This window comes from Falco peregrinus, chromosome 1 (genome assembly GCF_023634155.1).
Source record: "Falco peregrinus isolate bFalPer1 chromosome 1, bFalPer1.pri, whole genome shotgun sequence".
In the NCBI taxonomy this organism is placed as follows: Eukaryota; Metazoa; Chordata; class Aves; order Falconiformes; family Falconidae; genus Falco; species Falco peregrinus.
The window spans coordinates 54,263,319-54,373,204 of record NC_073721.1 but is presented as its reverse complement, the minus strand read 5'-3'; the positions used below and the strand labels follow the sequence as shown (position 1 = coordinate 54,373,204).

The following is a 109,886-nucleotide window of genomic DNA, read 5'->3' as shown; positions in this document are numbered from 1 at the left end:
CAGCAGAAACAACATTTCCCACTGCAGCCTCAGACCCTGCCGTAAGCGCAGCTGCGAGGCCGTGGATGGAGAGAAAGGGAAAAAAAAAACCAAGACCGGGCACAACGACCCAGGCCGGGACAAAGCGCCCGGGCAGCACCCACCTCCCAGGGCTGCTGGGGGGGCTCTAGGCTGGGGGGTGGCAGGCAGGTGGGTGGGTGCGAGGGGGAGCCCATGCCATGGCCCCCCTCCCCAGGCTGCAGTGTGTCCTGGGCAGCGCTCGCTGGGGGGGTGCAGCCGGCAGTGTGGGGTACAGCCCACAGCATGGGGGCCCCCCACTCACCGTGGGGTACAGCACAGTATGGGGTACAGCTTGCAGTGTGGGGTACAGCCTGCAGCCCCCACTCACCGTGGGGTACAGCCGGCAGCAGCAGTACGGCCGCTTAGCAGATGTGGCATCGGGCAAGGCCAGCATGGGGCTATGCTGGTGATGACAATTGTGCTAGCCAATGCGGGGTCCTTGGGGTGACCCCATGGCCCCCCTGTGCCTCTCTGCCCCTTTGGCCACCCCCTCCCACTCTCCACCGTGGGACCCTGCAGCAGTGCCCCCTGCACTGCTCTGGCCCTCGAGCAGATGGTGGCTCGCCAGCAGCACCCATAAAGTCGTTGCTCCTGGCCTCCAGCAGTGGGGGAAGCCCCAGCACGGAAAGGTACGACCTGATTCAAGCATCTCCCTGGCGGTGGCCCAGGCTGCAGAAACCTGGTCCTGCCTCCCCTCACCCCCCTGCCACCCCGTTTCATATTGGCTTCCCAGAAAAGATAAAGCTGGGAAACAAACATCCTCTCCCAGCCTTCACAGAGGCCAAAAAGGCTGCATCAAACCCTGGCATGAGGACCACGGCAAAGACTCCACTGATCGAACGCACTAAAGTGTTCTATAGCCAGTGAAAAGCCCGTTGGGTAAAGGCAAAGACCCGTCGGGGGGGAGCACGTGGGAGAATCCCCCCGAGGGGAAGGGGGGCCGGAGCAAGTTGCCACTTTCCCCCCCAAGCATCACGTTCTCCATCGATGTTCTGTAGCACCAAGGAGGCACAGCCCACACCCCAGACCTGCACTTAGCCTTCAACACCAGCCGCTCTGGCAACAGCTGAGCAGAAGACACACCACGTTTTCTCCGCTTTCTGCTTCCAAGAGAGTCCCAGAGGATCAAGGAAGAAACCCTAAGGACAGGGATCAGCAGGGGGGAGAGTCTGGGTCACCCATGAGGGAACATCCCAGGCTGCGCTGGGCGCTGTCACTCACAGGGCAGGAAAAGGAAACACACGTGGGAAATGCCTCGGATTTTCTCTGGAAGAGCACAACACGCTTTTGCTATGTCAGTCTTGGCAAAACAAGAGGAAACCAGGAACAACAAGAACACATTTCAATGGGCTAGTCAAGGCTGTGACCAGGACTTAGTGCTAACACCGGGCAGCAAGCCAGCTGCCTGGCCACCTGCTTTCCCTGAGGATGCCCATTCTAGACCCTCTGCCCTTCACTCCTCCTGCCGGTGGTCACCAAGCTGGAGCCATAACACCAAACCCACCTGTTGAGATCAAGCATAGAGACTATGGGCACCTTGTGCAGGAGCCCTGCAGGAGTGCCAGGCTCGCTGAGGTCTGAGACGCAGCTGCCCCATCCGCTGAGGCATGCCCCGAACAGAGACCATGAAAGAAAGGCAATTTTGGAAACCACTTCGGCACTCCACACCTCAGGGGCATAGAAGCATCTTGCTGCTGCTCCTGCTTTTACCACCATAGCAGAAGATTACCGGGGGGTTTAGGTACCACTCTGGAAGCCCTGAGCTGAGATCTGTGTGGAGGACAGACGAAAAGACAGTGGACCTCTCTGCATCTGTAAAGGAAGAATAAGCATCAGCCAGAGCACGGAAGGGTTATGTTTCGAGCACAATTTCTACCAGTAGAACAGAGAAGCCCTGGAGCAGATCGCCGTGAAGAACGACGGGAGTTTCCAGCACTGCAGGTTTTTGAAGAGGAATGTAGACAAACACCCATCAGAATAAACTTGGTAAGGTAACCAGATCAGTTCCCTGAGTTTTATGCTGCACATATATACGCTAGCCCTAACAATGTTCACTTTTTCTGCAGTAGGTTGCTACTTTCTGTGGTTTTGTCAGACAAACAGTGGAGCCCAATGATTATTTTAAAAGGAAAGGCTGATTGCCCCCCTGTGCTTCAGAAGAACCCCTAGTTCTTGCAAAAGAATGGCATGAGGTGCTCTTCATTCTGTGGAGAGGGTCCTGGCAGTGCTGCCTCCTGAGAGGGTGTGGGAAGCTGCAAAAGAAAAGCCTGAACGCCTGCGAGGGTGGGTCAGCAGCTTCCTCCATTGGCATCACTGAGCAGTGGCGCGAGCACTGCCCTCGTCCGCAGCGTGGGATCCGGCCAGTCACCGCTAAGGACAAAATCTCCTGACCCCATAAACACTGTTTGTTAACCTCTTCCAGGATGGCAACCTATGTTGGTGAGCCCAACCTCTTCTGCATACAGAAGCTCTGTTACAGATGTGGATAGACATATGAGAAGACATCCTACAGCTTTGAAGGAGGAAGGGAGCAAAATCAAATGTGGATCTTTACTTGCACAATCAGAATGAGCCTGTGAGGGAGCTCAGAGGAGTCTGTTACTATTGCCCACACACAAACAAAAAAGCCACCCCGCTACGGCAGGCTCTGGAAATCCCGAACATGCTGCCTGACCCTTCCAGAAACGGCTGTCAGTACCCACTGTGGTGCTTTGCAGCAGGCAGCCAGAGCAGCGCACTGGGACGACTGCTGCCTGCCCTTCACGGGATCGTTCGTGTCGCCTCTGTTGGCAGGTGCCACATCAGCGCAAACAAGGGACATAACAGCCCTGGGAAAGTCTCTTTTTCATCTGAGCTGGTAAAGCAATAAGTTTCACGCCAGCAGCGCAGCTGATGGCACCAACAGTTAACCATCTGAAAACAAAACGATCCGTATCCATCGCTGCCAAGGGCAGCCTTTCCCTGGGCAGGATCCCCTCCCGCCCAACACATGCAAACAACATCCGCCGCCTTTTCAAGCCTCACTGAGCAAGAATGCACACAGCTCTTTCCGAGCAGCATCCACGAGCAAAGCTGTGCGGGAGCTACTTGGCGCTGAGGGAATATCCCTGCACACAACATGTCTCGAGGCCAATACACACACACCAGTTTGTTCGTTCTTCCACAAGACCTGCTTCCTCCCTGCTGCCAGCGCTTGGGTCCCTCAGATCTAACAAAGCGATGGAGGCACCACACCTTGGGGCCCATCCCACTGCCGATCCCTTGGCCATCCCCAGGTTTACATACAGAGATGGCCTCCCCTGGTCTCCCTTTGCTCCCCAAATGTGGTAAAATAATTCTTCCCCCAGGCACATGACCAGTGCGAGGGCAGGTGGAGCCCCGGGGAGCTGGAGCACATCCCTCTGAACCCGGAGCGCTCTCCTCCCTCTGCACTTCCCGTACCCCTCGCCTTGTGCACACCTACTGCGGTGCTTCGGGTTTGGTAGGGAACCACCGTGGCTGCGGCACCACGGGGCACCCTGAGAGCCATCACCTCCCTCTGCCTCGCGACACCCTAGCGAGGGCTCCTGCACCCTGCGGGGACCCTTACAGGCTCCCACCCCGGTGAAGCCTGCTCACTTTCCCCATCTCCTCTTGCCCATTCTCCCCCCGTTTGCACCAGCGGTCTATTGCTCTTAACTCCCCCATCACTCCTGGGGTCACCCCCTCCCAGGACACCCCCTCCTTCACCAGCTTGACCACAGTCATTGACAAATCCAGCTGATAAAATGCATCTTGCCCCCCACCCCCCCCACTCCGCCCCCCCCATTTCAGTCTCTCTTGCAGTAGGTTGGGGAGGGGTGCTCATTTTTTTTTTTCTTTTTTTAAACCAGTTTTATTGCACTGCCACCCAGGAAATACCTCTCGCAAGGTTAAATGATTCACTGCCCAGAAGGAATCTTTACAGGTGCTGACACATACGTGCTGGAACGTGTTCCAAGGGCTCTGAGACCCACTGCAGAGTGCCCGCTGCAGCCACAGGCATGTCCACCTGTGCATTAACAGCCCTGATCAAACAGCACAGCCTGGCCAGGCACAAGCAGCGACGCTTTGGGAAGCTAGGAGGAAAAAATCTCTTTCCTCACCAAAGCAGCAGTGGACATTGAGCCACACACGGAAGCTCCAGCCGCCTGGGGGGTGTTTTTGAGCCACAGTCAAAGACAAGCTGTGGGGGGCAGGGAGCGAGAGCTGTCTCACCTAAGTACTAATTTTGACCTGAACACTGGCTCCCACATTGAGGCAGGTCAAACTGGTGTTTCATTAGAGCACTTGAACCCATTTCCAGGGGTCGTGCAGGAGCCAGCTGCACCTGGCCAGCACTGAGCAACATTGTGGTTTCGGTGAGGCAGGAGGGCACGGGAACACCTTTGGAAAAGCATCCGTCAGTTCAAAATCCTGAAAGGCAAATCCACTGGTCTTTCCAAAGTGTTTTTTGCCATAGGGAAAAATAATCTGTCTTTTCCTCTTTCCTCAGAGGGACAGATTTGGGAAAGTAAAAACATTTCTCCGAGCCTCTGCTACAAGAGGAAGACGAGGTAAGCTGCACTCACCTGCTCACCCGCAGGCACCCTTCAGAGGCCGGCAGCCTGTGCTGCCCGAGTTTGGGCCGTTTCACAACGGTGGGCAGACATTTCATGAATCTCTCACAAAAGCAGAGATGCTGCTCCATGGACAATTGCCTTTGAGAACATCGCTGATTACAGTTTCTGCACAGCAGTTCTGTATGTACATTTATCTGTAGTAACATCATCCAAAGCACAGAGCTGGCTGTGGCATGGAACATGCAGGTATTTCCCCTTGTTAGGCAAGTGCTGTTCTAAAATAGGTTCCTCTCTACATGTCACTCTTTAGGTGGCCCAAAAGAGGAACAGCAATTTCCTTTTTTGTTACCTATTTTGCTATACATACAATTTTAAAATGCGGTACCTTCCAGATTCAAAGGTGGGTGTTGGATCACTCTCTAGTAGTGAGATAAACAGGGGAAAAAAATCTCAGCAAAAATCAACTTTCAGCTAAGTAATTCAAATTACTAAAAATGATTCTGGTGTCCAAATGCAGAACTTAAGCAACCTAAACCAGCATCTCTTTGGTATTTTATTTTAAGTCTCCAATTCTTGCAGGTAAATGTGTGTCTGCCTCTGTAAAACTGTCAAATCTCTTTACAGAAGGCGATGTTCACCAATTCATCTGCCAGATCTGGCCAGGGATTGGTAATGAGGAGAAAATTTCCATCCCATTCTTATAGCTACACCTCTGTAGCAAAGCAAGCCTCGCGCTGAGCTAATAAAATAATCCATTTTCCTAAGCCAAATAAAGTGATACAGCTAAACCAAGACCAGCAGTTCAGACTCAACGAATAATGTAAAATGAACTCAAAGGAAGGTTTCACCTCTAGTAGCCCAGAACACCACCGTACCTTCTCTAGCGCTTTACTACATCACAGAACTCCAGAATTCCTGGGACAAACCTTTGGGAAGCGAGAAGGAGCAGCCACAGACCCTTCCTGGAGTTCAGTGCTGCACCACAGGCATAAGCACATCTCGCGATGTTAGAAAACACAAAAACAACTTCTGTAAAATGAGGTGGCTTATTTATTGCATGTAAACTCTCTACTCCAAAAAGGCATATATTTTCTGGAATGCTGTACTCGTGCAACACCAGCTGAAGGATAAGCACAACTTCAACAGTTACGGTCTGGAATGCTGCAAACCCAAGGTCCCGGTATCTGCCCAGAGGGCGGGGGCAGTTCCTGGCGGTCTGGTTTACAAAAACGAAGCCTCAGCACGGTAGAACCTCCAGAGACATTCAGCACTGCTCTGTATTGTATTACTAGGAGCTGGCAGGAAAATTAACCCATCAGTAAGCCAAAAACGCTGGTAGTAACTAACGTCATCTCCCTTGCTCGTGGCAAATGAATCCTCAGTTTATGGCTTAAAGCCTTGCACCACAGCAAACAGACTGGTGACAACAAAACGGCTGTAACTGGCAAGGGGCTGGGGGCAACGAGACCGTAACGGCAAATGCATCACCTACCCTTGAAATTGGTCAGTCTGCCAGGTAAACCAGCCTTTTCTTACCCTTTTCCCTCCCGAGTGTGTGCCCTTTAAAGCAATTCTCTCCACGAACTGCTTGGATTTATTGGATCTGCACAAAGCCTTCCAGGTTCACGGGTTCTCCCACCTATTTCATTCTCTTTCCCACCCCTCACATGCCATAACCCCAAAACTGAAGAAAGATTTCAGAACCACAGAACTAGTCATGAAAGTAAGTACTCTAACAGCCCCTTCCCCCAGCTGAAAGAACACTTCCTGGATAAAGCTGCGAGATGCGAGGAACTACTTGTAGAACTTGCACGCCGATGTCTCCTCAGAAAATGAGGATAATTTTCTCACTGAAGCTATCTAGCAAAAAGCAAATGTTCTTTTGCAAGGCTTTGGAAAACAAATTACTTTAAAAAAAAACCAAACAAACGCTCCTGAAGAATGCAAGCCATGAATGCACCGCTTCAAAATTTTAAAGCATGGCTTTACTCCAACAGAAGCCCCACAACAGCAGGGCCTTTCACGGGTTTGGTGGTAACCCTGCTAAGATACTTGTTCCAGACAGCAGCAGCGCTAACAGCCCTTGCAGAGCCGCCACTACCATTTGGCTACAGAAGATCCAAGAGATCCAAAACCAGTATCCTCCTCCAACCTACAGTTCCAACCGACTCTTAAAATGAACCACAAGCTGCACAATTAAGAACTAATTCAAGATAAGAGGACCCCTCAACTCTAGCTCTACTGTTCAGTTTACTTGTCCACAGACCAGAGAGGAAACTTGTTTTTCCTGAGGTTATACTTTCCGGACACATTCTGGTGGAGAAATTGCTGATGCACTCAGTTCAGCAGTTTTGCTGTTTTCAGTGAAACTGTGTATACTTTACTGGGCAAATCTGGCCAGATGCTGGTGATGCTGAAGCCAGAGCAAAATGTAACTTTCTCATTTGTGTTACCTCTGCAGCAATGACAGCAATAAGAATGTGCCATCAATCTTACCTACTTTTAGCACCAGGAGTGTAAAACATATTAGGGTTTGGTTTTCTTTTTCAGCCTGAAACTTGTTAGAGAAATGCAACTAAACTATCATACAGAAAACAGTTTAATTATGTGTCCTTTACACACTTTGGAATGTAATTCAAGAGAGGAATTAATAAACACTGTTGCTTCAAAACATGCACACATCAAAAAGAGAGCATAACGTAATGTTTATTTGCAGTCTCCATTATCTCTGACTCAGTGTTCAGCACTTTTCATACACAAAGTACCAGAGGTGCTTTCTATATGCACTCTGCCTCAACTGAAAAGATTTACAGTTGTATTTACCTAAAGCATTTGATCAAGATCAGCTGTTGCTACGGAACGATTTTCCCAGTTCTCTGGCCTCTGTACCAGAAGTGGGAAGAGAAGCACCAGGCGGCCAGCTGAAGAGGTACCAAAACCACTTGAATTCAAGAACCAGAAATTCCTAAGAAACAACCATGGAAAGAGGAGTGTTGGCTGTAAGATCTTTATTTCTTCCATAAAAGAGGAAGGACTACATCATCTAAGCAGAGAGCTTCTGAATTCTATATAAGCAAGATGGTTCAAGCTATACCCACAGTTTTTGAGGGGCAAATAAATAGCCTTGTCCCAAGGAGCAACCAGAAAGACAAGCTGTTGAAAACCAGCCGCATTTTGCATTCTTTCAGAAACCAAACCGCAGGGGGAAAACAACGCAACCCCCTACCTCACTCATGTGCTAGGGTGGAAGTATAAAAATGTCAATTATTTAAACACAGTACTTCTCCAGAGGAACGTGCTTGCAGAAAAGCAATGCCTGTGCAGTAAGTATCTTTTCAATGTCACTTTAAAAGCTATACAATACTACCTGGATATGCAAAAGCTAATAATGCCAGAGGATAGAGAAAGCAAATAGGCAGCCCACCATTCTGTGGCATTAAAAAGTGATTAAATGAAATTCACAAACGGTTTAGTGACATTTCTGAAAGACTAATCACATAGCAGTGCTCTAAATAGAGAAACAGACCCATTATCAAAATACTCCCTTTAAAAAACTTGTATCTCGGTGGAGTACTTAATGTATTTATTGTGTGGAGATAATGGCTTCTCACTTCAGGTTTAGAAGAACATGGGTGAAAAGAGGGCTTCCTACCGTTGCACGCACTAGCAAGAACTGGTACAAAACCCATCTTTGCTTTAAGTCTCCATGTTTTGGAACAAAGGAAAACGAGCTGTTGACCCAGTTTGTAAGCTCATCTTAAAATCAGCCTGTGCTTTTAAAAAAAAAAAATATCTGTTAAACAGCAGAGTGTTCAGCTACAGGCACCAACCATTCACTTGAAGCAAAACTTAATTATTTTCTGACAGATTGGTTAAAATTGGCCAGGGAAATCAGAGCTGAAAGCTCAGATACTTTTCATAAGCCATACACAGCAAGATGCGCTGCTTCTCGCTGTTACCTAACAGTTCAGCTCCCCCAGCCTCCAACCCAACCCTGCCAAAGCACGGTTGTTTCTCACTGTGGCCACTGTATTATCAGTACTTTTTACATAGAGACAATACAGTGCTAATCAATAAAAACACTTTGCTCATTGTTTTACATTCTGGAAGTTCCCTTCTCCATGGCAGATGCTCTATTTCAAACAGCCACACTGAGGAAAACATCCCTATGTGGCAGATGCCTAGGAAAAAAAAATAAAAAAAAAAAAAAAATCAAGCCAACCAGCTCTCGTATCTGTCACAAACACATTCAGGCTATTTCTAGCTAAATACAGTGCATAATTAACAGTCATCTTAGAAACTTAACCTTTATTTGCCCATTTATTTCAGTCCACGCTTACCCCCACTTTTCTCAGTACACTAGTTGGATCACAAAACAGACTTCTCCACAAACAGTTCAGCCAAGAAGAATCTTTTGGGGCTGGTCATCCACTTTGGAGCTGTACTGTACAATGCAGTTGTTAGCAAATTCTGAATTCAAAGCATGGGGCTTTGATATTTGAAAACCACATTAATATTGTGTACAGAAACCAGCGTTCAGCAGTATTGCCTTTTCAAACATCTTCAGTTGCAAACTCATCTATTTTCAGAGTCAGAACATTTTTGTCTGAAAAGTTTATTTTAGTTCTCTGAACACTCTAAAGCAACGGTGCTTTTTGATGTTACAGAAGTGTCCAGATAGGATTAACAAAAATGAAAATGTTCTAAATTACAAATTTAATTCCTGTAAGAGCTTGAGAAAGGAAATAGAACAGAAAAGCATGACATACACACATTGTGAAGAAACCCCAACTTTTCATGCAATGGCAGGCAAGATGTAAAAAGCCACCCAAATTCACACATTTTTACACCGAATCATCAGAAAAGTACTCTGTAGTAAATCTGTACATCCAAATACATTTGGGATCTACACCTAAGTTACATTATTTAATGTTTATATACACTTATTACCCCTTGTATAATGTCTAAAGGAAAATCTTCATTCAAACCCAAACCAAAAAAAAAAAAAACCCAAGAAAAAAAACAAAACAAAACAAAAAAAAAACAAAAAACCAAGACTAACTTGGAAAAAAGGAGAATCACTTTAGACATTCAGTTAAAATGTTGGGTTTTGTTTTAATCTACACTTCAAAGTGTTTATTAAAAAACCAAACAGTCCTCCCCATTTAACATTTTGCTTTCTAACTGTACAGTAAATTGCATTGCAGAGAACACATCCCGTCTTTAGACTGTATTTTCTTTGGATGGATTTAACATGTAGCTGGATATTATTTTAAAGATAAATAAAGGGAAGTTGGTCCAACTAGAACAATAGCTGATATATTACATGCATATGGGTTTTTTATATATTTTTAAATTATTTTTTAAACAAATGAGTGTAGGGTATAGTTGATATTGCAAATAAACCAAAAAGCACCTGGAGTCAAAATATAAAACATACCTCCTTATCCTGGCAATGGCAGTAAAAATCAGAAGAGTAATCTTTCTGGAACCGCATTTTTACATAATTTAGAAATGTTAAGTACCAGGAAGACTACTAATCAAGTAGTTTTAGCAGCCAAGTTTCCCTCTTTTTATTGAATGGAACAAATGCTTTAAATAAACCGTTTGTCCTCTTCACTGAAGAGAGCTAGCCTATTCATCTTTAATGAGCTAGGTTTTTTGTTTTTTTGTGGGTTTTTTTGGGGAAGATTAGCCACGTACTGTAGTAATGCCTACTGCATATAATCCAAGCATTTGCTGTGAACAGTTGGAGAAAGCAGTCAGTAAGAACCTAGGATCAATGAAATAGATGTTACTTTAAGCCATCCACAAAATGGAGACCTATATAGTGCCCAGTGTTAAAACCCCAATCTCTTCTCGCGCTTTATGTTGTGCAAGTTCATCCCCATGAAAACAGGAGCTGATCCATAGTTCAATTTTCTTATTTCCTTAGTCAATTTTCACATTAGTGTAGATTTTACGAACAAAGGCACTTGTTCCCATGTAACCAATAGCTCCTGCAAAATAAACCAAAAACATTGAATATGTTAGAGCTGATCATCAAAATAAGGCAGCAATATAACACACGCTTAAACAGAGAAGCCGCATAAAGGATGCATTCTGCACACAGAAAATTATTTACCTGCAATACTTGTTCTCAATCTCTAATTATCCGTGCTCCCAGTGCACGCCTGGCAAGAGCTCCCCTAGTCTAGCAATCTAAATCCATTAAGCCATCTTACCAAGAGGCCATGCTCACTTGGCCTCGATAAATATAGCAGCCCCCCTACTGCTGCCAATAACCGGGTCCCTTTTTCTGAATGGAGGGTAAAAAAACATACAATCACCCACTCTGCAGGGAAGGTGGATGGGAGGGCGGGATTTTATTATAAGTTACATGCCTTCTGGATGAGTGTTGTATTGGCAGATGGCTTTTTCCTTCCCACAAGGCACAAATAATAATCCCCATCCCAGGAGTCTTAAACTCCAAGGAGGTCTGTACAAAGAGATTAAACTAGTAGCAGTTAGTAGTTAAAGGAAATTGCAACCCATGGTTTTCAAATTAGTAAGAGTCATGAGCAGAGTATGCATTGTCACAGCAGTAACAAAAGAACAGGTCACTGGGTTTTTGATAGGGGCAACAGTCTGTGCTGAACCCAAAATACTGCAGGACTCAGGACATCTAGAAAAATGACAGAAATGCACTGGACCAAGACTGCATCTCAGAGAGAGGTTCAGCAACCTGCCTGGTCCAACCCAGAACCTCAGGTTTGCCAGGCTCGGTAAATACTGCGGCCTTACTGTCTACAGGGAGTGTCTTCAGCTCTTCCAAGCAAGGTGATTGCAAGTCTGCCTTGTGGAAGTCAGTCTGGCTAATTCTCAGGTTACAATTGAAGTTGAAAATCGAGCAAGAATTAGAGACAACTGCTGTCAGACTGCCAGAATAACACATCACAAAATATGGGCAGGAGAGAGAAGTCAGGGCCTGTAGCTCACTACAGAGAAGAGAACTCCTGATATCAAATGTTTGGATGTGCAATAAAGAAAGGACTCTAAACAGAAAAGGTATTTTTTCTTCCCTGAAGCAATACAGAAAAGCCCAGAACAAAGCATGAAACAACATTTTTGGTGATCTGGGATGCACCAGACTTGAACAATTGTGTTAAATACAAAAGCCTAACCAACACTACAAGTTTTCTGCCTAAAAGTCATCTTCCAGTAAAAATACGAAGGTTTTTTTGCCTTTAGGAATTACAGGCTGTACAGACCTGCAGCTAGCATTGCTGACCACAAATTTATTTGGAACCTGGAGAGTTCTTTATATCCTGGGGACTAATTGGATAATTCATGAGGTCATCCATTAAACCCACACAAAATTTTGGGTTTTAGATCCTCAAAAGTCCAGCATTCATAACTAACCTGGAAACCTGCACAAGGCAAAACTGACACACTGTTCCAATGCTACCGGAGTGGTAAAGAGCCTGTGGAGTCAGCCTCTGTGCTGCAGAGCATTTCAAGCTCTACAAACATCATGACAACCATTCCACTGGCCAGTAAATGAGGGATTTGCGTTACCAACCTGGACAAAGTAGAGCTCAATTAAAACAAACCGAGCACACGCAAGATCAGGTTGCTGCTTGCAAACACAAAGCGTGCTGAGGGCACAGCAGGGGGCCTTGGCAGTTCAAGGCGTGGCCAGTACCACGTACGGACAGACCTGAGCACAGGCTGTGCACAGGTGATGTGAGCTTGGAGCCGTACAGGAGCACATGCAGATTCTTCTGTAGCCTGTCAAGAAACTCATCTTCTGCCTTATGTGGTAAATGGACAAAGTAATGGCACTAGGCACCTGTTTTCTGCCTGTTGAAGCAGGCACTGCCAACAGATCCAATGCCCACTTCAGTTGCTAAACCCAGATGCATTCCAGAACTTGTTCTTTGAGGGTTTCTCTTGTGATGTGGTTCCAGATATCACAGAGATTTGGGAGAACAAAGCATTAGTTGTGCTTCATTTGGGATCTAGAGAACGTGTGCATGAGATGGAGGCGAGGGGGAGGAGTGGAGAGCAGCAGTTGCGTGAGACCAGAAGCTCTCAACCCCACAAACAAATCATAACCTACTCTGAATCACTGGAGCCCTATCCATGAAGGCCACTAATGGCCAATACCGAAGGCAGGGGTTAAGCCTCATGGTTACTTCACAGGCACCGAATAAAACATGGGGCAGGGAGAGGGAAAACCCTAACAATCACAACTAAAGGATGTCCTCCTGAAACAAATGCAGGATACTTGGCTCATTTGAATAGAAAAGTCCATACTAAAGGGAATAATGTTATTAATTTATTAAACACCGTCTCAGATGATATTCATAACTTGGTCATGGCCTATATAGGTTTATAGACTGCAAGCACATTTCAGCAGGACAACAAGCTTTTAAACAGAGAAAAATTTGAATAGTGAGAAAGAGCAATCATAAAACAGAAGATTAATTCCTATTACTTCAAGCCAATAAACACTACAGCTGTGACGTCATAAGCACAGAGGTTTTTTTAAGAAGCCCTTCAACCATACTTAACAGTCTTTATCTGGATGCTGAAGTGTGGTATTGTAGGAGGTCCTTCTGCACTACCTAGCTCCTAAACCATCCACTGAGCTGGGAAGTACATTTTAATCTTTTCTGTCACCGAGAGGAAAACACGAGGAGCTCAAAAGGTTTGGAAGTTCTCATGGGCTCCCTACGGTCCAGTCCCAAAACTGAGATGCTCTGCAGAGGGCAGCAGACTTTGTGGATCAAAGCATCCCACTACATGTGGGATCTGAGTTCAACTAGGCGTTGTCAGGGGCACTAAAACCAGAGCTGGACGATATAAGCCTCCAGAGAGTTTCCCTGTGACTGCTTTGGACCCTAACTAGTGTGTCTCATATCCAGCTGTGTGATACTGAACACGTTCATACACACAAGCCTCCACAGCAGCTCTACACACTTTTCACAGGAGATGTACAGTCAGTAGCACAATTCTTTAACACAAATGTCTTTGTTAGACCTCAATGGCAGCAAGTTCCCTACACAAATGCTTTTTGACAGGGGATCTTCCCCCCGCCCCCCCCCCCCCCCAAAAAAAAGGGGAGTTTGCAGTAAAAAGGAATCTCACAGCTTCTCTTCTAACACACTTAAAAAGACAAAAAGAAATCTCAATAGAGCTATAGAAATAAAGTTTAATGTATTTTCTGATTTTGAGTAAGTTCAAATTTTACTCTAGTATTCCATCAAGTAGTGTCTTACCATTACAAGAAAGCATTTGACAATCTTTCTTTTCCATGTTTTAAAAAACATTTTAATTACAGAAACTGGTGGGCAAGTTTGGCTTCTGCATCACAGATATTTTAATCAATACCAGCCTGAGCACTTTAAAAAGATTAGAGCTGAAAAGTATAAGCCTATTAAAGAAAAAAAACAGCTGCAAGACTGCCAGAACAGCAGGAAAGTCTTGTACCATGCCAAGAACCTGATGAAGCAAGATCAGATTGCATGAGAGCGAAAGGGGACAGGTACTCAGCAGTTAAGAGGTTATTTCCCTCCCCTTTTTATAAAGCATTGTGAAATTACCCTCCCTCTTGGGATATCAGGAAATGTATACTTTACAGAAGGTAAGTTCCTGTAAGACATCGTGTGTCTCAAATACCTAGCTCAAAGAACTCCTTCCACTGGAGTCTATAGGACTATTGATTCACTGCTAAGAAAGAAAGTATTAAATAAGAATCTCACACTAAAAAGGAAACACCACCATAGAAAAGTGCAAAAGAACCAAGCAGCACTTTCAGAAAGTCATTAAGCAAGGGACAAAAATAAAGCTAACAGATCAACAAGTGTATTTGACTTTATCAGATGACCTCCATGCCAAACCCCTGGCGTTTTCTCTAAACATCTGTCAAAACACTATCTTAAAAAGCAATGAAATCCAGCCGCACACAGGAGCATCCTGTGCTCTCCTCACCTGTGAATATTCCAATACTTATTTCTCAAATTTTACCCTGACATTTCAGCCCTTTCTGTTCTGGTCACCCTCATACATACATGCCACAAGATACAGATGGTAGTCATCAGTATTGTGATACCACTGACACCTCCATGGGTGTGCCTAGCTCCTTGTCTTGGGGCAACAGTAAAAATTCCAAAACAAAACAATAGTGTGGACTCAATTTAGAATTTCTTTTACAGAATTTCTTGCCCAACAATGAATCTTTCAAGCTTGCACTGAGGGTGAAAAATCTCTACAAAGCACCTGAATTATCTTCCCATCAGAAAAGAAATCTCCTGTATTAGGTAGGAATCAAGTATACACAGAGAACTCTGAGATTCTTTTTAAAGATTGAAAACTTTTGTGACCAGATCTTGCAGGCATACACACTCCACCACCAAAACCACAGAACTAAAATCAGAAACCTGACAGTCTGAAAAATGCTGATAGAAAACTGTCAATACATTTGAAACTTACCACACATTATTCCCAAAGCTGTGCTAAATACTGCCATATAACCAAAGTAAAATGATGTTTGAAACAAGCCATACATCCTGAAAAAGACAGACAGGCATTTATGTTAGGTATTTTCCCCAGTTTTTATCAATAAACTTGTTTGGCAATACAGTAATCTGATATTCAAACAGGAAAACTACCGCCAAATTACCACTTACTTTGTCTTGAAAAAGTAGTAGTAAAAGGAGTACATGTAAACATAAATCGCAGTTGATGCCGCAGAAAGAAAGCTTGTCCATTGCCTGAAAGTAAGCACACACATCCATCACGTATCTAACCAAAAGGCTTCCCAAGATGCAGAATATGCTGAAACCTGACCCTGAATGTGTACAAATAAGTACTGGTTCTACAGGCTTATTTAACAAAATCTACATGTTGTCTGCTATAAAACTGACAGAAGTTTCTACGGCAACAGCTACCACTGATACCAAGTGATGATCCTTCTTCATACTCCTGCAAGCCTTGACATACTTTTCTCTATACATACACAGATGCATACACAGATGCACATACACACAGAAAGCTCCTGTACAAAAAAGATCCAGTAAATGTTTTCATTCCCTACAGCTAAAATCTGGACATGGACACTTTGAAAAGACCCATCTAGACTGAAGAAACATTACTTTTCTATGAAACTCTCACAATCTGGTTAACTATGCAAATAACGCAATACTTACCACCTGTAATCCTCTGCATTTAGCAGGAAATAAGTACAAACGATAGTCACACAAACTGTCACAATGCAGAGGATAACCAGAACCAGCATCATAAAGCCATAAACATAGTAGATCTTGTAAGCCCAGAATGAAGTAAAAATGAAATACCTGAAGAAAGTAAGCAAGATATGCAGGTGATACTGTAATTGAACTTAAACTACTATAATTTTTAATCAAACTGGCAAACAGCTGACATACTCACATTTCAATAAAAATGGATCCAAAAGGGAGGATTCCACCTAGGCAAACAATAACAGCTGGTTCCATGAACCTGGAAGATATTGAGATTAGTTTAGGGACAATGTTAATCTTTCATTTATAAGCATGTGAAGACACATACTCAGATAATTAACATAGCACAGAAAATTATTTAAAAGGCATGCCAACAAGAGCACTTCTGTCTCATACCAGCATATCCCAAAGAAGATTCCCCCAAAGACATCATGTGTACGGACACAAGGAGCAGTTATTCTTGGGGAAAGCTGAAACAAACCGTAAGGCTCATGTCTATCACCTGCAGGCATAAGGGCAGGCATCTAACCAGCCTTACAGGCTACAGAAAGAAGCTCTCTTGCCCAAAAAGGGCCCAGGCAATCGAGCCCGTAACATCCACTAGCCTTGAATGCAGGCAGTGAAAACTCAGTGCTGCTGGTGGCTACAAACACAGCAAAGAGTGCAAAGAAAGTTTTGCAGGGTAACGGTTATAGAATTAAGAACCAGTATTTATTTTTAATGCTATACTGAGTCATCAGCGTATGGCCAAAAATGGAATCTCGGCCAGCTACCTGTAGATGATTCTGTCACTTACTAAAGGTGACCTCTGTGTAGTACTTGCAACGATGCTGAATCTAGCTAGTAACCAGTGATTTAATTTGCAGCTTCTTTTATTATTTATAGGCAGACTTGTCTAAGTTGACAGCGTGCAATTTCATCACCTTCAAGCAAAGTATCTTATTTCTTTCTAGCTGTCATGCTGATCCAGAAAAATCCATCAGATTCCCAAGATACAGGTCACAATATAAATCAAATCCTAGCATCTGAATTGCACAACCCACCACTAACAAGACAGTAAGTGTGCAGCACTTCCTGGATATCACGGGTGTACACGATTCAGTGCCCCGTTCACTTAGTTCCATTCCTCTGAACAGGGAAAGCAAGAAAAATCTATTAAAAAAAAATCCTCTGAGAATATTTTCATTTCCATAGCTTGCTGCTTCCATCTCAGAATTAAATTAATAGGAAAAAGTGACTGCATTCATGATTTTCCAAAAACCTAAGTCTAAGCTAGGCACCCTTCTACATTCACTTCAAAAATAATAAATGCTCATTCGCAATTCAAACCATATACCTGGAATATTTTAGGCTCTGCGCCATCAACAAAAGCACAGAATTGGGAACAGCACTGCAAGCTTCTCTCCACCATCACCCTGCAAATACATCGCAGCTTGTACTAGGAGACCATTAACCAGAGTAGTTCTGCCTCCAAGGCACATTCAATCCTAAATCTGTAAGAGGCATTAACTAAAGAGGAATTGTTTTGTTTCCAGATTCCTATACAAGAATTGTGTTGGGACCATCCCTTTTACATAAGAGACTAAAGAACATTTCAGGCGAAATGTGCATCAGTGATACAGGAGTAAAATCTGCTACAACTATTAACCACGGTATTTTAATTCATCACAAAAATCACATTAATGAAATGTCAGTACAGCTGTTCTTCTAGGCACAATTCCATTTAAATAAAGTTATTCCAGAAAAACCTTTAATGATCACACCTGAAAAGTAATTTTAAATGTACTGAAGTTAACATTCTAGTTAACATTCATGCTTGTCTTTACCATTTTTTCTCTGGTATGGGACGAGGCACTGCATTGACACGACATGGAAAATTAGGCTGTCCTGACAGATTTCGGCCAAGAATCGTACCAACAAGGTTCAATGGAAGAATGACAAAGAAACAGATACAGCACACTGCCACCTGTAAGCAAAAGATAAAATAGTAATTAAAAAAACCAAACAGGTATAGGATGACAAAAGAAGATAACAACCCACTCAGTATGTATCAGTCCTTAGTAGGTATTGCTGTAGAATCATAATCCTAGTTATTAAGCATTAGTTAACATACATCTATTTTATCAAATGGAAGTATGTATTTCCCAAGAAACTTCCTAATAAACATTATGACTTATATTTCTTGCATCAGTTGAGACGAGAACCACTACAGATTTCTTTTTACTGTTTTCATCTAATAATTATTATAGCTCAGTACATTGCATAGGAAAGAAATTGAAATATTCATGGTACTTCACCATGGAAAATTTCATCAGCTTCTCTTAAACTTTTACAGAGTATGCTGTTCCTAGAAGTAAACGCCTAGCTGTAGTTCTACACAAAATTACAACTGCTGGGTGCAAAATTTTTAATCCAATCCAAAAAAGAAACCCAAACAAGAACTGCAAAGCCAGAACAGCCAGAATGCTACCGATCAAAATTTTGGGTTCAATTTTCTCCACTTTCCACCGACCAGGTAATTAAGAATACAGACTGCCAAAGACACAACTGATGACTGGTAGGCACAGGTACACAGTTCAGAAGCACAAGGGCCCTACTTACATACAGAGATTAGGTTTATGCATAATGCAGCAAAGTCAAGTCAGTGTTCCAGCTCTTTCCAATGGAACAGCCTCCCTAAAACTTTACCTTGAATCATCTTTTTTTTCCAGTATATGTATGTAGCTCTAAATTTTGCTGTTCCTTGAAGGCAACATATTTTTATCTTCCAAAACAGGAACATTTGAAGTGTTTAGCAAGACATTCTCTACTTGGAACTCTTTAGCACCAAATTAATTAGCATTACATGGTTTAACTTTTTGATATTGATAATTAAAGACAGAACAGTTGCCTGTAATGCAATAACCACAGTTCTGAATACTGACCCTGTGACCTTCTCTATGCAAACAAATGAAAATACTGACTTTTAAAAGCACTGTTGCCTGAGACTCTGTGTACACCCTGGTGCCTCCTGAGCAAGGAAGCTATATTCGACATTTAAGAAGCAGTTATTCAGGATAAATAAAGGCTGTTCACATATGCTGTATCTACAGAAATCTACTGCAAGGCAGCTGAAAAGCCAGAACTGCTAGGCTTCGTGAGATGAGGAACTGCACTGTGTAAGCTCAACGCAGACTTAGCATTAAGTTAATTACATCAGTTCCAGGCAACATTGACAAAAGACAGTGGGTTATCCCTCCGTTACCGACTTGTAGACCAGCACTAGCCTAGGCCAGATGTACATGGAATGGGGGTCCGTTTGGCCAGAGGTAAAATGCCTGGGGCTACATGGAGCAAGCCTTCATGCTTCACAGAAGGGGCGCACCAAACAGGCGGTCCAGAAGCACTGTCCAGACTGCTCTGTGTATCTTTGAGGAGATGTTATTAAAGAATTACATCACAAGCCACTAAATTATAAAGATTCAGTGGTAAATAAGGAAAAGCTAAGTAGTGTTTACACTTGCCAATAATAAAGCAGATTTTACACCTTACATATTTAGTATCTCCCATTTGCCTTCTTCCATTACTTAAAAAAAACCACAGGTAAGCAAGCATAGCATCTTAGGTAGGACACTGAGGTTGCCTAAGAATAAAGTATAGGAGAATGATACAGCTAACTCAATGGATGCAGGTTCTGCCCTTGAAAACTGCTCAGTCTGAAAGAATGAGCAGATGAGAATTTTCAGAGAAAAATGTCAAAAAGCATCAGAAGCATCAAAGAACATAATCTTGAGTGCTACTTTTACTAAGATCCTGACCAAAAAGCCCCAGCTTGTTTGAGGTATAGGAACATCTTGAGATGTTCAAGAATGAAGGCCTGGACAGGATGCAAAGAATTTCCAAGCTGACCATACTGAAACCATTGCCATTTGCAAGAAGAGCTTGCTCTGCCTTTTGCCTGGCAAGGACCTCCCAGTCTGCTGGGTGGTCCCTGTCCACCATGCCTTGTGGTGCTCCGGCAGATGGGTTTCAAACCTGGCTGAGGCAGAACGCTCGCACTGGCAGTGTGACAGGGCATCTGTGCTGCTCATCCAGCCACACTGTCTTTTATGGTACAGTTATCAAGATGTAGCTTCATTTCTTGAGCTTGGAAACAACCCCTAACTGGGGATAATAGTAGGAAGAGAATGCACTGCTTTACTGCAGACACTGTCCAGGAACAGCCTGGGGTTCCAAGCTCACCTGGAACAAAGCTCAGTAGCCTCTAATTGTCCATCTTGCAAAACACATCTACCATAGGGAATCCACAGGGAAATCATACAACCTTGGGCAAGGAACCAAGAAAAAGCCATTCAGGCCTAATTACTAACTAGCTGGCAAACTCCTAGATGAAAAAAGGCAGTCAGTAGCATTTCAGTTCTAGTGACACCAACCAACAGCTGAATGACTTCAAATCAGGTGGGCAAGGAAAAGGCCCAACTTGTTCCAGCAGGGCTTGGCTGTTATGTTGTCCAGGAGACTGACTCAGCAGCAGCTTTGAAATCTAGAAGTTTTATCTGCATGTAACAATCTGAGACAGCCCAGATTCCTTGAATAAGGAGTAAGCACTGCCAACCTGTCCGCAGTACACTTGTAATCAGCATCTGTCAGAAAATCTGAGTGGTTTCATTACCAGATCAGTCAAAGCATGACTGATAACGGTGCAACATCTTCCATTCTATTAACCACCTGGCTGAAAACTGAACTGATCTCAGACAGAACAGCTAGCTTCTTCAGTGAGATCTAGTAAGCAGCGTTAGGTAAAGTCAACATTTTGTTAAACAAGCTGTCTTAATGCTATGCTGAGGACAGCTGTATTGAAGTACATTTTTTTTGTTTTTTCCTGGAGCTATTCAGGAGTCTAAAAGCTACCTGAGATGATTCTGCAGTGCAAAGGAGGCCCAACTAAGCAAGCAAGGATGGACCATAGTGCAGGCTCAGGAACGCCTCCCACTTCCACCTGGATCTGATAAGCTGCCCAAGCTGTTAAAACTGTTCTGTTCTGCCTTCTGAGATAACCTCACCCTGGTGACGCCAACCTGATGGTCTTCTTAGTAGGGTGACCAACACAACTGGTACTGGTTAGAACCAGCACACACTGTGCTGACCTCAGCAGCATCTTCTGTCTTGCTTTCATTTGCTGGCTGACTCCAAGGTAGTCTGCCTGCTCGGACTGATGTTTGCTGCAAATGGCAGTAATAGCCTACTCTGGCTGTGAGAGATGACTAAAGATTAATCAGCTTTTCCAGCTTCTGCCTCTTCAGGCATGTTCTTAAATTTCAGTTCTGAGGTGAGGTGAAGACACTGCCTCCCTCCCAAGCTGAACAGGTAGTGCCTGGCGCCGCTGATGGCAAGGGCAGTGATGATCTAAACCTAGAGTTTAAACCCAAAATGAAGCAAACACAGGGCACTGGGGTACACAAGCGTCTTAACTGAAAAAGGGATGAAGTTACGAGTTTTCTGCCTCAAATGTTTCAGAGAATGAGATCATAATGGTGAAAGCAGCTTAGGCACCTACTGGCCTCCATTTCACCATCACAAATGCCAAGAGGTAACGAAGGCAGGATCAACACAGGTATGTGCTCTGCCCTCCTACAGAAGCACCGCCCTACAGAGGTTACTGGTGACGTACTACAAATCCCAAGCCCTTGTAACAGCTGTTGCGTGGCAGGCTGAGATAAGAAAGTTAGGTCTTGGTGAGCCTTGTAAGTATTACTGTAGCATCAACCAAGAGAAATTCAGAAAACAGTTTTAGGCACCACTTCAGAAAACACAAATTATACAAACAGGCAGATTACTACACCTATAAACCCAGTTTTCAATCAAGCAAACAAGCACACATTCTCCATCATCCGTATTACTGACGACAAATTACAAGTTTTGCTACCAAGCCAGTACATTAAATCATACCTATTTCATTTTGACCGTTGCATTTTTGTTATACAAAATATCTTATTTATACATGAGCATCTGATTTAGTTTGTGGGTTTTAGTTGCCGCAGAAGAGACTGTCAACCTCACCAAGACTGCACTCTTTCCAACCCCTTTCTGGTTTGTTTTGATGGGAAAAAAATATTCCACTGCCCTTGACTGAACGTGTAGAATTCAGTTTTCCTTATTTGAAAGGAAACATTGTCAAGAGGGATATAATTTATGTTCTAGTGCCATGTGTTTCATATTTTCTGACAACTGTAGATTAAACTTCATTCAAAGGTGATAATTAAAATTTTTATGAGCATATCTAATATTGAACAGCTACTGGCAGGCTATGGTGCCTTGACTGCTTAATGCACAAGGGAGAAAAGCAATAAAAATTAACTGTCAAAGCAGCAGCTTGATCTTTCCTGTCAGCTACCAAAACTGCACACTCAGTCATGAGGCTCTCCCCCCTGCAGAGAGGTTACCGAATCTGTACAGTGACACTTTCCTGCACATCATCAGGCCAAACATTATATAGAACAAGAAAAGAATAGAAGGCTTCAAAATAAAGTGTTATTCAATTGATTGCAACTAAGTAGTTAATCTAGGGTACTGCTTTGGGTAATCAAGTGAACTGCTGAAAATTTAGGCTATTTTCAGCAAAAATGAGGGTTTTGACCAAGGGTTCCACAGTCACTTCCAAGCAATCTAAGAAAGCACACAGCTGAATATATATTTAACTAGATTTTTTTTATTTTTAGCCAGGTGTATTTCCTTTTCTAGTTCAAGGCATGAAAACCTTTGGCACTACCAGATCCTCCTCCTTCAGTGGCAGCCAATACTCATATCAAATTAAAGCTGTCAGGGATGGCTGCAGCCTGGATTAAGCTATCTGTTGGAGGAAACACTTTTTTCTAGTTTAAACAAGGTATAAAATATGCAAACACTAGGGTCACAATCCCAAGAGAAATTCAGTGTGTGCAACCTTATTTAATTAAATCATTAAAAATGCATAATGGAAACGTTAGCCGCACAGGAACCTAGTGCTCAAAACAAAAAAAAAAATGGTACATCTTAAACAGTTTAATAGTAGCTGCATGGATTCTGCAGTCAGAATGTTACATCAGTCATAGCAGCCTTAATGGAAATCTTTAAATTATATATTGTGACACAGAACAATGCAAGCAGTCACAACTTAGGAAATGCCAGAATTAAGATGGTCCCTTGAAATTAGATCCTGCTGCATCCCATAGAAATTCTGCATTACTTAGTAAATTATTTCTGCACAGAACTATCACCATGCTCCTCAAACATATATGGATAGGTCACTTGCCATTATTTAAAATTCTTATTGATTGCTCCATGCTCCATTTTCTGCACATAATTCGAACACAACAAAATACTAAGATGATTGATAAATATGCTGAAAAGACAAACAAACATCAACAGAATGTAAGCCAAGGTGTACAACACCTTCAGAACTCCTCTATGTTCACCAGTAACAGGATATAATAAACAAATTACCCAAAAAGATCAAATATGGGCTCCAAAAGAACAAAGAATTTAATAGTACCCACTGCATTTCTATAAAAGTAAAGAGATGAGAGAAAAAACCCCCAGACTTCTGTATCTCCTTAAGATGCTTAGGGAGTTGAAAGCTTTAAACCATTAAGTTTTAAAAAGCTCTCACATTTGAATAAAATCTGTCACATACTTTGTTGCATTTTGATGGGAAGGGCAGCTGAAAGATATCCCAGGGGAAAGCATAAGCCTTTGTTCAGCCTCACGGTGTACTTCACTACAGAAGGTTTGTCACAGTGTCGGTGAGGTGGCTTGCATGTATACCCAAAGGGCCAAAGACTCAGTCCCAAGAGTGAAGGCTGGTTTCAGAAACAAGCTTTGGATCTTCCCAGTCCCTGCCACATCTTCGAGGAGATCCCAGACATCGTGAATGAGTTATACAAGGGGAACGAAGCTTTGAAGTGACAGTGAGTTGTATGAAGGTCCTGAGGAGACCAATCCATTTGAGCATTTCAAGACAAAGTGCAGAAAAGCAGACACCCAGGTAGATGAAAGAGGCACCAACTGTGCGTTAGCTCAGATGTCTTAGCTCTGGCACTATCAGCTGCCCTTGCCTACATTCCATAGAAAAACCTGCCCGGAGGAAGGAATTACATGAGAAAGAGGAGACTACCTAGTGGGACACTGGGAAGCAGCAATGCCAAACGGGCAAAGCACAGGATGTCACATTCAAGCATCGTCTCTGAGCGACCTTTTAGCTGAGAGACTTCTTTTCGGTGACTCTGAATCTGCTTTTTCTTTATTTAGAGTAGTCAAGAAGAGGTGGTAATTCTTGCCAGTGATTTAAATCAAGGAGGGTGGTTTCAAGGCATGCCAGGGTAAAGGAAGTAATATCTGTGTTCTAGTACATTTAGATGGTAGAGGTTTTATTTCCCCAATAAAGCAGCAGCAGCAAGTTTGCACTAGAGAATTCTGGAAGCTTCTCTACACTGAAAACCAAGGTGGAAAAACACAAAGGTATCTTACCCATAAAGCCAGAAAGGCTTCCCGGGGACTTCAACCTGAAGCATAACATGGTAATTTCAAACAATTTTCATTTCCTCTACAAACCAGCTTCATTAGTTGATCTGAAGTCATTGGAGCGTTGCTTATTCTGATGAAGTTTCCAATTCATAACCTGCTCCTACTAAAAATCTGCTAACTCCACTGAAGTTTTATTGCCACAGTCATAATGATTCAAACACTTTCATAAAACCTTGAGATCATTAAAATCACTGTGTATAAAGAGTGCTAACATCCTGATTAAGTGACCCCTGAAGATTTATATTCCCATTTGCTTTTAAATGTACATGTTTCCACGATCTTCAAATACAAGTTGAGCAGATTTACAAGAAACTTCAGCACAGGTGGAATTCCCTTCCTTCAGCATTTCTGACCTCCGAAGGGGAATACAAGCGAGAAATGTGATATCATAAATGCTTGCTCAGCAGTAAAACAGAGCCTCTTTGCACATATCAAAGATCAACGTTGTAAATTTTTATGACAGTACTGTATAGGGCTGCTAGCTTAGGGAAGAAAAAGCAATACAATATTCCTTTGGGGCACTGACTGACTAATACAAACATATCCATACGCAGAATTTCAGTCTAATGTCTTGAAGAAGAAAACCAGAAAAATTAAGCAAACACATTCAGCTTGATATCATATTTAGCAGTTTTATAACAACGAATTTAATGTAAAAAGTTGGTATTTGTGCATGCATTGAAAACGCTGCTGATAAGGAGGTGATGAGAACTAGCAACATACATTGAAAGTAATGACTCCTCCATCAGTCAGAAACTACTAAAAAAGCCTTTGCCTGAAACTGAAAACTGTCTCTCTTTTTATTACCATTTATGATTTCTATCACATTGATTCAGTAAAAATGTGTTCTTAAGAAGTATCTTCAGTCACATACTGAATTTGATTATATCCCAAACAATACAATATATAAGGCAGAACTTGTGATACTAAGCTTCATTTCTTGGTAGATTTAGACTAAGAATAAATCCAAGGCTACTCAAACATGTCTGAATAGACTGAACAATTTAACATTTAACAAAAACTGATACGCAAAGAAGGAAGCTATAAAATGGTAAATCCCAGGATTTGCTACAGATATTGAAAGAAAACAAGCCTTCCGGTATTAAGATGTTTTTTTAAGTTAACAGTGCTACGGCACAAAATTAGGAAAAGCAATTTTATGGTGCATATTTTAAAAAATTTGCCCTCAAGTAATTCCCCTTGCAAGCTTAAACAGAAATTCTGCCAAAATGCCAAGTGATTATTTCTTACATTGTATTCACAGGGTTATTTGAGGTTGCTTGAAAGGGCCGTAACAACAAACAAAATGCTGACAAAAGCCACAAGAAACAAGAAAAGTCATCATGATTAAATGAGAAAGTAATCCAACCAGCATTGTTTCTCAAGTGACACAGTTAATACCCAGACACAAGACTATAACTAGATACTAAATACCAGTTCACAAAGCAAAAACAGTGATTCATTTTCATAAAGCCAGACGTCCTCAGGATGTCTCATCTCATATTGTTGCTTGATCTTTTATTTCCATTTTTTCTGCTTGACTGCAATGATTAGGAAGTAGTTTTCATTTGGGATCTCTTTATATTGCATTTTAGCTTATAACCAGTTTGCATTGGCCATCCAGAAGAAGATTCAAGTTGCTAACTTCTCATGTCATTTTAACAGTAAGCTTAAACACAAAGCAGAAGTGTCATTTCAAGCAGAGAGAAGACCGTTGTTGGCATCCACCAGCTGTCGCTTAAAATGAGTTATACTTGAAGCACCTTAGACCCCTCCCAGAATACATATCTAACTAGGAAGCTAACACTATGATTCACAATTGTATTTAGACTAAAACACAGTTTCCTGTGCCTACAGTGGTGTTTAAGTTCTCCAGTAAAACGACTCACCATGGTTCCAAAGGGTATAGCTCTTGAAGCATGATAATAGATGGCTATGAAGTTAATGAAGAAGGCAGTTCCACACACCATTGCTGGAATAAGGAAGGCTCCAATGAACATCTGCTTTATCCATCGCCTTCCTGTAAGAAGAAACATTTCAATGGAACTGGTGAGGTACAATGTCTTTGGTTTAAAAAGCTATTGCCAAGCTCTCCAGAATCTAGGTGTTAGACAACTTCTCCCCACAAAAGGTGAAAGTAGTAAGTAACAACATACTACATCAATACATGAGCCAAGAGTCAACTAACATTTTCATGTGATCCTGGCAACTTACAAGATGCAGCACATTAATCAATTCATTAGGCCAGGTAAAAAGACAGGAGAAGGGATACAGCGTGAGAATATTCCAGCTGGAGAACAGCATATGCTGACTAAGCTGCCCAAAGAAACTGGGGTATGAAACATAAGTGTGCATGTAAGCTGCAGATTAGCAGAGTCAGAGAGAGCAGAGCTGGCCCTGCACACAGCCTGCTCACACCCTGAGAACACGGGAGAGCTCAGCTCTGCTCCCGGGACAACAGCACTGCAGCTGCCTTCAGGCAGCACCTGCTCCACGCCGCCTGGACCCAACTATGCTGACTCCATACATTCAGGATGCATTAAGGAACTGGCTATCCCTGGTATAAAGCAAAATTCCACACATTTAACATACAGCAAAATGGAACTCAGGCATCTTCAGCAGCAGCAAAGGTAGAGGGAAAGTAATTTCTAAACCCCAGGCATAATGGGAACCGCAACACTTGTTAGCAGCTATTACTACGTTCAGAGCTCCCTGAGCAGCCCAGAAAAAAATCCCTTGAGCGATACTTTAAGAATTGTCACTGTCTGTATTCCCTTTACTTTCGATGCTCTTAAATATAGTCTGTATTTAAATTTAATACACCATAGATGCATCTGTAATATGCACCAAATAAAATAAGTCAGAAAACTAGCATATGCTTTTCAAGACATCGTATGTATTTTCACTACGAGCCAACACAATCAGCATCACATGGTCTGATACATTTATCTGTAAAAAGAAATGCAAATCGCTCAACTATATAGCACAGTACATTTTAGAACAGCAACCCTAATTTACCCAGATCTGTTTTTCTACACATCGCTAGGTTTATATACAAGCCACATGAAAAGAAACATCTAACCTCCAAACACCATAGATCAGAGTGCATTCTGAGACTGAATACTGACAAGTAGGTTGTGTTAAAAGGACAGATTTTCTTTTGCTAACTTACCAGATTTTTTTTTCCTAAAGCACTATAGAAGAGAAGATAATAGATATATATTAATCTTTTATTGCAGCATAGGGAATGGAGGAAGCTAGTGGACTGCAAGGATGTCATAACTCAGAGGAACCGTGGGGAGCACTTGAAGACAGCCTGTCCAAATCCGTTACATCAATTTTATTGGGCTACTTCTCTCCACTGATACCCATTTTGAATTTGCTAAGCATAGAGTACAGTCTAGAAAGTAGAATAACCTTCTTTAAAAGACGCTATAAACAGTTTTACACATCAACAATTAATGGTCTAGTAAGTACTGTATACTCATCCTTTCTGTGTTAGTAGACCTAACACCCCCAGTACTTACAGAGGAGGGCTATGCAGGAGTCTCTGGAGAAGATGACATAAGGTGTTTCACAGCACGTTACGGAACAGGGAGAGACTATGATACTCTCTGGGTGCCATGAGCCAAACAATTATATACAAGAGTGTAATAAGCAATCCATAAGACACAACTGTTAGTAGTTCTGTAGCTCTTATGACTTTAAAATTAACTAAAGACCTCAGCTATCTTTACCGAGAAAATGCAGCCAATACCAACTAGGAAATAATATGAAAGTTAAATACATGCAAATTTTTTCCTGTTTATTAAGAATTTAATGGATTCCATCTGAATTAACTAACTACATGAGGACCTTTCTATATTACTGCAAATCAGAAAATAATGATTTCTCCACTTAACGTAACAATATAATGAAAATGCTCAAACATGAAAACAATTTACCTCCTTGTCTAGCATAAAGGCTTCCTCCAAAATATCCATTCACTGGTGATGTTGCAGCATAAACAAATATAGCTGTACTAAGCATTGATCCTCTCCTACAAGAAGTGATTTTTTGGTAAGTGAAAGAGAGAAGAAAATAGTATTAGAGCAAAATATTACAGTAAAATATGTGCATTTAGCAGCACCAGTTATTTAATATTTTTATATAATGTAAAAATTTAAAAGTGCTTAAATTGTAAAATCTGTGTACGAATGTGAACTGTTTATATCCAAAGCTTCGACCAAGTCTAATTCACTTGGGGGGTTTGGGGGGTGGGTGAGGGGGAAGAGTTCTGACATACTACATTCTTTCCTAACATGCATTTATTTTCACTGGAGTACAAAAATCACACCTCCAATCAAAACACTGTGACATTTGGATGTGTGCACCAAATTATTTATGTGACATACACTGTGTAAGACTCAACTACTGCAGAAAAAAGGTCCTCTTTACTTAATATAAAGGCCAGTATTAACAAAAATAATCTAAGGTTGTAAATGATGTTTCTGCCATCCCTCAGAAATTAACTTTTAAGATCGAAAGCATTAAACTTATAGAAAATTAGAAAACCTGACTTAAAAGCTATAAATAGTATAATGAAGCCACAAATCAGCATGAAGTAGTCCAATCAGAAGAGTCTAGTAATTTTTAAATTATCACCTCATTAAATGCTGGAGTACTCATTTTGGCATATTTTTTTCCTGAAATTTTACAGGCAAAGCTAGTAATTTTAAATTACAAAAGCCATCTCCAAATACATTTTTAAAAATCATGTCTAAGAATAGCAAGATAAACTGATATCCATGAATAGAGCTGTTTCCCATGTCCTGCTGCTACTCTTCAACAGCAAAAAGCAGCAGGTTTTCAGCCAGCTAGCTGTACTTTCTTCAAATGAGCTGTTCTGAGAGATTCCAGATGTTGGCATTTCAGCTTTTGATGAACCATTACTGGATGCCTGCCCTACTCAAAGAAGTAATCTTTAGTACAACCGGCTTCCATGACTGCACGAATTGAACTAAGCAAATATACCTGCTGGTCACACACACTAAAGGACTGTTAGGCTAACATTTGCTTCTTAAAAAAAATCAGCAATGGTTCCATTTTAGAAAGCTACTGGTTAGACAAAAACCAATTTTAACATTTGTCCTAACTTAAGACAATTTAGAAACATGTGCAGACCCCCAGAAGACCAGGCACAGTCTGAAATAACCCATGTAAGTCCAGGCTACCTGTAAAATGACTGGCAGATGTTCCTCTAAAATTATTGACCGGCAGATGTTCCTCTGAAATTACCTCAAAACTTCCTGTTCTTGAGCTTACTCCCTTGTGATTCAAACATTCTAATGTAAAAGCTTCTTAATCCACAAACCAGTATCAATAAATTAATAGCTGACACGACCACATTTTGCTGAGAGACTTTTAGCCCATACCAGCTGCATGATCCCTAAGAGTTTTAGCAGAGCTGAAGAACACTGACAGGCAATCATTCTCGTGATTCTGGTTTACAGCTTTTTTCACTCACATCATTATTTTTCTAAACGGCAGAACTGTCTGCACCAGATTTGGTCAACTGTTCCGTTACACACCCAGAATTAAATTAACTTTGAAAGTGATATAAAGGCCTACTGCAATGAAAGACTAAGTGTACATATATTTTTAAAAATTACTGTTCTGATGCATTTTACAATTGCCATTACTAATTTACAGCTTCTCTACAGTGCACAACATTCTGAATGGTTTCATTCCTTCCCTTAAAGGATTGACATGCTGTACAATTAAAAATGCGTACATCAGTCTAGCCAGAAGTGTAACCATGGGGCACAAGGGGGCAAACGCACCACACGAAAAATGAAAATATGCCAAGATACTAGTACTATGGAGTGGCTTGTTAAACACACCGTTAAAAGGCATTTAAACTCAAAACCAAGAGTTCTCTCTAGTGGCACATTAGAAGTATTACAACTTGTTAAAATCAATAGTAACAGGAGAAAATAGAACAGAGATATGAAATTTTAGTCACCGCTTAAAACAAAGCGCTTGTTAAAAAAAAAAAAAAAAAAAAAACAAGATTCCCCACAGTACCCAAAATACAATCACTACAGAAACAGATTAAGTCCATCCAGGACATCAAAAATCTCAAACACATAAAAGGTAAAGGAAGAGAACTAGGTGAACTGTTAAGTGGTGTGTTAAATTTAAACTTGAGTAGTATTTATTTGTTTCAAATGAATTCTTTCCAGTCAGGACCACAGCCCACCTATTGCTGGAGGTTTTACAGGCAACAGAGGCAGAGCACCTATTCAAAAGAACTGAAGAAATTAAATCTCCATCCCTGAGAAGACTTGTGGATAAGATTGGCTTAATGCGTTGTCAGCAGTAAATAGGACCATTCACAACACAGCACGCTCCTACCAGTCTTTACCGGACACAGCCGGGAAAATAAGGTAAGAAATACAGTAACTGTCACTCCAGATGAAACAAGGGAATGAAATATGTACCTTTCAACATTTACTTCCCATATAATCTACCCATGATGCTGCAGAACAAACTAGTTGCTCAATAAATCATGTGAAAAGCAAGCATTACAAGCCTTAAATTAGGGGAGACCAACTCACATGGTAAGAGTAGGACAAAGGTTCGTTACAACTTAAAAGAGCCCTTATAAACACTAAAACTGATCTGAAGATAAACACTAAAGACACTCAAACACTTCTTTTTCCAGGCCAGTTAGAACATTCGTTTTTGCAATTATTTTATTCATTTAAGCATTTGCATGAATAAGGCATGGCACAATTATACTTACTCTGTGTATAGATCTTCTATCATTGCAACAACAATGACTATAAGAGACACAGCAAAAATTTGACAGCCAGAACCAATAAGCGATGAAAATATTAGCGGATGACTGGATGGTCTAAAAACATCTCCATGGACCTGCTTCCACCCATACTCATCACCCAGATCTCTGTCCTAGGAACAGCAACAAAAAAGTTTTAAGTCTATAGTCATGACAATTAACAGCAAACACACATGCTAGGCATGTATTAAAAGTCTGATTTATTAAAGCAACTTCAGATACAAGTATGTCTTCTCTCCTGAGTGCATCAAATCTAGGAGAAAAGTTTACTTTTCAGATGCTTAGGAAGACAAGAAAAATTACTATCTGAATATCGTGCAGTAAAATCTATCAGATTCCCTCCTTGTCCCTAAAATCCTCTGGAGTGCTTAGGACTACACACAGGCTTCTGTTACACACTCAGAACAGACCTCGTTCAGCCGAAGTGTAGATATGAACATTAATGCAGTGACTAGTTGCAACTTAGGACCATGTTACAAAGAAAACTAGTAACACTTTCAAGACACACTTAAGGCAGTTTCCTGTCCAACTGAAGAAAGCCAGAGCTGCTAACACAATGAACATACAGAGAAAACAATAACCCTTAAAAAAAGATTTTAGAAGTGTGAATGCAGATCTTACCATATCATCCATTTCTTCCTCCTTGCTGTATCTCGCATAATCTTTTCGCAAAGTTCTCATTAATATCATAGACACTAGGCCAACCAGAAAGATCACCATCATAAAAGAATTGAAAATTGAAAACCAGTGAATCTACAAAAAGAAAACACATCCCTAAGATTTAGAACTGTAAAAGTGTTTCAAATTTGTTCCAATACGGATAAATGGTTGCTTAGCAGGACAGCTTGTCAGCACTAACCAAGTAGCAACAAACCCATGTTGTAAGTAATACTAAATTTGTGGAAAGTCCTACCAAAACTGGCCTGTGGAACGCCCTATGTAAAGCTTTTCAACAGCCAAGCTGGCTCATGATGAGGCTATCACAGCTCTGTTAAGCACCAGCAAAGTTCAAACTGGCTGTGCGTGCCCCCTTGGTAAAGGAAAGGCAACGTGACACACGGCTGCCTGCCTAGAGAAGTGGCTTCAGCAGTAAAAGAGATACAGCCACAAAGCTAAAGGAACCATCACTTTGCACAAAACCAAAATGAGCAGCAGCATTATTTTGCCTCTGACAATCACATCTTCTGGTTTACACCAAGGTCCAAACACAATCCCAAACCCCTAATTTCAGAAAGTGCTATAGCTGAGTATACTACCCTTAAGGAGATTACAGCCACAGGTTTAAACAATCACAACTAATACTGCCAACCGGTTTAGGCTGATGCTTTTTGGTTTGCATTTACTTCAGTAAAAAGTGGACATATGACTAACTGCAGTTATTCAACTTACAAGTCGTATGGTTGTGTCCCTGAAACTTATCCCTTCCAATCATGGGAATATGTTTTCTTGAACTGTGTTGTATTTGCTGCAGGCTTGAAGCTTGCCTGCACATTTACTGAAGCACTCTAAAAAACTGGAGCCATCCTATTAGAGCAACAGAACTAACAGTCTGTTCTAGAAACAGTTGTAGACCTGTCTGTTTCATTGTCCCAGAACACCTGGAACATCCAAAAAATTCAAAGATGTCATCCAAAAATTCCATGACATCTTCCAAACTAAAGCAATCATTTTGAAGGGAATTTTTTGTAAATTTGTCTTAGAACAATACATACTCTGTGCTGAAAGAAAGATGGGTCAAGATACTTGTCAAATCGGTCCTCAAACTTCACATCTGATTTCTTCCATTTCACCTAAAGAGAGAAAAATGTACACTTGAAAAGCTCATTATAATATGTTCAGCTAATAGTCACATGCAGAAACCCAGAACACTTTAAAAATCATCCACTTCAGATGTTTTCTTCAATATGAACCTAGGTTTTGGCAAAAACAATGGACTGATCTCTACAAAGACTGTTATCTACAGGTCAGACATAGAATGAACATCAGCCACCTTGCTTCATGGATCTAATCTTGCCTGTCCTTATGTTTAAGAAGGAAGAACCAGCCTTACGCTGCCTCAGCTCTCACTGTCTCCACAAGGCTAACCAAAGATGCAAATAGTTGCCAAATACAACAAACCTTTATCCTGATTACAGAAGGAACTCAAAAAGATACTCACTGAAGGTGCAAAAACCAAAATCCAAATGACCCTATTTTTCAGGTTTGTCAAAAAATAGTTCAAAGATGATCTTTTTTTCCCTACGGTAGATACCTGCAGGGGTATACATTTGAAAAATCTTCCCAAATTTGCCCAAGATTTCAGAACAAAGTTTAAAGAAAAGAAGCGTGTTTAAACATGTTCAGGAATGACATGCTAGAAAGCAGTGGAATTTTTCTAAAGATTTTTTTTTTCCTTTTCTGACAGCACACTCCCTTTTGTCAACACTTCCATGCGCTGTGTTGCATGAAAAGAGGCTTGTGGAAAACGTTATCAGTGTTCATTGAGTGATGACACTCCCCTCTACTTCTGCACCCTGAATGGCAGCTGAGATCTGTTTTGCTGCCATGCACTGAGACTTGTATTAAGTGAAATCAACTGTACCTAAATTCTCTGAGTACAATGCCCAGGAAAAAAAGATGTGGTCTAGCAGAAGTGAGGGAAAAGAAGATATAAGAGCAGATTTAAAACAGATGCTATTAAGAAAGAAAAGGGCATAAACTGAGATACAAGCTGGCTGGAAGGGAACTGGATAAAAGGGATCAAGCTGGACTCTAAAAGACATTAAAATTTTAAAAGCTACAAGCTAAAAGCTGCAGCCTAAAATCTGTAAGACCACAGCATTCTGCAATCTAGACGCTTCAATTGCCAATAAAATAACTCTGAAACCTGCTGCAAAAGTATGTGTTTATGGCCACACTACTGCAGGGTTACTGCATACTACTGCTATCAGTTACTACACTAGCTGCACAGAGGACTGCTTTCAATTTGGAAGATTTAATTATACTAATGGAATATATGGTGCCAAGTATTTTTCAGAATTTTTGCAAGATTGTTTTCATTTTAATTTTTAAATGTAATTTCAGAAACAAAACACGAATCTCCACTGAATTTTTTCAAAGGCATGCCAAGTTCAGGAAATAATCAGGATTTTTAATGATCTTAAAATAAATGCAGCCCCCTTGTGCATATCTTTTTAAAATACATGACACCTATATATCAGGAACTATCCTTTCCAACATATGTTCTCTTATTCAGTATAGAAGAAAGCATATAAATGCAGATTTAATACCCTTATAGGCCTAGCACTCACCACAGTCCCGAGACAGATTAAAAGCCCCAAGACTGAAGTATTACTCACTTTGAGGTATGATATTAATGTTCTTCAGTTCAAATTACAACCTTCTTCAAGATTAGTAGCTCAAAGCATTAATAGCTTTCCACACTGTTTTAGGCACACTTCTCATTAGAGCATCAGCCACCAAGAAGCCACCACTGCTTATAATAAAACCACCAGAGACAATCTGTGAATTAAACACCACACACGTGCCAGCCCAGCAATTGCCCAGTGGTGCCAACAGAATTGGATAGTTAACTCTTGAGCTTTGTACGCTAAGAAGTATTTCAAGAGAACATCTAATGGTACTGTCATTACTGGCAGCTACATAGTCCTGTCTACCTCAAAATTCACAGAGCAAATGGACTTCACGATGCTGGCAGAATTTGATGAAGTAGAAAATTTCAAAATTTCTACGATCAATTTTGCAGTAGAGATAGGGAGAATAGTGTAAATGCAGTTCTAGAAAGCACATATAAAAAACAGTTACTTGCATTTCAAACCATACAACTTCATCAGGCGAAGACAAACGTAATAGAAGATTTTATTTCAGAGGATATTCTTATGCTGACACCTACTGTTAACACACTGTAGAAAAGCCAGCACTGAAGAACCAGTTTCAGTATACAAATGTGGTGAACGTGAGAAGTGAACCATTACAGAATTAAGTAGCATCAAATAAAAAAGGAGGAAAATGGAAAAATTTGATTTGTTACCTCAGATCAGCAAATTTTGTTTATTCATTACCTTTTAGCATAGCACTTCAATATAACAGCAGAGGGCCTCAGAGAAAACCTTACTATTAATATTATATAAATAAGACAAATTTCTACTGCTTGCAAAGTATGAAGGCAAAGTACAATGCATTTTGGTCCTAGCTCAGAACCCATTTAAATCTGTGATGCAAATGTCAGAGCTCTAAATGTTACAAAAATGCGTACCTACTGGGGAGTCCTCTACACTTCTAGTCTCCATACTTTTGGGGACATCTTTCTTTCCCAACAACACACTTTTCTGCAGATTACAGAAGCTTCAGTTTGTTTGAAGTGTTTCAAAAATCATCATTTTACATTTATTCTTAATAACCCTATCAAGGTTTTTCAGTAATGGAAAAAACCATACTGGAAGGAGTGAAGATGCACTTTCCTCTAATATAGCCTGATGTATCAATATATAGTTGTAGGTATACAAGTACCTATCTTTGAGCTACTGCACCATGTAGAATTTCTTATTACAGATGCATCACCAAATTACTTACTGAATATGACATCTGGATTTTTGTGTTTGGTACCAGTTTCACCTTTCCTTCACTGGTCAGATTGACATCTACAATTCTATTTCCATTGTAACCGATTTCAAGTTTTTTGTAAGTCCAAAGGTAATAATCTTCTCCATTTTCATCTGCTTCTCCAACAATACCTGCATAGGAAACAAGTGTAAGCGTCTATTACAGGTATGCTTTTCAAATAGTCTGTAATTACTTTTTTTGAAATATGTATTACAAAAGTTTTGCCAGCTAATAAAGCAACATAACTACAGTAAAGAGAACACAGAAGACCTTATGCTCTTCTTTTCAACTCTAATACCTGGATTACATCTTCAATCCACAGGTATAATGCAAGAAGCATTTTGTAATGGCATTAGAAGAAAAAAGCATGCAGCTACAAACACTACAGAAGAAACAGAAGACACAACAGTTCCTCTAGTTTTATTTGGAATTCTTACCAGATAAATAACTAACTGAATACAGATTTAATTTCCATGAACAGAACTTAGCTAAGACCTCTGTATTTCCCCATCTCCCATCTATCCCTTCATTAACTTTTCTTCTTCTTAAAAACTTTACTTTCATTCTGTATTTCTCATTATTTGACTCCCCAACACATACTTCTTGCTCTCATGTGCACACAAGCTTCCAATGTTGGCCAAGAATTACAGTTTTGACTACTCTCTTTGTTACTTTCACTGAAAAATTCAGAAAGTTATAATTTACTTGGAGATTTTTATTACCTCCCATATGGAAAGCTGCTCAGATGCTCCTGGAGCATCAGAACTCAATTGAACTCAACACTAGCCATGATTAAGTTCTTACCTTTCAATAAATTACTGCAAAATGTCTGATGTACTACAGAAAAATTCAAGAGAATGTACTCCGCTGGCGGGGGGGGGGGTGGGGTGGGGGGGTGAGGTGGAGAAAAAGGCAAGTCTAGGAGTCACCAAGCTCACAGGTTATAAGCATGACCTTTAATGTCAAAAGCATCCGACCAAAGATCACATACAAGATGGAAAGCCACAATAAAAGCACCACTCAAGACACAAAAGGTGGGGTGGGTGGGGGGAAGAACAAGTAGGTGAAGGATATGGAACAGGTTATCATGAAGCAGCAGGTACATGAAGGAATGGAACTTGTGCACTACCTGTGCTTTCAATTTTCAAGGTGGTATATTTCTGTCACGTTTCTTACTCACGCTCATCTGTCTGGATTGCCTTGTATATGCCATCCACATGAAACTGGTGCCAGTTTGTGCCTATGCCATACAGCCTAGCACCTGGCATACCATCTGTTCCCATGGTACTACTCAAAACCATCACAATACAGACCTCTAAACTACCTAAAGGACATCCTGATCATCACTACCTGAAGGAGTGCACTAGTGGTGCTCCATATACTTAGGGAGATGTCCTGAAACAGTCAAACCTAGCCCCTCCGCTGTGGGATGGCAATTCAGGGAAAAATAGAAGACGGAATCATTTTATCTGAATGCCCTTAAAAAAACCTGGTTGCCTTTTTCAGGTCAGAAAATAAAAGTGTACACCTTCCAAAGCCCTCAAACAGCAGTGTGAAGTCATTATCCTTAGTTATCAGCAGTTAAGAAAAGTTATTTTATGCCTAGCCTTTTCTGAAACTAGATTACTTCTTACTGGATATTTTGAGGGCTTCCTAAGGAGAGTTGCAAATATTAATGGTTGTGTGTATGACTTTGACATCAGTAAGCCTTACCAAGGTGGAAAACCATGAAGAACATAGACATGAACTTAACTAAAGTTTGCCAGGAGACAGCAGGAGTGCCACATATCCATCTGGATGAGCCCAGAGAAGTGAGTGGTCTGCTTTAAGAACAGAATTAAACAGAAGTTGCCTAGAGTTCTCAGCAAATATTGACACCATCCGAATCCTTTTCCTTTAAACTCTTCAGACTACTTAACTTGTTTTGGTAGCACAAAAAAAAGGACTCTACCCACTTATATTTAGGGAACAAAATTTTGGTTTAATCTGGCTACAAGACACAAATCAACAATAAAAAAAATAGTGGACTGGGTGATACAGTACATAAAATACATGCTGGCTAGCAGCGTTATCAGGAAAGGCAACCCAGTTGAAGTGGATCACCATGACAGCCTTCACATAGCAACAAAAAAGCCATTTCAGCACAAGATATTTTTAATGCAAGCTGAGGGTAACCAGTTCTGGACGCTACCTGAATAAAACAAAAAAAACTCCTCAGTAATCAGAGTATGTCAGAGATGCCATCATAATTACTAAAGTTCTTACTGCCATGTATTTTAACCAGTCCTAATGTTTTTCATCACAGTTACTGAAATTAACAGCTATGTAATGACACTCAATCAAGCAAAAGATACTAGTTTTCTTAGTATCTCTGCCACCACATGTGGTACTAGGCAAAAATCTATACAACAGAGTCAACAATAAGCTGGAGGAGCCATGTGTACGGTATCACTCATGCCACATTCATAACAGAAATCTTTATAATAAAAACTGTTCAGTGAGCAGTAAATCTCGGAGCTTTAAGTTTGAGGCAGCACTCAGAGCCTGCAATATTCCTATAGTTTAACAGAGACCCAGCAAAACCAGAATTCATGCAGATAAGCTATTATTCACTTTTCTAAACTGTACTTGGAACACAAAGGTCAGAAAGACTTGCAGGGAAACACTTCTAACCAGTTCAGATGGATTCACTCTTTTCTCAGCCCCCCAACAAGAACTGCTTAATTTTTTGGAATAAAACCAGGCTAATACTGATTGACCAATCTGTGGTCCTGCTAGTTTTACCTGGCCCCCGGGAGACACAGACCACTTGCTTTCACACCTGATGTCAGACTGTACCCTTGCATAATATTACCAGTAATTATGATGCTGCACTCATCTATTAAGTATTACCACTTGCAGTCCTGGTTCCAAACAACTATCAAAACCAGCTTCTTAATATCATATGAAGATAATACCTAGATTCTACATGTTCATTAGCTGTAGCATTAGGAATGACTTCTTGTGCATATAAAGCATATTACTGAAGAACATTAAAAACACTGGAATCACAGTAAAACAGATTTTTCAGCTGAGAGCATAAAATGTAGTCAGTGTGTAGAAGATTTAGTAAGTATATCTGTTCTTTGATATTTGAGGAGAAAAAAAAATGTTCTCAATTAAGATCAGAAAAATGAGTTCTAGAAGAGAAAGTCCCAAGATTTGCTAGCCACACAGGACTCCAAAGAAGCCAGCTTAGCATCCATCACCCTTGGGCAGTCTAAAGCCTACACAGCTGTCACTAGTGTAGGAAAACCATTCACTCATCTTTTGCTGAAGGGCCAAAAGCATAAAAAAAAATATTATAGCAACAACTGTCACTCATGCATGCTTTTGAAAAGCAAATTGCACAAGAAGTATAGTACAGGCCACACACATTAATTAGGGTCTACTGCAAGCCCTGCCACAGAGCTGTAACACATGCTAAGCTAATCTGCTGGAAAGAATGAATACAATATAGGAGTACTCCTGTCAGGCATTATAATGTTATCTCTTAAAAACAGATACATTTTAAAAAAACTAGAACCTTTTTGACTAACAGATAAGTAATAGATACATAAATAAATATATAAAGTACCGGCATTTCTGGCTGGGACCCATGTTTATTAGATAGCTACTTTATAAAATCAATTAGAATTATAAGAGTGAGCAAAAAAATCACCCTCTGTCAGAATGAATGAATGATGGGTAGCATTATTCAGCATACTACCTATCAAAAGACTTTTGTCATGTGGCTTGAACTGTGTGTTTGTAGGTGGTGTGGGATTTTGTTTATTTTGGGCAATTTTACCTCTTTCATGGAACACAGGCAACAAAGACCTTACCTTAAAGCGTTCTGTGGTGCTTTTCATTTCCCTTCAGTTTATATCTACAACAGGGAGGTTAGTGCTTGGGGAGTTTGGTTGATTGCTATATCAGTGCAAAGCACAATCTGCAGAGCACTCTTTGCTAGGTATGTGATCACAGTTTACAAGGGAGTAACAAAAACCAGAGAGCTTAGGAGACAACGGCAATAAGGACACATAATTTTTTTGTTCAAGACACAAGCACTCCTAAGCCCAGATTAATAATACTCAGCAAGAACATTTAAGAACTGTATAAGCACAAGTAAAATAAACCTTCACATAATCACTGACTGCACATGCAAAACTGTTAAAAGCCACTAAATTACCGTAAAAGTAAATCAAACAGCGCTTGCATTAGTAATAAACACAAAAAAACTAGCAAAATATAGTTTAGATATTTGAAGAATTTTATGACAGCTGTTATTCATGAACACATTAACACAGACCTTATATCATACCTATCTAATTACCACTCAATCAAACATTTAAGAGAATTCAATCCCAGTAACTTGGTATTATTAAATCATTGCTTGAGAAACAAAACAGCTTTTCACTGATTTTTGTAATTCACTAGTACAAGCCATATTACTCTTCTTCCAATGTAATAATTCTTCAACTTATTTGTATTATTTGATTACATAAATTCTACATACTTGTGAAATTCCAATAACGAAGCTTAGTCATTTACTGTCTTCATGGCACCCACTAGCACAGAACTCCTGTAGTTGTAATCAAGTTTTTTATGCATAATATCACTTACCCCATATTGGCAAGTCATCAATATACATCTGGTACCAATAGTGATTTTTGATAGCGTACACAAATGCATCTCTTCTTCCTTTGTCCAGGTCAATTTCACAGTAAGTAGTCTGCATTACATCATCTGCAAAAAATTAAAGCACTTAACAATTAACAAGCTGGCTCCAAGCAAAGGCAAACCAAGCAAATGGAGCAATGGACACTGCTGGAGTCTTTAACCCCTCTTGGCTACCCTCAAGTAGGTAACAAAAGAAAGCATTGAAAAAGGAACGATTAAAGCAACTGCATGACTGTGTGTGTAATACTGCCCTTCCACATGCAGAAGCTTTCCCACAGACTGGATAAGGAAAGGTTTCAAAATATCATTTTGCTACTTCACCCACACTAAATTAAGATCCGTTAGCTGATGGCAGTTTTACCTGGACAGACTGTGAGACCTCTTTACTCTAACAAGGGGTATGAAATTGTTCTCTCTACATTTTAGTATAATCGGGCTCACTGACTAGGGATACTGTTTGCAAAAACTAAAATCTTTTAAAGTTCTCAGCAATTTTCAAGAAACTACCATAATGAAGAAACAAAGCAATTGGGGTAAAGGCAGAAAAAAAGACGGGCAGAAGATAAAACCAGGAGTAACATAAAGAATACACAAGAGGCTACATTTGGAAATAAAATAAATTCACCTTTGAGCCAGAAAGCTGTTTTTCCCCCATCTACAATCCACAAGTAATGTAGTTAGCAGCCATTCTTTCACATCCCAATTTCCTCCCCTAACGTTTCCTTTTCAAGTGAAAAAAGACAAAAGGGCTCATATGTACAAGAATTCAGGCAGCAACAGATTTAGAGACAAAAATCCTCCATCCACTACTTAGTAAATATTTTCGACTCTGCAAATAGTGAAGCAAAGCGAACATAAATCATTCTAGCTCCCCCTCTTTCCTCTTTTTGTCATCTCTGAAATCGAGGACCCATTTCTAGCAGATAAAATTAATCTGTGCCCCAGGAACAGCTCTAATCTGCATCTAAATTCAGCTTACTTTCTCCTACACACTAACCGCAATATAAAGCTTTATTAGAAAATAAAATCACCTGCACACAAAAAGCACCAGCAAGTAGACTATTTCCAACACAAACCATTATTTCTCTGATAAAACAATCTGTCAAAATGGAAATATGCACAGTTTGTCTGGTCAGGAAAACTGAAGCACAGCCCGGTGAAGCAAGACAGCAAGAAACCAGCCACGAGCAGTCTTGCATAGTTGTAGTGATTTCCTGCAGCCCTGGAGAAGACGGTGCCCCTGGCTATTCTGGAGTGAATCCGTCTCTTTCTCCTCTTTCTTATGAAAACTTCAGTATTTTCTATTTGTTTCTTCCAAGACCTAACAAGTGCACTCTAAACTTCATTTTTTTACTGATAAAACACATTTTTCAGACTGCCTTACTAGGCAATAAAACTTTCACTTGGGAAAAAAAGTGTGTCACAAAACCACTCATGTCAACAAGTGTCCCCAAGAAGACTTTTAGACCATGGATTCTATGTTCAGGACCCATACTGGGACATTCAGGAGAGGGAAGCCATTAAGGCACCACAGCTGAAACACACACATACAAATCCAGGCCTCACTTTGCATTTATGCCTCTACTGAGCTGGATCCTATATGTTTAGGACTGTTGATTAAAAAAAAAAAAAAAGCCTCTGTTCAGCACTTTTAAACATATTTTTTGGAGTCATCTTAACATTATTTAAAAGAAAAAAAAATCAGAAACCCTGTCTTCTTGATTTGTTGCTAAGTAGGGATGAAATCTTTCCAAAATACTTTATTGTCACTCTCTAGCAGTTTCATGCTGTACTCAAATAAAAGATTAACACTAATGTTAATTTTTTTAACTCACAAAGTTAACACAACAAAGCTCAACAGAGAGGTCAAATGAAAATATACTGTGATTTACAGTAAGGGTAAAAGAGAGACTGGTGGGGGCCGTGAAATGAAGCACTACGTGGTTGCAGGTGGCTCTCCCCAGACTGGTTCACCCGCACACCCAGCGGCACCCGCACAGCTGAAGGACAGCATGGGGACAGGAGCAAGTGCTACTAGCAAAATAAAAGTCACGTGAACTACAAGCGCTCTTTTTAGAGACCTTTCCCATTTTGTAGCCTGAATACAGAAGCCTTTGTTTGCAGATATTAACCAAGACAAATTCAGTAATAGATTGTAATCTAATACCAAATTACTCCATGGGCTTTCAGACTCCTGGAATTTGCCAATTTTTTATTTATTTTTTTTTTCCACACTAACTGAAACAAGCCATTCTGCACCTAATACTCTATGATGTAAACAGTGGGTTTTGCTGCTGTAAAACCAACCAAACCAAACAACCAACCCAAACTACCAAAACCAAAACAACAACAAACAAAAGACTTTGAAATACCATTTGAAGCAAAATGACTGCACTGGCATCTAACCAGGCAGCAGATAGCCACATGCCACCAAAAAACTCTTCATCCATTTTTATGGATTTCACTCCCAGTGTTCAGAATACCAGAAGACATCACTCACTACAATCAACTGCAGATCAACTACATTATGAGTTACTCCAGTGCACATACACAAAACCCCAGAACAAACATTAGAAACAACCTCATTCAATTCTTGCAAAATGCAGGCATGACTTCACGTATGGTATATGATTTCACCCTCAGCTACACTACGCAGTACCGTTCCCTCCTCCCCCTAAACAACTGAATGAAGGCAAGAGGAATGACAAGCGCTCCTTTCTCCAACCACTGAGAACACTGAAGCTGTCATTTAGTTACAGGACAGGATTAGATGGTTAAGCATAAATCCACCGTGTTAAATGATTAAAGTCGCTTACAAAAGCATTCAGTGAAGCTGAAGTCTACTTCATTACAGCTTTACCAGATCTAAAGCTTTACCTGTGTTAGATAGCTCTTATCCAAATTATGGTTGTGTGTGCATCCAAAAGGAGTGTGAAGTTAGAAGTATGTGTTGTGTTGTGTCTACATCAGGGATGTCAAAGAGGTAACATCTGCTATGTAATACAGCTTCAGCAATGTCAATAGCACATTAAGCAAATTTTAAAAGCATGAAAGCAAGACTCATTACAAAAGCAGGTGCATTTATGCCAGATTTCAAATTTCCTGTGAACAGTCAGATCAACTGGGTTTTCTGCAAACACATAAACCATACAAAACCTCATTGTACCTGACCATCTCCCAGTACTGAACATAGTCCTGAATGGCTGTCGTATTTTCTAGAGGTGTTGCAGAGGGAAATCTTGGGCAAGGAGTTCTCATTTAGAAATATGGTCATTTAATAAAATTTCTAATTAAGTGCAAAATTCAGGTACGTTAAAACCCCTTTTCCCCTTCAAATTTATCTCCTCTAACTGATATTGTATAGCAATGTAAAAAATTAATTTCCTAATTGAAGTTGCTATGATCCCAATGTTCAATATATTTCATAATTCACTCTCAGGTGTAACGCAGAGGGTGTCAATTCAAGTACTTGAACGAACAACTGCACATATTACATAAAAAGCATTATTAGTCTAGATTTAGCTTGGCAAGAAATTAAGCAAACTGAAAACTTAGTTATATAACAATGGAAGCATATGTTAACAATGCATTACTTCACAAAGATGTTCATACAGATTTAAGAGCTGCAATAAGAACAATATTGTTCCTACTTATAACAGAAGGGAAATCCAGCTATTCTGTATGGTTGCAAGCATCCTTCACGTGACACATTTTTAAATACCAAAAGAAACACTACTTCATGAATCCTTCAATACACTGTAGATTTGGCCCACCAGTCACCACTACAAATATTCACGTGCAAGCCTCCATTCTCAGAAATACATTTCTGCAGAGCCATAACTTTCCTATTCCATCGCAAAAACTCAGGCAAGGTCTGCTGATTCAACTGACAGTTCTACTTATGCAGTCTACGGTACTTCAGTTACTGACAGCTGCAGCCTAAGTAATTCTTTGAATATGACGAACAACACTGTTTCACACTTACCTGCTACTGCTGTCCAGTCAAACTATGCCGAGAACTGTTTTATACTGCAGAAGCTAATTTATTAGAACAATTCTAACTCCCCTTTACTTACTCCAGAGGACAAAAATCTAACAGTATAAAATCCAAATCTAATTCATTTTTGTGAACTCTTATGATACTCATTTAAAGTGGAAAAATACCTGCAAATTGTTAGTCTTGCCATAGTCCCAAACACACATGAGGAAAAACTTGATTACCTGTTAACTCAGAACTGAGATCCAATGCAATATTCATGAAGAATATCTGTACAAGTCTTTCAGACAGTTGTGCCAACATTTTGAAAAGCAGGTGCCTATGGTTAGGTGTTTAAATGCACATTCAAGCATCTAAATGATTACTGAAAGGTACCTGAGCTGTTCTTAATTATTTCAGCTTTAAATGTTAAAGATACTGAACACTCCTTGAAGCCATACCTTTTCCTTAAGTACATATGAATCTACTGGTGCCAAAACATAAGCTTCTACTTCTTAAGAAAAAAATCCAAAACCACAGATCACCAGCAACTCTGTTTCAGTTGCCTTGCAGCAATGTCTGGACCACTGGTGCAGAGGTAGATGGATCAATCACAATGAGATAAAATTTATCCATTAAAAAGAAAATTATTTCATTGATATAATCCAGCTACTATTATTTTTCTTAAAAAAGTGAACACAACTTCAGCCAAGAACAAGATCTGCTATTACAAGTCACCAGAAAACTGAGCTAACATCACATTTCAACAACCAAACTGGAACAGAATTCTTTATGCAAATGCTAAATTTTAAAGAGATGGTCTATGACATTTGGATTTTCCTACATGCATTGGATATAAATTATAGTGGTGTTACGACAGTTTTTAAGCCTGTAAAAAATGAATCTCAGATAGCAATCCTTTGCTCTGTTTTTTCACTTTAAAAACCTGTATATCAAGGAGATCAGGGTTTCAACTAATTTTACATAATTTTATATTAAGTAAGTATTAATAACTAGTGCTACAACTAATTTATACTTGTTACTCTGAAGTTTGGAATAAAGTATATGAGTTGACTCCCATTCAGATTTCGCTTCATGGATCACTGCTACAAGTATTAAAGCACCTCCTGATACAGAAGCTGCTGCATGCCAGCTAACAGCAAAGAGATTATTGGCTTCATCTTTTATGTAGACGACACAGATTGTAAGAGAAAAAACTAGAAATGCACATGGACAGCTTCCCAGATCACGTACACGTACTTAAGTCAGCAACCAGCTACCGTGTACCATCTGCTTTATAGAAAACATCTGACCTGCAGCCACTTTGGTTAGGAGTTGAATTCACTGCAGGTCCAATACAGAATGTCAATCTGCACAGAAAGCCAATGTGCTAGTAATAATAAAAAATACATTTTTAAAAAGCAACAAAGGACATGGATGAAGAGGACTGCCCCACCTGCTGGGAAACGTACCAGCACATCAATCACTTACACTGGCAAGCCATAAACACCCGATTCTTTTTGAAATCTCTGCTCTTCCATACTCATTCAAAGCCTCTTTTGAAAGACATAATGCCCAGTCTATCTGGAAGAACAGACCCTAATGTAGCAACTACATACTTGTAGTGCACTGGTAAAGCAATTAGAGGTGCAAAAACTGAAAAAAATTAGTATGAGTGGAAGACCAGACCTTAAACCCTAAAGAATTTGTACTCAATTTTTCACAATAAATAATACTTGTAATGGACAAAATCTAAAGCTTTCCATGTCAAAACATCAGCACAATGAGTTGTGAATCAGAATCTTGAAACTCCTAACCTGAAAGCAAAATGAGACTTAAGGAAAACAGATTTACCTCTTGTAAAGAGCTACAGAAGACAACAGATAAACTAACATGGCAGAGAAACGATAAAAACCAAAACAATTACAAGATAAAAAAAACCTTTTCTGCCATCCTGAAGTCTAGTCCAGGATGTTAGTCCAGGATGATCTGGGCTCCCTGCAGTTCTGAATTCCAAAAGATTTCACTTAACCAAATAGGAACGGTATCAGTTTCTACGTATTGAGGATCTGGAGGTTCAATATTACCCAAGTCGTACTTATTTTTGTTTAAAGCTTTTTTTCTAAGTGTTGGATTAAAGAATTACCAAAACAGAAACTCATTAAGTTCTTAATTATTAGAACATTTTACAGAAATATTTGAGAGCATATTCACAGAAGAGTGGCTTTTATCCAATGCTCTGCTTCTGTGTATTTCCCTCAGAAATGGCAGAAAATACTCTGGAAAGCTAAACCACATCTGACTACAGACTACATGGCGGTCACAAAAGGAGACAAAAAGTACACTAAAAGTTTCATCTATCTTATCTGTCATTTCAGGAAAAAGAAGATGAACATGCTTTACAAATCTAAAGCAGCCTGACTACTGCATGTACTTCTGGTACAACAGAGGTTCTAGCTTTTTTTGATCACTACAGAAGAAAAGGTTTTCAAGCATTCCAGCCAGTTTCTGACCTTAAGCCAGTTACTTTCCTTCCCTTGATAGCATCTCAACACTTCCACTTAAAAACAGGTTACTAAGTTACAACCTCCACATGAGTAAGGAAAAGGGCAGGTCCAGGATGGAAATGCTGAGAAGTGAGCTATGGAACAGCACAGCCTGCTCAGTACTCCCACTCACAAAAGACTTGATCTAGCAAAAAATTGATATGATAGGGGAATAAATTAATGACAGATAATCTTCAGAAAATAAATCTGGGAATAGGTCATTTCAGAACATTAAACATTAACTCACTAACCTTCCAGTCTTTTCAATTTGGTGCTGCATCTAGAGAGTACACTTGTCACTGGAATAATATAATCTCTTTGTAAAGATAAGGCAATTAAAGAAAGTAAAAATTACACACATAACTGGCTGTAAAAACAAATATTTATTGTATTCTGACAATAGAAGTTTTATTTAATCTTCACAGCCATGCTGAACTGCTGCCAGTTGCCTTCTCTGTTCTTTCCATTTTGCATTTTTAAGTGTATTCTACGTGGTTTGACAGGAAAACTATTTCTCTCATACCGAGTAAAATTTTCAGCAGGCTGTAAGTCTTGCAAACCAGCAGTAGGACGGTTTTCCACTGTTTGTGCAGGTACAGTTCCTTTCTTAAAAGGAAAGATTCAACTCCAAATTCCTTTAATGCAGAGATGCTATCCTCTATGCAACCTAGAAATTTATCAAGAATCTATGGTTTTAACAACCTTCTAATCTTTTATTCCACTTATCCTAATTGTAACAAAACCATCAAGTCTCTTTAATTTTGCAGAAGACCAATTCTGGACAAAACTTTTGTAACCTATGGAAACTAAGTCTCATCTGATTGCAAATGCTCTGACAGGAGATCCTAAGAGATCCAGTTAAGCACTGGTGATGCAATGAAGCATAACCCTCTAGGGGCAAAAGATACATATACACAGAAATCTAAACTGGAATATATCAATGTTACAAATCAATATAGACAAAAAGAATCTGTTGTTATTTAAAGCTGTGCAACTACCAGCTACAGATACCTGGAAGTACTGAGGGTACCAAAGAACACACACAGAAATTTTGCAACAGAAGACGCAGCCCCTAACACAAGAAATGTATTTGCAAAAGAAGTTAAACGTCATCTCTGGAACAGCATGGAAAAAGGGAGAGGGCAGGAAGCAACAGACAAAAAACCAGACTAGCTCCATCCTGACCAGCATATGATGAATTAGAGCCAATAATACAAAGGTATTTGTCAAAGGTATTTTAAACTAGACAGTAACCAGAAGGATACAATAAAATTAACTTTGTGTTAAGGTAGGACTTTGAGCAAGAACCCTTGTGTTTAAAGGTATTCAACACCATATGAAAAAAATTACATCTTCATAACTGGTAATTCCAGAATCTTAATTCCAGTAAATAAACTTTTAATCATTCATATGCAGAAAGCTTAGTTTTACTTTATGAAATGCAATCAGTTACTTCAGAAGCATGTATCTGCTGCAAGCATCTTTCTTAAAGGGCACAAAAATGAAAACTTTACTGCAAACCGAAAAACCAATGGTAGTAGACAACCTTGCAGGGCATTTCAAGCAACAATATGAAATACACTCAGTCACTAGCAGAGGCAAACTTTCAGTTCCTCTAGTTAAAAATAAAGCATTAAGAGTTCATAGGTTATTTTAAGTGACTAAATGCACTTTCAATTGCTTACCTTTAAATTTGATGTCAAGACCACTGAATTCCAATTCAACTCCTTGAAGTGCTTCTCCTAGGGTTTCATGGTAATGGCTGATGCTTTTTTTTGATCCCACACAAAAAGGAAGAGAGAAGTATTTGTATGTTTCTTGGCGATTGTGGTAGGGTCCTACTGTATTCATCCATAAAACAACTTCCTCTTTATCTTGGTACTGAAAGATAAAATTATTGAGTTAGATGAGAAGCCCAACAGAATAAAAATATTAAAAAAACTCATTCACATTAACTAGCAAGGCAGAACTGTTCAATCACAGGCAACAGTCACATTTAAAGACAGTCAAATATTTTTGCCGTTTGGGTAGCACGGATTCTAGGACAAGATTTCAGACTGCCTGCCTACAAAAAAAAAGCTTAGTCGATCACATAGTTTCTTAAAGCCTATCACTGAAGCATCAGAAAAGAGGGATTCACTAAGAGGGAAGCAGAAGACACAGAGAGCAGAAGTCTCAAAAATATATAAGCTTCTACAAACTTTGTTGAAGCACACATCAGTTAATCATAGAATGGTATGGGTTGGAAGAGACCTTAAAGACAATCTAGTTCCAGCCGCCCCTGCCACAGGCAGGGACACCACCCACTAGCCCACGCTGCCCAAAGCCCCGTCCAGCCTGGCCCTGGGCACTGCCAGGGATGGGGCAACCACAGCTGCTCTGGGCAGCCTGGGCCAGCACCTCGCTCCTCCCATAAAAGCCAAACTCTACTTATCTCCACTGAGAGAAAGGAAATATCAGACTAACACCTTGTTAAACAAGATCTTAGCAAATAAATCAGGCAATCTATCCATGGTGGCTGCTATATTGTGTTTCTCCAAAATGCAACTTCTTTTTCATTTTTGTAATGGTATGAATCCAGAAGCGCACAATGTCTCACAGGAAGCACTAAAATTAAACCGTGGCATACCTACAGTAGCTAAGAGACAAAAAAGTCAGACAGAAGGACTGTACTTTGATGCATTTCCAACATTTTCACAGTGAAAAAACAGATCAGCAAGGAGTCTGATGGCTGCCATGAAATTCCTTCTAGGAACATCCACCCTTCACTTTCGACAACTACTGTTAGCCAGGAAAACTTTTTCCTTGGCTACAAGCCAGTAATTTCTTCCAAGCTTTTATAGCTTTTCAACAACAAAAAATCCTTAAAGCCATTCATCTATCAGTATTCAAATACCTTGTGAATTCAGGAGAATTTAGTGATTCAAAATCATAACTTGCAGTATACCTGAACACATCTGGATGAGGTATCAGGTTTGCTGGTTACTACAAAGCTTCTCACCCAACACAATTTCTTCACCTACCATAATTTCAACAGATTAGGAGGGACAGTAAACTAACTTTTCAGGCAGAAAAAACCCTCTACTTATAACTATACACACCTACCACCACGATCACCATATAGATCCTGATTTATTTTTTTTTTTTTAAGTACAGAAGAATAAGGTACTATTTTAAGACCAATACGCAAACACAGAACACACTGGAGAGGAAAAGAAAGTCAAATGTTAATTAGCTGTAACAATTTCATAGTGCACAGCTGAAATACTGAATACAGTTCTGCATCTCCCTTTTTAACAAATGAACAAATGTTTTTCAACTCCATTTATTCTGAATAACCAGTCATACTGACAGCTTAACTCAGAATAGCTACACATGGAATGCAAGAAATTCTTCAGATGAGGTGTTTAAAAACTAAACTCAAGGGTTTAAAAAAACATGCTTTGAGAAATCATTTAATCCCTTTATACTAACAAATTATCTCAATTACAAGCCTCATCTTTTTTGTTTACAAAGATGCACAAGGGTCATTCCAGCCTCTTATGTGAGCAATCTCCAACAAGAAACTTTAAATATCTTCCTAATTTCATTCTGAGCCGCAGCAGAGACCAAACATCTTTCACAAACCTGTCCGTTTGCAGAGCACACACTTCAGAACATTTCTGACAAGTAAAGAATGTCAATGAAGGAGCAAAGAAAGAGTAAACAACAAAGCAAGAGAAAGCAGACATTCCTCCTCTGCCAGCAAGCAGAAAGGTTATACTAGCGCAGCACAGCTGTCCAACTTCAAAGAAACTTGGGAAAGAAGGAAGAAAGAAAAGTCACAGTTCCAGCCCCCTCAGCAGCAGCAGCAGATGATAGTGGAATCTGCACTACAATACTGCCTCCAGCTCTTGCCATCGTAGCAAGGGACAAGTTTGTCCATATCTTTTTCTAGTCTGTTACGCCTAGCACGTCTTCTGTTTCTTCCTCTAACAGCTGCAGAACATTTTTTCAGCCCTTTCTCAACATGGTCCTAACTTGTCAAGAGCCCACTTCAGCATTACTCCTTGTAATGCAACAGCGTACACGTGAACTGAGCCATGTCTCTGTCCAACCCTCAATAATAGAGTATGACCACATCCTTCGGTCTGTGGATTCATTTTTGACAGTGCCTGAATAAAGAAAGCATTGACCACCACTTTACTTGGCTTCTTGTTTCTAACCTGCTTCATACTGAATTGGGACCTCTGCATTTTTGGAACTGTACCAGATCATTTGCAAGCAACAGAAAACCCAACTTCTTAAGAGCATATTATTCAAAATCTTGTCACGGTTTCTAATCTAACAATGTAACTACATTGTAATTACAACACCTACAATAACAAATTTGGCCTTTGCTTGTCTCTTACCTGCATGATGCTTATAGGGACCAAATCAAACACCAGCAAAGAATTCAGTCTACATTTATTACTTCCTCCTTTCTCACAACCATCCCAGACCAGCACAAGAGAAATCTGTTCAGGACAGCTACACAAGCGAGCACAGCAGCTCAGCCAGCCCAGGCTACCCCTCACTGAGTCAGTGAGTCCCTAGTCACAGCAATTTGCAGTCCATCAGGTGCTCCCAGTGCCCTCTCAAAATCAAGAGGGCTACAGGAAGAAATTAATCTTAAACAACTTCAGCCTGAATTTGGGGGCAGGGGTGGTGTCTAGTAGAAACTCAAACAGATTTTCTTCTTCCTACATTTGTTGGATTTTGCTCATTCTCAATTATAAAAATGAGCTTTCATGTTAAATATGTTTCCCTGTCATGACATATCTCATCCTTCTAATCTTACCCTAGTGGTAGGGCAATAAAGTGGCAAGAACTCAGTGCTATCAAAGAGTTCAAGTTTGTGGTGGTTTGGGTTTTCTGATTGAGGTGGGGTTTTTTTCCTTTTTCATTACTGCCTTCAGAATATCAAAGCATCTACAACAAGTAACACTGTCAACACACTTAAGAGGAAAACAATTCTTATTGAGGCAAGACAAAGAATTAAGAGTATCTCGCAGGACTGGTTTGTCACCTCTACATGAGGACTTCCAGGTTTGGATAAGGCTAACGTACAACACGACTTCCAGCAAAAACATCACACTACAAAAGAGATAACATAGATTAAGTTTATAAGAAAGTCCTGGTTCCAAGGGAGCCACAGCACTCAGGTACGCTGCATCAGTACCAGTCAGATTTTGGTCAGCACATTCGTTGTCAGTCTTAAGACCATGTGGAGTCTCCTGCAAACTGTGGAGAACCTGCAGCCATAGAAAACAGGAAGAAAATTTCAGCTCCGTAGCATCACCTTCCATTCTCGGCAGAAAGAACATCCTGAAGAAACTATTTCCATTTCATCAGGAACTGATCAGCCTTAGACACGCTGGACAAAATGACAAAACAGAAGAACCCCAAATTCTTGTATTTGCTATTCTGATACTGGCTGACAAGCAACTGTTCAACCGTAACCTCTGAATTCTGAATGCAACAGAGCAAATAAAAATCCTATTGCCATCTGTTAACCTGAGCAGGCAAGTCAACAATAACTCATAGTCAAAACAAACACAGAATAAGACAGGATGTGAAGAGTCACATCCTGTCTTATTCTGTGTTTGTTTCAAAAACTGTTGTACAGTAATATAGAACTTGCATAGCCAACTGTGATAAGTTTCCTTATCTTCTGCTACATAATCAGCAAGCAAAATGCTTTGACTCACTGAGATTCCACCAGATCCCATGAAAAAAAGTATCAAGAACCCCCTATCAATAAAGGTACAGAACAAACAAAAGAGAAATTCGGCTACAAAGTACAAGAACGTGCAGGTCACACACCCAACTAGTTAAATTCACTGAGAATAGCTGTCATCCTAAGAGACCTAAATAAAAATGTCTTGCTCTCATTTCACATATGACAGGGGTCCTGAGTCACTATTTGACCCATCACTGCTACAGGACTTTCAGAAAAGAAACAAACATATTCCTATTACAGCTGTATCTAAACTACTGAGGCTTGGAACAGGGACAAGTAGTAACGAAATAACATGTCAAACAGTAAAATAATTTGAACTATAAGTAATGAGCTGCAGAATAGACTCCAGATAATCTGGGTGACATAAATCTAATATCTAGAGTTACACTTATACATCAATGCAATTTTAACTTCATCCCTTGCGAAAACAAGTGCCAAACAGCTTCCTAACATGAAGGACTTAGTTTGCTGTACCGAAGTACTGCTGCTTCAGAAATTCCTGTTCTTCATTCTTTTCCTGACTTGTTTGCAGAGAATTAGATGGTGAAAAGGAAGCTTTTCACAGGCCAGAAGATGGACACCACTGTCCTGTTAAGAACACAGTACCTGACAAGGTAAAAAAGGTCAACCAGTAAACTGCTGCAACTCCTTCTGTAAGAATAGCAACTTTGGCTTTGCATCATCATTGGCTTTGCTTAATATCAGCTCAGTGATTTCAGTGACTATGTGGAGTATATAATGATCTATTTCAACTGTGCAGAACCACAGCAGCAGCCTGGACAAGTCTCAGCATCAACACAAGTTACCTACAGTAGGCTGGTACAATCCAATTAATGGGATGTCGCCTTCAGAAACTTTTTTTCCTTAATTGCCGCCCAGGTGGCAGAGGAGCAACGTGCCCCTCAAGTGCCACCAGGTATCAGCTACAGCCCTCATCACAACTGGGGACATCTGTTCCACAGTCATACTGCTTTTCAGAGCACTGGGCTATAGAGGTGTCATGCACGTGCAAGCTAAAATCAGGCTAAACCCACCTACACTGGCACCAAGGCAAGGCTACCCTTCTACTCCCCTGCAGAACATGAAATTGGCATGAAGCTTGCACATTCTGACCTGGCCAAGCTTGGACTTCTTCCATGACAATATAACTATTGAAAATTCAGGCTGTGCGCACCACTGTGAGGCTTAATACAATTTCCATACATCTGTATGGTTTTAAAAACTATCCAAGCACAGCAATAGTGAGATTACCTTCAGCACAGTACATGCATCTTTCTTTCCTGCTACCCAATAGGGCACTCATGATGTGCAAAGAAAACATGAAATTGCTTTCCACAACCGTAGAAATTAGCATGGTAGCCCTAGAAACAAACTATTTATTCTACAAAACAATTAAGGCTAGATTAAGTCAGTATATGAAAGGCTGCAGAAAAGGATAGCAGACTGGCAGATTGTCAATATTCTTTTTTAAACCGTGAGAACACTTTGCAAAAAATGATGGGAGGCACAGAGAGGACTACAACTACCAAATCTTAGGTGATGATTCAGCAAAATAAATTCAATTCGAGATAGTTTCTTTCAGAAAGCATGCAATTTTACTCTATTTCTCAAGTTGAAGTTTGGAGTGAGGCTTTCCACAATTCCGTTTCTTGAACACCAGCACACTTTTCAGGGGAAAAAGGACCAACGTTATCTGTTACTGGGAGAGCAAAGCTGCAGAAGCAGGACAGGAAATAAAAGAGGCAGCAAGGAAGACTCAACCGGCAAGTAATATCCCAGGCTCCTAGTCCCCAGTATCATACAGATATTCTATCTATCAAGCACTGTAATAATACTCAAGTATTCGCAGCTTACATCCACGGTCTATTAAACTGTGGATTTCAGCCTCACACTCTTCTTCAGATAAAGCAGGTTATTTCTAGTAACACCTCTTCATTTCTCTCTGAATTGTAGGTCTCACCAAACTGTGGCTAGAACTGTACCAGCAGCACAGCCTAAACTCTTGTACAAGCAGTCCTTTCACTGTTACACTTCCTAGATGCACACGGTTGCTCAGGCACACCACGACCTGCTTCTGTGACATTTATTTCACCTCTTCAAAATGGAACCATGAGAACTTCAAAAAGGAATCAGGCTGCTCGTCTGCACACAACTTTGTATGCAAAGAGGTATTTTACATGCACTGAAACGTTTTGCAGTGTTTTTCTGACAATTTACAGATACTGTATAGATTTCATAATTTTATGTATTAATTTTAAACAAGTTTTACAGACTCAGGGCTTTAACGTAGTTCATCAGGCTAGAAGTCAAACAAAAATGCTTTTCTCAATCATTACAAAGTAGGAGTTCTGCTACATAGCACAGGCTGGGTTTTGTTTATTTTTCACTGATTGTCATGTACTTTTACGCTTACAGAGCACTGTAATTAAACTGAAGCAACGTTAAAACTAAAATGTTACCTACTCCCTAGACTGCTCCCCTACAACAAATCCCCAGGATATTCAGAATATTTCTACATTTTGTCTATTTTATCATCAACTCCAGCAAGTCTAGCAGCAGACGATGCGAAGGCAAGCACCAGGCAGGAGCCCACCAACCCTGCTTTTGCAGGATCAGCATATACTGTGATAAGGCCACCAATACCTCATCTATACTATCACTTTCACAAGTAAAAGGCCAACTGTCAAAAAAACGGTGCATCAGAATACAGGCAAAAAGCAGGGAAGCGACACACTCAGAAGCAGCAAAGTTAAAGAACCAGCAGACAAGTTTTCAATTAGTTTCTGGTAAGTTCTGTTGTGGTCTGAAGTTACATTGCTGCACTATCTTTTGATAACTGAGATTTTAAATGCTGTGTCAAATCCCAATTTCTCTTCACTTACCATTGATTTTTAAATACCCAAGTCTTTATATTATAATTGTATTTATAGTATTCTTCCCCTAAGGAAATGCAGACACCATTTTTAATAGCTGATTCAAATTTAAGATAAAGGATTTAGCTGCTGATCCCATGAAGCTATCCATACCCAACAGCTCCAGAAACGCTAGTACTTATAGTCCTGGAGCTTCATGCATGTCCTCTCACAACTACCTTATATAATGTTTGCTTATGCAGCCCTACAGTTATAAAGGACACACAGAAAACATTAACAGCCAATTTATATTAATACAAAAATATGTATTAAAGCACATGTATGTTTTAAGTGTTGTACACTATTATGTATTATAGCAGCACTAAAGGAACTAAAAAAATAACCTGCTAACACAGAACATTAAACACTTAAGTCAGTACTTCTAAATATTCAGTATGCTCAGTACAGATAAGGCCCTGTACACTGGCAGTTAAAAGTCAACTGTGGCAAGATGTAAGGACATGCCTTCACCCAGACACGACCAAATGCTGGGGCACAAGCCTTTGCACAACGAAGTACTAATAAGGAAACAGCAGTGCATAACGGTGTGTATACCTATGAATGTGATTCAAGTCTTAAAGTTAGTGAAAATTTACACTTTGAAGTTACGGAGTCCTGGATCAGCATACTACTATTTCCCCTCCGCTTCCCCAAAAGCGATCAGAGCCTCCACAATGTAACAAAGCACTTTCATTATAGAAAGACAAATCTTCCAACTGTAATCATACTCAAAACTCGGATTCATTAAAACGCAGTATTTAAGGACCACGTACTTCAGGATCTTAATGTCAAAATCAGCATACTACTACAAAACCCTGGTTAAGTTTCATTCACACTATTAACGCTTCCACTCCAATCTCCTGTACAATATTAAAGCATCAAAATATCTAAGCAAGGAAACAGCCTTCCAAAAAAAGGTAACTGCCTTCTTACATCAGCTATTCCCAACCTGTCACGTGATGTTACTAAACTGGACACCATGTGAACGAGAATACTAAACCATGAGACAGAGTAATGATCTTGAAGAGCTGTGCAATTTAGATGAAAAAACGACAAGCTTTCAAAAGGAGTTTGTGATTTCGATTGGGAATTGTTTAGGTAATCATTCAGAAGACCTAAAAACCATCAGAAATCACTTTTGAGGGGAGAGCTGAAAGATAAATACGTTCAATGACAGCTTTATGAAATACTTTTTTCCCCAGAAGACTGCCAATACTAAATGGATAATTAGGAAACGCTCAGGTCATACAGCCTTTAAGATAAAACACAGTGCTATGCTTAAAACCATTCCACCTCAACAGAAATCTAACCCTAAAACACAGATTCAGCAACAAAACCGAGACCTAAGGTAGTTCAAAGACTATCTGTTCCTTGAAAGTACTCAATATTAGCTTAATTGTGTCATTAACTGCAGCACTGATAAATCCCATTAGCTTTTAAGGAATAAAGACAAGCCTGAACTGTTTTCAGGTCTTGTAAATACATGGAATTAGGCAACTAATTAACTAATGGTTATACAAAAACTATCAATGCTATTTATCTGTTTTATTAAAAACACTTACAAAGCTTACCATACCACACCTAGAGAGAGCCACCTTAAGAAACTGAGCAAGTGCTCACCAGCCAGGCTGCTCAAGAGCACAACAGTTCTACCAGACAGACCCTGTGTTTAATCATGGCCACGCTCCAATCCACCCCTCTTGTGAGGGAACAGGGACGGGTCTCAGCAACGTCTCGTTCCAAAACCACATCTCAGCTCATTCCACAGACCTCCCCCTCCCGCACCACAAGCCATGGGAAACATTGCTCCAATGCAACATCAGAAATTGATCAAGCACCAGTACTCGCTTCCAATGTAAAATCAGAAACTGGGGAAGCACCGGTACTTGCTTCTGATACAAAACTGGAAATTGATGAAGCACCAGTACCTGCTTCTGACGCAAAATTGGAAATTTGTGGAGCACCGGTACTTACTTCCTAGTGACCCTTTTTGGGTGCTATTGCAAGAGTTTTAGAAAAATTACCCTCATACCGATAAATGAGCACTCCAGACAGTGGTATGTTATGCACTCATTCTCCCCAGGGGTCCACGCCAGCGCTGCAGGCCCGAGAGCCCCCTGCCCTGCGGTCACTGCCCAGCCCCGCACCAGGCCACAGCTGCCTGTCCCGGAGGCGAGCTGTCACGCTGCGGCGTGTCCCCACGGCGCTGCCACCGCGCAGGCAGCGCAGAACCGCGCTCCGGCTTTGACTTTCTGTTCGGAGGCAAAGCAAACACGCTCCCGGAAGGCCGGGCCGCTCCCGCAGCGCGCCCGGCCCACAGCCAACAGCCCTGGCCAGACAGAGCCACACACCTGCCGGGGCTTTATCTGCTCCAGGAAAAGGTGGGACGTGGGAGACGGCGCAGCGCGCCCGCCCGCGCAGCTGCCGCGCAGGCGGCCGGCTCCCGGGCGGCCCGACCGGATCGGAGCGCCCCGGCACCCGCCACCCGGGCCCGCCTCAGCCGGCACACACAGGGCACGGCCCGACCAGCGCCGCCAAGCCAACCCCAGCGGCGGGGGACCCCGCGGGGCGGCCGCGCCCGCCCCCCGCCCCGCCGCGCCCCCCGCCCCGCCGCCCCTGGGCGGCGGCAGGGCCGGCGGGCGGGGAGGCCGCGGCCCGGAGCCCCCCCGAGGAGTGCGGGCCCCGCCTCACCGTGTGCTCGTGCTCGTCGGCGCGGGCGCGCAGCGGTAGGCCCGGGAGGAGCAGCAGCAGCGCGGCGGCCGCGCAGAGCCGCAGCCCGGCCGCCGCCATCTCGGGCCTCGGCGTCCCCGCGCACGCAGCAGGCCCCGCCGCGGAGCCGGCCCGCGCCCCGCCGCCAACGCCGACCTGCGACGCCACTTCCGCTCCGCCCGGCCACGTCATCCGGCCGCACGCCGGAAGCGGGGCGCTACGGCGGCCGCACGGGGCCGAGCCGGGCGGCGGCCTCCAGAGGCGCCGCGGCCTGCATGGCGGCCGCGCTGGGGCCCGGCGGTTTCGGTGGCGCGGGGCATTACTGTGCAGCTGGTAAGGCCGCAGCATATCGAGCAGCGGAACGAGGTAAAGCCGCTCGAGAGCGGCGCGGCGCCAGGCCGCCCGCAGGCCCTGCAGAGACAGGCGCCCCCGTTCCCTGCGGCGCTGGGGGGCGAGCGGGGCCGCCCCGGGTGAGAGGCAGGGGGGCGAGGCTGCCCTCGCACCCCGCCGCGGGTCAGCCTGGCACGCCTGGCCGGGGGACTGAAGGAGCGCAACCCGCCCCTCCAAATTAAAAATAAAAAAAAAGCCAAACCAGACGGACATAATATTAAAAGAAATACAGGGGCTACACCCTCTTCTCGGGTGTGGCACAAGCCAACAAAAGAATAGACCAGATGGTGAGGATGCAGGTGCTGCTCTGTGGTGTTAGGAACAATGCGAAAAGGGACATCCTAGTCATCACTGGCCACCATGCCGCACTAAATGCCTCTACCCCTGTAGTCTTATGCATTCAGTCTGCCTTCCCCGAACGTGTTCTAGTAAGCTACATTTATGTGAAGCCTTTTCCAGATAGTACATTTGCCATCTCCTGCCTAGTTCATAGAAGCAAGGTCCCTGTGGAGAGAGATACTTGTCAAAACCCATTCAAAACCCATTTATATTTAAAAAAAAAAAACAAACACCACACGCTGTAGACAGCTTTGATAACACCATATGTTTCTTTCTCGTTGTTGCATCTCAGTCCAAAACAGAGTAGCTTACCCTTGGGAGACAGAGAGGCGGCTTCAGCATCTTCAGTTTATTCAGTATGTAAGTCTCTCAGTCAACAAGAGGGCCAGCCAGAGCCATCTGCTGCAGCAGGCTCCATGACGCATGCTGTACAAAGAGCAGTTTCCCCAGGCCAGCCAGCTGCCACCCGAGCATGGTGGATTGGTTGATGCCCTACAGGTGGCCAGGCCATTTACTTTTTACCATCAGTTTCATCATCTGTTCAGTCCTTGGGCTCTAATGTCCAACACACTTAATTCCCACTCCCCCCACCCCCCAGGCATACTCTGAGTAACCAACAATGTGGTTGCATGCAGTTTTCTTCTCTGGTCTCTTCTGAGCTTCAGTTTCAGTGCACTTCTCATCTTGGGTAGAAGCAACACACACTGCCCACTCAGCAGCACAGAATCCACAGATACAAGGACTCCACACATTGAGCCGTGGGAGGCTTCGAGCAGCTACTTGAAACCCAACTCATGTGGGACAAACCCTTTGGCATCTTAAGAAGGTGGATCTCCTCTGGCCTGCAAGAGACTTGAAAGCTGTGTCTGCATCTGCATTGAACAGTGAAGCAATTTTAGTGCTTTTTCTTTTCTCTTGGATAGGGTGATAGTTTTCCTGTGTTTGCTGCACAGTGAGATCCCCAAGTAATCCAGAAGTTACAAAGAGAAAGTAAGACAGGAATGCCTGAGCTGCATCTTTGATTCCCCCAACTTAGGGAGTGCAGAAGGGTCCTGAACAGACCACAACTGTAGTATTTCTGAGCCCCACCTGTCCCAGCTCACCTCTCCTCCAAACCAGAGCCCCACTAGCATTTGTTTTTATGTGACAGGTCAGGCTAAGGAAGCATGTAAGCTGCAAATAGGAGGAGGACTGAAAGGCTACTTACGAGCTACTTTGCAGCAATTAAGATAGAAGCCATCTCACTGCAGTACTAGCAATAAAAATCCAGTTCACAGCCATGTTACTAGGATTGTGCAAAGGCAAACACTCAGATATAGTGCAGATAAACCCCTCCTGCAGAAGACCTTTGGCTTTCACATGCAGGGGCTGCAGAATTAAAAATTAGCTGGGGAAGATGGATCCATGCACGGCTTCAGTCCAACAGCTTTGAAAGGAAGTCTTCTGCATGACACACTTTAACATTTTGCTTTTCCCTTCCTGCCTTGTTAGTTTTCCCCATATCCTACATTTTTACCTTATGTTGTGCCTGGCAAATGCGGAAGGAGATAAAATTCCTCTATCACACCACAGCTCCAAGCTCTGGAGCACAGCTGCAGCCAATGCTAAGGAGATGGGGAACTTCTGAGCAAAACCAGGGAGCTGTGTCCAACCAAAACATGTGGCAGCTGAAGACAATCAAGCTGTTGAATTTCCTCTTTATTTCTTTTATCCCCACTTCTTTCACTTATCCATGCTACCATTTTCCTCACTTTAGCACCAAAACTTCCTTCTCTGCTTCCAATTTGACTAAATAGTGTTGGGAACTTTGTTCTATTCCAAGAGGAGCACAGGAAGGCAGCTCCCACCTCACTGTTCCCCTGGCTACTGTGAACAAAGAGCAAACTGTCAGTGAGAGCCTGTAGCATCAAGAGTTACTGGAGAAGGAAGGCACTGAGGTCTTTTAAAAACAAGAGGGGAAAAGAAAAAAAAAAGTAAAAGGTCACTTCTGTAGCTATAGGCCTGCAGTACAACACTTGCATCCCTTTATCATCAAAAGGAGAGGCTATATGAACTGCATTTGGAATCATACCCTATGCATTTAATGTGCAGATGATATTTAGCTTACACCTATACCCCTGAGTGCAGCAGGGGCTTCTCCACTGTCATTCAGTGCTGGCTGAGTCACAGTTGCCGTCTGTTACTCCCACAGTGCTGCACATTGGCTTTGCCACACTGCAAGAGAAAGGAGCTGTAACTCTGCCACCTGCTCCCTTACAAATTAAGGGGAGCTTACATGACCAGACAGAAGCTTTGTGTGTCATACACGTACCTGAGGGATCACCTAATACAGACCTATCTATGTCTCTCAGGGCTGGAAGAGGGGGAATAGCTTGAAAACCAAGTAGGTAATGATGCTTAATTCTCTACCCTGAATGTTATATTGCAGAATTCCCATCAGCGTCACTCATGGACAACCGGAGCCCTACACTTGTCCCCCAAGGGCCAGGATATGCACACAAGATGACAAGGCCTGGAAGAAAAGAAAGTTTGAAAACCCAAAAAAGCCCAAAACACCTCATTTCTGTCAATTGAGTCCCTTGAGATGAGGAATCAAAATTAATTTCTGCTCTACATGCTTTCTGTGTTTGGAACACAGAGAGCTAAACCAGGAAGCTCTCCTTAAATTTGTAAGGCCTCGGGCAGAAAAGAGGCTGGACACAGCCGCTGCAGACAGAGCTATCGCAGGGCATGAAGTGAAATGCCTTCATATTGCTTCTACAGTGAATACATGTAAGAGATAGAGAACACAGCATTGCTGCCAATTCCCGTCTCTAATTTGAGAGTTCAGTCACTGACTTCAAGTAACAATGTACCCACCCCCTCCCCAAAAATGTTTAAACAGAGCTGTTTTGTGATGCAGCAGGTCCCTTACCAGCTGCTGTGGGAATTTTCACGGTAAACGCAGCATGCACAACCACCCTGTTAATGTCTGTCCGCTTCAGGGAGGGGAAAGGGGAAGGTGTTTTCAAGGCTGTATGCAAAATAACATAATTGAATAAAGACAAATTCTCATCCTCTAGTGGTTTAATGATTACTGGAGGGAGATTCTACATATTCTGAAAGGTCAGCATGTCTGTACCCAAAACACTATGTCAAACAGCAGTACAATCACCAGCTCCTGCTGTAATAAGTGTTCTTCAAACAAAGTCTTTGAAAAACTTATTTCCTTTACTTTTTCAAGCAGGTTTTCCAATGAAGCCCTTGTAGGTTGTATCAGGAGTTCTGATAACAATGCTTATCAGGATTTAGTTTCTAAAAGGGCACACATTCTTCTCGGGCGAAAGGAAACGTCATGTCGGTGCAGGGCTGCCAAGACACACAGTGTTCTCCTTTCCAACCATGAAACTTTTGCTTGAAGTCCCAAAGCACCAGAACTTCTCCAAGCAAAAAAGTTCTAGAAGGCCAAGAAGTCTCAATGAAAATCATGGGAAAAGTCACTGTAGCTTTAGGGAAGAGGAAGGGGATGAAAACATTTGGTTCCCACTTATAAATAATTTAAGACAGCCCAAAACTATCTGTACACACATAAAACCAGGAAAATCTCATATTCCACAGATGTTGAGAGATTCAGCGACCTCTTGGGGGCACAGGTGGCGGATAAAAGCCTTCACAGCTTACAGGCCTATAAAAAAAGAATACAAATGCATTAAAAAAAATAGTCAAGAATAAGGTTCTGGAACTACACGTTGCATGCAATAACATCGTATGTAAGAATACTGTACAAGCAATAGCCATACGAGAAAAACAGGCTATCAGTGAGTGATTCAGCAACAGAGCAGATGCCAAGGTGCCTGTTCCTAAGTTATTTCTTCTGCTCTTCGGGTGCAGTAATTCTACTATTACTAGAAAGGGATGCTATAATACTTGGCTGGAGTAAAACTCTGATAGTACAGTAACTTTCTCCTGAAAATTAGATGAAAGGCAGCAGAAAGATCAAAAAGATTTAAAATCTTTTTTTCAAACTAACTACAGGTATATTCCAGCTATATTCTTGCCAGAGCTCAGCCAACATACAGAACTTACTGCACCCACAAGTTAGTAATTACTATATTAACAGCTGGAGAATTTTATTAGCATCTGTACTTAGATAAGCTTCTCGGGCCTGGACTTCATAGACTTGCACTGGCTGGACTAAAGGAATGTTTGCAAGTTACTTAAGTTTGTGGTGATCTGATCAAATCAAGGCAAAACCCCTCAACACCTTTCATAAAACCAGTGCAGGTCTATCTTTGAGGCCAATCATACATGTAAACAAGTGTGCTTTGGAAAGATCCGAAACTTGTAAAAAGAAAAAAAAAGTCCAAAGGAATGCCAAAAGGGAATTCCCTCCGCATGATGCTGATGTATGTTCCAAGAGGATCTTCTCAGGAGGATCAAGGTACTATGTCCCTGCCAAGGACAGAATGCTACTCCACCCAGGTCAGTCTTACTATGGCAAGCGTGTGCTTCAATAGTGCTGCCCCTTGCAGCATGTGAACCACAGTAACAACACTGCAACAGGCATGTTACCAACTAGGAAAACGAGAAAGTACTACAGATGAGAAACGAGGATCTTAAAATTCCTAACAACCTGTGTTCGTAAGTAATAGTCTGGGTAGATTTTGCTGAAAGACACATTCGCTTCCCGCCTTGCTTTCTGGCCAAGGCTTCCATATTGATTCACTGAAAGCTCACATTTGAGCTGCATTTTAGCTTTACCTGCTTGCACCTCGAGGAGGCACTCTGGGAGGCCTTTCTGGGAAAGGCAGCCTCTCTGCTTGGTGAGCAACAGGGCTGCGGCTCCTAGTTGTTTCTGTGACTTCATTGTCCTACAAAATGGAGAAAAGAGGTTACAGACCAACAGAATTTGGTTCTTGTTAGCTTGGAAGTGACTGCATTTTGCCATTTCTGCAAATGTAATGCCATCCCTGAGCTCCTTTTGCGTGAAAACAAAGCCATGTACTGAAGGACAGCGGACCAGTGTATAGCAGAGGTGAGAGCTTACCTCACTGTCCCCTTCCATCCCACTGCTGACACTCAATATGCTCCGAGTGCTGGAGCGGTTACTTGCACTACCTGGAGTAAGCAAGCAAGAGAAAACAAACTGATTATTAAATCCTGGTGATTCAACTGCATATCACTAACGCAGGACTCCCTCTAACCTCATGCTTACCTCTTGTGCACATTTTTTAATGCTTGTTTAGACTAATTCCACTGTTGTTTTTCACATGTTCGGGATCCAAATGGCATGTTCATACAACACAGACCACACGGCTAAACCATTCCGTTTTGCTTGCTTTCTAGCAATTTTCTGCCTTATCTAGGTCTGGGCTTCTGGCTGAATACTCACAGCCATAATCTAACTGAAAGGATCCAGTGCCAGTATCAGCTGGCAAGTTAGGTAAATACTTTCACAAGTGTTACATACCCAACATTTATGTATAGTTACATTACCAGCCCCCAGGTCCTTAACAACTGCATGGAGGTTGATGGTTCTGAGCAGTGTCACACATTCATTCCTGGAATAAGTGACCACTTGAGAGGTTATTGTTCCCAATAGCTGTTTAACACCTCTCACAAGAATCCTTACTCATCACAGGAATGTTTCCTAGTCTGTTTCAGAGCTAAAAAATGACAAGTTTGTTTAAACAATCTTCAGCAACCATTTATGCAAACCCATTTAACTTGCATAGTCTCAGAGTACGGGACATTTCTGCAATCAGTCACGCTGTCTCTGAAGGGGACAGCAACTCACAAACATACCCTATGCTGCTATGGCTGGTTTCAGTCATAAATACATCATTGTTCTACAGGGCTGTGCAATGCTGGGACACCAATGTTCAGAAACACGTACATTGGAAAGGGAGGCTAGAGAGGTTTCTTCATAAGATGCAGTCTCTCCCTAGCCTTGGTGAGATAGCTCTAATTATCAGCTGGTACAAACAGCTGCACTTAAGAGTGCTAAATAACTGTGTTAGGGTCTGTCCTCACAATCATGACATGGGAAAGAGAGCCAAGCTGCACAGAGCGAACTCTGCAGGGTCACTAACATTTCTCTCACAACTGCTTATATGCAAGTTTCTGGCTCAAGCAGCTGCCTCTGGCACCTTGCCCTGGGTGTGTGCCAGCTGCATCTTGCCAAGAGCCACAAAGGCAGTAACCTCACTGGGACTCAGTTTCCCTTTCAGAGGACCAAAATGAATTAATGATTTCTGCAAGGATTTCTCATGCAGTAACAGTGAGAATGCAGGTATTTAGTTTGCACAAATTAAACCTAATAAAAAACAAAGACAATAAAAGTGTGCAGACTGTCCAAGTCACTCAAGAGGTCCCACAGTTACCAATGAAAAATGCTGTCCTTTATCTACAGCAATTGATTTATCTACAGCAATTGAGGAAACACCCAGCCTGCAATATAACTATGCCCTTCAGACCAGAAGAGCACACTCTTGCCGAGAGTCACAGCAAGGGAGCATCCTTTTTTCTGAGCGCAGCTGCCATCTACTTTTTAGAACTGAAGACAGGTGATATGCCTGTCTGAGAATGCTCAAGGGAATCTTTTGCTCAGCTTTCAGGTTCTCCTTCTGCAGAGAGGCAGACACAAGATGCCCAAACCACTTGATGCACCTGGAGTTGCTTTTAGAGTTTTGAGAACAGCAGCCTGAGGCATGCAGGTTTTGGGGTGGCAGTGTCAGTACTAGCATTCAGGAATGTAAGTCCTGTCCCCTGAGCTGACTCCAGAGTCAGACTGGGGAAGTGGTTTTCATCCAGCTTTTCTGTAGAGAGGGTGACACTCAGGGTTTGCTTACTTGTTGTGCTGGATGTGCTTTCTGTTTTCCAGTCTCCTCGCTTTAGCTCCTTTTTTGGTGGGAAAACATTTCTCCTGGGGGTATATTCATATATTCCACACTCTGGTCTCCCCAAAGTATTATGAGAATGTCTAATGGGTACTGTAATTTCCAAATCTGAAAGGGAAAATGAACAGCTCAGAAGAGACTATGCAAGCACAGCCTCTGAGAGACAGCTTTGTACCTGAGAACAAAGTTAAACACATAAGTCACATAAAGGCAATCATAACTGAACACAAAAAAATCAAGATTTGCTCCACAGATGTGGGCATCCTTTCCTCAGTCTGGGAAACTGAGGAGTAAAGCAACTTCCTATGTTTTAGCCAACAGGCACATGGATATGAGTATCAAAATATCACAGAACTACAATACACACTGAGACATTTCTGCCTGAAGAGCCTACTAATATTGTTAGTTGCTTCATTACCAGAGAATGTCACAACCAGAGACTGTTACCTGCACTTTTGTCTTTTTTTTGCTTCTCCATTTGCCTCCTCGTTATGCTGTCTCGTAGTCGCTTCAGATTTTCCTAGAAACATCACAAAATATTCTTTTCAGGGCTTTGGATACAGAAGGATGAGCAGCTTTCTGACAATACCAATATTGTATTTCAGCTAACTTTGCAACCAAGCTGTAATAAAGCCTGTTAGACCTGGCTGAAGTCCAAACCGTGTCAACAGGTTTTAATCTATTCCCTTCAGAAATCCACATGTGCCTTTCAGAAGCCAAATTTTTTCAGATGTTCATTGTGTATGCTAAGGTCAAGTTCACAGACTCACTGGCAGTTGCAGATAACCAGCATATTTGGTTTATAACTCCCTCTATTTTGTTTCCACTGTGACACTGGCACAGAAACAAGATCCACGATCAAGTAACTGCACAGTCCTTTCTGTACTGATGAACAGATAATCCTGACTGCAGGGACAGAGGAAGGTGCCACATCCCAGACTGTGAGGGACAATTCAGAAAGAATTCAGGATATCCCCATTGAAGCAAGAAGGGACACCTAGAAATGTAACTGGGAGCAAAGTCTCTTCACTATTGTGTGGCAGCATACTGCAACTTACAGCAAGGAAAGGGGGGGGTGGGGAGACAACTGTTACAGCAAGGAAATATGTACACACGTAAGTGGGCAAAAGCCCTGAATCGGTGGAAAAGCAGGCAGAGCAATTGTTGTACCATGAGGCAAGACCCGGAGCACAGACTTTGACAGTTGCTCATGGGATGGGCCACAGAGCATGCTGCTTCATCTCTGCTACAGACATCTACTAAAGTAGCACTGCTTTCTTTATGGGCAGAAGGAGGGATTCCTCTGACTGTTTCTGGCTAGAGGACCCACCCTTCCAAGTGAGAATGGGAAGGAGTATAGTCTTGGCTTTGTTCTGACAGCTCCCAAAACAGTGTCACATACCACAGACCAGCACCTCAGGTGTGAGAGCAGGCTGCCACAGCATGAACAAAAGGCTCCAAAAAAAGCAGGCCATGGTTTTAAAGCAGGAGCCCCACTCTAACTTAAGAATGGAAATTTTAAACTATGACTGCTAGTTCCACCAGTCATTATGTTGCTGCTGCCAACGTAGTGACTCTCTCATTCAGCTAAGCCACCAAAACACACTTCCACTATGACTGTTGCTAGACCTTGCCCAGCTGCAAAGAACAGGTAGTCCTGGAGCCATCAAACACCCAGGGAGGGATGAGACCATCTACAAGACAGGACTTTAGAGCCCATACACCATCTGGGACACCGAGTCTTCATTAATCTGAAAAGGATGAAAACTGACAAGCTAAATGTTCATCTCAGAAGTTCCCTGCCAGCAAGTAGGTGCTAGGTGACCTCTAGAAAGGTAATTCATCCAACTGGATTTGGCCCAATTTCTAGCGTACCAATCTCCAAAAACTAACAATACTACTTGCAAGACAAACAGAACTGTGAAACAGCTACCTGCTTGCTGCTGCATGGGAACAGCCCCTCTGAGTCAGGAGAGAGCTCTGCTAGCTGGGGGACTGTGTTGGCAATCTTCCTGCTCCGACCCATTTATATGTGGGAATAAACATACGCACACTGAACAGCTTGTGATATATACCTAGAGAGACAGCTGTATTTCTTAAACAGTGGAATAAGCCTGTACCTGCTGGAACCGGAACGATTCTGATCTCTTTTTCTGGTTCAGTTGCCACTCCTTAAAATGAAGTACAGCTTCATCAACAGTGAGTATGCCCATTTTCACCTGCTCCTGTAATGTAATCAGTTGCCGTTGACCCGGGGTTTTCATTCCAGCGAATGGATCATATATGCTTGATTGAGACACGTCCCTTACAGGCCTGACTACTGTCTCTGAAGAGAGAACACCACAGAAAAAAATTATTGAACTTTTGGCATCTGAACTCCTCACTGAATACAAAGCACCCTTGATACAGCAGAGATGGAAAGAAAAAAAAATATCATTACAGACCAAATGTTTCCCTAACCAGAAGAATGTTCTGTCCTTATGCCATCCTGCTATTTGTCAGGGCTAAAATTCCAGCTGAGAGGTAGCCTTGTACGCAAGTAATTTGCAGGAATAATCTCTGTTCTTAAAAACACAAAACAGCACAGAAGGTCCTCCTTAAAGTGCTCTGCTTCCTCACTAAAAAAAGTCTCTCTCTCCTCTCTCAGAGCTTTCACCTTGGCAGTCAAAAAGTTAGACTCTTCCTAGGTAATCTGTGCAGCATAACTCCAGAAACAGAAAGGTGAAAACTCATCCTACTGATGCTGGCATTTTGTAATTCATTTGCAACATAAAAAGGAGTTGCCAACCCATGAGTAAAAGCTCAGATGAGGTTTCCTGGCACTTTCATAGTGAACAGGATAAGACGTGAAGGAGTAAGGGCACAGTTTTGCAAATGCAGAGATAATGGCAAGCAGTTCACTAAAAGCTAAATCCCTGGAAATAAAAATCAACAGGCAGTGGCTATATCTGGAAGATCAAAAGTGGGACATCGACTTCATGAAGCAGTATGGGTCACAGCATAAAAAAGGACTTCAATGATCACTATGATCCTGGCTAACTCCAAGACAGGGGATAGGTACAGTATGTGATAACAGGGTACCCACCTCACACTCTGCAGTTATAAAAAGTTTCCAATCACGTAAGGTCAGAAAGGTTGGGTCATTCATGTAGGACCACTATCCCCAGAGCCTTGTAAAACAGACTGTTCTGTCACATTGCATACAAATGAAGCTACCTCAGCAGATTTGCTCTTGCATTACTGGAAAGATTTTCAGGGTGAACTTCTGACTTACCTTTCTTAACCCCTCCTCTAGGGACATAGAGATTCTCAGGTCTTTGAGCCTTCTGTGCAAAAACTGTAAAACAAACACTCTTTAGATACTGAAATGCATCTCTTGAAGACAGAAATAGCGAAGATGAATATGGGAAGCATACACAGTTCTGCACTGCATTGCAGCTTCTGTTACCCTACTAAGTCCACTGAAGAAAACAAGACATGGAGTTGTACAGTAGAACTCCCCTTCTACTGACCTCAAAGAATTTAGCTCAGCCACCTCTAAGAGAAATCTGGACATTCTTTCCCCACAGTCCTGTCATGGGGTGGGAAAGGAGAAGTCACTGAAATTATTCTCCCACGTTACTGTAGTTCTTGTTAGAACATTAGTGAAACATGACCAAGATTTCCAAAACTGCCTATCAAACTGAGGCAGATTTCCTTTAAACCCCACCTCAGAGGGAGGTAATGAGGTATAGAATCATGGCCTACACAAATGCTATTGAATTAATAATAACATAACACAGCAGCAATGTCTCAATTATTAGCTTGTTTGTGTCCTTATAATATCAAGATCTTTCCCATTTAGTTGGATTTGTTTATACTGTTCGGGGGTAACCTGTCTTCCTACTGTTTTCAGTAAGAGCAAGTTCAGGACAGGAATTCAAGATACAACATCCCCACATTTTCAGAGTAGGCAGAAGATGAAAAATAGATCTGAAACTGGACTCCAAACATAATCCAGCTTCAGAGCCAAATAATCCAGAGGTCTCAAAAATGAGTACATTTTCTTGGTGTTTATTTGGCAGCTGGAGCCTGGCTCAAGGCCATTCTACAGTTGACTAGTCTACAGTTTACATCCTGGTACCCAACTCACTTTTGGAGATGTACAGCTCATTGTCCGGCTGTGGAGAGCTGGATTCTGGTCTTGGAACAGGAACTGGAGGTCTACTAGCCATTTCTTGTGGAAAAGTATCTTGTTTCACTGAGTAGTATACATCTTCACCATACCGCTGGTAAACTCCTTCCTCTGAATCTGGCACATCCAAGCTACTGCCTACAACAGAGTAGAGTCTGTAAGGAAAACAACTTGGCCACTTCACTGAACGCTGGATCCCTCTAGATGCACTGTGTACTATATTCTACCAAGCTGATCATTTCACAGGCAAAACCATCCAGATTTACAGTGACTTCAAAGTGCCAAAGCCCTTCAGAACAGGACTTGACGAAGTCATTAACATCTAGCAACACGTAAGTGCTTGCCACTAAGCCTGTACCACCTGTTTTGGTGAAGGAACCATAGTGGAAAATCTTTTAAGAACTCAGGGAACAGTTCAATTAATTCCAGTTAATTAACATATTATGACAGTTAAGAAGTCAAACAGAGCACTGGTTTCCAAAAGCTACTCATGGTGGTCTACAAAGTACAACAGAGAATTATTCCTTTGTTTGAAGTGAGCAATCTCCACCAGCTGACAATGTGTTTGATCTCAGAACAATGTGTCTCAGAGGGGCCACATTTGCACTTAACAAGCCCAGCTACCATCATCTCCATTCTATTCTCACTCCTACTATGACTGCACAAATCATCAAATGCTGTCATACCTGAATTAAAAGCTAGCTAGTTTCCCTCCATTTGCATGTTAGCAAAAAGAATTAAGAGACCCCAGACAAACTTCCTACTCTGTTACCAAGTCACAGGTGAATACCCCAACCACTGGACTGACTTTCCTTTAGTGATGCTGTAACACTTGGTTAAGTCAATGCAATGGGACTGCCAGAGCCTTGGTGTTGGCAGGGAAAACAGAAGAAGTTAGCCCCAGATTTAATCTTGCTCTGAGTCCAGCTGGGTCATCCACAGAAAAGGTGAGCCTGTATGCCATGGAACCTGGTGAACCAGGAAAAAGGCAACCCAGTCATGCTCAGTGGGGGTAGCATGGAGCTAAGGTCTGGCTTTGGTCCAAGAAGGCTGAGGGAGCAACTCAAGAGGCAGAGCATAGATCAGGTTTGGGAGCCAGCAGTTCTCTTTCTCTTTGCAGGCTGCTGTTTTCAATGGATGGCCTTCTGAATAAAGCATCTACATCAAAATTCATCACTAACTTGTGCTGCTTTACTTTATATGCAGCCTCTCCCCACAAGGGGAGCCTGCACCCACATCAAGACACCACAATTGCCATCACTAAAATAAGGAGGAAAGACAGCCAGTCCTGAATAGATACCAGCTGAGTACTTGCACTCACTGGCAGACAGGGACTGGAACTAGAAATCACTCCTATTTGGTAAGAAACTAACCACATTTGGGAAATCACCTCAAAAGCTGCTTTTTCTGTTGTGTCTCATTTGTACCCACCAAGGCAAAGCCATCCACGTCAAACAGTGGACTAGCTCCTATTCTTAATAGATCAAGGAGAAATCTTAAGTTCCATTTAATTACTTTAACTGTGCTACTACCACCCCTCTCTCCAAACAGGTCTCACCTTCTAAAAACTTGCGGAGCATTGAGTCTTTTGTAGTTAGAGAAACTTCATCTGCAGCAACTGGAGTGTCTGGTTTGGACTGAAGCATCTCTACATCTGAAAAAAAAAATCAGACAGGTGAACCTGTTGATTATGCCCTTAAACATGTGGAACAACTTAATGTAATATACTAATGTGGTATTTCTGACTGGACCTTTGGTTTGTTGTGAAAATCAAAGAGGAAGCCAGGCAAATGATCAAACGTTTGCCTCAAAAAAGCCTCCTAAGTTGCTGTGTTCAATCCACTCTGCACAAATCTTTGCCAGCTGCCTGATGCTTATGCTTGAGGATGACTAATGTTGCTTATTGAGAAATTCTGATAAAGCTCCAAGCAGGCACTGACTAAAAGTTACTATTGAAAGTGTGTTGGCCAGGTGAAAGTTTTGGCCTCTGCACAGCGCACCCGGGAGGCCAAACTGAGTGGAAACACTGCAGCTTGGCAAAACAAGACATTAAGGGCAATTTAATTGCCCATGACACAGAAGATAGTATTTGTTTATTGGATAAAAGTCAAAACAGCCGGCTGAGTTACTTAGTTGGACTGGAAGGTGTTTAGAGGGTCAGATGATGATTTAGTACTGAGAAACGAGTAACAGCAAACAATAGGATACTTTGTTAAGTCACTGCTTTAACATGAAGAATTCTGATTTTAAAAAAAGGTTTAACCTCACTGTAACCCTAAAACTAAAATAAAACCTTGGGTAACCAAGTAATGATATGAAAACTAAAAGGGATTCAAATAAATTATTGAGGCTTATTGTGAAGTATCTATTACTATGTAAACTAGACGGTTTGGGTTACATGACAGAATATGAAACATTTCTCTATAAATGTCTTTTTTATATTTACTGACCTTTCTTATTTTTTTCTTGCAAAGCTGAGAAGATTATGAGAAAGGGATAAGAATATGCTAGCATGATTTTGCTTTGTTAGAATGTTGTGGGGGTGAGGTTAAACAATAATTGTCAAAGGACCAACCGACAGACATGTGAATGCACCCAGCCTAGCTTTAACCTCACAGGATAACCCACCCCCAGCACAGCCACAGTGATACTGCATGCTGTGTGGACCAACCACTCCAGCAGCTTCTCAGGAATTCTGCAGTCCATGCCAAGTTGCATGCTGCTGCACCTAATCTGCTCACCACCAACCTAATATAAAGTTCACTTCAGTTATCACTGCACTACATGGAAGCACAGATTTGATATTTTAGCAACCTAAAGAATCAGCACTACAGACCTGTATTTTTTCTGCACAGCAATTTTTCTACCTTGCAGCCACCTTAATTATTTTCAACATAGCTTTTAGAAAAAAAACTGTGGCAAATACAGGCCCACAGGAAAGCCATTACTTCATGGCTTTGGGGGAAGAACACAATGTGGCAGGTGTGCAAAGTTCCTTTCATTCTCTGTGGATGGAACAGTATCTTCCCAGTTTTGGCTGTGCTCTGCAGGATTACTAAACCAGCAGTGCAACAGGACACTGCAGGGTTTGTTTTCTATCACATAGTCAATGTAGTTAAATTCACCAACTAATTAGCTCTCCTTAGAAGGCATGATTACCATCTCACCACCCTCTTGCACATGGGCCTGTCCTGCATACAGATGAGACCTAACATCTTACCCATGTACTAAAACTGAAACGGCGTTCTTGACTTTGTCAATGACACCTTCTGTTCCACTTGCTGCAAAAACAGGCTAGTGAGGAAGTGACAAGAAGGTGGCACACAGAAACGGAGTATCACAGGAAAGGTCACCAGATTTTCCTGAGGCTATTGGGGAACATTGGTCTGAAAGGTTAGCAGGAAGAGGGTAAAGTACTTCCTGGATGTCAGAATTTAGTAGCTAAAAGATACTTATTCAAAGAGTTTCAGTTTCCCTTTGCAGGGTTTAAAGCTTCAGAAGGGAGCTCAACCAACCTGCTAACAGACAGACGTACAGAAGATGAGTTATGACCTACAAACACTTCACAACAGCTAAAATATACGTGTGTGGGCACCTTTTAGAAAGTAGTAACACTCTTCCCCCTTTAAACATTTGCAAACACTAGATGCCAGGCATTCCTGCACATGAAGCAAGCTACCTCTTTACAGAGACCGGTCCTTTATTATGCAAGACAAAGGCTCCAATGTGTTGGCATAAATCAAACTCAAAGCTTTATAAGCAGTTATATTTTTGTGCATAATTATCTCAGTTTGCTCAAGGATGACAAGGAGCCTGCTGTTTCTTGCCTTAACTAAGGAAAAAATAAAAACCAGTGAGGACTGTGTTGAAAGCTTGGTCTCAAGAGAATAAAAATGGTGGAGGAGGGAGAAGATACGTGAGAGAGTAGAATAAGGGCATCACAACTTACTTATATGTGAACTAACATCTACTCTTTACGTGCCGGAGGTCTGTAGATTACAGGACAATAGACTTTATTCAGCTGAAACTCTATAGGATAAAGGATGAAATCTCTGCAAAAAACTCACACTATCTACAGTCCAGGTGTCCACACAGGTCATAGATATGGGAACAGTGCTAAGAGTCTGGGCTGTTTCCACCAGCCATTGGCCACTGTCACTGCACTGTCTGACCTGGGACAGAGAAATACAGCCTAAAACAGCATAGTAACACACCGACACGCACACCAAGCAGTCTAATCTTCACCCAAAGCAAACAGGTTTTCAGCACTTTCAAGAGCCCTTGCTCTCAGACTCCCTCCTGCACACAATCCAGCCTACTCAAAATACTCTGTTTTGCAAAAATCAGCAGGTGAAAGGAAAGCAGAAAAAGCAAAGCACTTCATCTGAAGCTGTAGTTCATACTACCAGACTGATATGATGGAGATAACTCTCCCTTTTCGCTATTCAGCTAAATTTTGCTATCAGTGCATCTCAGCTAAATGACATTTACCTTAAACCTGCACCAACCTGGAGCATATTCTGGAAAGCTATGTTTGTCTTTACAGGTATTTGAGAAGTGTAATAAGAGGGAAGTGCTTTTCTGAAGACAGAACTATTAGATTTATGATAAGAAATTAAATAAGGCAATTCAATCTCATTATTAAAGAACAGCAAACAAGGTAATAGCAGGAGCTAGTAAGTTCCCACTGATTTGGTTAGGAGTATTTTATGACTTACACTGCTCAGGGCATTAAGACCTACCGGGAAAAGAATGCTCCCCTCCAGCAGAAGGAGAGGCAATGTTCTATAGCTGAAAAAAAAAAAAAAACTTTTCCTTTGTTTTTGTTTGGTTGGGTTTTTTTAATTCCATCATTTATCTCAAAACTTAAAGGGACGATTAGCAACTCAACACAGGCGTGTGCAGCTCTTATGCAGCATCAGTTTAAGCAAAATTGGGCCCTTACACAGCTTCTACGCTTTCTCTGTAAATGTTTCCCCAGGACCAAATGCAGAGAAAAAAAAAACAACACATGAAAATGCACTGAAAAATCAGAAGTGGGATGAAGGATACAAGAACCAACAGAACACTCCAGTATTCAACTATTTGCTACTACTTTTAACTCATTACAATGGCTCCAGTCCTGTGTACCTTATTCTCAGACCAGTTCCTGCCAGACAAATTAACCCTGTGGTACATAACTTTCCTTTGATCAGCCTCTGAAAAACTTTGGTGGAAGCACATCTTGTTAACAATAAATGGGCATGCTGCCACAGTACAGCTACACTTAAAACAGCCCAGGTATTGTCCTCTGCGCTGCAGCCGTAACTACTCACATAGGGGCTACTTGACCTGGAGAAAGTACCCCAGCAGAAGTTGATTACGATTTCCTAGTTTTTCATCCTCACAAACCTTTAAGTCAGTACAAAAGTTTGAAGCCTTTATTTGTGACGGCAGTTCTAAACCAGCCAGCACTCACACTGATTTCACGGAGGGTTTGCCCGTGTGCTGATATTCTAAATAATATTGAAACACCTTCACTTTGAGAGAACCAATCTAAGTGTCGAGCACCATGCCAATTTAACCTTACCTGTTACAATACAGGTGGATTTTAAGACAAGGTGTAAATATTCTTCAGGCAAAGACTAACAGACTACATAGGAGACTTTTACTGAAAATCTCTGCTTTTCTTGAGTGGAAGGTAACAGATTTGTGTGCAGGAGCAATACACTAGGAGAACTTCAGAAGCAGGAGGAAACACATTCACATTCCTTGCTGAAGTATTACAGAGAACCCATATATAGCATCTCACCAATGAGGAAAACGTTTTCAAATGCAGACTCATTCAGCTCTGCTTTTCCGTAAAGAAACCCTAAGTACCTGCTTTAGGGACAGCTTGGTTTTTTACCTTTCTAGTGCTACTAGCCCTGCACAGCCTGCAGCACATTTACATACCAGGAGGACTTTCTGGTGCTGATCCCAGAGACCTCTGCCACCCTGCCAATGTGGCTGCACTTGCAGAAGCTTTCCCTGAAGGATGTATGCCTGTTGGGCCTTTACAACTGAGGAGGCTTAAAGAAAGGAAAGCAGCCTGACTTCAGCTCCAAATGCACCACCCTTCCCATCGCATGGCAACCTTTCCTAGCTCTGCATTTCTATGCCTGTCAGCCAAGCAGGCTCTGTTTCATGTATTCATCCAAATGATCTGTCAGAGTGAAGCGAGGGCAAGAAAACCTGGGCACTTGAACAGTTTAACTTAATGCAGTTTGTTTGACAGAAACAGGCAAGGGGACATGCACACAAGCAATGGAGACAACAGACAGAGGGAGGTGGTGATGATCTTCTGGAGGGAAGAGGAAACAAGCACCTTAAAACAATTAGTTCTTCCACCCAACAGTCTGCAGGGCTAGCAAATGGTTTTCTTGACAGGAAGCAATTACGATCTAAATCTGAACCAGTATAAGAATATTTTTGGAAAGGCTTTTCAGAGTCCAATTCAAAAATGGTCAATTACAGGGACTTTGGTTTGCATCCACAAAAGAAAGGAATATCCACTGCATAGTTTCTGCAAGATCTGGGAGATCTTCGGGGTGGAAGAAGACAAACTGGGCTTAGTGGGTTTAAGTATGTTTTTTCCCTCCACAGACTTAAATCAATGCTATTCAGAGGTGCATCAATTGCAGGCAGAGCTTCCAAACATCTAAAAACTCTCACTCCCATTACTGCAAACAATGGCAGCTTTGTTCCTTAGGAGTCCAGCCAGGCTTGACTGCTTATCTCCATCTGAAGGCAGAATAGCTCTGTTTTAGGCAGGAAAACTATCCCTGCAGTGGCCAAACAAAACTTTGCTGAGAACTGGATTTCAGGCAGAGAACTGACAAAATCTTCTGCACTCAATAATCAACAAAAATGTGTTTTCTAACATCTAGAAGAGAAAACTAGCCCAGGATAGATAGAGTCTATAAGCAAAAGCACTTCAGTAAGAAAGCTTTTTCCCTGAGGCAGCACACTTAAAACTGCAAAAACTCTAGCAGTCCTTATGCAGGTACTCAAACTACGATAAGCTATTCTGTGCTCTTCATGGGAATCATAAAATGTATCAGTGGGATGAAGCCAGATGAAACAGCCAGATAAGTAAGAACAGCAAATTTACAATTGCTTAACACAGGTACTTTACTTGATGTTTGCAATTGGCCTCACTGAATATTAATAGAACTGTGAAAAAGTTAAACACATCTGCATATTTATCAGAATCATCTCTATAGTTTTAGCAATAAACCAAGTGAATTAGAATAATGATTTTTCAATTATGATCTTTTCACTACACATATTTCTACATGTTCATTTTCTTTTGTTGTCAAGCTTTTGAGCTAGAAGCTCGGCTCTTGCTTTTCGGTTTTCCAGTTGTCAGTAAAATCACATCTTACATAGTGTTCTTTTCTGCCAGTGTCTGTAGGTCAGTGTCCCTACCTCCCTAGATCTTGGCAGGGAAGAGCAGGACACGGTAGAAAATTTGGTCTCTTCCAAATGCTAATTCACTTGCTCAGGGTCCAGGGAGTTCTCAAAGCATTTAGGAAACAGCTCTTGATTTTGTACACTAGCAATCAATGAAAGGTTTAGAGCAATTTTATCAGCCAGTCAACATCAGAACTGGAGCATAGTTTCCCTGTGGTGGCAGCAGGAAAGCTATAACCAGTCCTTCCTCCGAAACCCAGCTGAGGCACTGCTATGTATGAGAGACAGAGCAGTTTAGGCTGCTTGGACGGGGGCTCTGAGCAACCTGATCTAGTTGAAGATGTCTTTGCTTATTACAGGGGGGTTGGACAAGATGACCTTTAGAGGTCCCTTCCAACCCAAACCATCCTACAATTCTGTGATTCTATGAATATACATACATAGATCTTCTGGGGCACCAGGGACAAATCCAGCCATAGATTCATAAAGCTCTTCATCGGAGCCAGGATTCAAGGAACATTTCATTAACAGATCAGTGGACAGATGAGCCATGGACTCATAGACAGACTCATCCTCCTCGCCTTGCATCAGCTCCTCCTTAATGTGACTCTTCAGCATATCTGCAGTTTCCTGGAGAGGAAGGAGAGCAAGAAAAAAAATAAATGTTCAAGTCTCATTCAAACAAAGAATCTGAAGAATCAAAGTAAGCAAAGAGATATTTCACTCTCTCATCACTGATGGGGAAAAAAACTAAAAGCAGCCCATTCCCAAAGACTAAGGCTTCTTAAAGGAATTAAATACCCACTACAGCTGTCTGGGCCCAGCCTTCAAGATCTATGTTGTAATAGTAAGTAATGAAGGCGAAACAAGCTGGTCCTGACATTCTGAATAGCCACTACAGCCTCTCACCCCCTGAATTTCATGTCCTAGACAATGTCTGCAAACTCCTAGAATGTAAGCAAAGCTCATTCTAAAAATAAAAATGCTTGTCAAAGCTATTTTGGGGTCAGCATAGCTGACCATGAAGGGGAAAGCTTGTCACATGCGGAGCACTTACAAGAAAGCAAACTTGTAGCTTTGGTATAAACACAGTTTCAGTTTCTTGGTCTTAGCAGCAGCACATAACACCAGAGTGGGAGTACACAGACCCTTTTCTGTGAGATTAACAGGAAACCTCACAACAAGCAGCTTTTCATGTAATACAGGCAACTTTCAGTTCACAGGACAGCAGAACCCTTTTTCACATGTTTGCAACATGGGAGGTGGCGGGAGGGTGGGGAGGTGGGCAGGGAGAATGGTGCAGATCTTCACCAAACCATCACAGGGGAGCAAAATGTAAAGCTTCATGCCTGTCTCCTCCCCAAGTTCCAACTAAGTCACAATCACAGCCATCTGAACCTGTTTCAGTACTACAAGATATTCTCCCACCCACAACCACCACCTCACAGCACTTCAGTCCACAGGACATTTCAAAACTGTCTACACATGCTTCCCTCCACAGTCAAAATGGGTCAGGCAGGTAGCTCATGCGATGCGTTAGGGAGGTGCCGAGGAACTTCTGCCAGAGAGAAAATTAGGTGAGTAAAGGGGTTTACTGGGATTTTCAGATATCCGTATTAGTAGTGCTTCTAGTTGCTACCTTGCAGTGGACATACTGGTGCAGACCTCTTGTGTGCTCTGCTACTAAGCTGCACAGATAGGTTGATGGTCAGTGAGTAGGACCTACTCTTAACACAGCTCTGTCACTGTCCTGGTGGAGAGAAGGACATGGGAGGAGCACAGTACTGCAATAAGAGGTTGGAAGGACAGGTTGGAAGGATTTCCTAAGCATCTCTCAGCCCAATGAAAAGATTTTAATCACACAATTAACAGTTTCTGCACCCCTCTTGATCTCAGAACACAGAATGACCTTTATTTAGCTCTGATGTATAAACCTAAATTCACACGTATGTCAAGAAGCAAACACCACATCTAAAATCCACCCATGCCTCCTAAATAGACTTAAACACTACTATAATTGGCTGGCAGAGCACACTAAGGCTGGCAGCAGACAACTATTAGGGATGCTTATGCACGACATGTCAACTGAAAGCAAAGGAAAATAAAATCTTCTCAAGAATTCACATGTTCTGAGTCAAAGAGCCGCTTGTTATTTTGAAGCATACATGCTGGTAACAATTAAAATGGAAAAGAAAGGATAAACCCATGCACACCAGAGGACCCCACAGAAACAACTGCCTAGTGCAGCTGGAGTCAGGTCCATGTCATCCTCTGGAAAAGTCAGAGTGCTTTTTTCTGGGGTGATGTTAGCTCAAAGAGAACTGAATCGTGAATTGGGAGTCCAGAGAGAACAAGTAGGGAACAGACAGCTATCCTAACACAGAAAGAAATGCATTTCAAGTGGAGTCAGCAGACTACACAGATTAGCCGTGAATGAAGCAATCCAGACTGTTCTATGACTGATCAGAGAGTACCTCAGATTGTACCTTCCCAAACATACTCTGTTCTATATTACTCCCTAAAGTAAGTGGGATGAAGGTGCTGTAGTTTTCCCAAGATCAGAGGTTAGAAGAGTACACCAAGCACCAACCACATCCCTGCGGAAACTTCATTAGATGGATGGATGATAAGGAAACCCAGCACAGCAGTGTCTGCTTCCATCTGTGGAAGCAATCTCTGCTTCCATTTGCTCCGTGCAAAAGCCCCAAGAACTCCCCCAGCTCCAGAGATGCACCTGACCCTCCAGCCTGGAAGCTTTCAGTGTGGCTGGATGTCTGTCTTCTATACCCTACCACACCACACTGCACCCTCTACTACCCCATCTCACTGCTGCTCCCACAACACTTAAGTGCCAAGCTTGGTGCCACTGCCCACACTGGCTGCGGGACAATGCAGGACTGCTGCTTCCTCTTACCACATATTCATCAATGAATTGGCGGAGGTCCTTGAAGCCATGCTTTTCTGCTATGGTGTTTGGATAGTGGCCATATTTGTTAGCTACACTGTAGGCCTGCAGTGCTCCAGGGCATGTAAGCAGCAACGCGGTGAGGTTCTTCAGCCCATATCTTGCAGAGAAGTGAAGCAGTGTTGGCAACTCCTCATCCCTCTGATCTGTGAGAACAGGAGCCTGTTAGAATCCAAGGTTCTTTCTAGCAGCCACAGACACAGTAGGTGAGAAACAAAATTCCTAGCACACACTCAGACTAAAGCAGGTGTGAAAGCCCTGGAAAGTAGTTTAAAAACAGAGCTAACCCTAACTGAGGTATCCTAGCACATCTCCAGGCTCAAGTCCTATGACCTTTAATGGGGAATCTGCCACTGTAATACCTTAATGTATGTAGGATCACAGGTTTGCAAGGACCTCTTAGATCATCATTCCAGTAGGATCCAGCTGCTGAAAGGCAACCATGTCATGATGTGCAACCATGTCATGGTGGCACACCAACCCAACTGCTGAGTGCCCACTGCACACCTCAGAGCAGAGCTATATGGTGGGGAGAAAAGGACTGGGCTAGGGAGAAACACCACATGGGAGTGAAGAATAACAAGGGAGAAAATATGTGAAACATTTTGGGGAGCATCACCTTTTCACTTTGTGTTTGAAGCTGTCTACAGAGCTGCATGTCACAGTGCAAGGAAGTGAAACCGATGCATGTAATGAAAAAAGAAAAGAAAAAAGGGGTCACCCAACCCAAATGGCAATCCACCTTCTATAGGCATCATCAGAAATCTAGCTTCCTGGCTGAGATCCAAGATTTTGGGACAGCCTCTGCAGGTACCACACACTGCAGTGTTAAGGTACTCCAAGGTAAAACAACCGATACAAATGAAGTTTTAAAAAAAAAAAAAAAAAATCTTTCAACATACTTGTCGTCATATCTTCTTCTTCCAGCTGGTTGATTCCAAACAGGTGTAAGCCACTGGCAGGAATGTTCTTCTTGAGTGACTCAGTCAACAGTTTGTCCAGTGCTTCTATGCTGTATGGCACGATTTTAAAGGCCTAGAGATAAAGGGAAAGTGACTTTGGTGGACACTGGAGATTCAGTTAAGGTGATATTTATAAGGTGTTTCTTTACTTAGCACATATCAGAAACCAGTAGGCATAAACACTGCAGGCAGCGATGTTCAGCTCAAGCAAGAACATGAATAGCTTCCTGGTCCAGAAACAGAGTATCATTAATCTGAGCAGATGAGAACCATACAATCCACAACAAGACAGAGTACAATGAGAATGTCACTCATGCAACTGGAAGCACAGAAAACTATTACTTCATACTTCCTTGACAGGCATAATGTTACTTCCAAAACTATTCCCATGAAGTGTCACTCCTAATCTAAGTATGAACTAATCCATCTTGAAGTGCTCTGGTGTTCACTTGTACACTCTGGGTTTGGTTTTGGACTGGTTCTTAACCAAAGGCTGGGAAGCATGCCTATTCCCCAAGCACAGCCCCGTACCAACTGCTCCACAACTTAAAATAAAAAGAAAGGGAAAGACAGTCTCCCCTGTCCCAGTTATGCTGGTGACTAACAACACTACTCTGTAGGCTTCCACTACATCCCAGTCTTCTCAAGTCATCAAGGTCTATAGCTTGAGTCACCTTAGCCAGCTATCTGCTCCAGAGACAGAAAAAGCACCCATGCTTTCACTAAAGGGGGATGTTAAGGTTATGTGAAAATCCCTGAATAACCTTGCATTTCTTAATTTCAGAAGAGCTACTTCATGGCAGGCACTTTTGCTTATGTCCACTTGTCTAGCCTCTGACAGAGCTGGTTTCCAAAGCAGCTGTTTGCTAGAGTCATTACCTGGCACATGAACTGTACCGGGTTGGCTGCATTAGCCAACAGACTGCTGATCTCCTCCATGTCCGTATGATAGGTGACACTTGTTTCTCCCACCATCAAGTCCCCTGAATATATCTGCAGAGGCACCGTCCCAGAGGTTAAATCTTTAAAAAGAAAAAGAATAAAACACCATTGAGAACAAACAATGGGAATGAGTCTGCATTGAATACATTGAGGATAGGAGGAGTTTGGAGATACTGCCACCTGGATACCAGAACAGTTTCTGTTGTACTGAATTCATGAAGAGTCATGAAAAAAAGATGATGTTGGTCTGAACACTAGGTAGGAAAGTACTTTGGAACTACCTTCATAGCTGTGTCAATGCACATCACCTGTGACCTGCTAAGTCCTCTGCTAACATTGGTGGTCCAGATTACTGTTAACAGCACACCACCTCAAATTAGAAAGCCTCATATCCCTCCACTCCTGGCTTTCTCTGGAGCAGTCTCTAAACTGTGGCATAAAATATGAGGGCTGGGGAAGAAGGGGAGAGAAACCAGATAAGTCACTAGGTATTTTGCGACCCCCGTCAGCCTCAGTAGTCTCTGAATAAAATCAACTTAAAAGAATTCCAGCTTTGCAACTATACCCATGCACAGGATTTGTCTTCTACCTGCATCTTGGAAGCTTCTTGATGTTTTGTCCAGTATGCATTCATAGATCTGAACTTTCTTTTTGAAACACAAATATTTTGAATCCCACTGAAATTGATCTTTCTCTGCTTGACTGTTAACAACTTGGAAAATGATGAAATCGTTAGTCATGCACAAAAGGAATTAAAAATTTATTTCTCTTGCTGTTAGAAACTGCAGAGCTTACATAGTTGTACACTCCATCAACGTGAAGGTCATGTTTATAATTCAAAGTGCAAGTTAGTTTCCAGGTCCATGTTTAAATTATAAGTCTTGATTTAAGACAGATTAAGTTGAACAGTTTTATGTGGGTGAGGTCACCCTCTTTAAATCAATCCACCTCACTGACTTTATGGGAGTTGCAATGAGTATTAGTCTCTATTCTCAGAGCTGGCAAAACAACTCTTCAAGAGGAGAGACCAAAGCAGATTAAATAAAAATGTTGGAAAACTACTATCTCTATCTGTAAGGCTCTGAACTATTGCTCCTAAAGTTTAGTGAAACTTAAGTTTAGACAACCTACAGTTTTGTATATGTAAACACCAGTGACAGAACATATCTAAATTAAAAGGCAAGCCAGGATAAATAGTTTCAGCTCTGATCACAGAGAGCTCATTCACATACTAAGCACATGCTGTCATAGTCATACAATTTACTGGCACTTACCTTCTCTTGGTGCCCTGCCAATGCTAATGTAGTGGTGGTTATAACACCCTGTTAGGTTCAAAGTGCTTTACAATCTGCAATCTGCTCTCAGAACTTCAATACAGTGTTTCCACCCCGCAAGCTTGCTGCTGCTGAGGGGAAAACTGAGCCCCCAAGCAGCAGTCTACCTCAGTTTCTCATCACACAAGTATCACAGATAAGAATGCAAGTTTAAGATTTCCTGACATCAGGTTTTCCCGTGTTGCAACCTTTACTGTGATACTTCTGGCACTTTTCAGGACAAGCAGGCTGCCATAGAAAGGAAGCAATGGGGGGCAGGGGGACGGGGGAGGCTCTCAGCCCAGCTTACTTGGAGCCTCCACAGAGATTGTATATTCATTCTCCATCTCAGCCAGCACACGCACAGATGATGCATTCTCTGGAGAGAATTCAACTTCAGTTTTCACTTCGCCATCTAGTTTACATTTCATGATAATATAAACTGTTGTCTGAACCTAAAGAGAAAAGGCATTACAACATAGGTTGTAGGTTCACAGCATAAGAACACTTTCTTTGTTAAGTCCCTTTTCTAGGGATTTTGTTATCATTGCAATTAACACAAATTATCATTTGTCATTTCCACAATCCTGAATGGTTTTGAGAAGCATCTTCCCAGGTGGCTTGTGTTACAGTTTGCACTAGCATAGACACATGCATTAAGCCAACAAAACTGCAGATTTATCAGCCAGATTTATAAACCGATTAAAGCTAGATTTATAAAATTATGTAGTTTCAACTCTATCAGTCTCTTTCCTCAAGCAGCACATCCCCACTCTAAACAGAAACAAAGGAAGAGACTTAGACTTCTTCCATCTGAGGGGATGCTATACTAAGAAATACCATTTTTCAGACAGGAAAGACAATCCAAGCTCTTTGGAGTCACTTGCAGGACATGCATCAGAATTGTCATGTTAGACTGCATGCAGGCTGTGAAGTTAATTGGTTCATTACAATCACTTTATTCCACTTGATACCACTAAATCTCACCAGAATGGAAGATGGGAAGTCAAGAGTGTGAACCTGCCTCACAGCACACAAGACAAGCAGCTGTATTAATGAGACTCTCTGTCAGTAAGTGACATTGCAGCCTAGACAACACTGGGCACCACATGTTACTACTCTGGGCCTAGGGAGCCGAGCTCATAATAGAGACACTGGGGACAGGGGGCTGAGAAGGAAGGTGACAGAAAAGGAATTAGGGATTAATTCCTGGCCTGTAAAGCTGTCCATTACAGAACATTATAATGGGTTGCACCAGCCCACAGCAAGAACACAGCCTGAGGAGTGGACATACAGTACCCCACACCGTATGCGGTCAGGCTGCACCACCAGATGGTCCCTCGTGCTCTTGGATGATCCATGTTCTTCACTCATGTCAAGTCCGTGGGAGTAAACTGGGTTCTTCTCGTCTTCTGTTTCTGTATCAGTCACAGAGTCACAGCCTGAGTCTAAAATAAAGCACAGAGTCCTGTTACATCACTCCCCTTTGCTGAAAATGCATATCATACAGACCCGTCCTGAGAAATAGCCAGGGCGGTGATAGGGTGGAACGTGCTATTCTTCTCAAAGTAATGCTCAGAAAAGAGGATCTAGCTGAAGAAAAGGAAACTACAGAGCTTCCTCCTTTTTTCCTCTTAAGGGGTTTGCTGGGGAACATTCACAAAGACACAGAAGTGCTGCAGTAGCACTGAACATGCTTACAAAACAAACAACAGCGCCAGTCTTTGCTGAGGTGGATAGTCCCTTCCCATGTTAGGCAGGAAAATCAGTGTGTGTCAATGTCTAATGTAAGAATGATTGGCAACGAGACCCATCTGACTGCAGTTGTGCTCTGAGTATATATTGTTGGATGGGCAGCACCCTCTAGTCTTCCTCTCCTAAAGTAAATGAAGAAAACCAACTTTACTTTCATTTCAGTAGTATATTTCGGTTTCTGGGCTCTGCCTATGTTGCTCACCCCAATCCCAAGTTCATTATTTGTGTCAACAAAACACAAGGCAGTAGTCTGAAGGAATCCTGCTCCAGCAGGAACTATAAGCTGCTGTATCTATCTATACAAGACAGAAATTGAAACATACCAGAGCCTTTGTGCTGAAGAGTAACAGTACTCTACCCAAACAGACCCAAGAGTAGGAGTAAATCTGTGTGTACAAAACAATGTTCTCATTCCTGTTTGCCAGTAACAGCACAGATATTGATGGAAGAGCAAACAAACTGAGTTGATATCACTGGCTGCAGAAACACCTAGCAAGAATTAACATAGATTACAGGTCTCCTACCTGTGCCAGGAAAGTTTCCTAACTAGAGAAAGGAAACAACAGACAACTTTGTATCTACTTAGTAGAGAGCACTTTCTTACCTAGATTCTACCTCTTAATTCATGATTCACACTTTTTTTTTCACCTGTCTCCCAAAGCATGGGGTAAAAGTCACTGACTTCCCCTTGCCAGAAGACTCCCTCCCATTGCCAAAGTTTTCCAAACCTTGGAAAACTGTGGAGCAGTCAAGAATTTAAGACATTTTGGAAGTTACTTACTACTTACTGTGAAACACATCTGTGAAGAGCAGTGCAAATTATTTACTAGATAAAAATCTCAGACTTGGGCTGGCAGTTTTTCTATTAGTAGGAAATGATCTACTTAAAATTCTCGGTCCTGATGCGAAACACCTAAGCAACCAACCACACTGTCAAAACTGTGGCATCCATGCAGTTAGGCTGTCAACAGTCTAGGTTTTACTCAGAATCCCCCAGCCTCTGGGTACATCAAAGTTTCCAAAAATCAAGAGAGCCAAAGTTATTAAAGCAGGCTTCTATTACAAGTTCATGTCCTGCTAGTTTTAAACAGTGAAGCCAGAAGTCAGTCAGGAATTTAAATCTAGACTTCATTATTACTACCAAAGATGTAAACTTAGGATATTTGAAATTCTTTGTCATGCACTTTTTTCCCCCTATATATTTAAATGGAATTTTATTAACTACATTAATGCAACTTTGCTTTCAGGAGACAGGTTTTAAGGCACAAAATCTTAGTGAATCATTCAGCTGAAATTTTTGTCACAAACAGTGGTGCACATTCACTTAACTTCAATTATGTGAATCACTCCACAGGGCAAGTAAGCCTAGTCACATCAGTACAAGTAGACTGCTGCTTTAATGTTTGCTGTAGAAAGACTAGAGCCAAAAATCTGCAGCTCTAGAGTTCAAGTAAAGCATCACCACCAACTCGGACATTTCTTAAACAACCCTAGAATAGTACATGTAATTGAGCAAATAGATTTTAATATTGCACCAACACAAACCAGCAGATCTGGCTAAGAAGCTACTTTGACACAAGGCCAGGTACTGAAGGTGGTCTTTGGGGTTTTCAGATAGTGATACCAAGTATTACAGAAAACGGACTGAGGTTTTAAATTCCTTAACTCATTACTTTAATTGATACTGTCCAAAGTCATCAGCTGTAAGAGTCAGACCCCAGTTTTGGAAGCACTTCTCTTAGGGAAAGGTGGACTACTCCCACCTGGGAGCACAAGGCTGCCAGCTGCACAGGGACAATAAAGCACTGGTCCCACAGCCTTCCCTTACATGACAGCTATGCCAAGTGCATACACCATGTCTTTTGGGGAGGAGGAGAAGAAGCAACCACTACTAGAATAGCATCTGTGTTATCTCTGTTGGTTATTTCCAGTGTGACTAAATCAGAAAGACTAAGCTCACCACAGATAAGAGAGCGCCAATGATGACCAAATTACAGCAAAGCATAAATGTCCCTGCAATACACGCACAAGCTGACAACACTTGCCTGCATCCTCATACCAAGGGCATCATCCCCACCCCAATATAGAACCACTAGTGTGGCAATTTGTACCTCACTTGCTCAACATATGGTCAGTTTCAGAGGAAAATGAAACTTAAAGCTGTGGATCTCAGCTTCAACATCTACAGTAAGCAAGGATAAGAGGGAAGCAAGGAGAGAACAAGCCCGCCAGTCTCTGCTTTACTGACGTTATTTGATACTAGAAACAAGTTAACAAATAAAGAATAACTGGAGCTTTTAAGAAGTTCTGACATTGCCCGATCCTGTCTTGCACTTCCACATTCTTGTAACAGAGCTGACTGTGCAGAGGTCATATGTAAAAACAGAGCTCTTAGGTAATGTGGGAAGAAGCAAGCAATGTTAATCAGTAATTGGATTAACAGTTGACAGAACAGAGTTTTGGGTAAGAATTATTCATCTGTTTTTTCATTCAGAAAATTCTGAAATTGCCAATTACCTACTTCCCACATAAGCAGTGAAGCGATACTATGGTCATCTTGCAAGTTCTAGTCACATGCTACTGATGTGTCAACACGCAAGCACTGGAAGAGGAAACCATACCATTACATTCGATAATGTCCATGCTCTAAAGGAACGTGCTGCTAGATCAGGCTTCCCACTCACCACGATACTTGAGTAATGACAGCCCATTTGCATATACAGATTCAGCAATTATATCATTATAATGATACACAGGCTAGAGAGGCCATCGCTGAGGAGATCAATAGACTCATTAATAAATTTAGTGAATACCTGAATTGAGCTTCTCCATTAGCCACTGCTGTAGGTCAAAAGCTCGTGGTTGTGAACAGCTCTGCCTTGACTAGAGGGCCTTTCTGTTCCCCTTTAAATGAAGGCTACCTCAGGTCACGCTTGACAGCCTGTGAAATACTTGTGAGCATAGCTGTGAGGGGAGGAGATGTGGTCCAAGAAACCCAACCACATTTCCCCTTGAAGAACATGCCCCCCTCCAGGAAGCGACTGGCTGAGCTGCAGAGAGCAGCCCTGCGCTAGCCTCTCTTGCCAGCCCTGCCAGGCTCCACACACAGCCACCCTGCAGAAACCCAGCTCCAGGGAAAGCCCAGGGAAAACGCAGGCATTGCCACGTGCTTCACAAGCCACTTAGCAGCTTTAGGAACCAACATGAAGCAGCCAGTTACTCTGACCTGTTGCTGTACAGCACATGCAGCTTGCTCTGTCATCCACTTCCTCCTGGCTAAGCTGGCGGGCTATCAGCATGGAGCCGACCGTTCTGTGGTTTCTCAGAAGTCAGCCCGTAACACCACAAGACACGTGAATGCTCAGGAGTCAGAAGCCTGTCCAGGCCACTCTGTCATCCGTATCTTAACACAAATGGAGCAACTAGGCAACAGCTTGTCTGTATAGGGTCTGCATGTACAGACTACCCTCCCCCTGGCATCAGTGAACACTTCCCATCCCCATCCATCTCAGCTCACCAGCTGAGACAACTAGCTTTCTTGAGGCCTCAGACCTTCACCGCGGTACACCCAGAGCAAGAGGGAAGGCCCTCAAAGGGAGCTCCTACTATCACCTGAAGCTCACAACCAGCCAGCCTCCTTTTCCAAGTGCAAACAAGGACATTAAATCTCCCAGAGCAGCTCCAGCTGCATCTGCAAACAGCAGGCAGAGTACTGACAAAGTAGTCAGGGAAAGCAGGGGAAGTTATCTCTCATCATGCTAGCCTCAGAGCCCCTGCTTTATTGAGGAGATAAACACTCAGCAGTGAAACATCTTGTGATAACCCCTCAAAACTGGGTTGTACTGTAGTAACATTTCCCCTTTCAACAGACAGAAGCATGCAGAAAAGCAACAGGTGAGAAGAAAAAACACAGGAAAATGTAAGGCTTTGTAGAACTGTCCATACAGAACAGACAGAGTACAGCACATCTGTCCCTCCTCTCCAAACTCCTCACCCCAAGCAGCTCATCTACAAGCATAGCACCTAAACCCAGATTTTCAGTTCTACAAAGAAAATGGTAAAAGTAGTTCTCATCCTCCATTAAGGAAGCAAGCTGTGTTGTACTATGGCAAGTTTTGCTTCAGCTGCGTGCACACACACACACTTGTGAAACTCTTTGGGAAGCTATATCCTCACAAAGAACACGACTGGGTTGAGACTTGTTGACAGTACCAGTGTTTCAGCAAATTTTGAGAAGCCAGAAGGTAACTTGTGTTTGACTTTGTAACCTACGAAGACAATATATATCCTCAATACTCAAAACCATACATTACTCCACAGTTCCTCTATACAGCGTATCTCTTCCAAACTTCGAGGAACAGGTTTTGTTTCCTTTGTTATATTTTAGAACTACAGACACATAACTGAACGGAGAAAAACGTCTTTGCGGTGGAGTACAAGAGGCTTCCACAATCTTCACAAAAATTTAAGCCAAGTGAATTAATCCGTTCACTTTTCTTGGTTCTGTTTTTTCCTAAATGCTGCTTCCAAGCTATTTTTTAATTTAACCTTTGAAATGAAAAGGATTTTGTGAAAGACGAGTCACCAAGAGTTGTTTACAGTGCCAGTGGCAACTCCATGTCACTCCTGTAAATACTGGAAGGTAAGGATGGGAAAGTGGCCAACAAATACCATACTTGGGTTGCAGGAACAGGAAACTCGGCACATAGTTCTGAGAACAGTGAGGTGAAGAAAGGAAAGTCTGAAAAGCTGCAAGTGTGGAGAGGGCACAGAAGAGAAAGCAAGAAGAAAAAATACGAAAAAATACCAGACATTAGAAAAGAGTGGTAAAATAAAAACCTCAAACCAAACAGGAACTGGCAGAGAACAGGAAGGTAACCCACAGAATCAAAGGTACCTTCTGTTGGAGTATTCCAGCTTACTTTAGTTACACCAGAAACTTCCAGTTCACTGCTTGGGCTGGGCTCAGTTTTTAATTATTGCTGGCACTCATTATTAATGTCAGATGAAAAATGGGACTGAGGAGGCAAAGCCAGCTGCAAAGCAACTATGATCAGACTGGTGCGTACACCCGTTCCACCTCATAAGACATTTCCTGATGTGCAGAAGCATGGGTAGGAATCCCAGATGGAATGTCCTTCCTGCATTAGCCGTGAATGGAAATGGGAACTGGATTAACACACCTCTGAAATTCTTGCCACGGACACAGTGCCACACAGGTAACAGCTGAGAAACTGCCTACCACACTTTGTCTGCCCCAGCAACCCTCTTCAGCCTCCTCTGCCTTGACTGCAGATGACTACAGTTCTTACAGTTCAGCTTGGGGGCACTGGTCTGCAGCCCCCTCTTCCTTAGTAGCTCAGGAAGGTACGCTCTTGGTCTGTAGTGCTGCAGGCTGCATGAAGGCACCATCCACAAAGATCTAGAGAAGTTTCACAGAAGCTCAGCAATCAACCCAGGATTACTGAGCTTCGCCTTGTCATCCTATCACAGATTAAGAGGAAATTGCAGTTTGTGACCTCCTGCAAGACTCTTGCAAACCTACAGCTCTTGTTCATTCACTAGCAGCCCTGAGCTAAGAGCAGGACCTTTAATGCAAAGAATTGGATGCGCCCAAAAGAGCAGTGACTTTTACAGCTGCAACGTGCAAGAGCTCAGGGAAAGTGTACAGTCTGAATCCAGCATGGGTTGTCCTCCAACCCCAGTAACAGACAGATGCTCCCCAAATACAGACCCCTCAAAATATTGTTCTGAGATTGTGACAAACTCTGCTCTTAGAAACCTCATCAGATGACTTGCACAGTCCTGGAGAAGAAATGTCTTCCTCCATTACCTAATAAAGCACCAACAGAGTACCACAATGAAGTACCAATAGAGTACCAACACTGTCCCTACAGCGCTATTACTTGTCCAGAAAAGGCTTTGTTTCAGCCCAGACACACACCTCCAGAGAGCTACCCTGGTTTAGTGTGTCTGTTGAGCTGCAAAAAAAATACTATCTGCGCATTCATCTGGGGCAGATGTTCACAACAGAAAGAGCTATAGCAGCTTAAAATACAACTGCACCCATCACAGCCCCCTTTCCCTTTCCTGTTTCCCCTCCTTGTCTTCATTTTCACCAGAGGCTAAGGCCCACACAGCAGAACCAGTGGAAAAGAGCACGTGTTTGGCTGCGTCAGCGAGGCGCAGGACCAGGATCTCTGCTTCAGCAGCTGACAACAGAGGTGTAAACTAAGCTGTCAGTCCCTGAACTTCAGGGTGGGGAGGAACATTTCTACACTTCACTCACACCTACTGCAAAGACTAGCTGCCAGCTCGGGGGTGAAATGCAGTCCCCCTTATAACACAGGGATAACACAGTTTATCTGACCATGTCTAGAGCATGCTACAGATGCAAAGTGTATTTAGCTTGGAGTTCTTTCACTAAGATTCTAGCAAACATGGACCACACTATGCTGCCTCAAGCTAAAAGCATGCCTGGCTATCATGGTTCACAAACTGCAAACGAACTCATAATTCTTTGAAGTCTCAGTTAGCCTGAGGGTCTCACAGGCCTAGTGGTCAATCTGTGATGGGATTAAATATATAAATCCAAAGAACTAGCTGGGGTGCACAGGAACAGGACAGAAAGAGGAAAGAGCTTCTGAGGAAGAAGCAGGATTCTGGCCACCCGGAGAACAGACTCTGAGTTGTGTGTGTAACTGACCAAGTCTCAGGAAAGAGGGGCTGCAGCAGTTCACTTCAACCACCTGTGCCAGAAGGAGACAACATGAACTGAAAAAGCATATGCACAGCTGATGATTTTTGAGGGCGCCAAGAATCACATTACATCAGTTGCTGATTCAAGTCTTCCTGAGCAACCACATGCAAGAAACATGAACATTCAACTTGCTGATTAACTATCTCTCCTATTGCAGTATCTCCTTGCATCAATTTAAGCACAATGCATTAACACTTGCATGACAAGGAAGACTGTCCACATACAAGCCACAAAGCTGGAATTTCACCTAAGAGAGATGGGTAGCTGCTTTGGAAACATCCCACTAAGGAGATTGCTGACTGATGGGGTGGTTCTACAAGTGGCTTCAGTAGATCTAAGGCCACGTTACTAACTGAAAGGGCAGCCCTGTCCTCCCTCTTTCTCAAATAGTCTCTCTAGGAATACCAACCACCCTTGCAGTCCAATGCCACACCAGATCATCCAGCCAGATGAAAGGTGGAGAATGAGGCAGACCACTCTTGTGCAGCAGTCCATGCTAAGGTCAGCCTATGTAACCAACGAAACTTCCCCCTGGAAAACTCAAGATCCACTGTTATTCTCAAGTCACTTCTGGAAAACACATCAAAAGTTTTCTGTGGTAATAATGAACAGCCATGAAAATCCTACAAAATGCAACCCTAGAAGCAAAACAACTGTCCAAGTGCACAACAAGGGTCTTTGAAACAACCTGAAGTCTGCCCGACACATCCCTTCAGACCTGCTCTGTAAAGCATCTCTCATTTGACCACACACTTCTGCAAAGATTTTACAGAAGTGACTTCAGCTGTTCTAAACTTGGAAGAAGCCATCAGTGGTGGTCACTGGACTCTTATTTAAAGCAGATGTTTTAAAGCTTTGCGGTTCACATTGGCAGATACTGAGAATTAGGCTTAGTCGCTACCTTAAAGCAACCTGTGGGGAGGTTATCAGAACTATAAGCCACAGAGAAATATGATTAGTATTTACAATGTGCATGAAGTCTATTACAGCTGGATGCTTCTTAACCACACCAGTTTCTGTACTTTCCTAGTTCCAGGCTATCATTTCATTGTCTCTGTCTAGAAAGCTAGTATGCACCTATGCTAGCACTGCTTGAATCTCATACGGTCATGAAAGACACGCCGTGAAGTACTGATTTTAATGTGCATAAACTGGACTTTATGAAGCACCTTGATGACAAATAATGCATCCATCCTGCAGCTGGGACGACTATTTCAACTGCTAATGGATAAGGACATTCATGCATTTCTCTCAATATCAGTTGGAGGCTTAGTTAAGGTTTCTCTGACAGCTCTCTGAAGTCTCTGCGTTTCCAGCACCAATCATCTATAACCATACTAGCATCTGCAAGGAACGGCATGCTACCGGCATGTTCTCTCAACCTTAACTCCTTTGGAACAGCATCACAGTTTCCTCCCTTGACAGGCAGTGAGAACCAGCCGGGCTGCAGAGCTCCCATATAATGAAGCAGGCTCCCACTGCACCCAGAGGGCTGACTAATACCTCACCTGATCCCCTTCAAAGAGCAGGGTCAAAGAAGCGTATCTTCTATTTCAACACAATAGAACAGAGAAAAATACAGTTTTAAGAATTCACTTAATTTTGCCCCTTCAAAGGAGGAGGGGAGCAAGGGAGGGAAAGAGGACTGCAGTACAACAGATAATCATGCTCCTTCAGGTCTTCAAGGCCACTCCAATAAGCTTGCAGAAATAAATGCTGGATTAATTCTCCAAGATAGGACTACTCAGAATGCATTCCTCCAGAGCACTCAGAGCCAGAAGTAAAAAAAAAAAAAAAAAAAGACCAAATGGTCCCCAGCTTCACATTTCTCTGTGCTTTTGGGTCTGTACATCAATTCCTGTCCCTCCCTACCTCCAGCTTGCTTCCTTTACCATACTCTGACATCCAGACAGACTCTGAAGGTGCAAGCAGAGATCACAAACTTGGCACAGGCATCCACATCCAACCTGCAGTTTCTAGAAACTCCTTAGGGCCAAAATGGATCTTGCAGAGAATGGCAATTTCATGCATGGGACTGGAAACTCTCCAGGAACATTTTGAGGATGTGGGACCACAGTACGAGGGGCTTGAAAAGATCAGCTAGTGAGGAAGATACAATGCTAGGGTTTCACCTAGGATCTCATACAGACAAGTTAAGAGAGTCCAGCAGGGCTAGAGGAACGCTGCAGTAATTCAGAGCTGCATGGACTGCGGTCTGCTCACAAGCTAGAGCCTTAGAGATACAGTATTAGCTCTCTAGCAACAGAACAGGTCCCAAAGCACCATCTTCTGTAAGGCCACAGATTAAGGAGGTAGTTTCATAGAGGCATTGATATGACACAGATTCATGATTCTTCCCTACAAAGATGACTGGGGATGTCAAATTAACTCACAGAACTCTTTTTGGCTGCTTTATTTCCAGGATGTATCCTTTAAGGGGGTGCCATATCTTACCCATAAAGGAGTTGGCAATGTCATGCCTCTTCCTAGCAGGATTACTTTCTGCATCCAATGTTCCTCAACAGCTGTGGTTTACAAAATTTAATGAGCAGCACAAGGAAGAGGTGCTACACCATTCAGGTCTTGTTCTGCCTCCACATGCAACGGCAAACTCCACCGGCACTGGAAATCACGCCACAGCACTCCCTCTGCTAGAAGTATGCTCCCACAGAGGACAGAATGGGCCTGGGCAGAGGGAGGTTGCAGTTTCCAGTTTATAGTATCCCCTTCACTACTGCAAGTCTCAGCATTAGGCTGACAGAGTCCTCCTGACTGAAGTGCCACCTGCCAGAACACAGCACAACAGATACAGTAGCTGCTACTGTCAGAGGAACAGTTACTAATGCCACTGTACAGTACAAAGCACCGCATCTCAGTGAATTGTTGCAGTACACACCTGAGATAAGATCACCACTGCCCTAAGCTAAAGTGTGCAGCTCTTACTGACCAGCGGCTTTTGTGGTTTCTAGTGAGAAGTTGCCCTTAAAAGCATTCAATGCTTAATGTATTTATAGGGGTGGGAAAGAAAGGAAAGAGTGTTCAAGTTTATCCAGAAAAGCCACAGATTATTCTTCTAGGTGATGGTATTTGCTTTGTCATTCTTCAGGACATCTCAAGTACAAGGGTAATATACCAGATAACACTGGATTTCACTGTGCTTGTGTCCTGAAACAGTTACACAGAAAAGCAGGTCGCAAGCACATCAAGGCCTAACATGGAGCTTGCCTGAGCAATCAAATGAACAAACTCTGACACCCCTCCACAGAAAGGCTATTAGCCACTGAGCTACTCCAGGAAAAACCCGCCTTTAGGTAGAAATCTTGACATATGTAACAAATAGGAATTTCTGCATCATCACTGAACAGATCTTTTATCATTAACCCCCAGAGTAACAGGATAGCAGCTGCCACCCAACTTAAAAATTCATTGTGAATTTAGGGATCTAGCCCTGAATAACAGCGATCAGCAGAAGTCAGCAGTCAAATAACTAAAGAAGTATCAGGCCGAACGGAATCTGCCACGTACTACCACTTCATCTCCCTGGGTCGAGACACACTTGAGAACATTTTATGCATCTGTCCAACATGACTTCAAACTCTGAGTAGCCTATTCCAAGGTTACTTTATCTTTACCGCTTGAGTCCAGCACAGGACCACAAAGATTATTCAAGGACCACAGCATCTTTCATTCAAGGAGAGGCTGCAAGAGCTGGTACTCTTCAGCTTGGAGAAAAGAAGGGCTGGAGGATCTATCAATGTTTACCTGATGGAAGAGAGTGAAAAAGGAGGAGCTAGACTCTTCTCCACAGTGCCCACTGACAGGACAAGAGGCAACGGGCACAAAGTGAAACACATGAAATTCCATCTGAACACAATAAAACACTTTGCTACCCTGAGGGTGGTCAAACACTGCAACAGGTTGCCCAGAGAGGTTGTGAAATCCCCACCTGCAGAGACACTGAAAACCAGACTGGACATGGTCATGGGCAACCTGCTTTATCTGACCATGCTGAGCAGGGAGGTTGACTACATGATCTCAAGAGATCCCCTGCTACCCAAAAAATTCTGTGATATGTTCTCAAGTTTCATTTGTGGTTTTACCAGTCAACAGAAGAAAGCCAGGAAGTTAATTCAATTCCTTGACATGTACAGCAGGGAGAATGATAACAGCTTACACGGTTTCTGTCACGCCATTTCCCTCCCATCCCTCCCAAGAAAAGCTCACTGCCTTGGTCTCTGTCATCTCTCAATGAGCCCCTCACTAGGTAGAGCAACATTCCAGCTCCTCTTCATCTACGGGCTCCAGCAAAATTCTCATCTTCCTTCTAACTGCCCACTGTCCTCCACATTTACTACATACTTCCTTACACCCACTTCTGACCCTCTTATTTTGTAAGAAGTTCGCTGGTACTGATCTTTCTTTCTTGTCCATTTCACTGCAAGAGAGCTCCGCTCAGCCAAGGCTGTGCAACAGCATGGTTCACAGCTGCTGTTACATTCAGTTGTCACCTTAGCAATCTCAGGCAGATGTCTACTTCCCTGGGTTTCTCCCTGCAAGAGTTTGCTTGGGTGCAGAAAGTTCAAAGCCACTGATTAATTGGTGAATGCTTTAGAAACATCAGCTTTTAAAGGAGAAAATTTCAAGACAACATAGATGGGGGCTGAAATAAACAAAAGAAGTTGAAATGTGTGTAATACAAAACAGATGTCAACTGAGCTTTGAGAACACAGGAGGAAAAGAAAGATCGCAGAGTCCAACCATGCGGCACAGACAGCGAGCTGCCCGGTGCACAGAGCACAGCATGGTGTGGTATCAGAAGCCAGACAAGAGGGCTTAATTAGCAGCTAGGCTGGTCACTGCACCCTGGCTGGTGACTATGCCCTGCCAGACCAGAGCCGGCTTGTGGAGTGCCACCCCGAGTACTTCCATGTCCTTAGCACAACTATTGCACAGCCTGAAAAACTTCCCCACAGATAACAGGAGTGCCTGAAAATGCAAACCTTCATGCCCTCTGTAGTCTGTCAGGATTGAGAAACTGTAGAAGTAAAAATGTCCCATCTACAAGAGAGCAAGAGTCAATGTCAGCACACAGTTAGTTCTCAAAAAGGCTAGCTGAGTGCTTCCTCATTTCTGAATTTGTACTAAATAAAAATTAAAATAGCTTTTTCAGCATGTGATATCTGGGGGCGTCATGTTCCCATGATGCACTAAATAAACCACAGCCTAACAGCTGCACTATAGGCAGCATAACCTGAGCAGGGCCAGTGTGCAGGCTCTGGAGAGGTATTTGTCCTCACCATGTCTCGTGTCCTAAGCTCCACTAGCTCAGGATTCGGCTATTAGGAAGCTGAAGGAAGCTCTGTCATTTTTGCATTAGGCTTAGTTTTTTAAGTGCTGACACCACTGTTAGAAGTACCGAAGTGTGTTTTAGAAATGTGAACACGTGCGCAGAGAAGTACTTCCCAGAGGAAGACATCCAGACAAGTAATTTCAAATATGATCTTAAACTTTCTCTGCTAAGTGCTGTAGGAATTGAGGTCTGCCTTACTCAGGAGAAGTTCAGAGTCTGCTGTAGAGAACAGACCTAACTGAGACCTCCTAAGAGGTCCTGACTTTAAAGCCTTCACCTAAAATCCTAACGATGAAGTCCCAGGAGCAGAACACAGGCTGTGTTTTTCTATGGGAGAGGTCTGCTGTCACAAACACTTACTTTAAGTCACTTATGCTGGGGCTGGCTGCAACCAAACTATAATGCAGATGCTAATTTTTTTATTACCAACCAAGAAGAAAGTTTTCACAGTTTCACCCAAAAAGGGAACTATGTACACCTGGGGTTGTCTTCTCTTCAGGGGAAGCATCAGAACATATTTGCATCTGAGGCCATTCACAAAACTTCATCTGTAGAATCACCCAATGGAAAAGGTCAGCTAGTCATTTTTTTTCCTCACACAGAGGCAGGATCTGATACATTAATCCAAATACTTTTGCCATGAAACCAGACTACCATAAGTAGGTTCTTCCTTCACAAGAGTCAGAGTGACAGCAGATGGCTTGCCTTGGCAACTGCACTGATGTGCACAAAGGAAGAGCCTGATGTTACCCAACTCTTGTGTGCACCTGACAGCTCACATCATGCAGGGCTCCCATAACAGTAACAGAAGTCCAGAAATTCTGAATCTTTATTTACCAAACTATTTGGAAAATGCTACAGCAGACTTCACAGCAGATGAGTTTGTTTTTAGCTCGTCTTTCCTCTTCGACAGATATTTTCTAGATATACTGAAGTCAGTTTGAGATCAACATATGCTTGTCCAAATGAGAAATCAGAAAATAAGCTGATTTGGGGTTTTGTTATGTAGAAACAAAAACAAAAATCCAAAGCACAATCTCTCTTTCAAAACTCCATTTACATAAAGCTAAAGCACAGGGGTTTTCGGGCACATGCTAACTTTCAGCAGAGATGACACCGCTGGAGAAGGACTCTACGTCCAGCTGCGAAAACTCAGACTGTAGTGCCTTACCCTAAAGAAATTTTGCCATAGATGAATGGCAGCCAGTTCACTAAACAGCCAGGCACACAAGACACACTTCCCTGGCTGCTCGACAGACAGCATAGCACTACCAGTAAGACTGACCTCTGCCCCTTCCCAGGGTGGGCTCTGGGAAGTGCTGGGAAGCACCCGGGTCCCCTGAGCACAGCCCCCAGAGTGCCAAGGGGCCGCCAGCTGTACACACAGAGAGCTAGCTCACCTGTGGAGAACCACTTCTTGAAGTGCACGAAGAGAGCCAGGTCAGCTTAATACAATTCATCAGCTGCATCTGACATCTGAGAGAGTGAAGGCTGTTCTCCAGTTGACAAGGCTCTGCATTAAGCACACCACCACCACCAGATTTGTCTTCCCAGCATAAAAAAAAATAGGATTTTGGATACTTTCCCTTAACAAACACTGTCTCTCTCTAGAGAGGGCAACAGTTGATCCAGAGTGGTTTCTAGCTGATCCATTCCTATGCCCATCCCCTTCCCTTCACCTCAAATTCTCTTTGATTTTTAATGCGTCCAAAACAAGCATGATGGGTGAAAGCCACTCACTAGTAGGAATCCACTTGGCTAAGTGAAACCTCCCACTACAGCCCATCCCATCTGATGAAGGACAGAGAAATTTGCACTTCCCACTCCACCCACCGCCCAGGAAGCAAGAGTCTTTCTTCTGCCCCGTGTCATGCTTTGTGCACTCAGAATGCAGCAAGTCAGAACAGACTGGCAAGAGCTGGCTCCGGGACATCTCAGGATCACCATCCCTTTGTACTCTCATCCACTCTTCAGCTACACTAGAACTTACTGCTACTCTGGCCTAAAATAACTCTTACAGTCCTTGGACACATTAAGTAAAACCATTACCATTAGTAATCCAGGGAGATGTTTAAAGCTCCTAACTTTGAATAGCATATTTAAAATCAATAAAATATTAGGGCCATGCTCTAGACTCAAGTTTGAAGGAAAACAGTAACCAAACTTTTACTTTTGCCAGGACGTGTCAGAAGAGGTAATTTAATCTCCAGTCAGTTTTATTTTTCAGAGTACAACAGCTCAGCCACTGTTCTCTGTCTTCTTCCAGGCTGAAAGCAAAGGAGCCAGATTACTTTAGCCTTAGGTTATCCACTGGGAAACCAAGACGTTTTAGGAGTGTTTGAAAGGCAGAAGCAGATTTTTAATTACTAGGAAACATGTGCTGTGACCTGGCTACCTAAGAATGCCATCTTCACCATGATCCCCAAGTCATCTCTTTTCAGGGGCACTGTTTTGGCCAAGACCATGGCTTTCAAATTTTTTTTACTGTGATAAATTTGTCGTTATGATAATTGCTGCTGTTATCCTGGCATAAAGCACCTTTATGCACACAAGACCAGACACACTAGAAGACTACATTGCCTCATTTATGCCACTCAATACAGACAAACCTTAATCCAAGATGCAACCACAGGACTCCAATCCTGCTAAGGCTCACAAAAAACACTATAACCCTAAGTATGGCAGTGTCATAAAAACATCCTGACCAGCACGACTCCCTGGAGCTCTCCACCTTCATTTCAACAGAAACTATGAGAAAGGAGTACCACACACTCCTCTAGAGTTCAGGAAAGTTCAGACTCAATTCAAACTCAGTGCATGGGGCTTCTGTATTCTCCAGCCATTAATACTTCTGTGCTAGCAAGTGGTTGGGTTATTTTTAAGGCCATCAGTGCAATTCTCCAATTAGCATCTGTCATTCCATCACAGGTAACAAGCTGATCTGTGGCCAGTATGGTTGTATCTCTGACTTCAAGCCCAGTGTTAAAGAATACATATTAGACAACCTTATTTTGGTTCTGCTATGACAGAAATGTAAGTCTGAAGAAAAAGGTAATTTTCCACCAGTTGAGGTCAAACTGCAGGGCACAATATTTACAGGTAGAATTTCAAAGATACTCATGTTTTTATTTCCAATTTGCATTCAAAACCAGACACCTAAGATAACCTCCAAATTCAGAGGTTCTCTGTAAGTCACTGGTAATCTCTCCTGAATTAGGGACCCACTGACCTGGCATAGTAAAATTGGCTTGTAAAACTTCCTAGTTTACAAGGGTTGTGCAATTTGCTTTGGTTTTCTATTCCTGTAAAACACATTACCAGTGCTAAAATAAGGATAACCAGTATTACATATCTCCCTCCTCCAACCCCTGACCAGGAAGCGCAACCCCACGACTGCTACCTTACCTTCTGAAATAGCCTTCTTGACAGCTGCAAGGTAAGCATCGGGCTCATCATCATTTGTGAGTTCTTGCCACTGAGACCAGTCCTTGAAAAAGGTCAAATAGTCATCACAGTCCGTAACACCGCAGAACAGCTTGACTACTTTGTACGGGGGCCATAAAGCTTCCTGAAGGCTCTGCAGGACAGGAGGGTGGTAAAAACTCTGCACCAGCTCAGCAGACAGCAAAACAATGATGCTCCGACTTCTGCTGAACAGCTCCAGATCCTGGTGGGAGATGGCAGACTTGCCTTCCAGCTGGTAGGTCAGAATCTGATGCTTTCGAACATACCGAGTAAAGAGGAAGAGGTTCTGGAGGTACTGACACCATTCAGTGGCATCACTTGCATACACAATCAGCACATCATAACCTCCAGGGGTTCCTGTACAGGTGCAAGATGATCAGAAGGAGGATGATTAAATTAAAAGCAAGAACTAACCCACCACTTTGCACAAAAAAAAACCATAGGGCTGTCCATATAATTGGTGTCAGAAGGTCCAAAGCACCTCAAAAGAACAGAATATCCAAAGTCACAAGAGCAATTCTAAGAGTGGTTGAACTCCTACTTACATATACCCCACTAGAATTTAAGCATTTTTTTCATTCTTAAAAACCTTCCTATGAAGAAGGGGATTTCCTACGTCGCTGTGAGACAAACCACTTGTGGAGATTTACAGATTTAAAGCACATTGATAGGAAAGAAACCCCACAAAAATCTAACCTCCAAAAAAAGTAGCTTGAAAAGGGGAGTTCACCTTTGCATGTGAAATAAAAACATTTTCGGCAGCTATAGGGTCTCTGCAACACAACTGCAGACCATTACATGCTCAAGCAGAGTATACTAAATATAAAGACTTAAAATAAGAAAGGCCTCTATTTAAATGAGGCACCACAATGCTTACAGGAAGTCACTATGGCTTCCATGGTGTTAGACATTCGCTCTCATTGCAGCAAAAAGCAAACTGCCTGCAACGTATGCATGCAACTGAAGGGTACAACAGCCCCAGTGCTCGCAGCACAGCAATTCTGTCATTCAGGCTTCAGACATTTTGCAAGCCTGTGTCAGAGTCTTTCCCCTGAACTGTCATACAAAGGTTTCCCAACCATTCTGACATGACAAACCCTCTCTTCAGAAGGAAAGATCTAACACGATAGTGGTGGCCATAACACAACACAAAATATGCTTACCAAAGTTGACTTACTCCATAAATCTCTAGCAACAGCTCCTACCTACACACTCCTGCATTTCTGTGCTTGGAATGAAAGCACTTTTAAAACCATTTCCAGCTTGCTGGAAGAAGATCACAAGCGGACTGAACCGCTATGACATGATGCAGTGCTCTCCCATTAGTCTCAAGAAAACTTTTAAGTCTAAATTTAATTTTACCATCCACCTGCGAAGAAGTTTACCCAAATTTGAGGATTACAGCTCTGGTCCCATAGTAAATTTTGGTGCTGAGCATTTCATATCTTATTAGCAAACTGTCGTCTTCTAATTCCAGTTTGACTCTTTAAAAGTGTCAACATTTCCAACCCATCTCCATCCAGAATCCAGCAAGCAAGAGCAGATTCTTCTCACTAAAGTAGAAGGCAATGCCTAATACTTGGCATGCCAAAAAGAGCATCTTCAGAGAGTGAATTTGCCAGAATTGAAGATGACAGTTTTGCAGCCACCTTATTAAAATTCAACCAAACTGAACAGCCTCCAAATACTCCATTCTACCACCTCCCTCTGAACCTTCATCAAGAAGCGAAGGCTGAAATGACGTCTACGCTACAGTACCCCAGCCCTAATCCATACAATTGCCAACTTTAAATTGTAGTTGAGCAGAAGTGGTACCGCTGAGTAGTAAAGTATGGAGATGCGCTCTGTTCTCAACCAATAGTGTTATGGTTACTGGCATAAAAGGAAAGTCTCTAGCAGTGAAAGAAAAATGTCCTAGCTATGGAGAAGACAGACACTGCAGTTCAGCAGTATTAGCTAGGATAGCTACATGTTTCTGTGGGAATACGGCTCCTGAACCCCAAGGGAAGCTTGTAGGAGACAGCATTCTCGATGGAGGGGATCGAGCAAACTCATAAAGCAGACAAAGAGAAGACCCAAAGCCTTGGGACTTTTAAGTTAAGAGTGCAGAACTGCTGTGAAAAAAGATGCTCTCACACCAGTGAGAACACCACTCCAAAATACCACTTCTGGCTGAACATCACCTAACAATGACAACAGAACCACAAGAGCAGAAACAGGAAAACCAAGCAGAATTCAGGAGTTGAGTTGTTTTATTCCAGAAAGGGAAGAGCACCAGAGATTTCTGCTTCCAGTGCCATGTATTGATTTACACGCAGTACAGCAGGAAAGGGCTACACAACTACCTGTGGAGAACGGAGCCTAGGCACCACAGCACAGCCAGCTGAGCCCCACCTCATCAGATGGGCAAGCAATGCAGCGACTCTTGGAGGTATGACCTGGGCTCCCACCTGGGGAACTCTCTAGGAGAAGTCCCACCTCCGGACTCTGAGGAAAGTGGCAGTGGCCTCCATGGCATTTTAACGTTCTGTAAAATGGAATTTACAGATCCTACCATGCATTTTTCAAAACAGCACAGCTTCCACAACTAAAACCGTTAGCAAACAGGCCCTTCTCCGGTCTTTCAGTGAAAGGAAGCAGCTGTGCTTGAAGAGGATGCAGAGGTGGGGGAGCCACTGTTTTTAAATATGCATTGCACTTGCAGGGGCACCAAGTATCCAAGAAGCCTCCCTTCCCCGATATACAGACAAAAGATGCAAACTTGACAGACTCTCTGAAAGTTCCCTGCCAGAATTTATACCCCCAGAGACATCACCCAGAGCAGTGTAGCCTCTGCACCCAGCAGGAAGGAACTTCACCTAATGTTTAGGAAACATTGATTTCCTAGAGAACCCCGCTCTACCTGCACGCCATTTCCCTTAACAGAGCAGCACCACCTCTCCTCAGGCCCTCTTACCTCAACTCTATAGCATTTTACACTTCCAGGATAAACTGAGGAACAATGCTTTGAAAAGGAGAACAGAGAAATAAAATTACTGACTCCACTTTTAGAGGAAACTCTATGTTGATAAGCAAAAATACTGGAAGTACATCTTAAAGAGCTAAATAAGCTCGTCAGCAACAGAACTGTTCCAAAGAAAACAAAATCTAGAAATAGTTTTGATTGCAACATCCCCTTTTAAAAGAAGGATGGCATGGGACTCGCTTTCCTGGATCATGCCAGTATTGTCTAACCAAACACGTCCCTTTCCAGAACCAACTACTGTACAGTCCTCAGGGAAAAGACAGAACATTTCAGGGAGTTTTTCCCACAACACTTCACACTTCAGCTACAGAAAAATTCACAGAACACACTTCAAAACACAATGTATACTTTGCCTATTGTGCACATAAAAGGGAATCCCTAGGTGAGCACCAAGCATTTAACTTCTTTAAACCCTGACCATAGACAGATGCTTTGACAACACATTCAGCAGGCTGATTTTTGAAAAACACACACAAGGAAGCCTTCAATTCAAGTAAGAAAGATATGAACAGTATGTGCAGTAGCAATATGAAGAAAGATTTGTGCCAGCCAACCATTTCAAAAATCTTCCACACTTTCAAGTGCACTCTAAATTTTAACAGTACCTTGTTTCTGCGTTCCTAAACTTAGGGTATAAAAGTGACTTTTGCTTGTGTTTACAAAATAACAGCACTATTAAAAAGAGTGCAGGGCATGTTTAACTATTCATTTCATAGGAAAACATCCAGGTGCGATTCTGTTGCAGTTTGCAATGATAAACCGCAACCTTTGGACTCCTTTCCAGCCGCAACTGCCTCTTCAGTGCTTAGTTGCACACTCCACTACACAGCAATAATAAAAGACTGGTAAGATTACAAACTACTACTGTAGAAATGCCTCCAGTTCAGGTGGAAGGCCCACAGACCAAACAGCACAAAGACAGAACAAGATACAAATCTTTCCCCAGCTTATAAACTGCATGCAGAACGGAAGGGGATGAAGCAATCCAACCAAAATCACAGAATGCCCATGGTGAGAGAACAGAAGTACCCTGAAGTGATAGGATGTCATGCCTTCATAGTCCTTCTCCGAGAAGCAAACAAATCAGGTTCATCTTCGGACCATGTCAGGGAGTAGTGAGGTGAAAATCTTTGAGTTCAGAGCAAACACAGGACAGTGGTTTACCACCATATCGTAAGATTCTGATCTCCGCTGAAATAGCTGAAGAATACTGCAGGAAGCTGGTGTATCAGCTCTGGGCAAGACTACATCCTACCCACTTAAGACTTAGGGCCTCTATTAATACACAGTTTTTCTGAGTCATCTTTCACATCCCTCTCCTATGCAGACCATGACTTTCCATTGTCCACAGACCAGGTAAAAAAACCTGACAGACAAATCCTTTACTCCAACTCACATAAACATATGCAATGGCAAGCAAATCTATCTTTATCTGCTAGATTAAGTCCACCTCAAATTCTGACTAAATAAAAAAAGCACTAAGCCTGTTCTCAGTTTGCTTTGGGTTTCATGTGTATGGAGGACACATGAATATGGCCTTCCAAAATATCAGTCCTCAACAGAAGGGGATTCCTATGAAATCCCTATGAAAGACAACTGCCTATGATATAAATGAAGCCCAACTCAAGGTGTCTTTGTAATCGTATTGTTAAAAGAGAGTGCGCTTCCAAGAGGTGTTAGAAGCCCCTGGTGGGCCATTAACAGAAGTCCTCAGCACCTTCCATATGTCTGAAGTGTGTGTATTTAAGTGATGTATGAGGAAATGAATGCATACTTTTGTCTAGCTGGAATGCATAACAAAGTAATAGTAATCCCATGCAATAATTATTAACATCCTAGCAAGACCTCTCCCTTTGAGTGGGATAGACAACCTTCACTTTTAAATAAAGTGCTGCAAACAAGCAAGAGGAAACAGCAGAATCAAAGTAGTTTGCAAACCAAACTTCAGTGAAAGGAACATGAGATTTGCATTATGATATGTGAACCTAAAGTTGTTCTACTTTTAAGTCTGTGAAATCACCTTCTGTTTATAAGGAGAAAAGTAGTTTTGCCCACAGGTCTCCTGAGGCCTCCCTTTAGCTTATTTTTACACACAAGGAGATACGCGTCAGAGAAACACCAACGTTACTTCACACCCTGAGAATGGCAGGTTTTTCCTTTTTTAGATAAAACACATGCACTTCCCTGCAGGGAGGGGAACTTGCAAACTGGGCACTAGCAAAACTTACACAACAGAGGTTAAACTCCTCTCCCCCTGGAGTTCACAGCTCTGTTCTAAGCAGTTTTACCCACACACCTGTTTGTTAAAACATTTTCATTGACGGCAACCTAGCCGGGTTTGCGATCCCGTGGCCGCTGTGGCAAGGACCGTCAAGTCACACCCCAAGAAGGGAAGTATGCAAATGCAGAGGGATAAAGCAGTTAAGTTATCTGGGCACAATTTACTTCTCTACAAAACATCGCAGAAAAACCATCTAGGCGGTAAGGGCGGCGCAGGGCCGGGTTCCTCTGCAGAGCCGCCCCGCTGGCAGCTCAGCGGAGCCAGCCCGCAGCGCGCTCACCTCGCCGTGGCTCCGCCAGCACCTGCGCTCCGGCCAGGTGCAGCAGGAGGCGCCAGAAAGCGGCGACCGAGGGAGCCACCGCTGCCCCGAGAGCCCCGGGGACCCTCCTTCCGCAGCAGCGGGGGCGCCAGCGGCGAGCGGAGCTGCGCAGCAGCCCCGGCGTGGGGAGCGGGCAGCGCTCCGCCACAGCCCCGCTTACCGGCTTGCCCCCGGACCGGGCTGCCACGCCGAGGCCAAGCACGGGGCAGCCGGGGGCAGCGCCCGCCCGACCCCGCCAAACCCCCGCCGCTGCCCCGGGCGAGCAGCCGCGGCACCTACCGGGGGCCGCCATGGTCCGGGGCTGGCGGGAAGGGGCCGCTCCCCTTCCCTCACACCGCCGGCGTCCCGTCCCGTCCCGCGGCCGCTGCCTCGGCCCCGGCCGGGGGCTCCGCCCCGCCGCCCGGTCCCGCCCCGCGACCGGCCTCCCCCGCACAGCCCAGCTGCCGGGGATCCCCGCTCCCGCCGGCTGCGGCACGCGTCCCACCGGGCCGGGGAGCGGCGCTGCCCGGACAGGGACCTGGAGCGACAGCGAGCGAGCGACACCTGCCCCACGCACGGCCCCTGCTGAGGCTTTACGGTCTGTCTCCGACGAGCAAGCAGGTTTAGTTTTTCCCTAGGGGAAAACCAAGTTGTTCCGTGTAGAACGAAGCAGCCTGCTGATACTGTCTTTTAACTCAGATTTGCCAGACCCCATAGTTTAAGTATTGAGAAGTGGAAGGCCACCGTTGGAGCTCAGAGACTAGGGCTCAATTTAATCTTGTCACCGAAGACAAAGCAACAGATTCTGCCTAAATCACTCAGTCTACTCCAGAAACCTGAAAGAACCACTTGCACCGATTTGCATTCAAAAACATTTCTTTGCTGAGAACCAGCAAAGCCTTTCACAGATACGCTTCAGCAAAGCAAAAGCAGATTCCTTACAATCTAGTTTCGCGTCAAGCCAGTCCCTCCCAAGCAGTCTGAGGGCGTTCTGCGTGCAGCTTGTCAAGAGCACTAACATTAGAACGGAGCCATTTACCAACAGTATGGAACCAACTGTTTCCTACTAATCTACTCTCATCTTAGAGGTTGGTCAAACTGTTACTTCCAAATCTTTCTTTACCCAAAACATACTTCAAGCTTACAAACTGTGCGCCAAGCCTTGTCTTCCAAAAACAGTGTTTGCTCGCACAATAAAAGAGTACTAGGTAAAAAACATCCCCTGATGATTCAGCCTTATGAGGAACACCAGGTATGCAGAGAACCAGTGCCTCCCCATATGAATCCTGAAAACTTGTATCAGAACAAAGAATGCCTGGGCACTGCAGAAGTGTGCAAATACAGAGTCTACTCGGGATTTATGTGAAGGATGAAAATTTACTAGTTGGAAACTAGAGTCCCTAGCCAAATTCTCTGACTATTACAGAGTAATATGCATATTTTCAGAACTACTAAAACAGATGAATAGCCATGCATATGGCTTCATTATGACTGTTCAACATTATTTCCTTTGTAAAGCTGTTTATCTTCTGAATTCCAGAATAAAATGTTAAAACCAAAATCATCTCTGATGTTAGATGAAGAGTTCAGCATGCTCCTTGGAACGAGCTTTTAAATTCCCTCTCTTTTTAAAGCCTTACAGTATCTTACAAAAGGCCAGCAGAATCAGCTTCCTGCTTTGTGGAAACCCATGGGGCTTCTCCATATGTATCAGTGTCACTTAGGATGCTATGTATTTTATTTAATCAATACAAAGCCCATAGGAAACCTCCTTAGGGTTTAAACTTCTTAAGTCACTAAAGTGAAATTAATGTAGCTCCCCAAAGGAGCTTACATAAAATAACTGCCAGCACGTTGTTTCAGCAAACTTTACAGCAGCCGCCACCTAAAAACTCAGATGACAAATTGAGGCAACAGCCCCTTCCCACCCTAAAACATTAGGCTGGCCTAAGGGAAAGTGTCACACAGCTCTGTCATGGTTTAACCCCAGCTGGTAACCAAGTACCACGCCACTGCTCGCTCACTCTTCCCCGCACCCCAGAGGGATGAGGGGGAGAATTAGGAAGGAATGTAAAACTCAAAGGTTGACCTAAGAATAATTGAATAATTTAATAATTTAAATAAAATAAAAGCAATAATAATGGAAGGGAGAAGGGGAGAGGAACAAATTCCAGGAGGAAGGGAGAAAAGAAAACAAGTGATGCACAATACAATTGCTCACCACCCACTGACTGACGCCCAGCCAGTCCCCAAGCAGTGAGCAGCAGCCCCCTGGACAACTCCCCCCGGTTTATATACTGAGCATGATGTTCTGTGGTATGGAATATCCCCTTGGCTAGTTTAGGTCAGTTGTGCCCCCTCCCAATTTCTTGTGCCACTCCAGCCTTCTCCCTGGCAGGGCCTGAGAAAACAAGAAGTCCTTGGCTTAGTATAAACATTACTTAGCAACAACTAAAAACATTTATCAACACTATTCTCACACCAAATCCAAACCACAGCACTGCACCAGCTACTAAGAAGAAAATTAACTCTATCCCAGCTGAAACCAGGACAAGTTTGCAATAAATTAAGAACAAAATGAAGAAATGGAGTTTTTCATCCTCCCTTGCCCCAAATTGACTGTACAAGCCTTGCCCTTCCTCCCTTCAATTCACTGCAGCATGTGAACACAGTTGTATTTGCAGCATCCTTCTCAAGGGTCTGCACTATCCCTGTCCAAAGAAAAGGACAAGATTGCTCTTTCTGGAGCCATTGCTTTTTTTGCTAGGTATCTGTGAGGGTTACCACTGAAAGGATTCAGTACGTGTTTGAATACCCATGCCATCCCTCTTCACTTTTCCTTGGCCACAAAAAGAATGGGAAGAGTGAAGACCTCGCACAGGAATGGTCTCTTCTGAGGTGAGTAACCTTCCCTGCAGCCTTAACAAAAGAGACATGCCAGCCAAGGGGAAAGGACAGAAAAGACCTGTGAGGAACACGCAAGGGGAGCAAAGGAATTCACAAGCAGTAGCATAAACTAGTTGAATTTGCTTGCTGTTTAGATCCTTACATCTCCCACTGCTGCCTTGGGGAATACAAGAACA

The 109,886-nt window shown here is 42.4% G+C and overlaps 2 protein-coding genes and 2 long non-coding RNA genes across 8 annotated transcripts; 1 reads left to right on the top strand and 3 right to left on the bottom strand.

Annotated features, from left to right (window-relative positions):
* Positions 1-9,339: 9,339 nt before the first annotated feature.
* Positions 9,340-58,679, bottom strand: TM9SF3 (transmembrane 9 superfamily member 3). Its single transcript, XM_055812040.1, has 15 exons — positions 58,455-58,679; positions 48,776-48,971; positions 40,512-40,634; positions 35,838-35,998; positions 32,978-33,055; positions 31,887-32,018; positions 31,212-31,378; positions 28,369-28,463; positions 26,314-26,444; positions 17,710-17,849; positions 16,074-16,142; positions 15,833-15,979; positions 15,314-15,397; positions 15,117-15,193; positions 9,340-10,639 (listed from the first exon to the last, which is right to left on the bottom strand). Exons 1-15 carry the CDS (start codon positions 58,662-58,664, stop codon positions 10,572-10,574), a joined length of 1,878 nt encoding a protein of 625 aa, XP_055668015.1. The 5' UTR covers positions 58,665-58,679; the 3' UTR covers positions 9,340-10,571.
* A 4-nt stretch (positions 58,680-58,683) lies between these two features.
* Positions 58,684-62,258, top strand: LOC114011366 (uncharacterized). Its single transcript, XR_008748407.1, has 2 exons — positions 58,684-58,805; positions 61,630-62,258. It is a non-coding gene; the product is annotated as an uncharacterized LOC114011366 (long non-coding RNA).
* Positions 59,058-61,632, bottom strand: LOC129785006 (uncharacterized). Its single transcript, XR_008748408.1, has 2 exons — positions 59,514-61,632; positions 59,058-59,366 (listed from the first exon to the last, which is right to left on the bottom strand). It is a non-coding gene; the product is annotated as an uncharacterized LOC129785006 (long non-coding RNA).
* PIK3AP1 (phosphoinositide-3-kinase adaptor protein 1) lies at positions 62,250-107,256 on the bottom strand. Of its 5 annotated transcripts, none has more exons than XM_055811995.1 (17): positions 107,104-107,256; positions 101,140-101,556; positions 85,169-85,317; positions 84,180-84,324; positions 82,494-82,636; positions 81,555-81,687; positions 80,602-80,798; positions 78,128-78,317; positions 71,812-71,907; positions 70,212-70,391; positions 69,354-69,416; positions 68,200-68,405; positions 66,527-66,599; positions 66,032-66,187; positions 64,228-64,298; positions 63,942-64,051; positions 62,250-62,865 (listed from the first exon to the last, which is right to left on the bottom strand). In XM_055811995.1, exons 1-17 carry the CDS (start codon positions 107,114-107,116, stop codon positions 62,811-62,813), a joined length of 2,397 nt encoding a protein of 798 aa, XP_055667970.1. In that variant the 5' UTR covers positions 107,117-107,256; the 3' UTR covers positions 62,250-62,810. The 5 variants fall into 5 exon arrangements, with proteins under 5 accessions (XP_055667970.1, XP_055667988.1, XP_055667980.1 ...); XM_055812013.1 differs by lacking the exon at positions 107,104-107,256 and adding an exon at positions 105,254-105,269; XM_055812005.1 differs by lacking the exon at positions 101,140-101,556 and having other exon boundaries at positions 107,104-107,131.
* Positions 107,257-109,886: the final 2,630 nt, after the last annotated feature.

Excerpts from the sequence above, each read along its gene's own strand:
- TM9SF3 (XM_055812040.1), bottom strand. The coding sequence starts at position 58,664 with ATGACGTGGCCGGGCGGAGCGGAAGTGGCGTCGCAGGTCGGCGTTGGC. Across the intron at positions 26,445-28,368 it reads CCTTTATGCTAGACAAGGAG|GAAGGCGATGGATAAAGCAG; the intron begins GTAAATTGTTTT and ends TTCTTCTTACAG. Across the intron at positions 10,640-15,116 it reads AGCTTTGGGAATAATGTGTG|GAGCTATTGGTTACATGGGA; the intron begins GTAAGTTTCAAA and ends TTTATTTTGCAG.
- PIK3AP1 (XM_055811995.1), bottom strand. Across the intron at positions 81,688-82,493 it reads CGGTACAGTTCATGTGCCAG|GCCTTTAAAATCGTGCCATA; the intron begins GTAATGACTCTA and ends CTTTATCTCTAG. Across the intron at positions 66,600-68,199 it reads AATCGTTCCGGTTCCAGCAG|GAAAATCTGAAGCGACTACG; the intron begins GTACAGGCTTAT and ends TGATGTTTCTAG.